The sequence below is a fragment of the Muscardinus avellanarius genome, assembly GCF_963383645.1.
Source record: "Muscardinus avellanarius genome assembly, chromosome: 11".
NCBI lineage: Eukaryota > Metazoa > Chordata > Mammalia > Rodentia > Gliridae > Muscardinus > Muscardinus avellanarius.
The window spans coordinates 32,683,510-32,827,688 of record NC_137797.1 but is presented as its reverse complement, the minus strand read 5'-3'; the positions used below and the strand labels follow the sequence as shown (position 1 = coordinate 32,827,688).

The following is a 144,179-nucleotide window of genomic DNA, read 5'->3' as shown; positions in this document are numbered from 1 at the left end:
TAATTGTACATCATAGTGAAACCATTGTATGTGTACCTAACACTTGCTGTATTTTCCTATTTACCAGCACCCCTAATTCCCCTCTTTCCCCATACACTTAGTGAGCTTTGTAATGATACCTTCATGAATGCGCTTGGCATTATTGGAGCTGATTCCTTCCTCAGTCCTCCTATTCCCCCTCCCCTCTCCTGACCCCAAGTCTCATTCCTCTATTCCCTCCCTCTCTCTCTCTCTCTCTCTCTCTCTCTCTCTCTCTCTCTGTCTCTCTGTCTCTCTGTCTCTCTGTCTCTCTTTCTGTCTCTCTCTCTCTCTCTCTCTCTCTCTCTCTCTCTCTCTCTCTGTGTCGCTCTCTCTGTCTCTCTCTCTTTCTCCCTTCATCTAAGTTCCTTCTGTTTCCTATTTTCTCACTAGCCTTCACGTACAAGAGAAAACTTAAAATCCTTAAGTATATGAGACTGGCTGATTTCATGTAGCTTAATATTGTCTAGTTTCCTCCATTATTCTGCAAATGGCATAGTTTTGTTCTTTATGGCTGAGTAAAAATCCATTCATTTATCTGTTGATGGACACCAAGGTTGGTTCCATAATCTGGCTCTGGTAAATTGTGTTGCAATAAACATGGGTATGCTTACCAGAAGAAAACACAGAACCAATTTTCCATCATATGGGGAATGACAGAGATTTTCTTAATAAGATCTCCAAAGGTCAGGAAATAAAACCGAGAATAAATGGAATGGTATTAAACTAAAAGCCTTCTGCATAGCAAAAGAAACAGTCAAGAGTCTGAAGAGAGGGCCTACAGAATGGGAGAAAATTTTTGCTAACTGGTCCCCTGATAGAGGACTGATATTTAGGTTATATAAATACCTTAATTTTTATTTTTGCTAAAAATATCTGAGGACTTATTTGCCTTCTACATACAGATTTCCAGCATTTAGCACATAGTACATGTTCAGTTGGCACTTATGAAAGTAAGTTGGATATTACAAGTGGCTTTCACTTGCTAGGATTATTTTTTAGATCCTTTATCCTGGAGTAGCAGTCACAGTAAAAATAAGAGTAAGATACCTAGTAGAAAAAAAAAAAAGAAAGAAAAAGTATTGGTGAAATCCTTTGGGGTGTCAGAATATTATGTTCCAGAGCAGAAAAGGGAGGCCTCAACTGGACTCCTGCCAGTGTAAGTCAGGAGAACTGGCCTTGACTGCAGCCTAGAAACCGGCTCTCCAGCGCTCACAGGGGAGATGGCCCCAGGACAGCACAGGCAGGTGGAGGCTGGCGCACCCCTGCCCCTTGGAGCGGAAGGAGGTATCTTTTGACAGTATCCAGAGCAACCAGGGAACTTGCTTTAGCTTGGCCTGGTTAGTTTTCCAGCTACCTCAGGAAAAGCAGGGGTGATTTTGAAGCATAACACTCATCACTGCAGAACAGGGCTTAGGAACTGAAGCAGCACCAGTTGGGACAGTCATGTCCTAGAAGGGCTAGCTGCCAGGTTCAGCTCTTTGCTTCTTCCTTCTCTCTGTACCTGAAAGCTTCTTCCACTTGCACAATTGCTCCCATTCCCAGTACTAACAGGCAGATCTCTTATAATTTTTCTCGTTCCGATGAGTTGCAGACTCTTACTGGACCATTGTCATATGTCCCAGCCTAGCCAATGGATTGGCTATCATTGGGTCACAGACACCTATTAGCTATTACTGCAAGGTTCCAACATGGCAACAAAAAATCAGGGTATGGTAGTAAGGAAGTTCCTTTCACAGGGTTTGTGATGATAGGAGCTGATCTTTCTTTCTTTCTTCTAATTTAATTTTTGGTATTGGGGATTGAATCGAGGGTGTTCTACCTCTGAGCTACCCTCCCAGCCCTATTTTATTTTAAAAAATTTTTGAAACAAGGTCTTACTAAGATATTGCTCACTGACTTCAAACCTTGCAACCATCCTATGTCAGCCACCCAAGGGCTGGGATTACATGTGTCCCCCACCACTCCCAGCTAGACTGATATTTTAATACAACAGTTTCTCTAGATTGGGAGCCTGAGCTGATAGATTTCACAGCAGGTGACATATTGGGCAGGGGCAGCAGCTCTTTAAGCTAGACGGACACATGTACAGAGAATGACTGTAGAGCTAGGTGGGGTGGTACATGCCTGCAATCCCAGTACTTGGGAGGCTAAAACAAGAAGATTGCAGGTTTGAGGCCAGCCTCAGCAATTTAAGCAAGGCCTTCAACAATGTAGGAAGACCTTGTTTTAAAATTACAAATAGGACTGGCAGCCAGGTGTGGAGGTGAGTGTCTATAATCCCAGGACTTGGGAGGCTGAGACAGGAGGACCGTAGGTTTGAGGAGAGCATCATTTTAGTGAGGTGCTCAGCAACTTAGCAAGACCTTGTTTCCAAATAAAAAATAAAATAGGGCTGGGGATGTAACTTGGAGTTAAAATGGCCCTGGGTCTAACAGCAGTAACACACACACACACACACACACACACACACACACAGGAGTGACTGTAGTTGCCTGGCACCCTTTCATCTGACACAGAGCTAGAATGTTGTTCTTCTGTCATTTGAACAGCCCTGTGCTGCCCGTGTCTTAGGGGAGCCTGATGTCTGATTCCAGCAAGGTCACTTGCTTTGTGATTTTGAATAAACGACCTCACCCTCTAAGCTTCAGGTTCCTTAGTTATAAAACGAGGATAATTATCTCTTAGGTTGTTCGAAACAGAATTCCAATCTTGTTGCTTGGGCTGCCTAACGCCCCGTGTGGCTTCCCACTGCTGGGAATAGAAGCCTCAAGTCCTTACGATGTTGACAACGTCTGCGCCCTTCTCCCCTGCCCAGCTCTGCCGCAGCCACGCTGCTCTTATGTATTCCAGGCATGTTCCCATCTACCTTTGTGCCACCATAACTCCTTCCCAACAACTCTCCACCCCGATAGCTTTAAGATACACGTCACCATGGTCTCGGTGTCCGCGCTGAAAGGCAGTAATCCTGCCAAGGTCCTCCGAGCCTGCGCGCCCTCTCCTTCCTGCGTTCTGGATTTCCCCGTGCCCTGCTGCGCTTTCCATAGCACACAGCCCTTCCTCGCACCGTGCATAATTCACTATTGATCTTGTTTGTGTTCTGTCTCCCACAGTCGAATAGAAGTCCAGAACTCCCACAGAAGGGGAGTTGTGCGTTTTCTTCTCTCCTAAATATCTCCGGTACCGAGGAGAGAGTAGGTACAGAGTGCGTGCTCAGGAGAGAGCTTGGCGTGAATGAGTCAGCTCCCCTCTGGCTTCCTTCCTTGGGCTGAAACCCAACTTTTCTTTTTCTTTTTTTTTTTTTTTTTTGCGGGTCTGGGGATGGAACCCAGGGGCATTTGACCTCCGAGCTACACCCCCTGCCCTATTTTTTTATTCTTTATTTTGAAACCGGGTCTCACTGAGTTGCAAAGGGCTTCACTAAGTAGCTGAGGCTGTCTGCAAACCGCGGTCCTCCGGTCTCAGCCTCCTGAATGCTGGGATTACAAGCGTGAGCCACCATGCCCGGCTGAAACCCAACTTTTGATGATCACTCAAATCGTCCTCTTACTCCTTATTTTGTTTGTTTCTTCCATGATCCATTAAGTGTCCAGTCTGAACCAGGCACTGGAGATGGAGCAGGGATCAGAGGTAAGTGCTGGATGCACATAGGTCCCTATCATTTCTCAAGTACATTATGTGAGACTATATAGCACCAATAGCAATAAATAAATAAATAAATAAATAAATAAATAAATAAATAAATATGCTGGGCATGGTGGCCCACCCTTGTAATCTCAATACTTGGGAGGCTGACACTGGCGGATTGCCAGCCTCAGCAATTTAGTGAGGCCGTCTGCCATTGAGTGAGACCCTGTTTCAAAATAAAGAATAAGATAGGGCTGGGAGTGTAGATCAGAGGTAGAAGGTCCCTGGGTTCAATCTCTAGTACCGCTAAATAAATAAATAAATAAATGTAATTTGACATCCTGAAAAAAATTTGTAAGCAGATTAGAAAGGCCCAGTTACTTTAGGAACCACCTAAAGTAATGAAAGTCTCAAGCAGGGCGAGGTGGGGAGAGTGTCTTTTGGGTAGGACAGCCAGGAGGAGTGGCATCTGAGGAGGAGTCTGCAGGGGGTGAGCACGTGGCTATGGGAAAAGGTATTCCTGGCAAGAGAAAAGCCGGGGCAAAAGTCCAGCAGCAGCAGGATGATCGGCACGCCGGGCCAACTTTGGAGGTACAATCTGCTCTCGTCACACCTAGACCAGGCCAGCCCCGCCCTGCTGGAGGAGCTCAGAGGACCTGGCCCACAGTGGCTCTGTTGGTCTATTGTGTCAACCACCTGAAGAGTTCTCAGCCAGCCCCAGTTGTTCTGAACTCCCTCTCCCACCCACCAGGAAAGTTACTGCAAACATTCACACCTCAAACCCCAAATAATAAGAACCAGTGCAACACTAAAACGAAAGATGTACAAGAAAACTACAGCAATGCTTTCTATGGCGCCGGCAACATGTTAAGTGAATTTTTTTTTTATTCTTTTCCATACACATATCTCATTTAATCATCACCTCCAATGTACACGTTAGAAACTGTGATTTTATAGATTAGAAGAGGAGCTTTTAGTGAAGTTAAGCAATCTGACCACAGACTCAGCCAGAAACTGGTGGAGCTGAAGGTCAGATCTCAGCAGGGGTTGGACTGACCTAATTCTAACCACATCTACTGGCCGACTACCTCACGTCAACCCTGTCGATTTTACTAACGTGGAAACTGACAGTGGGAGGGTGGTTGAGCAGAAGCCCTCACGTGACTGACCAAGTCACTGACTAAATTTCATCAAATCTCAGAGACTCTTGAAGAGAAACACCATTATTTTGTGTAATCCTAAAGGGGAAAATGCTGCAATTAAAGTTATAAAACAATGTTAAGGGCATTCCTATAAACGATATTTTGAGATAAAAATAAACTGCTCAAACACTGGTGATTTGATATTGGGTATGCCCCCACCCATCAAAATCTTTCCTTCCTATGATAAAAGATGAGATAGTCTTCCTTAAGACTAAAACCTCGTCCTAAGTTCTTTATTCATTTTCCTCTTTGACTTTTTTACATTGATTTTTTTTAAAGTTTTGATGCACATGTATAAATTATACATATGAATGGGGTTCATTGTGATATTTCAACACATGCAGATAGCATGCCTTAATCAAGCCCAGTTTCCCTTTATCTATCCTTCCCACACCCCTCCCAACTTCTAATAATCCCTCTTCTACTTTCAGTTCATGATATTCTCTCTCTCTTGTTTCCACATATTCACATGTGAGAGAGAACATGCTGTACTTGACTTTCTGTGTCTGACTTATATTATTTAACATATTGTTCTCTAGTTCTGTTTATTTTACTGCAAATGACAGGATCCCATTATTCTCCATGGCCAAATAATCTTTCACTGTAGATATACAGTAGATTTATTTTCTTTATTGATTCATCTGCTGATGGGATGAATATCAGGCTGATTTTATATCTTAGCTACTATGAATAGTGCCACAATAAACATGGGTATACAGGTACCTTTGGAATGTTGATTTCACTTTCTTTGGATATGTAACCCAGGAGTGGGATAGCTAGATCATTTGGTAGATATATCTTTAGTTTTCTGAGGAATCTCCATACTGTTTTTCATAATTGTTATGCTAATTGACATCCACCAACAATGTATAAGAGTTTATTTTTCTCTACATCCTCACCCACATTTGTTATTATTATTTATAATAGCCATTCTAATTTCTCTCCAGTATATATATATATATATATATATATATATATATATTTTTTTTTTTTTTTTTTTTTTTTTTTTTGGTGGTACTAGGGGTGGAACCCAGAGGCTTTCTACCTCTGGGCTATACTCCCAGACCTATTTTTTAAAATATTTTATTTGGAAACAGGGTCTCACTAAGTTGCTGAGTCTTACTAAGTAGCTGAGGCTGGCTTCAAACCTGTGTGATCCTCCTGTCTCAGCCTCCCAAGCGCAGGGATTACAAGCGTGCGCCACCACGCCCGCTTCTCTCCAGTGTTTTTAACTCTACCTTTGTCAGACTAGCAACATCTTCAAGGGCTCTTTCATCCTGAAAATTATGCGCTTGACATACCCTGTCATTCTCTGATTGTTATTCCATTTGTATTTTCCCTTTTTATTTTTCATTCCTCCTGTCTGAAATTTCTGGTGAGATATATAAAGGTTATCATAAAGATATCAGCTCTGTCCTAATCATAAAACCTAATATTTATGTAGAGTATCTTTGTTGTGGGCCTATGATGTGGTGGCTTCTGTCCAGCAACTCTCCTGATGGGAACTGATCTTCCCCCACATCATCTCATAAAAATACTGTTCAGTGTATGTTTTTCAGGAGGACTAACCTCCCAGTTCCTTCTTCAGGAGTGGGCATATGATCCAGCCTGGCCAGAAGTCTACATTAAGGTTAGTACTGGTCTTTAGTTGAAACAAGGAGGGATATACCACCTAACCTGGACCAATCAGTATCCCGTTCTGAACTTCTCTCTGAGAGCTCTCAGGAAAGAAAAGAAATGCATTATTTCTACCAAGATTGTTCCTGCACTGCTAATAAACATCTTTTCCACTTTGGGGGAATACCTAAGAAATGGACAAAGGTATGGATCCTTGACATCATGACCTAGATTCAAAGATGCCTAGAACTAGATTATCATCCCTCCCTCCCTCCCTCCCTCCCTCCCTCCCTCCCTACTTTCCTTCTTTCCTTCCTTCTTACCACTAGAGATTGAACTCCCAGTCAGTCTCCCATTAGCTACATCCCCAGCCCTTTTTCATTTTTATTTTGAGACAGAGTCTTTCTAAAATGCCTGGGCTGGCCTTGAACTTGCAATCCTCCTACCTCAGCCTCCCAAGTAGCTAGAATTACAGGCACAAACCACTGTACTTGATTCGGCTAGATTTTTCAGGCACATGAGCTAATCAATTTCTATTTGTTTATGCTGTTTGACCAGTGTTTCTGTCACTTGCAGTCACTAGTGTCAATGTAGCCGTATGGTTTTAATTTTATACCAACCATTATTTGGTTATGATTATTGACTGTAGACTCTCCAAAGACCACCAGAATATACCATTGGCTTCCCCTTCCCAGAGCCCTTGTGGCCATTACAACTTCACATTTGCTTGATGTCCATCTGTGCCCTTAGTTTGTTTCTCTTACCATTTTATTCTCTGTATGGATCTACTAATATTTTCTCTATGAGTGAGACCTGGACAATAGAAAGATGGGGGAAGAAATTGGAGATCACCTTGTTTTCAGTCTTGAATTAGAGCAACTCTAGGAATGAGTGTTGGGAGAACACATTTAGAAGGAAAGACAAGAAATTCCACTTTGGGGAAACTGAGTTTTACTTCCAACAGGAAACACCTATCTGGACTCAGGAGAAATAAAATTCAAAGCAACAGATGCAAAGTTTTTAAATTTTGTTTGTTCAAAATGGTTTCAAAGGATCAAAGCAATGTGGATCTGTCAGATGGCTATCATTTTGCATTAGTCTGCTTGAGTTGTCATAAAAACATGACAGACTGGGTAGTTTAAGCTACAGAGATGTCTTACCGTTCTTGAAGTTAGAAGTCAAGGTCAAAGTACTGGAAAATTCTCTTTCTGGTGAAGGCTCTGTTCTTGGTTTGAAGGTAGCTACCACCTCGCTTTGTCCTTACACAGCCTTTCCTTGCACACCCACAGAGAAAGCACTGTTTTGTATCTCTTTCTCTTCTCATAAGGACACCTGTCCTACTGAATTAGGGTCCCACCCTTATGATCTCATTTAACCTTAATTACCTCCTTGAAGCCCTGTCCTTAATATGGTCCCACTAGGGGATGGAATTTCAACATAAGAATTTGAGAAAGACCCAATGCAGTCCAGAACACATTGTTCCAAATATGACTTTACCAGAAAAAAAAAAAAAACACATTTCTCTGACTAGGTAAGTGTACTAGGTTGTAGAGACGATACTAAATACACACAGCACCTTCTGTATGCCAGTCACTCTTCTAAGTATTTCACTTTCATTAACTCATTAAACCTCATCATAGCTCTATGAGGTAAGTGCTATAATCATCTCCATTTATAGATAAGGGATGTAAAACACTCAGTAAAACTCCTTGCAACTACATAAGACTGGCTACACCATTACAACTTTACTGTTCTGGAAAGTTCTTGCCCAAGAAGATAAGGTTGCAAAATGTTCATTCCAACAACCTGAAAATTCATTTATCTGAACAATAGACTATTCAACTGGGCAACTGGCTTGCTTTTCAAAGGGCCATTTACTCGTCAAGATAAACTTCAAAACCTGTGCCTGGCTGAGGTCACCAATTCTAAATGATTATATCACAAACTTGGCTCAGCCCAAATCAGATTCCCACACTGAAACCCAAATCAGGTTCCCACCTCAAAGCAGATTCTCTAAACTTATAAATTTCTAACTTTGAAGTCCCCCCCCTTTTTTTTGGATACAACTAAGATTTTGCCAAGGGGACCTTCTTCCTTATTGGATGTTAGCAATTGACTTGGCTCTGCTTACCAGCTGGAGATTTGAATGGTCTTTTCAGAGAGTGGGCAGTAAGTAACAGAACCAAGCGGTTGATGCACCACATCCAGGGCTTTGCTACATGGTCACTAGCTTTGTGTGGAGAAGGAAGGAAAGCCAGGAATTACTGTCCAAATGGGCATGCAAATTCATTGGGAGAAGAAAGTTAAGTTTTAGGAAAATTTTAAAAATTCCCTGTTTCTCATAACACTCAACATAATGCTGAACTGAATTGAATATGAGCCTAGACTAAGGAGAGAAGCAAAATACTTTTGAGTGATTACAGACCAAACCCTCATCCAAACCAGCCAGGTAAGAATGAAGATCAGAGTGGAGGAGGTCCTGAGTTACTATCAGGAAGAGATTAAGAGCACTGGTTTTAGTTGGATACTGTAAGGATGCATACATTTCCATGTTCATAGCAGCACAGTTCACAATAGCCAAATCATGGAACCAACCTAGGTGTTGTCAGCAGGTGACTGGATAAAGAAAACGTGGTATATACACACATGGAGTTTTACTGAGCCATAAAGAAGAACAAAAATATGTTATTTTACAGGAAAATGGATGAAACTAAAAGATATTATGATGTGAGATCAGCCAACCTCAGAAAATCAAGGATCCTATGTTTTTTCTCATATGTGAAACCTAGAAAGAAAAATAAGAAACCTAAGGGACTTTAGATGAGAAAAGAGACCAGTGTAATAGTGGAAGGGGGAGAAGACAACTGAGGAAGGAAACAGCTCAAGTAATGCTACGTCATATATGAAAGTATCACTATAAATTTCACTAACATGTAGCAGGAGGAAGGGGGAGGAAGAGGGGTGGGATCTGGAGGGAATCACACCTATTGCTGTGTGAATATATATTTGTGTCCCTTTTAACTTCACTATAAATGTGTAATTATAATGCAGGATTAAAAGTATAAAAATATGAACATAAATAAATGAATAAACCTAAAGAGTAAAGCATTGATTTTGGGTTCAGAAATGGGTTTAGTTATTGGCTCCATCATTTATTTGTGATTTGGATTTGGGCAACTAACTTTCCCAAGCCCCTGCAGCTTACCTGAAAAATAAAAGAAATATTAATACCAACATTTTAGAGTTAAGATGAGGACCAAACAGGACAGTGCAGGCCAAGGATTTGTCATGCTGTCATCGTAGTAGTAACTGTCATTGCGATAATTAGCTGTAGGAGTCTAGAGGTAGGGAGGAGAAAAAATAAGATCAGTGGTATATTCAGAAAGATTAGAGGATTTAAAAAAAAACCACTATAGTGATTTCAAGTGAGGGATTTGGGTTTGTATTTCTGTATAGCAGTTTGATATTTTTCTATAAAGACTGGTCACCAAGTCCAGTGGGAGTAGTTTTGACAGTAAAACTCTCTCCATTTGGGTATCAATTTATCATTTTATTTAAGAGGGCTGTTTAGACAGGGTTTAGAACCATAGGAGGACATCGACCTTAGATGGTCAAGAATCTGGAAAGCCTGAGAGAGATGGAATCTGTCAATGAAGTGCTCAGCATTGATGTGGAACGTGTGTAGGTGTGCTACTGATGCTATCACTCCCCCTGCAGAAGAGCATGAGCTCACTGAGCCAAGGTGTTCTTTCCCAGATGTGCTCATTCACCCGCCAGGCAAGTCCTGCCCAGAAGTGGCTGAGCTCGGTATGCCCAGTGCTGTGGCATGCCACGCCAGTTTTATGGCTGGCTTCCAAGGATGGAGAACCTTGAGGAGGAAAGATACTCTTCTCATTATTTCTACAACTACAGAGTTGACATCTATTATGTATTCACCGCGTCCCTCTAGGTATTTGTGCTTTAAGTGTATTACTTTATTAATCCTTCTTACAAACCTTTCTAGGTGGCCGGGCGTGGTGGCGCACGCTTGTAATCCTTGCGCTTGGGAGGCGGAGACAGGAGGATCGCGCTGGTTCGAAGCCAGCCCCGCTGGCTTAAGAGACCCTGTTTCCAAAAATTAAAAAAAAGTATAAAATAGGTCTGGGAGTGTAGCCTGTAGGTAGAAGGGCTTCCAGGAACACCAGTACCACAAAAAAAAAAAAAAAAAAACCCAAACCTCTCTAGGTCTTAGTATGACCTCCATTGAACTCTTACTTGATGTCTTTGTGTCTCTTTAATAAGTACAACTTTGTGAAAGAGACCTTTGGAGGTCAGGGAGAATTCAGTGATTTGTAATCAGACAGAAGGGGTGTGATGTGGTGTTTGGTTACACACAGGAACAGAGAAGAATATAAAGAAATTACAAGTTCAAAGCAATAAGTGATAGGATTGGAAGAAGGCAGGTTGAGTGAGAGGAGCCAACACCCTCCTATAAAAATGTTGACTTAAATAGTAACTATGCATCCAGGCGAGGGCCTCTTACTATAAAAACAGAAGTCTTGAAGGTACTCTAGAGTCCATCAGAAAAGTTGGATTATTCTCTGTTTGTAATGTCCCAATTGGAAAATTGAGCAGTTCTCTAAACCCCCTAAAATGATTTCAAGAATAATGTTAAAGCTGTAAAACAGAATATCATATATATATTCTTACATTCATGAATCTCTAGCTTTAAGTTATATGACTTGCTTTTATAAGCTACCACCATCTCAAGATGCAACCCATTGGATTTAATAATTTTCATTTCATCTCTTATCTCTGTAAGATACAAGAGTGATTCCTTTGTGTACTAGCTAACACAAATCATTTCTAAAAAAGAGTAAGATACAAATAAAAGTTCTCAAGTAACCCAAGGGCAATTACTGAGTGATGCCAGTGTGCAGGGTAACTATCAATCCTTTCACAAATGCTCTAACTTGTTGAACAGAGTGTATTTCCAACTTTAAAACTTAAAGGTCCATTAAATAATTTTAAAAATGAAAAGCACCACCCTAGAAAGAGTGAGATTTGCCAAATTCTTCATACTTCCTGCAGTATTACAACTTGGCAAATGTTCCAGAGCATGCTTGGTGGAAAATGGTCTGTGCAAGTTGCCACGGGGACACAGAGGTGAATGGACATGAACCCAAACAAAAATTATAATTCTAAGTAGGAAATGAGTCAGTGCTGCAAGGGGCACAAAGTGTAAAGATGCAGAGCAGGGAGAGATGCTAGACACAAGGCCTGAGCTGGCAGGTGGGTTTTAATTTGGTCTCGGATGAGTAAGTGGGGTAGGGTGGGGGAAGGAGTGAGGGTTTAGAGTAAGTAGAAGAGCTGATTACTTGCCTGCTTTTACTGAAGTGGGATCAAGGCTGTTGAGGCCTAATGATTTGTATGTTGCTACAAACTCACTGGGATGCTTTCTATGGAGAGCCATTATAATTTGGATGGAGGAATGATTTCCTTTGTATGATGTAAAGAGATCTGTACAGATACACCCCCACTGCCCCCCTTTCCACTTGTTCTCCTCCCTGGAGGCATGTCTTTTGAGGGTACTGGACCAAGGGTCTTCCTCACATGCTGGTTCAGCCAATGGAATAAATTGCAAGAGGTGGAATCGATTTCCCAGGTTCCTTTTCGTGTGGTCCTCAGGGGACATAACAACTCCACCTGTCAACTTTTGGGTTTGGATAACCACTTTGTCTCCTTTTACTGGTTGGGCCTAGAGGTAGCAATAACCTGGCCTGGGTTCTGCCCTCTCCCATTTTCCTTCATCCTGGCACACCTTTGCAAATAGTCCTTTCATTAAACTGTTCTCAAGCTATCCTAAGGTGGATGTGTTCTCTGCCCCCTGATGAGACCTCTATGAGACCCAAGGTGGGGATGTGTTGAATCTACTCACCTCAGTCACGGGATGAATGCACACCAGGTAGCCCTGTTTATGCTATGGGATCCCACACTTCAGGCCAAAGTTCACTGGAAGAATGCTTAAATACTGGAACCAAATTAGACTAATCAGATATTCTTTTTGAAAATCTTCAGTAAATAAGTCTCCATGTGCCAGACATATTGACACACACCTATAATCCCAGAACTTGGGAGGCTAAAACAGGAGGATTGCAGGTTTGAGACCAACCTTAGAAACTTAGTGAGACTCTCAACAACCTAGGGAGACCCTTTTTCAGAATAAAAAGGGCTGGTGGTGGAGCTCAGAGGTGGAATGCCCCTGGGTTCAGTCCTTAGTACCACACAAAAAAATAAAAACAAAACATTTTTAATATGGTCATGAGAAGAAGTGAACTCAGGAACTGAACTCATTTTTGCCCAATAAGTTGGCTGAGGAGGAAAAGAAATTGGTCTGTAGAGATACACAGTTATTAAAATTGTCCAGATTTGGGATGGTTTCTTAGTTTTTGTTCCCAGCCTCTCCTGAGCACCAGATAAATTTTTGTGTTCAGGTTCCATGAGATAATTCTGTTTTCTCAGAGTAAACATTATACACAATACAAACACATTTTTTTTTTTGCTTAAACACATATTTTGTTATTTGAAGCCAGAGTCATAATGAATGCAAGGCCCAATACATATAATCCCACTTACCACTTAGGAAGTACTTACCATGTAGAAGACTTCACCAGACTTATCTGTTTAATCCTCTCAACCATACTAAACAGTAGTTTTCTTGTCACTCAGATCTTTCTTGTTTTAAACATTTCTTCTAATAAATCTCTATAATTGCCTCTGATTTTTTTCTGAGTGTCCCAAAAGGGATGTCTCATAGTTTTTCATAAGCCAGTGTCAGCCTCAGTCACCACACAGGCTGTTCTGTTATTTTTCTTCATTAATGACTTCACTCCCAGATGCTACGGCACATCATGAAAATGACAATATCGGCCTCTCGAAGCCCCTGCGCTCTCTCTCCTCCACACACCAGATTTAGAAAAATCTTGCCATATTTCAAGACCAGCTGTGGTTTTTTTTTTTTTTTTAACTCTCTGGGATATGTCCTAGTATGCATTTTGAAACAAATAGGGTACCAGAGTGGAGTATAAAGATTGTCTTGTACCTGGATGAGACATAAGTCATTATTCCAGTTAATATCCAATCTGAATGTGGACTAGGATTGAGAAAGTAAGCAGTCTAGTTTTACAACATGGATTGTTGGTGTGTGAGTCATTATGAATATAATAGTCCAACCAATGTACTTTGGTCCAACCCTGTCCCTTCATTTTACTAGAAGAATATCTTCCATTCATCTTTTATCCTTCCTTCAAAGATAATCTTATAGATCATTTTCTGCCTCCAAGTGTGTACCTTTTTTCAAGATCCCTTTGCCCTTGTACCTCCTTTTATAAGAGTATACTCTTCAATTTCTTGTTTTATGTATCTTTTTCTTTTCTTTTCTTTTCTTTGTGGTGGTGGTACTGGGGTTCCTGGAAGCCCTTCTACCTCCAGGATACACTCCTAGGCCTATTATTATACTATTTTTTTTTTTTAATTTTGGAAACAGGGTCTCTTAAGCCAGTGCAGCTGGCTTCGAACCTGCGCGATTCTCCTGTCTCCGTCTCCCAAGCGCGGATTACAAGCTTGCGCCACCACGCCCGGCCTATGTATCTTTTTCATGGGTTAGCCTGAAAATTCTTTGGAAGTGACATTCATTTCTTTTTATCTCCTTTTTGCAATGCCTATCCCATAACCTAGGAAATGATAGGAAGTGAAATTATTGTATGAACAGATAGCTGGCTGGCTGGCTGGCTGGACAGATGGAGAGAAAGAAGGAAGTATGGGACAATGGAAGTTAGGATAAACTAAAGGTAACCAGACACCTCTCTGGGACTGCTTCATTTTACATTACTTCTCACATTTGTACCTAATATTACATTAACTTAAATCTAAATGATTACATTAGTGCCAGACGTGGTGGTGCACGCTTGTAATCCCCGCGCTTGGGAGGCGGAGACAGGAGGATCGCACAGGTTCGAAGCCAGCCTCGCTGGTTTAAGAGACCCTGTTTCCAAATAAGAATATAAAAATAGGTCTGGGAGTGTAGCCTGGAGGTAGAAGGGCTTCCAGGAACCTCAGTACCACAAAAAATAAATAAATAAATAAATAAATGATTACATTACAGAAATATTTGTCTATATTTGTTCTCATTGTCGTCTCAACTAATTTAAATCTACTTTGCATTAAAAATGTTTATGATGAGATTCTAAAAAACTGAATTAAGAACATTTTCCACTCAAATGAAAAAAAATGTTGATTATAGGAAATAATGTGATGTAGTGGGCGTGAGAATCAGCTAGTCTGGCAGGGTGTGGTGGTACATGCTAGTAATCTCAGTACTTGGGAGGCTGAGACAGGAGAATCTCAGATTTGCACCCAGCCTGAGCTATTTAGTGAGGCCTTCCACAACTTAATGAGACCCTGTTTCAAAATAAAGGATAAAAAAATGGGGCTGGGGATATAGCTCGGGGGTAGAATGCTCCTGGTTTTAATTCCCAGTATCAGGGAAAAAAATCAGCTGATCTGAAATAAAACCCTACTTTATTACTTACTGGTTGTGCAGATTCAATTCACTTATTTATAATATGTAATCAATAATATTTATACCATAACATTTATATAAACCCAAGGCAAGGGTCAGGTGTGAAGCAAGAACTCAACAAATATTAACTACCTTCTTCCATTCTGGCCCAGACTTAATAGAATCCTGTACTTGGAGGCTAAACCCATAACATCATTTAAAAAATTTTTTCTAAATACATAGATATATACTAGATGCTTGGAAAGTACATGTTGGATGAATGAGAAAGTTGTTTTATTGCTTCTGGCTTATTTCAAATTCTAATTTTACTTTCCTTCAGCATTAGGAAGCAAATTCATAAGCAGAGCAACATAACTCAAGAGATTAAGATTTTCTATCCAGAAATCTTGATTTAAATCTTCAATGTTTGACTTTTGAGAAAAGTGCAAATGTTGGCATTATCTTCTTTATTAGCAATTTGTAAAGAACTGGGCTCTTACACAGCTGTGTGCAGCTCAAAGATGTACCAAGCAAAGAATAAATTTCCTGCCCACGCAAACTCAAGGCAAAAAAAAAAAAAAAAAAAAAAACTCAAGCTGTTTCATATTATTCTGACAGCCTCGGCAAGTTTTCTTATTTTTCTCATAAAGAAACTTGAGAAAAATCACAAGAATTCTTTGCATTGGTGAATTTTTACCTTAATTGTTAGCTCATGATGTATTTGCTTTCTGGGGGACCAAAAAGCTTGAAAGTTATAGGAATTCACAGATCTCATCCTAGCAATCCAGTAGATAAAGATTCCTCTTCTAAGCATGGAGGTAAGACCAGGCATGGTGGCGTATACTTGTAATCTCAGTACTAGGGAGGTTGAGACCGGAAGATCACAGGTATGCAGATAGCCTTAGCTACTTAGTGAAGCCCTCTGTAACTTAGTGAGACCCTGTTTTAAAGCAAAGAATAAAAACAGGATTGGGACTGTAGTTCAGAGGTAAAATACCCCTGGTTTCCATCCCCAGTACTGAAAAAAAAAAAAAAAAAAAAGCCTGGAGGTGACTAGTGATGTGATCTGGTTGGGATCCACTCACACCCCTCTCAAGGTATATTCTGAATATGAGTATTTTACACAAGTGCAACTTATTCACAACCAGACTCAGGTCAACATGGGCCAGGTTCCCTCAAAGCTCTCCTGAAGCCCACCTTATTTAAGTTGGACAGCGATAGGAAAAAGGAAATTCAACAGAAGCAAATCTGCTTAGAGCACCATTTACTGGAATCCATCCTCATCCATAGAGAACGCAGCAAGAGAGCTGTAGAAATCTAGTATTCTCAGTTAAACGTAAATACATAATAATGACCCAACATCTACTCAAATACATAATAATGTTAAAGGCTTTACACATAATTAACACCCATAATGAATGAATTTCGTTGGTTTTGCCTAGTTCTTGCCTTACTGAGAACACTAGATTTCTGCAGCCCTCTCTTAGGGCACTATATTGATGAACTTCAGTAGAGTTATAGGCAGAATCACTTCTATTGAATCCCTTTCCCCCCCAATGCTGTCCATTATTTTATTCATACCTTAACTCTTAAAATTGTCTATTGAAAATCATGTAGGGCCGAGCGTGGTGGCGCATGCTTGTAATCCCCATGCTTGGGAGGCAGAGACAGGAGGATCACACAGGTTTGAAGCCAGCCTTGCTGGCTTAAGAGACCCTGTTTCCAAATTTAAAAAAAGTATAAAAATAGGTCTGTGAGTGTAGCTGGAGGTAGAAGGGTTTCTAGCAACCCCAGTACCACACACAAAAAAAAAAAAAAAGAAAGAAAGAAAGAAAGAAAGAAAGAAAGAAAGAAAGAAAGAAAGAAAGAAAGAAAGAAATCATGTAGGATAAACGGGGACATAATACAATAGAAAATAAAGATAAAGCCAGAAGGTGGTATGTACAGGGCACTATTCATACTGGGCCCCTTGTTCAGCACTGGGCTACAGACCTACTTGGGGAATTCCTGCCAGCTAAACAATGATCCCTTCACATGGCTCATAGTATTTAAGAGGTGAAATCAAACTTGTCATTCTGAGGCACAATAGTTAACTTGTAGTACTGAGACCCAAGGGAGATATTTTCTTATCTATCAGTTTGTGAAGAATTTTAAGGTATTTTTGGAGTAGCATGCAACAACCCAGATTTGTTTGAATATGCCAATATTCTGAAGTCATTATTCAGGACCCTGTGTACCTGAAAATGGAAAAAAAAATGGGAATCAAATGACTACTTAATAGACAGATGCTCAACCACACAATATTTCTCCAAGTCAAGGCTTTCTAGTAAAATCCAACTTTGGCATGAAGCTACTAAGGTTTGAAGCAGAAATTAGTTCTCCTTTCTCCTGCTAGAAATGCACATAGAGTTGTACCTATTAAAGGAGGTCAAGCCCCCCACATCATATGAGTTTGGTTGCATATACTACCTGGAGTAGAAGAAAGAACAGGGCATAACTAACCCGAGTAGAAGGATGCTAGCTGTGTAAAAAGTCACTGCAACCTTGAAGGCAGAAAACAATTACAGTCTCTCATATCACTATTATCCTTTAAGTTCTGGGTGTTGACTGGGCTCAGCTTAGAGGTTCACACTCACAGGCTATACAGTTAGTTAGATGATGCTGGCCATCATTGGAGACCGCAACTGGATTTGTGGCTAAAATGGCCTCTCCGTGTGCACTGGATTTTCTTACAGCATTATGTCTGAGTTCTGAGAGCAAGGGTCTCAGGATGAAAGAGAGAGAGAGAGAGAGAGAGAGAGAGAGAGAGAGAGAGAGAGAGAGAGAGAGAGAGAGAGAGAGAGAGAGAAAGAGAAAGAAAGAAGAAGGAAGGGGGTGGGCACCATGTAGAGGCTGTATTGTCTTTTTGATTTTAAATACACTATTTTGGAATAATTTAAGATGTAAAAATGTTGCAAAGCACAGGGAGTTCCCATACACTCCTCACCCAGTTTCCCCAAATGTTACTCTCTTTTCTTACAGTGGAGCATTTGTCAAAGCTAAGGAATCAACATTAGTTCATAAATATTAAACTCCAGACTTCGGGATTGTACTAGTTTTCCATTAATATCCTTTCTTCTGTTCCATGATTCAACTGAGGGTCCCACCTTGCGTTGTTTTCATGTCTTCTTTGTCTCCTCTGGTCTATGAAAAACTCCTTGGTCTCATTTCTCATGGCCTTAGCAGTTTTGAGGGATACCAGTCAGCGATCCTGTAGAATTTCTCTTGAGTTGGATCTGTCTCATATTTTGCTCATGATTATACTGAGGGAATTGATGTTTGGAAAGAAGGCCAAAGGGGTGAAGTGCCTTTCTCAGAGTCACACCTGGGGACACATGACATCCCTGTGACCTCACTGGGCATCTTATTTTTTTATCACTGGTCGAGGTAATGTTTGCCATGTTTCTCGCCCCTTTCTATATTCTAGTTTTTAGAAGCAAATCACTAAATTTAACCTCTAATTGAAAGGGAGGGACTAGTATCTACATATGTCATTCTTCCGTATGGAAAAGTCTAATTTTTCTAGCTTTGGGCCTTGGAGGTTTCCCTTGTTTGCCTCCGGTGTCCCTTTGACATAATTCCATCCTTTAATTTTTTTTAATTTTTTTATTTTTTGCAGTACTGGGGATGGAACCCAGAGGCATTCTACCTTCGAGCTCCACCCCCAGTCCTTTTATTTATTCTTTATTTTGAAACAGGGTTTCACTAAGTTGCAGAGGGCCTCACTAAGTAGCTGAGGCTGGCCATGAATCCGGATTCTCCTGTCTCAGCCTCCCAAATGCTGGGATTACAAGCATGTGCCACCATGCCCGGCTTCCATCCTTTAATATTTAAATCACCTGCTTACATTATAACACTTCAAAGTGTTCCAGGCTCGCTTGTATTTTCCCTACCATATCCTGAAAATCTTTTTTTTTTTTTTTAACAAAGAGTTTTGGTTTCTTTTATGAAAGACTGATATCACAACACCTAGCCTTAAGTGACACACCGTCTATGCTGGTTGAGAGAGTCACAAAGGTCCACCCACGTCCAAGGAGGAAGAGACATAATGGACATAAATGGACATAGTGAAGAAGTAGAAAGGTGACATTTTAAGGAGTTTCAGGATGAGAGATATTATGACTATTTAGAAAATATAAGTCATGAGGCACTGAGACAGGGTATCTCAATGAGAAGGTAAAATTTGAGTGAAGACTTATAGGAGGTAAAGAAGTCAGCTGTGTGGCTCTCTGCACCCAGACAGAGGTCAGTGCAAAGGCCTTATCTGAGGCCATACCTTATGGAACTATGGAGGGCCACTGAAGCTAACGAAGACAGAGTGATGTGGAGAGTTCTAGAAGAAGAGGATGAGAAGGATGTTTAAGGGAAGAGGGAAGATTCTATGGGGCCTGGAGGACATCATGAGGATTTGGGTGAGCAATTACCACAAGGTATGGACTGGGTATTTTAGGATGGTTACTAGGGCTGCTCTATTGAGAACTGACTTCAGGAGACAGGGGAAGAAGTGGAACTAATTAAGATGTAATTGCAGTAACAAAATGTAGGTGATGGTGGGGTGGGCCAGGGTGATAGCACTGGAGGTGGTGCAAAAGTGGTTGGATTCTGGACATCTTCCAAAGCTACAGGAAACAGCAATTCCTGCTGGACTGGAGCTGGAGTATTAAAAAAAAAAAGAGGGGAATCAAGGATGACTTCAAAATGTGGCCAGAGACACTAAAAGTGAAGTTGCCACCAGTTGAGATGAAGAAGAATAAGGATGGAGAAGACCAGGAGCTTATCTGGGGAAGTGTTGATTTCCCGATGTCTGTCAGACATATAAGTAGAGATGTCAAGTAAGACTCTGGCACACATATTGGGAATTGAGAAGAAGAGTATGGGCTGGAAATGCATGTGATCGCATGTAGACTGAATGTCTGTTCATAATGAGACTGATCACCGAGGAAGTGAGTAAAATCAAAGAAGAGAACCAAGAATTGATCCTTGGAATGCTCCAACATTAAGAGAAAGGAAACATGTACTTTTAATGTTTCCAGTACTCAGGAGGCCAAGACAGGAGGATTGCAGCTTTGAGGCCAGGTTCAGTAATTTAGTGAGAACCTAAGCAACTTAGTGACATCCTGTTTCAAAATAAAATAGGGCTGGGGTTATAGCTCAAAGGTAGAATGCCTCTGGGTTCAGGTCTCAGTATCCCAAATAAAAATAAAGAAGAAAGAAAAAGGAATCATCGAAAGAGACTGAGAGGGAGTAAGCATTGGTACAGGAGTGCATGGTATCCGTCAGGAAGCAAGGGAAGAGAGTGTGCCATGGAGGGGAAAGTCATCACTATTGAACGATGTTGCACAATTCAGTGTGAAGGGGACTGAGACCTTGAGCACTAGACACTAAGGGAGCCCACAGATTTTTCTTAACAAGAGCAGTTTAAGGGGAATCAAAGGGGCAAAAGGGAGAGTGAAGTAGTTTTAAGAGAATGTGGAGAAGTTGGAGGTGGTATGGATACCCCTTTGAGAAATTTTGCTGCAAAAATAAATAAATCCATGCATGCATAAATACAAAAGAAAAAAAAATGATGTGTGTGGTACTGTGTAGGGGGATGAGTTCAAGACAAGGTTTATATGCCTGTGGGGATGAGCCAGCAAAAGGTAAAATGTTGACAGTTTAGGAGGGAAGTGGCAGATTGCTAGAGCAATGTCCTTGCACAGGTGAGGGGATCAAGTCTGCACACAGAGACCTTAATAGCAGCACACACTTTCTTTGATTATAGTGGAAAAGCAGAGCATGTGGGTACAGATGCCACTGGCAAGTCCTTGGTATTAGAGTTTAGTTGAAATTCTCTTCTGATTGATTCAGTTTCTTCAATAAAGTAGGAAGTAAAGTCATCTGCTAAGAGGATGAAGAGGGTGTAGATATTAAAGAAATGAGAAGGTGAAGAAAGGGCAACTTATGGAATGGAAGAGAGAATGGATTAGGGGAGTGTGGTGTACATTCCTGGCAGCATCATGGGGCCACCTGAGGGTCCTTGTATTAAATTTAAAGTGAGGTCAGTCAGTGTGGCTGTTTTTTCCCAACCACCTTAAAGAACCGTGCTCAATAGAAAGAGAGAAATTCAACCAAGATGGTAATGAATAACCATTTAAACTTAGTAGGCAAGGCAGTGAGGACACATCAAGGTGAAGAAAGACAATGAAAAGTTTGTATGATCACTGAATTGAATGTTTTGATGGAGAAAAACCTAAAGAGTATCATATAAGAGGGCTAATTTTATACTGATGACCCTGCCTTCTTTTAAAGTTCACCTCTGTGAAATACAACACTCAGATAACCAGATCCTGATTCCTTGAGCTGGGAAACATCCAGGGAAAGCAGAGATGAATGTGAAGCAGGAAGGAAGACAAAATTCTCCCCTCACAAAATGTAGACAAGATAGGAAATGAAGGTCTTCATAAATACAACAATGAAATTCCTAAGGTCTTCTTTTTCTTACAACGTTCCTCAGTGGTGGCTTCTGGCTGCACATTAGGGCCCAATGCTGACATTTAGTTTAATCCTGTCTTGTGGTTATCCCATAGAAGGTATAATCAATGCAATTTGCTCCCCAGTATGTTCAGATGTTGAGACAGATCGCGCTACTCGCACAACTAAGAGACTAGGAAGAGATTTAGTATTTACACCTTGAGGCTTTCTGTGAAGAGCAGCCCAGTCATCCAAGTTACACCGAAAGTATCTGGAGAGAAGGAAAGCGGCAGTGGGGTGGTTGTGTGTGGTTAGGAGGTACAGAAGAGTGAGATGCACTTTCTCACTAGCACCAGGAGGGAGCACATGAACTTCCTCATAGGCCTGGCCATGTGTGGGACAAAAAGGAGGAGAGGAGCGAGTTGGGACCTGAAACCTGTCAGTAGTCGAATATAAAAAATGGAACCGCAGTCTTTATTACAAATACTGGGACTTCCGGGAAGATGGCGACCGAGAAAAGCGGGGCTTAAGAGCCCCGCTAACAACCAGTCTCCATTACCACAAAACCAGTGCCTTTCATAGCCAGAAAACACCATCACCAGAAAAACAAAAAAACCACCAGGCTCCAGAGAGAAAGCGGACTGAGAACAGAGCTCAGGGCCACAGAGGAGACACACGCGCCCGAGGACGCGGCAGCAGCGCCATACTGCCGGCGCCAGTGGCGAACTCAACGGACGGCTACAGCAAGCTGAGGTGAGCCTCTGCGGAACAGCCAGGCGGGATCTTTCGGCGCAGAGAGCATTTAAAGCTCCCAGTGACCGAGCTCAGCACACGCTGCAGGGATTCAGAGTGGAAATCAAAACCAGAGAAGAAAAAATACGCCAGCCTCACAGCCGAGGGCGTGTCAGCGGCGCCATATTGTTACTGGCGGCGGCAGTAGCAGTGAATTCAACGAGTCCAGTACAGCTACATCTGCGTACTCAAGAACAGTGAGTCAAATTGCGGGCCACAGAGGAGAAATCCCAGTACTGTACCTCCTGGGACTTGACCCAGTGAGGGAGTGGTGGTGGCAGAGATATCACACCATAGGAGAACGTGCAACCTGGCACCCCCCATAGTTTAAAGCAGCCTCTATCGACTCCCTGGGTCGGAGACTCTGTGATACAACCCAGTAAAGGAGTAGTGGGGTCTGAGATAATACAGACTCGAGATCCAGAGCACCTTAAGTGAAGCCATAGTGACCCAAGGGAAGAACCCAGAGAAGGCACAAACTTCCGAAATCATGGGAAAGAGGAATAACACTGGAGTAATGAATATGCACAACCCCACAACATCAGAACCCGATAAAACAGAAAATCAGAGATTTCTAGAAGATCAAATCAGGAAAATAACTGTAGAAATAATAGAGGTGCTTCGAAAAGAACTCAGAGAGAGCCAAAAAGAGATAAAGGATGCAATCAATGAAGTAAAGGCCTCAATTCAAAGCACAAACAACCGATTAGACCACATGGAGAACAGAATCTCGCTCTTAGAAGATGAGCAATCCAAAAATGAACGCATAGTTTCTAATCTAGAAAAAAATATCCGACAGCAGGAATCTGACATTGAAGAAATATGGGCCCTTCTTAAGAGAGCTAACCTAAGAATAATTGGAATAGAGGAGGGAAAAGAAAGTGAAACCAAAGGGATCAACAATCTCTTCAAGGAAGTAATAGCAGAAAATTTTCCAAATATAAAGCAAGAGGTTGATACACAGATCCAGGAAACTTATAGAACTCCCTTTAGACAGGATCGGAGAAGAGGATCCCCACGCCACATAATTGTCAAAATGACCAATGTGGAAGCCAAGCAGAGAATCTTAAAGGCAACAAAAACAAAGGGCCAAGTGACATTCAGAGGCAAACCAATTAGAATCACTCCAGACTTCCCAAACCAAGTCATGAGAGCCAGAAGGGCTTGGAGTAACATATTCCAAACTCTGAAAGAAAACAACTTCCAGCCAAAAATTTCCTATCCAGCAAAACTTTCTATCAAATTAGATGGAGAAATAAGAAGCTTCCATGACAAACAGAAACTGAAGGAATTTATGTCTTCAAAACCAGCACTAGAGAAAATACTCAAAGAGATTAACTACAAAGAAGAAATAGGTAACACTCACCAGAACCAGAGAAACAAGAGTTTCCATCCAACAGACAACTAAGATTGGTTATCTGTGGAGATTCATTATTTATGTTAGTCTTTTACCTATCTCTAAATTGTATTGTTTGCCTTTATTGTTGTTAATTTTTAGGATTTCTAGTTGGAATATTAATATACCTTCAGATATAGCATTTGGAAATATTTTATCCAATTCTGTTAGTAACTTTTAACTCTGTTTACATTGTCTTTGGATATACAATATTTTTTTTATTTTTTAGGGAGTTTGTATATTCTTCTGTTGCCTGTGCCATTGAAATCATATCCAAGAAATCACTGCCAATTTCAATGTTGTGAGGTTTTATGACCCAGATTTTCTTCTAAAAGTTTATAGTCTTAAGATTTATATTTAGGTCTTTTATCTATTTTGAGTTAATACTTGTATGTGGGATTAGGTAAGGGTCCAATTTTATTCTTTTCCATGTAATTATTATTTTTCAACAATATTTAGTTAAAAGATTATTATTTCCACCACCAAATGTTCGTGGAAACCTTGTCAAAAATAACTTGACAATATAGGGAAGAATTTAGCTCTAGGCTTGTATTTAACTCCAATGGTTTATATATCTGCCTTTAGAACAGTACTACACTGTTTCAATTATTGTAGCTTTATATGGTTTGAAATCAGAAAATATATATCTTCTAGCTTTGTTTTTTTTCAAGATCGTTTTGGGTATCTAGAATTCATATTCCATATTAGGATAGATTTTTTTCTGAAAAATAAATATATAAATATATGATAGTTTCACCTAAAAAAAAAAACAGAAAAAAATATGCTCTGGTAAGAAAGAAAGCAAAAAGAAATATTGAAATGTTATCTTTAAATCATCAAAAGCTTGGTATCAGACAAATGAAACTGTTATGTGAGATTATCGTTTTTAATTTTGGATAAATTGCCATAATACTAGATGTCAACCACTAAGCCAAGCATGGGAAGGAGGGATGGGGAGAGAATGGGGTGGGGATCGGGTGGGGGCTGACTGGGCGATATGTGCATGTATGTCTACAAAAGTTTGTATCCCACTATGATGTATGAATACAGTGCACCAATAAAATAAAATTAAAAAAAAAAAAACAAATACTGTATGTGTTACAAATCTTTTGGGCAACAAGTACATGGTGATTAAAACCCAAAGCTTGTAGTTAGGCTGGAGTTTAAATCCCAGCTCTTTATCTGTGCGAATCTTATTATCTATTTGGCCATAGGCAAGTCTCTGAGCATCTCTGCTGTGTCTCAGTTTTCTCATCTGGAAAAGGGCAACAAATGTGCTTGATAGCTGGGCTGTTGTGAAGCCCAATACTGTTGGTAAATTGCCTTGTACAATTTTGCAACTTAGCAGGCCACCTGCCAACCTCTGAAAATCCTGGGATTGAGTTTTATTTTAAATATGTGTGATCCTCATGGCCAAACCCCATCTTGTTGCCAATAGCTGTGAGTATGCTAAATGTTCTAATAATTCATTTCTTTTACTTTTGAAAGCATGCCATATTCATTGCATGCAATCTAACTTTTAACCTTAGGCTCTGTTTAAGTTTCTCTTAAGTGTTTACAATTAGAAAACAAAACTTGGCCCAGAAAAATCAGGGAAGGAATCTTGGGAGTGAAGCAAAGTTTTCTCTTAAGTATGATTAATTTATCCTTGAAGATTCATTTGCCATAGGTAGTTTCTCTTAAACCATAGAATATGCTTAGCTTGTTTTGAGAAAGTAAAAATTTGACTTTCCAATATCCCTTTAAGTGTTCACTGGTATCTTCTATGGGCTTCCCACTCCATCCATTCATCGAATAGTTCTTGAATACTATGTTTGGAACAATGGGACAGTCACTGGGGGGTTATATGACTGGAACAATCAGATACAGAATCTACTATCATGTAACTTGGTAGTGTAGTGGTGTGGACAGACAAAAGAATACCACTCTAATAGTTAGGGTTTTTAATTGTAAAAGCCAATTCTGGTTCCATCAAGAGAAAAATCAGCCTAAGAATAGTGCTATTTTTACCCATGGGTACCACGGAAAGTTGTAGAGCAGTAACACTTAGAATAGAATGGATCCTTACCAAGGGAGTGTGGACTCTCAAACTGGGTCACAGCCTGGTCAGGTCCTCTCTGCTATCTTGCTGAATCCTGGCACTGAAATTACCGCCACCATTCAATGTTCATCTATCTCTGTGTTGTCACCACCATGGCCTTGCTCTTGCTGGTGGCTCTGCCTCTGAGGGAGGTGGCCCCACTTATACATGCCCATCTCACGATGCAAAACGCATTTGGTCTATCTCCAAGAATCTCTATAGTCTTAACAGTGCCAGCACTGCTGATAATTCCAGGCCCAAAGACTTGCCTGAGACTCAAGGTAAACCCTTAGCTATGAGCTCCTATAAAAATAAAAAGAAAGTTACACCTCAGTCATTCCTGTGCCTGCATTCCCATGTGGCCATTTCTGTGTACCATCTCCATGCACCTTAATAACTACCCTTTCCTATATACCAACTTTCTTTATCACCCCTCTAAATGGAAAGCCAGTTAGGTATTGAAAACACAATGGCACCACTCAGAGATGTTATCCTTGACCTTACTGGAAGAAATAAGAGGATGGAAAAGGGACAAATTTTTAAACTTTGTATTCTGGTGCTTTTAAAAATGTTCGTAGGGCCAGCCTTGGTGGACCATGCTTGTAACCCAGCATTTGGGAGGCTAAGAAAGGAGGATTGCGGTTCTCAGACAGCCTCAGCTACTTAGTGAGGCCCTCTGCAACTTAGTGAGACTTTGTTTAAAAAAATAGGGCTAGGGGTGTAGCTGGGAGGTAGAATGCCCCTGGATTCCATCCCCAGTACCACACACAAAAAATATTTTGTAGGTACCATTTAAAGTGAACTTTCATACTGCTAGTAGTACTATGTTCCATGCTTTGGGTGACAATTATTAGAAAGAATATAAATATTAGAAGGAGCCTTTAAAATGGGCAGGTCTTCTGTTAAAGTGCTGAAACTTAACCCCACTTAATAACTCTAAATAACCGCTACTTAATTACTCTGTGCTTATAAGCATAGTATGTGACTTTAGTGTCACGGTCTATCCAACTATAAAATGGATGCAATGCTACCAGTTTTCCTGATGTGTCAAATATACCAATGCTGCCCGTATTGTAATGTGTGTTTGATCATCTTAGGATCTTGTTTAGATATGAATTTTGGTTCTATGGGTCTGGAGATAGGCCAAAATTCTGCCTTTCTAAAGACATTTCGGGTGATGCTGATGCTGTTCTTTGGGGGCCACATTTTACATGGCAATATTATAATATTGTGCTGTCGGTATGATAGCCCTCAGACACTAGTGGCCTTGAGCCCTGGAGATGTAGCTAGAACATTTTAAAAAATTAAAAAATTTACTTTTACTTAATTGCAGTTAATGTAAGAAATGTTGAAACTTAGTTCAGTCATTAGAAAACAATTTTTGGTATACTCAGAACAACTTGTGATTCTGTCTTTTCATCTGAGACTTGTGTAAGATTTAAATAACCAAAAATTTATTTTCAGTGAAAATCTCGTGTCTGAATTTGAATTGAGATACACGATGATTATAAAATAAATACCATATTTTCCTTTTTTTTGTGGTACTGGGGTTCCTGGAAACCCTTCTATCTCCGGGCTACACTCCCAGACCTATTTTATACTTTTCATTTGGAGACAGGGTCTCTTAAACCAGTGAGGCTGGCTTTGAACCTGCAGGATCCTCCTGTCTCCGAATCCCAAGCGCGGGGATTGCAAACGTGCGCCACCATGCCAGGCAAACACCAGATTTTGATGTGTGTGTGTGTGTGTGTGTGTGTGTGTGTGTGTGTGTGTGTTTGTGTATGTGTGTCCGTTTTCCTGTTGTTTTTTTTTTTTTTTAACACAGCGGCATTCTACCTCTGAACTACACCCCCAGCCCTATTTCATTTTTTTTATTTTTGAGACAAGTTCTTACTAAGTTGCTGAAGGCCTCACTGAATTGCTGAGGCTGGCCACGAACCTGCAATTCTCCTGTCTCAGCCTCACATATACTGGGATTTCAGGCATGTGCCATCACACTCAGCTGATAACTTAAGCTTCTTTTTTTTTTTTTTTTAAATATCTATATACTTAGAAAATCATGCTGAGTTCCAGGAAGATGGTGACTGAGAAAAGCAGCGTTTACAAGTCCCACTAACAATTGATCTCTATTGCCACAAAATCAGCACTTTTCATAGCCAGAAAACACCATCAGCAGAGAAATAAAAACTTTAAATACAAGGGACAGAGAAAAAGAAGGCTAGAAGAACAACCAGAGACCAGAAAAGAAACCAGCCCACACTGCAGAGGCGGAGCCGTGCTGGCGCTATCTTGCTTCACAGCACCAAGCTCAAGAGAAGAAAGGGACTCAGAATGGAGCTCAACACCAGAAAAGAAATATGCCAGCCTCATGCCTGCAGAGGGCATGGCAGCAGCGCCATATTGCTAGAGGCAGCGGCAAGTTCACCGTGCCCACGATAGCTCCAGATCAGCGCACTAATTATCCATAAGTGAAATTGTGGCCCCTAGAGAAGAAATACCAGTACTGCACACAAGGGACTTGTGCAGCTTTGATAATCTCCTGGGTCTGAGATTTTGCAGTCCAACACAGTGAAGGAGTAGCAGTAGCAGAGATACCACACCCTAGTCGCAGCTTCCCATGGGAAAACACCCAGCCTGGCACCCCCTTGGTCTTGTGCAGCCTCGATTAACTCTCTGGGTCTGAGACTTTGTGATACAACCCAGTAAAGGAGTAGTAGTGACTGAGATTACCACAGACTCGAGATCCAGAGCACCCTAAGTGAAGTCGTAGTGACCCAGGGGAGAACCCAGAGAAGGCACAAACTTCTGATTATGGGAAAGAGGAATAACAATGGAGCAATGAACGACTACAACCCCACAACATCAGAACCTGATAACACCCAAATTCAGAGATCTCCAGAAGATCAAATCAGGAATATAACTGTAGAAATAATACAGGACCTCTGAAAAGAATTTAGAAAGAGTCTAAAAGAAATAAAGGATACAATCATTGAAGTAAAGGCCTCAATTCAAAGTATAAACACTCAATTAGACCACATGGAGAATAGAATCTCGCTCCTAGAAGATGATGACTTCAAAAATGAACACAGTTTATAATTTAGAAAAAAAAAATCCGATAGCAGGAATTTGACATTGAAGAAATATGGGCCCATTTTAGGAGAGCTCTCTAAGAATAATTGGAATAGAGGAAGGAGAAGAAGGTGAAACCAAAGGGATCAATAATCTCTTCAAGGAAGTAATAGCAGAAAATTTTCCAAACATAGAGCAAGAGGTTGATACACAGGTCCAGGAAACTTATAGAACTCCCTTTAGCCAGGCGTGGTGGTGCACGCTTGTAATCCCCACGCTTGGGAGGCGGACAGGAAGATTGCACAGGTTTGAAGCCAGCCGCGCTGGTGTAAGAGACCCTGTTTCAAAAATATAAAATAGGTCTGGGAGTGTAGCCCGGAGGTAGAAGGGCTTCTAGGAACCCCAGTACCACCAAAAAAAACAAAAAACAAAAAACAAAAAACAAAAAAATAGAACTCTCTTTAGAGAGGATCGGAGAAGAGGATCCCCACGCCACATAATTGTCAAAATGACTCCAAAGGCACAACAAATTAAAAGGCGAATCAATACATGGGATTGCATAAAACTGAAGAGCTTCTGTTCAGCAAAGGAAACTGTCAAGAACCTCAACCGAGAGCCAACAGAATGGGAGAAGATTTTTGCCACCTACACCACCGATAGAGGACTAATATCTAGAATATACAGAGAACTCAAGAAACTCAACACTAAAAAAACAAATCATCTAATACCAAAAGGGGCAAGCGAAGTAAATAGAGACTTCATGAAAGAAGAAATTCAAATGGCCAATGAATGCTTGAAGAAATGCTCAACATCATTGGCAGTCAGAGAGATGCAAATCAAAACTACCCTGAGATTTCACCTAACTTCAAGAATGGCAATCATTCAAAATACAAACAACAACAAATGCTGGCGAAGATGTGGAGAAGTGGGAATTCTAAAACATTGTTGGTGGGATTGTAAATTAGTGCAACCACTTTGGAAAACAGTATGGAGAATCCTCAGAAGAATGGGAACAAATCTACCATTTGATCCAGCAATACAACTTTTGGGTATATACCCAAAAGAAAGGAAACCAAACTACCAAACTAATGCATGTGCATCTATGTTCATAGCTGCACAATTCACCATAGCCAAACTATGGAACCAGCTAAGATGTCCATCAACAGATGAATGGATTATAAAACTGTGGGATATGTACAAAATGGAATTTTACTCAGCCATCAAAAAAACCTCAATTACATCATTTTCAGGAAATGGATGTAACTGGAGGACATTATGCTAAGTGAGATTAGTCAGTCACAAAAAATAAGAAATCAGAAGCTTTTCCTAATATGTGAGAGTTAGGGAGAAATGGGTCATAGGAGGAACTCTAGATGAAAAAGGAAATCCTATAGAGGAGCAAACAAGACAACCTAAATGAGGGTATGGGAGGGGGGAAGAAGGAAATTCTCTAAAACACCCAAGGTACTTAAACATATCGAAGTCAACCACTAAGCCAAGCAAGGGAAGGAGGGATGGGGAGGGAATGGGGTGGGAATTGGGTAGGGATTAAATTGGTGATGTTTACATGTATGTACATACAAGTTTTTTACCCCAATAGGATGTATGAATATAATGTACCAATAAAAAATTTTTTTAAAAAGTAAAATGAGAATGTTAAAAAAAACATGTTGATAAATTTTCTATTTGTTGTATCTTGACAGTATACTATTTTGGATATGCTGAATTAAATATATTATTAAACTAATTTCTTTCGTTTCTTCTTCCTATTTTAAATGTAGCCACTTAAAAATGTAAAATTACACACATGGCTTTCACAGACTGGTCTACACAGGGCCTGGCCTCTCTGTTGGCTGCCTTCCTCCCTTATTAATTCGGTGGGTGACTTCTGGCTGAAAAGAGGACGTGACAGGGTTTCTTCCTTCTCTGCAAGAGGCTACTGCAAAATGACATTCGCAGGAAGTTCTTCAGCTCAGACTTTTCAGTGGTGGATTATTTCAGCTACACTGAAGGCAGTCTCTGCTCTTTGGTGAGGTGAAAAAGAGTTAGCAACCCAGAGCCAACTGCTCGAAGCTACTCCCATGAGGAGATGCTCACTTTCTGAGAGTTAAGGGTCATGGCAAACGGCCCACTCCACCCACCCTCCTCATTCACATGAAGGGAAGTTAATTAAAACAGTGTGGCTTTTGCAAATGGGCTCCATTCTCTCCTGGTTGACTCAGCAATTCCTAAGGAGGCCAAGACATTTTATGAAGAACAGTAATGAAGACATCTGCAAATTTGACAATAACCAAGAAATTAGTGAAGAGAAGCATGCAGAAATGAAAGTTAGTTTTCTCATATCATAAATTACATTATGGTAACCTTACTCCCCCACTCTTTAAAAAAATTTGTTTAGCCAACCCAGTCAAATATTTACATGTAAAATCAGACCTGGCAGCAATTTCAAAGAGAACTATTAAGGCCTGCAAAAGTTGCTTCTGTATCAGAGGCTTTGAGACTCCGAGTCTCAATTAACCTTTCTAAATAGGAACTGACAGCCTTGGATGGAAAATGTGGGGAGACTAAAATGTTTCTGAAGAATGTTTGACTACAAAGTAAACAGCCTGAATAGAAATATTAAATCAGATGCTGCCTCCACATTCCTTAAAACCAAACACACAGTAAAATGTACTGTATGCTAAAAAAAATTCTGAAGCAATTTGAGTGATAATACAAGCTTCATGGGACTAGTTGTGTTGAAAGAAGACAGATAATTTACTTTTTTGTCATTATGTGAGATCTCAGCATGGAGTTGTTTAGCTGGCGTTAAAGGCATAAATTTAGAGATATTTACCTCTAACTCTTCTTGTCCTTTTTGTTACCAAATCAGCTCATGGGAAAGTGTTTCCTAGATGGATCATCTGCTTCAGAGTTGATACCTTTCGGTAATCAAAATAGTGTTTTTAGCTGGGCATGGTGGTACACATTTGTAATCCCAGTACTTGGGAGGCTGAGACAGGTTGTCAGTCAGCCTCAGCTACTTCATGAGGCCCTTCACATCTTAGTGAGACCCTGTTTCAAAAATAAAGAGTAAAAAAATAGGGCTAGGGGTGTAGCTCAGAGGTAAAATGCTCCTGGGTTCAATCCCCAGTAACACACACACAAAGAAAGTGTTTTTATGTTGATCACAGTAAACTCTTTATTCTACAGGTTCAGGGATTGAATTAGATGGAAGCAAAAGGAAAGTAAATTTGCTTAACAAATTCACAGCACAATGAAGACTGTAAGGGGATTCAAATGCTACACATGTTAGTCAATTTGTGTGTCATGTGACCAACATACCTGATTCAAACAACTTGGAGGAGGACAGGTTTATTTTGGCCCAGGGTTTCAGAAGTTCCAGCCATGGTCCGCTGGCTCATTTCCTTGGGCATGAGGTACAGCAGAACATCATGGTGAAGGGTATGGTCAAGGAAAGAAAGCTGCTCACTTGGTTCAGCTCATGAAACCAAGGAAGTATGGTGTGTGTGTGGGGGGGGGGGGATATAATCTCCAAGGGCCTGCCTCCAGTGACCTAGTTTCTTCTACCAGGTCCCACTTCCTATGTTCCCAATAATGCTTCCAAATAATTTGTCTACTAATGAGGTTGCAACCCTCATGATCCAATCACTTACAAAGCCCTACCTCTTAACACTGCTGCACTAGAGACCAAGCCTTCACAGAACATTCACCAGACAACATGTTGAATAAAAGCACACATAAATAAGCCAGTGGTTCTTTGTCCATTTCTAAAAATATTATTATTCAATGAAGTCCTGTCACTTGAATGCTTTTACATATATAATCTCACATCTCAAAGACCCTAGTCAACCAGATATGGCTTTCCCATTACCCCATTTTATTTTATTTTTGTGTGTGGTACTGGGGGTGGAACCCATGGGCTTTTCTACCTCCAGTCTATACTCCCAGACCTATTTTATACTTTATTTGAAAACAGGGTCTCACTAAGTTGCTGAGAGCCTCACTCAGTAGCCGAGGCTGGCTTTGAACCTGTGCAATCCTCCTGTCTCAGCCTACTAAGTGCTGGGATTACAAGCGTGCGCCACAACGCCCGGCTCTATTACCCTATTTTAGAGAGGTCTTTTACTATATTTTAAACATCTGTAATTCACTAAGTCTTAAAGGGCAGTGAAATTAGCACCACTGAGGTCCTCACCTGAGGACCTTGTCCATTGTGAAGTATTTCATTATTTCTTCTGCTCCTTTGCCTCAGCTGCTTTCTCTGTCTGATCTGTTTTCCATTTCTACCAGCTGGCAAAACTTTGTCCATTTTTCAAGTTCTTGCCCATGGGATTTCTCTAAGTGTTCTTTAACTCTGCATTCTCATGCTTGTTAGACTTAATCCTCCCAATACCTATTTGGCATTGTCACGGTGCTTACTGTGCTATTGTAATTGTTCCTGTCTTAGTCTCAGTTATTGAGGATTGGGTCTCCCGGCATAGGGCTGACATACAAAGGAGGTTTCAAGAACAGGATTAAGAGCATCCCTTTGGGGTTTCAGCAGAACACAACAGCTTTGACTACCACGCTGCCTTTTTTCTGGTCAGCTTTCTCACTGCTGCTCGAGTTGGGCTTCCACACCTGCCTGCTACTCCCTGAGCTATCACCACCTGAAGCTCTGCTCTAAGCTCCCTTTCTCTGACTGATGGAGAACTGGCTTCTCTGTTTATGTCTGTCTTTGAGGTTCTCACTAAAGAGTAGCTTGGGCTACTAGTGCTCCTTTATTTTACAGTCCTCTTGGGAAGGAGATAGGCTTTACCAAATAGTTGCTGGGGACTAATCACAGCCTCTGCTTTCTTCCCCTCCGTTGGCCTGGTTACTAAGAACAATGGACCTTGCCCTGTACCTTCATATATGTATATATGTGGACCTTTTTTATTTTTCTCTTTTAGGTGTCCCTTGTCCCTTCTTACAATTTGAATTCCTAAATTCCCATTCCCAAATCCATAAAACTTCTTCTTATTTAAGGGATCTGAAGCACTGACTGTTCAGTTTCAAAGGTTTGGCTAAATATGAGATACTATAAACACAAATAACAAAAGCTTCTAAATATATACATTAAAATTTAAGGCCTAGATGATGGGGTTAAGAGTAATTTTTCTTGTCATTATATACTTTGCTAATTTAATAATGAACATGGATTATCGTGTGTGTGTATGTGTGTGTGTGTGTGTGTGTGTGTGTGTGTGTTACTGAGGATGGAACCACCCAGGGGCATTCTACTTCTGAGCTATACCCCCCAGTCCTATTTTATTTTTTAAATTTTGAACCAAAGTTTCACTAAGTTTATGAGCACCTCAGTGAATCGCTAAGGCTGGCCATGAACCTGTGATCTTAGCTTCCTAAGTACTGTGATTACAGGCATGCGCCACCACACCCGGCTGAACATAGATTATTCTTATAATCTGGAATAAAAAGCAAAGCTAATTTATACTTAGGAATGTTTCATAACAAATATAATGCAAATTCTCCTATAAAAACTGTTTCCCATCAAATGATAACAGTGGAAAAGCTGAGATCCCTCTTAATAGTGCTATCAGTACAATTATTTTTATCTTCAAATTAACTCAACTAGTCACACAATAAATCTCAAAAGAGCTGTATATTTTTGTACATACTAATAATGACTTACTTATTTAGCATTGATCTAATTGTGAATTACCCATATCACCTCCTTCCCAACTTCTTTGGGCTGTTTCCCTTTCTAGAAACAGAAGAGAAAGAACACAAAACTAAAATGACTTAATGCGATCATTTGTTGTCATTAAGCAATGTTTTGGAGAAGGAGCCTGAAATTATATATAAATGTGGATTTATTATTAATGAGTCTTCCATAGGCAATCAAGAGCCACTGTAGTCTTTTTGTGATATACTAAATCTAATTTACAATTTACAACCACCTCCAGACGTGTTCCAGACTGTATGCTTTTGATGGACAACTTCCCCCCAGGTTATCCATTCCTGAAAAGAGGAAAGGCAATACTTTCAAGTGGTCTCTTTCAATTTGTTACAAACATTGCAGCAAAACTAAAGCTCATTAAGCCAAAACTTTTTTTTAAGCTGTCAGAAAAATCTACTTTTAAAAACCTAGGAGTTAGCAGTGTTGTGTAGAGTGAAAATGCATTGGAGGGTTAGTTTACTCTAAATAAAATTGATTTATACTAATTTCCATTATTTCAAAATTAACAAAAATATTAAAAACTTTTTTTTTTTGTAGTCCTGGGGATGGAACTGAGAGAACTTCTACCTCCGGACTGTACTCCCAGACCTATTTTATATTTTATTTGGAAACAGGGTCTCGCTAAGTTGCTGAGAGCCTCACTAAGTAGCTGAGGCTGGCTTCGAACCTGTGCGATCCTCCTGTCTCAGTCTCCCAAGTGCTGGGATTACAAGCGTGCGCCACCACGCCTGGCTTAAAGATTAAAAACTTTTAAAGACCAAAAATATAAAAAGAGAAACACCATTCTATGTCAAGATTCAGCCACACCCTAGTTTCTAACTACTCTTTGGCAAATCACTATCTCCCTATGGTCCTAGCTCACTCTTCTGTAACAGGAAAGGTATGATTATCTGGCCCAAATTTCTGGCTCCCTGTACTCTCAAGACTTCTGGAAAGTTCCCGAATCATGGGACCAGGGAGGTAGCATATAGGAGTGAAGAGGAGCAGGGTGAGGATATTTCTTAAGTTCCTAACAGTTTTTTGATAACAACAAAAATATTTCACTTTCTTCTTAGTTCTGTTGTAAGAGGAAGACTAAGCAATGAATGGTCACCAATATTGATAAATTGAGGTATGTATGGAGCTCATAGGGAGAAGACAGAGGCAAACTGATAGGGAAGGACATGCACCAAGCTATTGTTACCATATACCATATGTGTAACCTAATGTTGCTAGATGCAAAAAAAAAAAAAGGCTGTTTTTAATGAATTCATGAAAAAATATTTTAAAAGTCTTTGTGGGCCATTACAATTATGGTCAAGTGTAACACATCTATGGATTAAACAGGCCTCAGAGGCTACCAGTTTACAAGTCTCCCTCATTGTACTAGGCTCAGCACATTATTAAACAATTTGCTACTAATACCACTTCAATATGATTCTTCCTATCACAGCCCACACAGCATATTAGTACTGAGTTCCTTGTACAGACGGCTCTGCAGTAGGGCTTCAGACTCTTCACCTCATTTGGTTGTCACAGTGATCCTGAGAAGTAGGTATATTGTTATCCTTACTTTAGATATGTAAGATGAAGTAAAGCTCATTGAATCAAGATTAGAATGTTAAAGTGGAAATATTTACAATACTACAGTGAATGAAAAAAAAACAACCCAGGGTATAAAAAGTATGTAAAACTTTAGCTGGGCGTGGTGACACACACTTGTAATCCCAGCATTTGGGAGGCTGAGACAAGAGGATAACAGGTTTGCGGCCAGCCTCAGCTATTTAGGCCCTTAGCAACACAGTGAGACCCTGTTTCAAAATAAAGAATAAAAAAGGGCTAGGGATATAGCTCGGAGGTAGAATGCCCCGGGTTTCCATCCCCAGTACTGCAAAAAAAAAAAAAAAAAAAAAAAAGAAGTATGTAAAACTTTTCTTCATAATTTTAATGCTTGCATATTATTCAATCACAAAGATACACTAAAAATACTTACACTCTATTATTATACACACTACTAACAATCATGCAGGGAAGCAGTTTTTAAAAATCTAGAATTTATTTATTTAAAATAATTAATTGGACTTCCGGGAAGATGGCGACCGAGAAAAGCGGGGCTTAAGAGTCCCGCTAACAACCAATCTCCATTACCACAAAAAGAGCGCCTTTCATAGCCAGAAAACACCATCACCAGAAAAACAAAAAAAACCACCAGGCTCCAGAGAGAAAGCGGACTGAGAACAGAGCTCAGAGCCACAGAGGAGACACACGAGCCCGAGGACGTGGCAGCAGCGCCATACTGCCGGCGGCAGCGGCGAACTCAACGGACGGTTACAGCAAGCCATGTGAGCCGCTGCGGAACAGCCAGGTGGGATCTTTCGGCGCAGACAGCATTTAAAGCTCCCAGTGGCTGAGCTCAGCACACGCTGCAGGGATCCAGAGTGGAAATCAAAACAAGAGAAGAAAAAATACGCCAGCCTCATGGCCGAGGGCGTGGCAGAGGCGCCATATTGCCACCGGCGGCGGCAGCAGCAGTGAATTCACCGAGTCCAGTACAGCTACATCTGCGTACTCAAGAACAGTGAGTCAAATTGCGGACCACAGAGGAGAAATCGCAGTATTGGGCCTCCTGGGACTTGACCCAGTGAGGGAGTGGTGGTGGCAGAGATATCACACCATAGGAGAACGTGCAACCTGGCACCCCCCATAGTTTAAAGCAGCCTCTATCGACTCCCTGGGTCGGAGACTCTGTGATACAACCCAGTAAAGGAGTAGTGGGGTCTGAGATAATACAGACTCGAGATCCAGAGCACCTTAAGTGAAGCCATAGTGACCCAAGGGAAGAACCCAGAGAAGGCACAAACCTCTGAAATCATGGGAAAGAGGAATAACACTGGAGTAATGAATGTGCACAACCCCACAACATCAGAACCTGATAAAACAGAAAATCAGAGATTTCTAGAAGATCAAATCAGGAAAATAACTGTAGAAATAATAGAGGTGCTTCGAAAAGAACTCAGAAAGAGCCAAAAAGAGATAAAGGATGCAATTAATGAAGTAAAGGCCTCAATTCAAAGCACAAACAACCGATTAGAACACATGGAGAACAGAATCTCGCTCTTAGAAGATGAGCAATCCAAAAATGAATGCATAGTTTCTAATCTAGAAAAAAATATCCAACAGCAGGAATCTGACATTGAAGAAATATGGGCCCTTCTTAAGAGAGCTAACCTAAGAATAATTGGAATAGAGGAGGGAAAAGAAAGTGAAACCAAAGGGATCAACAATCTCTTCAAGGAAGTAATAGCAGAAAATTTTCCAAATATAGAGCAAGAGGTTGATACACAGATCCAGGAAACTTATAGAACTCCCTTTAGACAGGATCGGAGAAGAGGATCCCCACGCCATATAATTGTCAAAATGACCAATGTGGAAGCCAAGCAGAGAATCTTAAAGGCAACAAAAACAAAGGGCCAAGTGACATTCAGAGGCAAACCAATTAGAATCACTCCAGACTTCCCAAACCAAGTCATGAGAGCCAGAAGGGCTTGGAGTAACATATTCCAAACTCTGAAAGAAAACAACTTCCAGCCAAAAATTTCCTATCCAGCAAAACTTTCTATCAAATTAGATGGAGAAATAAGAAGCTTCCATGACAAACAGAAACTGAAGGAATTTATGTCTTCAAAACCAGCACTAGAGAAAATACTCAAAGAGATTAACTACAAAGAAGAAATAGGTAACACTCACCAGAACCAGAGAAACAAGAGTTTCCATCCAACAGACAACTAAGATTGGTTATCTGTGGAGATTCATTATTTATGTTAGTCTTTTACCTATCTCTAAGTTGTATTGTTTGCCTTTATTGTTGTTAATTTTTAGGATTTCTAGTTGGAATATTAATATACCTTCAGATATAGCATTTGGAAATATTTTATCCAATTCTATTAGTAACTTTTAACTCTGTTTACATTGTCTTTGGATATACAATATTTTCTTTTATTTTTTAGGGAGTTTGTATATTCTTCTGTTGCCTGTGCCATTGAAATCATATCCAAGAAATCACTGCCAATTTCAATGTTGTGAGGTTTTATGACCCAGATTTTCTCCTAAAAGTTTATAGTCTTAAGATTTATATTTAGGTCTTTTATCTATTTTGAGTTAATACTTGTATATGGGATTAGGTAAAGGTCCAATTTTATTCTTTTCCATGTAATTATTATTTTTCAACAATATTTAGTTAAAAGATTATTATTTCCACCACCAAATGTTCGTGGAAACCATGTCAAAAATAACTTGACAATATAGGGAAGAATTTAGCTCTAGGCTTGTATTTAACTCCAATGGTCTATATATCTGCCTTTAGAACAGTACTACACTGTTTCAATTATTGTAGCTTTATATGGTTTGAAATCAGAAAATATATATCTGCTAGCTTTGTTCTTTTTCAAGATCGTTTTGGGTATCTAGAATTCATATTCCATATTAGGATAGATTTTTTTCTGAAAAATAAATATATAAATATATGATAGTTTCACCTAAAAAAACAGAAAAAAATATGCTCTAGTAAGAAAGAAAGCAAAAAGAAATATTGAAATGCTATCTTTAAATCATCAAACGCTTGGTATCAGACAAATAAAACTGTTATGTGAGATTATCATTTTTAATTTTGGATAAATTGCTATAATACTAGATGTCAACCACTAAGCCAAGCATGGGAAGGAGGGATGGGGAGAGAATGGGGTGGGGATCGGGTGGGGGCTGACTGGGCGATGTGTGCATGTATGTCTACAAAAGTTTGTATGCCACTATGATGTATGAATACAGTGCACCAATAAAATAAAATTAAAAATAAATAAATAAATAAATAAAGTTTGGAAAAAAATAAATAAAATAAATTAAGAACAACAAAAAAAATAAAAAATAAAATAATTAATTGATGGGCTTGTACATCATTTTATTAATCTATCCTCAAAGGGAAACCTGATGCACAATGTATCTCTGGGAAATAAAACATCATATGTAAGTAAGTAAGTAAGTAAATAAATAAATAAATAGGAAGGAAAGCTACAAACTTCTTTGAACTTGAAGATGGCACTCAACTTTATACATTTGTTTATTTATTTTGGTGGTACTGAGGTTCCTGGAAACCCTTCTATCTCTGGACTACAATCACAGACCTACTTTATATTTTTATTTTGAAACAGGGTCTTTAAAGCCAGCGAGGCTGGCTTTGAACCTGCCCGATCCTCCTGTCTCCGCCTCCCAAGTGCGGGGCATGCGCCACCACGCCCGTCTATACATTTAAATAAAGATGTTTAAGCAATCATCTCTGAATCAAAAGCCAGGTCCCTAGTTACATCCTTAGTCTCTTGGGCTTTGGATTAAAAGAAGGTAGGCTTCCCCCAACAGCTAATTTTAGAAAAGTGCACCAGGGATCTTAGCAGTTTTCATTGCTAGACACTTCCGGAGGCTTTGTTGAGACTGACCAACTGAAAGCTACTCTTAAACATCAGCAGGACCCACCTGGGAGCCCCCTTGTCACCTATAAAATGGATACAAAGCATGGCTATGCATCTTTTCTCAACCTTTCAGTCTCTCTCTCTCTCTCTCTCTCTCTCTCTCTCTCTCTCTCACACACACACACACACACACACACACACACACACACACCCCAGAATCCTAAAGTACAGAATTTCAAAATTAACTGCCAGCCTAGAGAGGGACACAAACACACCGGAGGTAAGGGACCAGGATGCTACTGCAGCTTGAGAACTTATTTTTTATCTCAAACAAGAACACTGCTCAGAGTGAAAGGGAGTCATTCTTAATAATCACACTGGGAGCCAGGTGTGGTGGCACATGCTTGTTAATCCCAGTACTTGGGAGGCTGAGACAGGAGGATTGTAGGTTCGAAGCCAGGCTCAGCAGCTTAGAGAGGCTCTTAGCAACTTAGTGAAAGTGTTTCCAAATAAAATATAAAAATAGGTCTGGGGGTATAGCCTGGAGGTAGAGGGCCGCCTGGGCTCAACTCCCTAGTAACACACACACACACACACACACACACACACACACACACACACACACATCACATTGGCGTTGCAGGTTTGTATAACAAACCATCCTTGCTAAATTGGGACAGACACCCTACTGGCTGAATATGGGAAGATAAGCATGGAGTTTGTAATTGAGGGACATGAAAATCTGCCTTTTTAGAAAATTCCATGAAAGAACTGGTTTGAAATGATTCAAATTGCAACACTTACAAGTAACCAATCAGGCTGATGAGGTTTTATAATCTATGTAGTAAAATGGTCACAAATTTGGCTGTTGAGAATTCTGGATTCAAATCCCCAGACGATAGTAACTAGCTGTGTAGTGATAGACAAGTTTCTTAACTTTATTGTAAGGGGGATCAACTTGTAATGACTTACTGAGGTAAAATATATAAGCAAGTGACCTACGACTGGGGACTGAAACACAGGAGCCTGGGAACAGAGACCCAGTACAGGATGTTATGGGATCTTTTAGAGGCTAACTGAATGGAGGGGTACAGCCAATATTTTTTTTTGGCTAATTTGTCTTAGAAATTGCCCTTAGAAACAGAAAAGAAATTTGTAGTTTCTTTCTGGGTTGATCTTATGTAAGAATCGTATTTTAAGCTGGGAGTGGTGGTGCACACCTGTAACCCCAGTACTTGGGAGGCTGACAGAAGGATTGCAGGTTCAAGGCCAGTCTCAGCAGACCAGTGGGATCTTCTGTAACTGAGCAAGACCCTTTCTCTCCCTCTTTCTTGTCCTGGGATTGAACCTAGGGGCATTCTACCTCTAAGCTATAACCCCAGCCCTATTTTATGTATTTCAAAGCAGGGTCTTGCTAAGCTGCTGACAGTGTAAATGCTCAGGTTGGCTTCAAACCTGCAGTCTTCCTGTCTCAGCTTTCCAAGGAGAGGTGTAGCTCAGGTAGAATGCCCCCAGGTTCAATCCCTAGTAACACACACACACGGTATTTTTTTTTTTTTTTTTTTTTTTGGTGGTACTGGGGTTCCTGGAAGCCCCTCTACCTCCGGGCTACACTCCCACACCTATTTTATACTTTTTATTTGGTAACAAGGTCTCTTAAGCCAGGGAGGCTGGCTCCGAACTAGTGTGATCCTCCTGTCTCCGCCTCCCAAGCACGGAGATTACAAGCGTGTGCCACCACACCCGGCCAATGCTAATATTTCTAATGAGATGGCTCTCCTGGGATGTCTTCATAATGCTTGGGTGTTTATGAGCTGGTTGGGACTTAGGAACTTAAACCAAATTTCTTGGGGGAATCGGAAACAGTTCTTCACAGGATTGTTTCAGTTGCCGAGTCAACAGTATTAAGCGTGAAAAGGGCTTTCACAGTTCAAAGTTCACCTGGACACCTAAACAGGGTAGGAATTGTGATAGTCATATTTCTGTTGAGGAAACTGAGGGTTAGGGTATTAATAGTTGGTGCCCGGCAGAGGTGGGGCCAGAACCAGATCTGCTGACTGCTAGGTAATTGATCTTCTGATAGGATATTGCCTCTGCCTAAATCAGATACACTGAGACTTGGCACCCTCTCCCAGAAAGGTGACGTTCACTTGAAAAATACACACTTACCATAATTTTTTTTTTGTGTGTGTGTGGTACTGAGGATGGAACCCAGGGGCATTCTACCTCTAAGCTACACCGCCAGACCTATTTATTTGGAAACAGGGTCATGCTAAGTTGCTTAGAGCCTGACTAAGCTGCTGAGGCTGGCTTTGAACCTGTGCAATCCTCCTGTCTCAGCCTCCCAAGTACTGGAATTCCAAGTGTGCACCACCATACCTGGCTATGCTTGCTCATTTCTGACAGTTTTGTTAAGGAACGAGAGGGTAGTGTGTGCCCTGAGAAGAGATGTAAAGTATAAAAGGAGTCAAGACCATGCACAGCTCGGAGGGGAAGAACACACGAGCAACAATGTTCTTATGGCAGTGGTAGGTGAGCAGCAGGCAACAACCATTAAGAGGTCAGCTGTGAAAGAACAAATACAGCTGTATTCAAAACTTTTTGTGGCTACTTACTTGAGGAGGAGATATGGTAAAAGCAGTGCTTTAGGAAGATTTTGAGTGTTGGATGAATTGGTGATGGGGAGATAAGAGTGTAGGGTTGAAAAGAATAGTTAAGAAACCAAGTATCTGGGCCTGAGGTAAACAACCAGGGTAGGAGCTGAGAATAGACACTGAGAAAAGAGAGTACTTGAAAGCAAGGAAGGAATACTTGTAGCAAAACAGGAAATGCAGCTGACAGCATTACAATAAGGCTTCCTCCACTTTTGGATTTGAGGCTATTTATATATAGGTTGATGGAACATTTAATTAGGTGATCCTTAATTGACTGAATGATTTGGATTAAATATGAGTCTGGTAGTGATTCTGAAACATGAGACAAAGGGTTATTTACAGATCTGTCTTGCTCATATCTTTCAGTTTTACTGTGAAAAGTTGTGGGCAGAAGGATGCGGGGACAAATGAGAATAAGACAGATGACAAAAATCAGGTGTCCAAGTGGTATGTATGGACTGAATAGTTTAATACAGAGAGATATAAAATCCTGTTCTTTGACCCTAAACCCAGTAAGATGATGATCAGGAGAAGTAGATGTCTGTCCAAATATGTTTGGTTCACATAAAATGGAAAAGGTACATTTGAGTCAGTGAAGCCAGGCCTTATATTCTGGCTCTGAGGGAGATAATAAAGGTTTGGAGCAAACGTTGATAAGAAATGGTCCTGAAAAAGAATGAAATACAAATAAAAATTTAGCTTGAGCATCACTGAGGAAAATCAGGAAATGAGTTTTGATCACCAGGAAGACTGTGAACATAGTCTACAGATGAAAACAGGGATGAAGTTGAAGGTGGCTCAAGCTTATCTAACACAGCGTGATACCAACGGGGCAAAACCATTGAGGCCAATGACAGAGCAGGACGGGGGAGCCAGCACCAAGTGTCTTGGTGAGGATGGACCTGCCGAAAGGTTAGTGGGCTGAAACAGTCAAGAGACTGGCAGTCATGCCTAGGATAAAGAACAAGACTGGCAGGTGTAAAAAGCTTCAACAAAGCAAGTAAATGGTAGTTTGGAGGAGACAACTTGAAGACTGAACAGCTGAGACTTGGCCATCTTCTCTTTGCAACCATATTATTGAATAACAGAGGGAAATGTGAAATAACTAAAAATGACGTCAGCCACAGGCTAATGGGATGAACAAGACAGGCCTAAAGTTAATACAAATAAGAGGTTCACATGATTCTTTAGAAAGGGGCTACAAAGTTGCAGAAGTTGAAGAAGGACAGGTGTCCAGTGAAGAAACTGCATCCTAACTTTCTATCCATCCACAAAGCAGCCAATAGTCTTTTCTATCCTTGGCTCAAAAACCTCCACTGGCTTCTGGTCTCGGCACTTAGGACCAAAATCCTTCTAAAGCTTTTAACTGTAAGAGCAGCAGTCTCCCAAGAACTGTCTAAGCCTACCAAGTACTAATCTCCACTCCGGCCACAGTGGCTGCTAGTCCTCTGTGGTCCTCATACCTGGCAAGTGCCATCTAATGAAGCTGTCTGGAAGGCTCTTCCAGCAGCCAACCAACTGGCTCTTCACTTCCTTCAGGTCTCTGCTCAAATGCTGCTTTCTCTGTGAGGGATTCCCTGACCACACTATGACCATCACCATCACCATCACTTTAGACCCGTCTCTGCCATCCAACAGAATAAACTTCCACAGAAGGGGACTTTACTTTCATCTCCTGGGAGTTTGGAATAGTGTGAATGTCTTGTAACAGAGGGAGATATGGACAAAAATATGAAGGCAGTTAGCAGATCATTCTGGGGGTGGGAAAACGAGGACACAGACAGTACTATTTACAATTTCTGAGAGGGTCCCAGCCTCTAGACCTGGTGTGGGTTACAGTTATCCACCTTGTTATCCTACCACACTTCAGAGACTCAGACATACTAGCTATAGCAGGAAGTGAAAGATTAAAGAGACACTATTGATTTACTACTCTTCCTGGGGAACAGGCTTATGATTAAAAATTTAGAACTCTAGATAAATTAAAAGGATCCTAATTTAAATTTACTTTAGATATCATGGGTAATTTCAGATACTATGGGTCTCCCTGAGCACGTGTTATTAATTTTTTTCCCTTCATTCCCAGGCTGTCATTATAAGATATACCATAGACTAGATACTTATGATTTCAAAAGCAGCCCTATAAGAAAAAAGTTAGAAAACTTTATCTTCACTAAGGTACTTACTGATAATAAAAATCAGCAAGCATCTCATTTTTATAAACTAGAAGGGACTGTTCACAAATTATAAACCACATTAATATAAAATATTTAGACAGTTATGAAAAATGGCTGTAATTTTATTTTAAAAACAGGTCACTTAAAATCCAATGTGCAAGAGTCACTCCCTTGGGGTAATTATTAAAGCACTGAGAATGCTTATCAAGAAAATACTTCTATAAAAAATAAGTCCTTTCTTCATTTAAAAAAGTAAACTGAAAGTAGAATGCTATATTCTTTAGGTGTTTCTTGCCAAGGAAACATCTAAATTTCAGAAACGAAAAAAAATGCAGATTGCCTCATTAATGTGATAAATTTATTTTAATTCCAAATTAAGAAAATAAAGCCAGGTGTGGTGGCGCATGCTTGTAATCCCGCGCTTGGGAGGCGGAGACAGGAGGATTGCGTTGGTTCAAAGCCAGCCTTGCTGGCTTAAGAGACCTTGTTTCCAAATTTAAAAATACATAAACTAGGTCTGGGAGTGTAGCCCAGAGGTAGAAAGGTTTCCAGGAACCCCAGTACCACCAAAAAGAAAAAAAAAAAAAAAGAAAAAAAGAAAAAAGAAAATAATGATCTATCTTAAAAGTACAAACCATGAAATTCTCTAATCAAAGTCTACTTTTTTTTATTTTATTTTTTGTGGACCTGGGAATTGAACCCAGGGGCATTCTACCTCCAAGGTACACACTCCCAGCCCAAATGGTCTCACCAAGTTGCGGAGGGCTTCACTAAGTAGCCAAGGTTGGCCACAAACCCAATTCCTCCTGCCTTACCCTCCCAAGTGCTAGGATTACAAGCATATTGAAACACTATTCTACTGAGTTTATCTTGGACTCTTCAGCTAGGGAAAGTCTGCCAGGAAAGCTTGGAAATGCACATCTTAGTGATTCTTTGTGCCTCAGTCTTTTGAGTCATCCTCCAGGAAAGGTATGAAAATTCTCAAGATCATCTCGGAAGCATCTGCTATCAGAAAAGACCTCCACAGGGAACACTAAAGATAGATGCTGGGGAACTGGGCCCTGACTGCTTAACAAGATGGTTTGCATTCTAGAAAAGACCAGGAGAGCGTCAGGTGTGAAAAGACCAGGAGAGCGTCAGGTATGAATCCCAGTTCCACTACCTAGCCATGTGACCCAGAGTAAGTAACTTGATTAACTCAACAGACTGTTTCTCCATAGGCAAATGACAGTAGTTCTTGGGGTTATAATTTTCATAATCCATGTAAAGTGCTTAGAGTGCGTGCTTATTACACACACACACACACACACACACACACACACACACACACACACACACACATACATATAAAGCAAGTACTCCATAAATACTGATGTATATTGTGACACCCTTTTAATAGCAAATGATCTACAAGGCGATTTTGGAAAAAAGTAGTTCTTGAAACCTTGATTTAAATTAAGAGAATCTTAATACTTCGTTGAACCTGAACCTAAGTGTGTTGCTGATTTGGAAACTAGTTTTCAAAGGAGAATTCTGCTTAAGAAAACTGTACCAGAGACCAGTGCTTTATAATATATATATACATGTTTAAATCCTTATTTTGAAACCATTAAAATTATACTGCTCAATAATGAACACTCAGAGAATACAGATTAATCATGCCTACATTTAGTATATTCATATATAAGCAGAAATGTATTTAAATAAACAGGGAAAATGTCAAAGAAAAATTCTTATGACAAAAAGCATAAAAGTAAAATGTCCAACTGAGAGTTTAAAAGGGGAAAATTAACAATCTGTTGAAAAGAAAATTGCTTGGATAAAGACAATTTCCTTTTTGACATATAATAATGAGCACAGTATAAGAATACAATCACTGACTTCCCTTACCTCATGAAACAAGAATTCTTTATGGTATAAAAAGAGTTTTCTAAAAGGTCATTTTAGTAAGGTGGTATAATTATGTTAATGAAAGTATTATTTTTAGTCTACAAATGATTTAAAAATAATTTAAAGAGATAAAGGTTAATTTGGGGTTTGGATGCAGAAGACTTAGAGTGGCAAAGGTTACAGAAGGAAAACAGCTACAGTAAGACATGAATGAGTTCTCCAAGCGAAGGGGAAGGAAAAATGTCAACGAGCAAAGGCTTAGAGAAACGCCCCTTTCTTATTCAGTTAATTTTACAAAGAGAATGTAATTTAAAACTCAGTTCTAATACATAACACATATATAAAACCCAACTTGACAAAATGGAAAATGCCTTTCATGTCATAAATATGGTATTTAAATATACTCAATAATTTATATTATTGAAAATATGGTATGCATAAACATTCCAAGTTTACTCAGCATTTCAACAAAGTTGTTAGTTAATAATTTATTATAAAAAGCAATTAAGGGCAATTTTATTACTTTTTCACCATAGAGTTTAGATCATTGCTATTAACAAGTTTGTTTTATTTAATGAAAAATAAATTCTTATAGTTAACGTGAAATCTTTCCTACAACCAAAATATTACATTCCCATGGACTGCAGGAAGGATCTATTGTGCTGGAAGGGTGGAAGCTGTGGGTAGGAATAGTGAGGAGAATGTATCCACTTTCATCTAGAGGCAAGATCATGCATAATAGAACACTGATTCACTGTAACACAACCATAACATTTCAAGTACATTATAGAATTTTCATCAATTCGATTTAAAAAATCTCAAGTAGAAAAAGTAATTCCAAAATATGATGTTCAAATCAATTTCAATATTCAAAAAGTCCAGTCCCCATTCAGAAACAGATAAACAGTATATTTATTAAATGAGTTAAGACAAATAAACTTTACAAATAGACAAATAATAAAAGGCTCAGTGGCTAAAATAGATGGTAAGCATCATTGAAAGAAATCAACACCATCACGGTAGTATCTCAGTTGGCTTACACGTGTAAAAAGAAATTTTCAAAGAGCAATTTCACAGAAATGAAGCCAGTTTTTTTCTTATAAACAAATCACCATTTCTTGGTTCAAAACTGACATCTGTTATGAAAATTACCATATCACATATTTGTAAGATGACAAGGAGAAACTCATCTTCAAAGTGCAAGTAAGTCTATTTACAACCACAAAAAAGGCAATGATGAGGAGAAAAGGATTTTTAAAAAATATACAAAGATTAAAAACATTTGGGATGCAAAATTAAACAATTTTTTTGGTTAAGAGGATAAAAGAGAAAAATGATTGAATTACAGATGCTGATTTCAGCTATACATACTATATAATGGGATCCAAGATCTTTAACAGCTTGCTTGCATTTTTTTCTACTTACATAATGCTCTGGAAATTTCTGGTAGAAATTACAGTGTCTCAAAGAGAGAAATACACACTAAGCATGTCTTGCTACTACTTCATGGATATCATAAGACCCATTTATGGATTAGAGTTGGTGTAAAAAGCCATTGCCTTGAGTTGAAAAATGAATACTGTAAAAGCTCAATACAAATCCTCCAAAGCACATGCACTTCTAAATCTTTTGGTAATTACATTCATATTTAAGCATAACCAAAATAAAGAAGAAGACTGAAAACAATTCCCTTTTCTCTATTCCCTATGCCTTGCACGTAGGCTTCTCCAGTTGATAGGGTCAATTTTTAGAGTTGAAAGGGTTCTTCAAGGTAGAGTCTAGTCCACCAACCTCATTTAGGGTAAACAATTTCCCCAAGATCATGCAGCACATTAATGGCAAAACCAAGACTAGAAGTCAGATCTTGACTCCTTGTCTAAAGATGCTTCCCAGCATATCATGCTACCTCTTTTTACAGTATGAGTCACTATAAATACCTGATGAATAAATGTACAATGACAAATGCTGACAGAGCCAATGTGTTTCTAAGACTTGCAGAGGATTACTGCAAAGAACTGATGGAGAGAAAACCATTTCCCCCACCCACCAAAAATATCAAGCACCATCAGCTAAGGTTTCTTTGCTGGGTCAGCACTCTCAGATGTAGTAGTCCTCGTAAACTTTATGTCAGCCTGAGGATTGTATTTCTGGTGAAATTTGGGCCCTAAAATAATGCCAGTTTCTAAAAGGTAAAGACAAGAGGCAAACAAGAGAAGAAGGCAGACAGGGAAGAAACAGAGAGCAAAAGAATCCAATTGGCTTGCAGATGGGCATTCCGGCATATGGTCAATTATTAGATCTAAATATATCTTTTTAGAAGCTTTTCCACTTTTTCATATAATCTTATTTCATCTGATTGGTTATTTGGCCACTTAAGAATCAAAATAAATATATCAAAAACAATGGTGGTCATTAATTTTAAAACTGCGAGACTATTTCAAGCCCATGTAAATTCTATGAAGAATATGTTAAATGGCAAAATTTTGATAATTCTCTTAATCTGATTCTATGAGATTACCACCAGAGAATTAAAGCAGTATTTCATGGGGCTGTTACCATCTTGAAATTTATTCCAATTGTGGTTAAAGAGAACAGATTGATGCACCAAATATGCAGAACTGAGAAAAGAAGCTGCTGAAATGTCTTTTAAAAAAACATTGCCGTGTATTTATTTAATAAAAGGGCATATTTATTTATGTTTACAAACAAGTTTCAAAACCAAAAGGAAAACATGTATGCTTCTACTTATTAACCTTTTCCAAAATGCCAACAGCCCTCATGCTGTATGAAGGTCTCGAAGGATTAGAAAAATCAATACAGTTCACTCACAGTTCACCAAGACATCACTGGACTAACATATTTAGACAAAAACAAAAAGGACTAAGGTTCTCTTGTAGTTTGATACTTTGATTTAATTTGATTTGCCTGAAATAACAAAAGCATTTCAAGCATCTTTCAATATGTAGTTGATGTCCTGCGTTAAACAATCTACTAAATTCTGAACAAAAGGTTATTAGCAAGTTTTCAAAATTTTTAAAAATTAAACAGTTGTTTCAAAACCATTAAGTAGTAAATGTATTTAAGAAACTAATTAGGACAGATGCCATAACTTCATTAGAACACCACTGCTCATGTTTTTTTTTTTTTTTTGGTTTGGTTTTTTTTTTTGTTTTTGTTTTTTTAAACAAAGCATTAGTGTTATCTATTTGGCTATCAGTATTAGCAATTTATCTACAATATTTAACAAGGTAAATTGTAGGCAAAAATTTAGTACAGTTTCAATAGAAACACCCCTTTTTTTCCTGAAAATACAGCAGTATTTGAAGGACTAATTTTTCTCTGCATCAGTTATAAGGAAGCTTCCCATCTATGAACAGGAACAAAAAAAGTATCTACAAACCTTGTAAACAGATCTGTATCATTTATAAACATAAATAATCCAAATTATTAACAGCCAACAGCAGAAATTAAAGTATCAATTCAATGATCCAGGGCTCTTTGTCTCGCCCAGTTTTACTCCTCCCTCTCTCCCATCAAGGACTGAGATAAACTAAAGCTCTGCTAATACACTGTTCAGGACCACTCTTGGGTACTACTGATGATCCACGGGTCACTTATGCTGAGTTACTGTTTATCTGTCAGTTCATTTCTCCCACCCCCCAAAAAGCACCCTCAGTCTGGCAGAAAGCTTTGCTTTTTTGTTTAAAAAAATAAATCTACATTCGTACAAGTGTGTCTTCTGTTGAAGTCCAAGGACAAGAATACTATCTTGTCCGTCACAATATGTGAAAAGACCCAGTTTCAATTTGTTTCTTTACAATGCAGCTAGTGTGTTAACATTCAGCTTACAATCAGAGTGATGTTTCCAAACTATGTAGTGGGCTTCCTGGGGATGAAGAGGTAGCAGACTTGTTCATTTCTAGTGTAAGGTAAATTCCGCTGTCAACAGCATTGTTATTTTTGTTGGGAGAGGGTGGAGGACTGGAGTTACGTTTTGTAGGAGCATCATCTTCAGCATCAGTGTCATCAATAAGGGGGATGTGAGGCTCTGAATCTTCTATCCTAAACTCAGGATGTGTCATAAAGTTGTGAATCGAACTTCTTGATTCTGGTTTTTCTAACCCTTCATACAAAGAACTACGAAATGCATTCACCACTCGAATCTGTAAGTATCAGAAAACACAGAAAGATGTCAGTACACTTGATTTAACTGAAAAATGGTTCATTTATGAGTTTGAATCCACAAACAGCTAGGTATGAGTGAATCATATTTGCATGTAATGCAGTGGAACTTGCAATACACTGTAAAAAAATGAATATTTTAGTAGGACACTACAGAACAACAAAACCACATACTCTAAGAATTAAGAGATACAGATTCAAAGTAATATTAAGACAATCTCATTGTCACTGGCTAAAAATTTAATAGCCATTTTATAGGTTTGTATTCCTAAGAAAACAAAAAAACAAAAAAAACAAAAACTTAACCATACACAAGCTTAGCTGATTTTTAAAATTAAAAATAACATATTTTTGAAAACAATTCAAATAAGTTAAACAAACCAAGCACAAAGGGTTACTATTTATCATGCTAGGAATTAGGGTGTCACCGACTATGAAAAAGCCAAGCAAATATAAGCTGAATGCCACAATGAATTCACATTTACCCCACTACTTCCTTAACCAAAAAAAAAAAAAGACAAAACCCAAATAAATATCTATAAGATGCCGTTAAACAGCTATAAATATTTGAGTATATGCCATTTTTCTACAAAGTATTAGTGTTTTTCTCTCTATAATAGATTACAACTTAATCATTGTAGTTCTCTGAAAAAAAGATTCAAAAAATTAAAAATTCCTGAGAACAATTTCCCAAGAAGAATATACAAAGTCTTAAAAGTTTCCAAGTATTTTCACCTCAAATATAAAGCCCCCAAATTAACCTGCTTAAGACGTCTGCTATATAAGTAGAAAGAAAATGGGCATTCAAACTCAAAAGTATACTGCAACACTGATAAGAGGTCTCATTAACATTGACAGTAAAGAGAGATGGTTGAGAGCTTACTGTACACATCAATTTACATACAGTGTTTTCTTTTGTTTTAATTCTAATGAGTCTTGTTTAGTAATAAGACAATTTTTATTCATAATGTTAAGGGAAGTAACTGACACTATGACACTTCTGAAAAGAGATACAGTCACCAAAGTGATCCCAAAAGACGATGATAGTGAATTAATAAATTTCTTAAAATGGACATTTGGGTATGTATTTTAAAAATGTAATGTGGGGTAGGGCCATGATATCATTTCCATTACCTCATCTCTCCTGTACTTTTCTTTCCTGATTTATTAAGCTCTGCCTGTAAGCAGCTTTAGTCTGTATTATATAGAGATCACTGCATTGAGTGAGAAAGATGGAGGTAAAATGGTTACAGCTGTGCCACTTAGCAGCTGAGGAGCTATGCTCAAACAGGTTTTCTCTACTACAAAGTGGGAAATGATCACGGCACCTAAACCTAGTGGGATTATTACAGAAGATTAAATTAGTGTAAGGACAGCGTTAGCACACAAGTACTAATACCAGAGCTTCTCAAACTTTGATGTGCATCTGAACTGGCTGGAGGTTTTAAGATGCAGACTCTAATTCAGCAAGGGTCTAAGATCATGCAGTTCTAACACAACCTCCCAGGTGGTGCTGAGCTGCTGGGCCACATATACATGTGGAGCAGCAAGTGTCTGTTCTGTACTCCCTTCCTCCCTCCTGCGGATCAAACTCTGGGGCATTCTACCTCTAGCTACACCTCCAGCTCTATTTATTTATTTAATACAGAAATAGGGTCATTGATAAGTTGCTGCAAGCCTAAGTTGCTGAGGGAGTTTCAAAGCTTCAAACCTCCTGTCTTAGCCTCCCAAGTACTGAGATTTTAGTCATGCACACCACACTCAGCTTGATCAATACTATTTGCTATTTTATTTGATGCTCTAATTCTATCCTACTCACGGGTTTACAGTTTTTTTGTTTTGTTTTGTTGGTACTGGGGTTCCTGGAAACCCTTCTACCTCCAGGCTACACTCCCAGACCTATTTATTTGGAAACAGGATCTCCTAAGCCAGCAAGGCTGGCTACGAAACTCTGTGATCCTCCTGTCTCCACCTCCCAAGCGCGGGGATTACAAGCGTGCGCCACCACGCTCAGCAGTAAGTGCATTTTTAATTTAGTGCTCTCATACCCTTTCTCCATTAGTAGATCTAATGTGCTTAACATATGCAATGCAAACAATGCTTGCTAATGTATGTCACGTTCACTGAGCTACATTGTGAGACTATAATGCACCAATAAAAATATAAAATAAAAAATGTTTTACTGTGAATTCTTAAAAATTCATATTTTATACATACAAACATTAACAAATATTCAGACTACACTAATAATAAACTGTAAAGTTTGAAAAGCAAAGAGTTAACTTCTAAAAAGAAAAAAAAAAAAACTGTTGGTGTCAGGAGCCAGCAGGCACAAAGGAAAACAGAAATCTGAGGACCTGACAGGTGATGAGAGCTATTCAAAATTATTGTGAAGTTGCTGCAAATTTGACTAGGTTGCTGGTACTGGTCTGAATGGTGACAGAACAGTAATGTTTTCTGCTTTTTAAATTTTTAATCCTTTGCCAGACTGGGTATAAAAGGAATGGTGAAGTTACAATTAAGGGAGAAATAAACTCATTTTTGAATGTTTAATCTGGAAAATATCTAGGGCTCAGAAGAACAGTATGGGCTTAAGAAAGACACCTGTGAAATAGCAAAGCTCTAAGAGGGGCAGACTGTAAAGTCTGAACAGTTGAAGGCAGCGGCTGTATGTTATACACAGCTACACTATCTGTGGCAGGTGAAATCACTGATGTTCTTTTAACCAAAACAGTATAATTTTTTTCTCTATCTGAGGGATTTCACTAGGAGGATATTAGAGATATTTTATTCTAAATAATTTATAAATGGTAACATTGAGCAACCAGGAGTGGGTGTGGGTGTGCATGTCGAGTCACTCGTTATTAGTCTTAGAACCCAGATCTTTGGATTTCCAACTCCACCTTCCTTGGAAATCCATATAAGAACACACAGACATTTATTTTACTGCTAACTTCACCAGAATAAAACATTTAGTAACATGAAAGTTCATGTTTCTTTCTTTGACTCCTCTACTTAAGCCGCATGGCTATGGTTAGTTGCCAGTGCAGTCAAAGAAAGCTGAGCTATGTGCCAAAACAAGACACATGTCAAAGAGCTGCTCTTGGATGAGATGCACATAACATGATCCATATTAACCAAGAATCACTGTGCCATGTCTGTTTTACTTTCTATTTATGAAGAATATAAATAAGAATGCAATTCTGATGTAAGACACAAGGACTGAGTACTGAGTTCAGATCTTGAGTGTCTTAAAGCCCAAAGGCCCATGTGTTAAAGATTTGGTGCCCCAGCTAGACCTGAGAGGTATTGAATTTCTAAGGGGTAGGCCTTGTAGAAGGTCAATGGGAAACTGGGGTGAGTCCTCAAATAGGATTGTGGGATTCAGCCCCCTCCATTTTTGTTTCCTGATTCATGATGTCCCTAGTTTCACAGGGCCACACATTCTTGCCATGATATGTGCCTTACTGCAACTCAAAAATAAAGGTGACAGTCACTCAGTCATGGGTTGGGACCTTCAAATCTGTGTGCCAAAAAATCTTTTCTTTTTACATCAGGCATTTTGTCATAGTGACAGAAAGCTGACTAACACTGAGCTACTACCTTACAAGTGTTTTTAACCTTCATTAATTTCTACATGTAATTCTGAGGAAAAGAATAATGCATGATATTTTAGCGAGACAGAAACTATTAACACCACAAAGAATCCAGTTTATGCAAAAACCTAACAAGTAACACTAATTCCCTGCTCTTAACCACTTAAAGCCTATTTATTCTTTTAAATTTTTTTTGTGGTAATAGGATTGAACCCAGGGGAGTTCTACTTCTGAGTTACACCCCCAGCCCTATTTTATGTTTTATTTTGAAACAGGATCTCACTAGATTGCGAAGGGCCTAAGTTGTGGGGGCTGAACTTGAACCTGTGATCCTCCTCTCTCAGCCTCCCAAGTACTGGGAGTACAGGCATGAGCCACCATGACTGGCTTATTCAGTTTTTTAAATCATTCGATTTTTATCATGTATAGAGACCTACCATAGATAATTATACCTCTTAAAGTAGAAGAATTCAAAATTCCTATGCTCAGAAAAATTCTAATGAAGTAAGTGATTCAGCAGGTATGAAGCACATATGCTAAACAAAAAAGTCAAAGTGATGATGATGATGATGATGATGATGATGATGATTATATTTTTTTGCAGGTCTGGGGATGGAACCCAGGGGCATTCGACCTCTGAGCTACACCCCCTGCCCTATTTTTTTATTCTTTATTTTGAAACCATGTCTCACTGAGTTGCAGAGAGCCTCACTAAGTAGCTAAGGCTGTCCACAAACCGCGATCCTCCAGTCTCAGCCTCCAGAATGCTGGGATTACAAGTGTGCACCACCACGCCTGGCAAAGTGATTATCATAATCATAGAATAATATTAAAAAACTGAATATGATTATCAAGGTAAACAATAAAATAACCAGTCAAAACAAAATCAGGTACCCTACAAAACCACACATTTTCTAAATACTATCTTAACTTTTGACAGCAGAAGAGATTAATATTGTTGCCCAAAGCCTGATATTCAATGAGATAGCTCTAAAAATGTAGCAGCATATATATTAATACTTTTGTCTCTGAAAGTGGTACACATGACATATCATCCCTAAATATTTCCTAAGAATAAGTCATATATATAATCACACTATATTATCACATTAACGGAATTTAACACTCATAGCACTGTATTATCAAATATGTAGTAAATATTCAAATTTCTCCAGTTGTCCCCAAAATGCACTAAAATGGAAGAACTGGACAGTAATGGAGAGAGACTATATAGCTCAAAAACAACAATAATACCCCCCAAACCATTTATGTTCCTTAATAAAAAATGAGACCATCCTATTTCGTATCATTTAAAACACTACACATAACACAGGTGGGTTTCTCTCTGAGAAAATTCAATATGCAATTACTCAACTTTGAAAAATAACCTGGGATTGATTGATTGATTATTTATTTATTTATTTGTTTATTTATTAGTACTGGGGATGGGACCCTTATACCTCCGGACTATACTCCCAGACCATTTTATATTTTATTTGGAAACAGGGTCTCTGAAGCCAGCGAGGCTGGCTTCGAACCTGTGCTATCCTCCTGTCTCCACCTCCCAAGCACAGGGATTAGAAGCGTGCGCCACCATGCCCGGCTATTTATGTATGTATTTTTTTTGGTGTGTGTGTGGTACTGGGGGTGGAACCCAGGGGCTTTTCTACTTCCAGGCTATACTCCCAGACATATATTTTATCTGAAACAGGGTCTCGCTAAGTTGCTGAGAGCCTCACTCAGTAGCTGAGGCTGGCTTCGAACCTGTGCGGTCCTCCTGTCTCAGCCTCCCAAGCTGGGATTACAAGTGTGAGCCACCACACCCGGCTTCCTAGGATTATTATTATTTTTTAAATCTTTTATTCTACCACTTAAAATTCTTTAAGTTAGCATACATAGTTAATGGAATGATTATTAAAAATTTCAGAAATAGAAGTAATTTCCTTCAGGTAATTTCTTCCTGACTTCCAAGGTAGGTTGAGGACCTTGCCATAATATGTAGAAATGTCTAACTGCTGTTTCCCTCACTAAACTATCTAGGTTCTGGAGAGTTTACTGAAACAGGCTCAACATACAGGATGCCTTCCGTAAGTGTCCGTGGGGTATTTATCATCAAGGGCTGGGTAGTAAGAAGCTCTAGAGAGCCAAAGATAAGTGTGAAATCCACAGATAAAGGAGGCCGTTGGGGTGGCGTGGCGTGTTCCCCAATTGAATTTATTGTACCAAGCATAAAGCCAGGTAATTTACATTTACCATTTCATTCGGATAGGTATTTTTTTTAAGATTCCTCTCTGTCCAAGTAAATACTAAATCCCAATGAGGATCAGTTTGTCTTTAGACCACTTGTCTGCACTTTGCTTTACACAATACAGCCTCTGCTTATTAGCCATGAGCAGGTTATTTAAATTCCAAGTCAGTGTTCACACCTGTAAAATGGGGACAGTTCTTGTTCTACCTGTTTTACAATATTGTTAAAAATATCAAATAAAAATGACTCGAGCCAGCAGTGAATAAATAGGCACTGAGTAAACAGTCTGTGCTCTTTCTCCCTTAAGCCTCCCTCTCCTCAGCCTGCCAAGTCTCCTCCAATTCTTAACTGGCTGAATACAAATGCAAAGATCAGTCTCTGCCCAATACAAGTCTAACCTTAAGAATCTCAGCAATTCTGGAGGTGGGTTGGGTTTATATTCTTAGTGCTTCAAGATACTGAAAACCCATGAAATAGATTGAAGACCCTGATTTACAAAAGATCATACAGGTTATAAGGCTTTGAGGAGTTTGCCATTTAGTGAAAACCTGAAATTTGTTATTTTAGTCAACTGGTAGATGTTACAAAATGGAATGGTTCAACAGTTAATAATAAACTTTCCTTACTCTTTATAAAACAGAAAATTTATCTTTAATGCAATTTAAAATTAAAATGACTTTACAAATGGGGAACCCCCCAAAATTGTAAATACCATAAAAGTTTATATAGGGTCTTCCTCCAAAAAATAAAAAATTCAAAGTAAGAAAAACAAAGGTCAGGTTTAGAAGTCAAGCAATCGACTATATATACTGAGGACTTTTCTTCAGGCTCTAACTTACTTCCCAAACTGGACAAGATGAATCTTGAAATGTGAATAAACTAATTTTTAGCTTTGTAAAGTGTAATTTCCTGACTCTGTTAGCTTTAAATCACATGCTTTTGGAAACCATGCAGTGCAGGCATATTTAAAGGCATATACTCAAAAATTTATAGTAGTTTCACAAATTCTAAACTAGTTTTATTCCCCATATTAACTCTAAGAGTTAGCAAAGGCAAGCTCACAGATTTCTTATCTAATCTTTGGTTACAATTGTCCCACCTGTTATCTAGCCCTCTAAGAAATAAAACAACAACAATGACAACACTTTGAGGTCTCAATCCACTTTACGAAAAGAAAGCTTTATGAAAAGCCTGAACAATGAATTTAAACAGTAAGGAGAAAATGAGAAACGTTAGGTGTGTGAAGTAGGAAATGTTAATTTCATGCACTTAGGAACACACACTCACACCCCACAGTAGTAGAAGCAGTAGAAGAGGAAAACACTACATGTGTAGGGGTAGAAATATTTGTTACATCATGATGCTGGCTGGCGATGGAGGGTTGCCGCCTTAGAGCCCCCTGAATGGAACTTCCACTCTGGAAAGCATTCACTACATCCATCTGCAAGGAATCAGAGATTGTGACAGCTTGCTCAGCAAGAGAGAGAGAGAACAAGAGAAAGGACCATTCCATCTATCAACATATAAAAAGTAAAGAAAAAGGCACTTTATACAGAGCAGATAAATAGGCAAGAATAGCATTTTGAGATGAAAAGAATAAATAAATAAAGGTAGGAGAAAAGGAGCTTATGGGCATATATAAAATACATTCTTTCATAATCAGTGAAAAGTTTCACTCATTCCAACCACCAGTAGTATTTTTCAAAAGAATAAATTTTGAGGGTTGGGAGGGCTAGAAAGGAACTTAAGAAGCACATGTGATCCTCCCCAGGTCAAAAGCCCTGGCTCCCATCATCTTTCCTACCTCTTTACCAGGCCCATACCTGTGTCTGGATTCTGTTCAGACCTCTAAACCATAAGATCTGGCCACGCCGCAACTCCCTTTCAGCGTGATCAATTTCTTCAACGTCCTCTGCTAATTCCTCCTCAGGTATTTCTTCCTTTTGTGTTCCATGACCAGCTTCTTTTAGGAATTTTAATCGACTAGTTGGAATTGTTGAAATAAGCTACAATATAGGGGAAAACACTTAGAAATAATCACATCAAATATAATTAAACTGATCAACTTTATGCAAAAAGTATTAAAAACTGCAAAAATATCCGACCATCTTTACCAACGAAGCAATGAGAATCTGCTGATCAGACATTCTCTCTCAGAACAAAAGATTTAAGTCTGAAGAACAAAAAGTATTCCTGAACAGGAATTAACCTGATTACATTTGTTTTCATATTTTAATTCAGACATTTACAACAGAACATTGTATAAACCATGCTCCCATATATATTTACTTAAAACTCCTATAATTGTATTTACTACAAATAAAATGAAAATGGCAGGTGGTCTTATCAGATGTAAGACAAGCTTAAATTAGTGTTACAATGAGTAAAAGCTTACCAAAATAGAGGAAATCAGTTATACTAGAAATAGTTTTATTAAATCTACTTGTTTTTATAAAATGCAATTACTTAAAACTGAATCAACACTGATAATGATGCCATATTAGGAACAGATACCTCAGAGACCAGAGAGGATACCCCAAACACCACGTGTATATACTAGCTTGTAAGTGTTAAGAGACACTCCCTATAGAAGTTTATCGGGGAAACAGCATGTAGTTAGATATGGGAGTAGCCTGGACAACCTCTAGTCCAACCAACGCATTTCACTGAGGTCAAACAGGCTCAGATATACATGAAGTGACTTGTTCAGGCAGTGACTAGGGCTCCAGCTCTCCTGGCCACCAAAACCAGTGTTCTTTCTATCACTGCACACTTCAAATCAATAGACCATGCCATTTTAAGCCTGTTGACTGTGTATGCTATACTGTGTTTGCTCTTCCTGAAAGTAGCCAGAAGATTTGGATGTTGTAGGGTTGTGCTCTGCCTATCAAAGAATATTATAAAATAATCAGAATGGCAACCAAGAAAGAAACATGGACCAAACAGGGATCCTACTTAAAAGATAGAGCTCTAATTATGAAGTCTTCAAAATGACTAAGAGAAACTCAGAACCTAAAAACACAATTAAGAAAAAGGTAAGAAAAAAAGTAAGATAAAAAGGCATAAAGATTAAATTTAAGTAAAATCTGAAAATCTGTTTTGACTTGCAGAATAAAGATACAAGATATATACCATAACTTGCTAATTTAAATGAAAATGTTTGTAGATACTATCAGCTTAGTTTTACAGTAATAATAATAGGCTTAAAATGAACAATGCACACATTATTACTTATATTTAAAAACAATGACATGCACTTGCAAGTAGGCTGACTATAGTAAAGATGAGGTATATCTCATTTTTCAGTCATTTTAATACATACACTGTTAACATTATTCTATCCAAGTAGTCTTGAAGTGCCATTTTGTGTTTGTTTTCCAGATAACATTATTTTAATACAAAAAGTCTCCAACTAAAATTCAAAATTTTTTCCTATTTTACATTTTGAATTAAATTACATTCATTTTCCACATTTTTAAAAAATATTTTATTCTGAAAATGTAAAATTAGGTAGAGTGAAAGATACAGATATTAGCATACTAACTATAACAAAGACATCATTGTTAATAAGTGCTACAACATTTGTTACAAAAAAGTTAAAAAATAAACATAAACCACAGGCAAAATAAACAAGTGACATACTAGAACAAATACTACAATTTCAAAAAAAATCCCTGAATGCCCTTTCTTGACCAAATAGCAACTAAACAGAATCCAGTAATAGACCTAAATACACAATAAAAATGTTTTCAAAAATCACTTTAGGTTCTAACAAAAATGAGATTTTTACCTGGCCCCAGAGTAATGTCCCCATTCCTAGGAATATTGACCATAGCCACTGTTCTACTGAGAGTTCTGAACAACTGAAAGGTTTTCCACCAAACTGCACAATTATTATCTGAGGAATAATCAAGAGTAGGTATATTTAAATCTTTTAAATATTAAAATTCATATATTTTAAAAAACATCAAATATATGTCTTCTAAAACTCAAGGTGAACAATTGGTATAATAGTCACAGATGAAAATAAGACAGCTGGAATAAGGTAAAATCTCTGCTTCAAATGTTAAATGCATACACTTTTTATGTTTAAATTATGCTTAAAAGTTTAAAAAAATTATGATTAAGTGACTTTACATTGTTTCCAATATAATATCAAATAATTATATTCTCTTGTAGTTTCTATATTAAGTCTTTAACAAAAGATAGTATATTTTTGTGGAAAAAACCCAAATGCTATGGAATAGTGAACAAAATATGCAAACTTTTTTTTTGCCTTCTATGTATTTCTCCAATCCTAATTAACATTTAGATGTAAGGGTAACTATGAATGGAATGTAAGAGAAGAAAAACAATCTGCAAAGTTCTAACAAGTATGAGCCAACTCGGGTTGTTAGTACTCAGAAGAAACCTATTCTCCTTTAATATAGTGAAGTCTAATGATGTCATAACTTTAATACAGTGCTATGCTTCCTCCTTTATTCTAGATGTACTAAAACAGTATATACAGGAATACTAAGGATTAAGTAACAAAACTATTCACCCTCCTGTGAGTCTAACAAGTTTCTCTTTGTCAGTTAAGAGCTGTCAAATATTGAAACTAGAAGAATAATTTTGGTAAATAACTGTAGTTAATATTTAAACATGTCTAAAAAGTCAAAATTTTCATTTGTGTTATTTGTTAAATTTCATTTTTTTATAGTTAAGATTATTTGTCCACTTCTCCAGATAAAAGTTGAAAGATTAGTTTGTAGCTCATTCAGTCAGATTATAAATGATTTGAAAATCAGGTCTGGACTTGTATATAGAGATAAAACTGAAATGATTTTTGTTTGTAAACCAAGAAAATAATGTGTGAAAAAGTTCAATATTTACTTAACAAGTTCCTAAAATTTTTAAACATGTAGATTTTTAAATTCATACAGCAAGGGATATAAAAAGGCAGACATTAATATGCTGGGGGGGTTAATTAATAATAATTAACAATCAATAATGTAATCATCCATTACTCTGGCCCCAGAGTAATGTCCCCATTCCTAGGAATATTGACCATAGCCACTGTTCTCCTGAGAGTTCTGAAACTAAACTACTGATTTAGTTTCATATGAAATAATTTTTCATTTGAGTGTTAGAAGAAATAAAATTGTTCAGTTAGTTGTGGCTTTGACTTCTATGAACAAGAGATCAAGTTTTCCTATTCTTTAACATGCATTTTAAACCAACATAAAAACTCTAGAGACCATCAAGAGGTACCCTCCCCACACAGCTGTCAAGCTCTGGAATAAGGTACCTGTTCAGTGAATATATCTCATATAGTAATCACATTTGAAGCTATCTTTTCCAGTTTACCCACCTGTACCACAAAAGTGCCTAGAACAATTGTGCAGAAGATGGCATTATTAAAAATTCCTTCAAACACATTTCTTTCACCATGAATTTTCCGGGCATTTATTTCATTGAAAAGTTGCATCAGCACAAAGGTATTAAAAACAATAGTATAATGTTCCGAAGGAGGAGCATGCAAAGGAGCATTTCGTCCACTATCAATATCAAAAAACTTTTCTCCTGAAAGAATAAAGAATTACTATTTTGTAATTATCATACAAAATAATTTAACATTTCAAGGAATTATGCAATAATAAACCTAGCCACACTACTTATCTGGATTAACAGCACAGAGAGAGTTGGAAAAGACCTAGGATTATCTAGTACTTTGTTTAGGTGATGAACCTAAAAGCACCCTCAAAGTATGGTGACATACTCAAGATCAGGCAACTAGGCTAGTGGCAGAACCAAGACAATCAAAACTATTTACCCCCACCATCTACCATACTGCCTCCCCAAACTGACTAAACAGTCCTTGATGAGGACAAATTAAAGATAAAGAGGGAACCAGGAACAGAATGTAGGCTCTTGAAAATCTGTAACTCTAAAGCATGTTGGGTAGTATTAACTTAGAATGGAACAATTAACCAAAATTTTACTAGACACTGAATTCTTACCAGCAAATAAGAGTGTAAAAACTACTACGAGTTGATAGAACGCATGACCCAAAATATTCTTCATCATTGTGCGTGAGATGAGAGGCTTATTTCTACCATAAGGTTTCCGAAGCAAGAGAGACTCAGTGGGTGGTTCCGTTGCCAGAGCCAGGGAGGCGAGTGTATCCATTATGAGGTTTACCCACAGCATCTGTACAGCCTTAAGTGGTGAATCCTAAAAAAGATATTTTTCCTAATAGACATTCACAACTATCCAGAGGCTCAGCAATTCTCAGGAAGACTTTAGGATCTAAAAACTTTAGCAGCAGAAAAGGATTACATTTTTTACAAATATTAACCTAAAATATTAAGCACTGACTTATTTAAATACTTAAGTACTTTAAAAAGGCAGACTATATACATATTTGCTTTCATGAAAAAAAAACCAAGTTTTAATAAACACATCATCACCTACTTGCGTAATACAAGCGCCCGTGAAAGCAACAATGACTGCTACTACATTAACAGTAAGTTGGAATTGAAGGAATTTTGAGATGCTGTCATAGACATTTCGTCCCCACATAACTGCTTTGACAATGCTTGTAAAGTTGTCATCTGTGAGAATAATATCAGATGCTTCTTTAGCTACGTCAGTTCCAGCAATGCCCTGTTAAAAAGAAAATTCTGTGAGACTATTTAAAATATAATTTTAACATTCAAAGTAATAATGTACAATACAAATTTTACCATTATACTTAATAGTGATTTAAATTTATGCTTAAAGAAGATAATAACATAACTGTAACTGAAAAAGACATTCTGGCTTAGCAGAAATCAAACATTATGAGTGAACCACAGAAGATAAAGTTCAAGTAGGGTTAAAGATGGAAGAATGAACAAAAGCATTACCCAAATGTCACACAAAAAGGTATACTGAAGAAAAAAATTTACAAAGATAAAAATAAAGGGAAAGAACACCTTAAGAGACTGGAAAGCAGATAAACAAATGGTAAACAATGCAGCAGCCCCAAGAAAGCTGACTCCTAAAGCGGATGGTAGGGAAATCAGACAAGTATCCTTTTTTTGGTAATATAGAATCCTACTATGAATGTCAGGATTTGACAGTGTCCGGTTGCATTAGAAGTAGGGGTAGAGATGAAAAGAGAGGATCTTCTGAAGGTCTACTGAAGAAACTGAAGAAGCACTTAGAAGCTTCAAACTAGTAACATCATCAACAGTAGAATGGGATGTATTAATATACCATGGATTAATAAAAATGAGTGAATTTCACCTAAATAGACAAATCTCATAAATATAATGCTGAATATAATATGGACTCAATGTTATAAATATATGATTCTTCTGCAAAGCTCAAAAACAGGCAAAAGGCAGACTGGGGCTCCTGTATATAGGCAGGGTCCTGCATAGAACATATGTGTTTAGTTGTATGCTTATGACTCGGGTACTTTTCTGCATGTTTGTTATAGGGCTAATAAAATTAAAAGAAAAAGCAGCTTAGATTCTCAGAGCCTTTACTCAAATCCTTGCAAAAGGCCATTCTCCACTGCCAGATTAAAGCATGTCAAAAGGGATGGAAGTATCTCTTTAAGTAGATAAAAGTGGCTCTGGATCCAAGCCAATAAATGCTTATTCTTTCTCTTTATTTTTGAAATGGATAATCAATTTTTGATTATTGGTAAGAGTGTTAGATGCCTCTTATGTCCTAAAAGGATAATTTGGGGATGGTTTGTGTTAAGGATATAAAAGAAGTAAGCCTAAAACTTAAGAAAGCACAGAATAAAAATTAAAACTAAATAAATGAAAAACATAGTTTGTAGGAAATATAAAACATTATATGGGAAGGGAAAGTAATTATCAGTAGACCACGTGGCTCAGTTTGCAAAGGTATTTATAGTCACTATAAGGGCCACATATTGATCTAACCAAAATGTAAAATAACCCTACCAGAAGAATGATGAGCTAGATAGTGAGGATGAATGTATATGAAGGAAAGATGGTGAATGCCTGTGTGTGTGCCTACAAAAGTGTGAATTCCTCATCTTCCTTAATGGGAAGTCTGTAGTTAAATTTAAAAACACTAAAAATCTCCCAAACCCAATGAAAAAGGGAGAGAAACTGAACTGAACAGACATTTCTCAAAAGAAGAAATACAAATGGCCAATAAATATATGAATAAATGTTCAAGATCTTCAGCAATCAGAAATGCAAATTAAACTACAATGAGATTCCATCTAACTCTAATTAGAATGGCAACCATCAAGATGATAAACAATAAAACTTGCAGACAAGGATGTGGGGAAATAGGAATCCTAATACACTGTTGGTGGGATTGCAGATTGGTTACAGCTGCTATGGAGATCAGTGTGGAGATTTCTCAGAAGACTAAGGGAACCACCATATGACAAAGCTATAGCACTCCTGTGTATCTTTCCAAAGGAAGTGAGGTCAGAACACTATAGTGATCCATGCACATGTTTTATAGCAGCACAATTCACAACAGCTAAATTATAGAACCAGCCTAGGTGCCCATGAACAGAAGAATAAATTACCAACCAGCAGTATATAAGCACAATGGAATTTGAGTCAGTCCCAAAGAACAAAATTATGTAATTTTTAGGAAAATAGATGGAACTACAGAATATTAGGCTAAATGAGATTAACCAGTCTCAAAAAGTGAAAGGTTGGCCAGGTGTGGTGGCGCACACTTGTAATCCCTGCACTTGGGAGGCTGAGACTGGAGGACTGCACATGTTCAAAGTCAGCCTCAGCTACTTAGTGAGACCCTGTTTCAAATAAAATATAAAAACAGGTCTGGGAGTATAGTCTGGAGGTAGACAGGCCCTGGGTTCCACCCCCAGTACCACCAAAAAAAAAAAAAAAAAAAAAAAAAAAAAAAAAGTGAAAGGTTGTATGCTTTCTCTGAGAAACTGGGAAACAAAAGGGACTTCAAAACATGCAGAGAGAGACCAGTATACTAGTAAAAAAGGTTTGGGGGAGGGGAGAAGATGACTTGATGAAAGAAACAGTTCAAATAATAATATGAACTGGGGGCGTTGATGCACTTAACAAAACAGTACATGCATGGCACTGTAAATGTCAAGTACCGAAGCCCCCTACCACATACTATTTCTTAAGTAATCCTTCCTAAGTAATCATAATACTTAGGAGGCTGAGATAGGAGGACTTCAGGTTCGACGCCAGCCTTGGCAACTAAGTGAGGCTCTCAGCAAGTCAGCTAGGCCTTGTTTCTAATTAGAAATAAAATTGGGCTGGGGGTGTAGCTTGGAGGTAGAATGCCTCTGGGTTCAATCCCCAGTACCACCACTACCACCACCACCACTAATGATGATAAGTGCATATATGAAGTAATCTATACCAATTTTAATAATATGTATGGGGAGGAGAAGTGAGCAGAGTGGGATCTGGGGGGAAACACACCAAGTGCTAATTGCATGTTTGTTCCTATCACTCTGAACCTCATTATGATGTACAGTTATAATGTACCAATAAAAGTATATTAAATCCAGGCACAGTGACATATGCTTGTAATCACAGTATTTGGGAGGCTGAAACAGGATCCAAGATTCAATACCAGCCTCACCAACTTTTTGAGACTCTCAGCAACCTATCGAGCCCAGTAACCTTAGTCAGACCCTGTTTCAAGATCAATAAATGAATGAATGAATGACTAAATAAATAAATAAATGGACTAGGCATACATACAGCTCGAAGGTAGACTGCTCTGGGTTCAATCCCCAGTGCCACAACAAATAAATAAATGTTTAAAAAAATTATAAATTCAGCAAAAATAACCAAAGAGCACTAGCACATGTAATTTAGAGATATAAAGAAAAAGACACAGCTAAAATAATTGTTTTCCTTTGTGGAGCCAAAAAATGAGGTGGAAGAAATAGTATGTGGTAGGGACCTTTGGAACTTGACATTTACAATGCTATACATATACTGTTTTTTTAAGCAAAAAACAAAGTTGAAATTTAGGCAATTATTACTTTTAATATTCTATTATGATATTCAAGAATGTAAAGTATGATCACTATCATGTACAACTACCATGTGCCAAATTTAAAAAAAATAAAATTAAAAAATTAAAAATGTAAAAAAAAGTTTGGTGGACAATATCTATCCTAACACTGGTACCATTTTTAGAAGATATAAAGGAGATGAGAAATATACTTGGTTAAAATTTAAAACAAAAAAAAGTTTTCTACAAAGAAAGACACTAATGGTAAAATTAAAATATAACTGGTAGAAGATGAAATATAACTGGGTAAAGATAGAATAAACAACCTTTTATCTCCCAGTGAACTCACTTATAAAACCTGGACAGAATGGACAGACAGCTACTTGGGAACATTGAGAAATAAATACAGGAAGACAGAGCACTAATGAGCTAGCTCAAAGTTTGCCTCCCACCTCTTTTTCTTCTTTGGTATATTCTGGCAAAGAATCTGTACAACCCAAAACTGAGGGGCCAGTCAATGAATACATACAGGGGCTGGTCAATGAATACATGCATGTGATTTTACTTTCATATATAATTAGTAAAAGTATCAATGTCCCTTTCAAGTTTATATTATGACGGAGTTTGTATAGCCTTCCTTTTAATATACTTTATCGGTGTATTCCCACTACCCTACTATTTTAGCTTTTGTTCATTGCCTGTTCTTTCTCTCTAAATTTGCTTACAGATTAAAAATAAGTATTGTTAATTTTCTCAGAGTGTTTTTACATTAATATACTTTTCTTCTTTACTATCATGTTATAAGTTCTAGTGTTGAACTATCCTTGTATTCTTTAGGATAGACTCTGCCAATGATTAATTACTCATTCAATATTATACTGCTTAGTAATGTCCACCTGCTTAATCATTATATGTTAATTTTTATGAGTGAAGATGTTTTATGGTTTATTTTTATTTATGATGCCCTTACCCTATTTTAGTTTCAGGATTAAGACTGATAGGGTGGTTTGGAAAACAGTCTTTATGATTGTTATTATCTTAAGCATTTTCAACATTTTAATACATTTGAATGTGTTCATACTGATCTTTTATTTCTGTAACATATAGTACAGTGTTTAATATATAACAACTATTCAAGAAATATTTATCTTTGAATGAAGATATTAGTCAGTGGAATAAATGAATCCCTCCTTTTGAAGGTTAAAAAAAGCTAAAATTATATATTTCTTCAAGATATTCAGTGAAGAAACAACTCTAAAATTTTAGTGTCAAGCTCCTAATCTCAATTTTTTTGGGGGGGGTACTAGGAATAGAACCCAGGGACAGTCTACCTCTGAGCTACACTTCTAGTCCTGTATCTTTTTTGTAATCTTTATTTGAAATAGGGTCTCACTGAGTTGTAAAGGGCGTAAGTAGCTGAGGCTGTACACAAACTGTGATCTTCCTGTCTCAGCTTCCCAAATGCTGAGATTAAAAGTGTGTGCCACCACGCCTGGCTTCTAATCTCAATATTTTACTTTTAACATATTTAATACATCTAAGTGCAACAGGTTTTCCTGACACTAGTCATGTCTTATAATTTACAATTGCAAATCTCATCATTTCCTTATTTAAAATCCTTGAAAAGTTAACTTTAAGATAATAACTGGCACCCCAAAAAACTAGTTCCATACACAAATAAGTCTGAGAATTTTTCAATCAAAAAGCTTTTTTTTTTTTTTTTTTTTTTTGGTGGTACCAGGGTTCCTGGAAACCCTCTACCTCCGGGCTACACTCCCAGACCTATTTTTATACTTTTTATTTGGAAACAGAGTCTCTTAAGCCAGCGCAGATGGCTTTGAACCTGCGCGATCCTCCAGTCTCCGTCTCCCAAGCATGGGGATTACAAGCATGCCCCACCACGCCTGGCTCAATTACAAAGTTTAAGGTTTTTAAAATGAGTTTCTCTGAACTGTATACCATACAAATTTGTATTTCAAAACTACTTTACTTCATCAGAAGAGTAAAGCACTCTTCTGAAGAAGAAGAGTTTGGTTTCCAAGCTACTAAGCACTTATGCTTTTTATTTTTTTATATTTTTATTGGTACAGTGTAATTAGACAAAGTCATAAAAATAAACATGCACATACGTCTATGTCTACATATTTGATGAGCTGCCATTAAAAAACAGTGGAAAATTTGGGCCTAAAACCTCAGAGCTTAACAACCAACCAATCAACCAACCAACCAACCAACCAACCACCCACCCACCCACTCACCCACCCATCATTGTACAATACTATCCATAGACCAATAGGATCTCCCACACACCCAAGTTTGGGAAAGTTTTTTTTTTTTTTTTTTTTTAAATAGTAAAATGCATCCTACACAACTGCTTTTCTGGTCAGCTATTGAATTAAAGTTGCAGCAATTTAAGTCCTGGCTCAATGCTCAAGTGCAGCAGTTAGTCATTCTGTTTGCTGAGACACAAGGGAGAGCACTTCAGATAATCTTTACAAGTCTTCCAAAGCTCATTCCAATACACCTGCCTATGAATTTGGTATAGAACAGGGTGGGAATCTCTGGATTCACTGCTTTCTGATTGAGGATATTTTACCCACACAATTTTCTCTTATCATCTCCCTCATTCCTGTTTAAAGTTTGCCACCACAGTAGGTTTTCTTCTAAATTCCTTAATTCTAGCAGCAAAAGATCAGGGGGATATATCATGAAAATACATACTTGCAAAACTTCAAATGCAAAACTTTGCAATGAGATGTAAGAAATGACTAGGCTGCCATTTTGGCAAAAAAAAAAATCAGTTCTGAGAGTTTTGGATTTGAGAATTGTGGTTATGTACTAGTATTTTTTTCAAAAGCAAAATGAAGAGAAAAATTATTTAACTTGAGGACTTGGGGTAAAATGGGATTTTTTTAGTAAAAAATTACATGTATATATAAAATATTGACATTTGATCATTCTTTAGATGGTATTTTAGTTCAGTAGAAGATTCTTAGGCATATTTTTAAAATTTTTATTATTTTTTGTGTCATTCTGGGGATGGAACCCAGGGGCCTCCTACCTCTGGGCTGTACCTCCAGAACTATTTTTTCATTTGGAAACATGGTCTTGCTAAGTTGTAGAGAGCCTACATTATAGAGGGGGGCTTCAAACCTGTGATGATCCTTCTGTCTCAGTCTCCCAAGTACTGAGATTACAAACATGCACTACCATGCTCGACTCAAATTTTAAATTTAAATATGCCACCATGCTAAGCCTGGGTCCTGCTTAATAAAGTCATTATAAGGCTCATATGTACAAGTTAAATGCATGATGTTATTTTAATTGTCCAAAGAAAATATCTTCTAGACAGATTTCATGGTTTCTTTATGTGTGTGTGTGTGTGTGTGTGTGTGTGTGTGTGTGTGTGTGTGTTACTGGGGGTGGAACCCAGGGGCTTTTCTACCTCCGGGCTGTACCTCCAGACCTATTTTATACTTTATTTGGAAACAAAGTCTCACTAAGTTGCTGAGAGCCTAAGTAGCTGAGGCTGCCTTTGAACCTGTGTGATCCTCCTGTCTCAGCCTCCCAAGTGCTATTACAAGCCTGTGCTACCACGCCCAGCAAATTCATGGTTTCTAATAAAGCTAGTGCATAAATAATTTTCAGACTTTAATTCAACTTAGGCGTATCGATTATCACTCAATAGTTTAAGTGATAATTAAGATTAGTTCTTGAAGGACACTGTTTAAAGTCAATATTAATTTAGTCAAAAAACAAACAATGCAGCTAGCAAATTACATCTGAATACTTGAATAAGTAAGTTCCTACCATTGCAAATCCAACATCTGCTTTCTTTAGTGCTGGGCCATCATTTGTACCATCACCAGTTACAGCTACAACTTGGCGTTGTTCCGAGACAGTGCTATCAATTATACCTTAAATAAAAGTAAATATTTGTGTTTTAAAAACATTTTAATTAATAAGGTAAATCTGCAGAATATCCTGACTAGTCTCTTTTATAGGCTCAAGGTTAAAAATATGTAATTACACTAACATAGAATAAAAACAAATTAGGTGCCGGGTAAGAACCAACTTTTAAAAACTAAGGTTACATTAAAAGCAATATCCTGTTTTAATCACTGAAGATAAATTCAATTTACCTAAAATAACAAAGGCAACATATTTAGATTTTATTGGAAAAAATGATTCCCATGACCCAATCTAACTTGCAGTATCTATTACTATTTTAGGAAGCAGATACATTTCTATACTAAGAAATGTGAAATAACTGTAAAATCTACTCACCTTTAACCAGTGTATGTTTGTCAGTTGGAGATGATCTTGCAAGTACTCGAAGCTTTGGCCAAATTTTATCTATTCGCTCTTGCTCAATCTACAAATTTTTATCACAGTTAAAATGTACCCAAACCTAGTTCCATATAACTCAAAATTAGCTATCTGCCATATTCATCAGTGGTTTTCAAAGTGGAGAAAATAGCAACTGAATCAGAAACTCCTGGGAACTTGTTAGAAATGCAAATTCTTGGGCGAGGCCCACATCTTCCTTATCAAACACTGGGGTGGAGCCAAGCAATCTGTGGTTTAACTAGCTCTCAAGCCTTCTCTGATGCATGGTCAAGCTGAAGAACCAGTGCTATGTGCATTATTATTTTAAGATCAAATATGAAAAATCCTCTCATTGCCTATAAAATGGAGTTTCTCTAGCATAAAAAGTTCTGAGACTTTGGAGTCCCCAAAAATATGTTCCACATCAGCCTTTCCAAATCCACCTTCCATTATGCTCTGACTTATATTTCTCAAAGTAGCCTAGACTCACCCTTCAGGACCAACTTATCACTTGTCCCTAGAATGCTAGTTTTGCTTCTTAAACTGTGGACTTGTATTTATTTGCATAGAGTACCTAACATATACTGAATACTTAGTATGTTATCTGTTGAATGAAATTCCTAATATACTGTAAGTTTATCAACTAAAAAAATGTAAAAAAAAAAAAAAAGTAATAATCCTTACCTCTCCTTTTTCATTTCGTATTCTTCTGTTAAAATCTTTACCTTCTAGGCACAGGAAATCTTCCCCAGGATGTAAAATACCACATTTGGTAGCAATAGCCCGAGCAGTATTAATATTGTCACCAGTGACCATGCGCACAGTAATTCCAGCCCTCTGACATTTCTTTATTGCATCTGGTACCTGGATTACATAGGAAAAAAATCATATTATGATAGAAAATTAGTATTTCAAAACAATCCCACTGAACAACTATGCATTAAAAAATGCATAGTTCTACAACTAATGACAACTTTAATTGCATCTCGAAATATTCAGTATTTCTCAAATTAGTCCCAATAATCTCTTCTTTCCTATTCCACTGCTAGTCTTAAGGCTTCAATTTTAGTTGCGACCCTACTTACTCTGTTTGTACTACTTGTCTATGAAGGCTTTTTTGACACACCTTTTTCCTCTGGCAACACTAACCAGGCAATTCTTTTTTGGTTGGCTTTCTACTTTTCTGGCTTTATTGCCTAGTAATAGGCTTTACACCTGAGTAAAACGTTGCTCTTTACAGAGTTATGGGTGTCTAGGGGTTCCCCCCCCCCAATCCATATCTCTTAAGAGATACCTCAACTATGAACTAATGACTTCCATATCTACATCCTTCTTTCATCTCAGTGTGAGAGCTGGATTCATAGGCCTGAAAAGTGGGTATCAGAATTTAAGAGGAGACCATGTTTTCTAAACTTACCTAACAGAAACTTGAGTCATTTGTACCTCCTCTTCAAGACAGTTTCCCTGCCTTACCCATCCTTAGTGACCAATGACTGCTCTACCTCAAACCTCCCTTGCATCATATCCCCAATGCTTCTGCCTAAGCTATTACAATGGCTTTTAAATGAGTATTCCTACTGTGACACTGCTCTTCCTACAAAACATATATACTTTATGGTAGAGTTCTTTTTCTCAGTCGCCAATATATTTTCTTAAAAATAATGATTCCTCAGCTGCTACAGATAAACCACAAAATTCTCAGTATAACAAAGTGTCAGCCAGGCATGGTGGTACACTCTTGTAATCCCAGTACTTGGGAGACTGGGACAGGAGGAATTCATGGGCAGCTTAGTGAGGCTCTCAGCAACTTAGTGAGACATTGTTTCCAAATAAAACATAAAAAAATAGGTCTGGAGGTATGGCCTGGAGGAAGAGTGTTCATCTCCAGCACCCCCCCCCCCACCAACACACACACAGTCAAAAATCAGCCTCAGAATAGTTGTCTAGATGTCTAAAATTTTTGTTATATACAAGTTGATAGATGAAATCTATTTAATTATTTCTATGCCTGTACTATGATAGTTCACTTGCCTAGAAAATCCTTTCCTCCTCTTCTCCAACAATCCATACTGATCCTACTAGAGCAGAGGTCGCAAATTCAGATAGCTACAGGGCCATGCTGGTAACATAAATGAGGAAAACATGCTGAAAAATGACAAACCCAAGATAAATGTCTAACTGAAAGAGCTTCTCAGCTCTAGCCTAATTTTTGCCATGTTGAAATAAGAGCCAAATGTCAATAGAACTTAACAGTGTAAGACAAAGGAGAAACTCTAATTTGTTTGTAATCTCTCAATACTTAAATTTTATAAATGCATGTACACACACACACACACACACACACACACACACACACACACACATGCCGTTCATGGACATCTAAACTAGGCCTGTGGGCTGCTTATTTTTGTCTTCTAAATTGTTTAAATGTAATTACTCTAGAGCTAGCTCTTAGAAAAAAAATTTTCATCTTACTACATACTTTTCTATTATAGGTCATTACATCATATTACAGATATGTTTACCAAGTTCTTTGCAAGTCAAGGAGCTTCTTGAAGGTAGAACCCTTCCCTTATCTGTGTATTACTGATGGCCAGTACAAGCTTTCCTTTATTTAACAAATAAGTGTCTGGCACATAGCCAGAGCCTAGTATTCATTAAGCTACTGAATTCGGTATCATTGGAGAAATAGGCACCACAGGGGTATTTTTCAAAAAGGGCACAATTCTAGACAGGCTTCCATGGATACAGTATCTTAAAACATGAATGCAATTTAATTGCTCAAAACTTAAATCTCTCTCTATACTTTTAAAAATATACATTGTTAAAATGTTTCCTCCACCCTGCCATTTCTATTTTTTATTTTTTGGTTGTCCTGGGGATGGAACCCAGGTGCTTTTCTACCTCTGGGCTATACTCCCAGACCTATTTTATACTTTATTTGGAAATGGTCTCATTTAAGTAGCTGAGGCTGGTTTTGAACTTGTGTGATGATCCTCTTGTCTTAGCCTCCCAAGTGCTGGGATTATAAGTGTGCGCCACCACGCCCGGCCACCCTGTCATTTCTTAGTCATTCAGATCACTGGTGGGGGATACTGCATGAATTTATTCCAACTAAATACCAGGCACTGTGCAGGTCCTCGTGGTGAAGCTAAATGGTCAAGGACAGAGCCTGCTCAGATTATTATTATTTTTATTTGTGAGGGGAGGAGTCTGGGGATGGAGCCTAGGGGCATTCTACCTCCGAGCTATACTCCCTTCCCTATTTTTTATTATCTATTTTGAAACAGGGTCTCACTAAGTTGCAGAGGGCCTCAAAGTAGCTGAGGCTGTCTGTGAACCTCAATCCTCTGGTCTCAGCCTCCCAAATGCTGGAATCACAAGTGTGCACCACCACGCCTGGCTCAGATGATTATTTTTTTAAATCACTATTTGATTTTGTAAACTTAAGTCAGTTGTGTAAATGTACTATCTCCTGATATCTCACTTTAGACAAAATACACCTGAAATTGGTGCATCTATGTTGTCATTAATTAATTTCTATCCAGATGAACAATTAGTAAGAGACAAAGGTGGGTCTTAGGCTAAAATTATGTGGCTAATGGTACCTAAGAAGATAAGAGAGTACAACAGCAGTTACTAGGGATTTAGAAAGTTAGGAATGGGAGTGAGGCAGGGAGCTGCTGGAAGGGGGGTGAGGTGGTGAGATGCTGGTCTAGACATAATTATAATATGATAAATATATTTTTTAAAGTCCATATTGATAAACACATAGAGATAGAAGGTAGGAAAGTGATTGCTTTGGGCCAGGAGGTACAGGGTTGAAGAGAAATGGAAAATGTCCAGTAATGTTTGTGGAGCTTCTTTTTTGAGTGATGAAACTGTTCTACAACTGACTCTAACGAAGGCTGCAGAACTCTGTGAGCATACTAAGAATCTTAACTATAAAAAGTCAAATGAGTAAAGTGTATATGTAAAATTATACCTCAATAAAGCTGCTTAAAAAGTAACAGCAAGCTAGTATTTACTAACTAACCCACCAGATATAGTCAACTTAAAATTCACAAACTACCTCCACTTTAACACATGAGGAACTGAAGCAAGGCTAAGAAGCATCTTGTCCAACTACATATACATATACAATAAAACTGGATTTTTTCTAGATACCTAATTAATCAAGATTCACTCTGCCAGAACTGCACATTCCAGAATACCCAAAGAAAGCTGCTTTAAATTATACTATCCCATATCAGTGTAAAAGTACCCACCTTATTTTCTGATCCTGAAAGAAATGAAGTGCCACTTATATGTTTAAAAAATGATAAAACTCTGCAGCCAGAGTGTCTTGGACATGGATAGATTAATATTTTTTTCCTTATTAGTTGCAGACATCCTAATTTAATATAATACTAGGTAAAAAAAAAAAACTTTCAATGGTTTTTCTCAGAACAAAAAGTTGGCAAACATCATACAGTTGGATGTTTCACAAGTTACGAAACTCCAACACTGTAAACTGAATTTATCTGGATCTCTGAAAAGGCTGTTATCTTCTGATTCTCTTATGATACTCATAATATCATTTGTACCACTCACCAAGTTGTGCAACCTAGAGACTTTCCTCCTTCTTTATAAGACTTCTAATTGTGGTGTTATCTTAGCATCAAGTCCTCTTTCCTGGCTACACATTTTCCCCAGGCGGTATCTTGACTCATAGTTATTTTTGCCAGCCTAGACCTCTCTGTGGTTCCTATATCCAAATGTCCACTTGACACATTTGTCTCAGACACCTCTTCAATACTACTTCAAACAGTATATCCAAATGTAGTATGTGCACTCTAATCTCCATTTACTTTAAAATCATCTCTTTCTTCTTCCCTGTCACAACTGTAGTCTAAGTTATGAACATCTATGGCTGGGATCATTCCAATAATCTTACTGCCTTTTCTGACACTACTTTTATTTCTTTGTAATCTCTTTCATATTCCCAACCTGATTTTTTTTTTTTTTTTTTTGGTGGTACTGGGAGTGGAACCCAGGGGCTTCCTACCTCTGGGCTATACTCCCAGACCTATTTTATATTTTATTTGGAAACAGGGTCTCACTAAATTGCTGAGAGCCTCACACAGTAGCTGAGGCTGGCTTCAAACCTGTGCAATCCTCCTGTCTCAGCCTCCTAAGCGCGGGGATTACATGCATGTGCCACCACGCCCGGCCCCAACCTGAATTTAAAAATGAAATTTTTAAGCCGGGCGTGGTGGCACATGCTTGTAATCCCAGTACTTGGGAGGCTGACACAGGAAGACTGAGGTTTGTAGACAGCCTCAGCTACTTAGTGAGGCTACTCTGCAACTTAGTGAGACCCTGTTTCAAACTAAAGAATAAAAAAAAAAAAAATAGGGCTGGGGTGCTCAGAGGTAGAATGCCCCTGGTTCAATACCCAGTTCTATAATAATAATAATAATAATAATAATAATAATAAGAAGAAGAAGAAGAAGAAGAAGAACAACAACAACAACAACAACAACAACAACAACAAATTGGGGGCACTTATGGCCTGATAAGGCCAATGGTCATCTCATCTCCCACTTCTTTACACTTTTAGCCACATTAGCCTTTTTCTATTTTTAAAATAGCTCAATACTTTTTTTTTAACCTCAAGCCTTTCGATTTTTTGCTGTTTGCCTGAAATGGTCTTTTTGCTGTTATTTATATGTCTGGTTCATAGTAAGCCATCAAATCTCAACTCAAAAGATATATATATATATATATATATATATATATATATATATATTTATATTTATTTATTTATTTTTTGGTGATACTGGGGGTGGAACCCAGGGGCTTTTCTACCTCCGGGCTATCTTCCCAGGCCTATTTTATACTTTATTTGGAAACAGAGTCTCACTAAGTTGCTGAGAGTCTCACACAGTAGCTGAGGCTGGCTTAGAATCTGTGTGATCCTCCTGTCTCAGCCTCTCAAGCGTGGGGATTACAAACATGCGCCACCATGCCCGGTGAATTTTTTTTTTTTTTGTATTCCACCTCCAGCTACACCCCCTTCCCCTCTCACATATTTGATACAGGATCTCTCTGAGCTATTGAGACTGGCCTCATATTTATGTTTGTATCTTAGCCTCCCAAGTGATGATATTATAGGCATGTGAATTTGAGCCTGGCCCTTGGCTCACATTCCTAAGGTCTCCCTCAGTTACCTTAATTTTATCACCCTGTGCACAACATTTATATCTCTTAATACATTTATAACATCTAATTTTAATATCACATTCCCATCCTTACAGTCTCTTCCTACTATATGCAACTCAGAATGTAAAGGCTAAGAGAGCAGAGATCAGTTGTATTCTTTGCAGGTTTCCCCCCTACACACACACACACACACACACACACACTTGGCATACTGTCCTTGTACCTATCATTCTATTTGGGTGTCATCTTCTAGAATATAATTATTTTAAAAGTAAATCTGTTCCTGGTACCATATATTCTGTACATTAAGGTTTGAGTCACTTAGTTGTGTTTGTACTTCTACTTATGTTGCTCCTTTGTCAGCGTACTGACTGCTGGCTCTTGCAATCTCTTCCTCTGTTTAGCTAAAATCATCTGATCCTTTAAGACTCCAATCAGGTAACTAACTTCTAGGATGTCTTACCTACTTCCTCTATTACCATATAGGCAATACAGCACAGTGGTCTTTTAGGCACATGTTTAGACAGAGATACAATTTGAACACACTAGGTCTATGGGTCTAGAGCCTTATCTATACATCTCAACTAGTGTATCTGTCAAAAGAGAGAACCACCAACACTAGATGTAAACACATACTGAAATAATACACAAAAAGCATTTGGCATAGTATCTGGCACATAAAGGTGTTATTTCTTTAGGCTGAAAGCTCATGTTGCTGCTCATGTAACATGCTCTGTATATACTGATAAATGCATTAAATCTTGAATCATAACATATTAGTACAGTCCTATCCAAAGCAGTGACTTCTGAGAGCAGGAAGCGGATCTATAAACTGTTTATGTCTCTAGTACCTGGGACAGTGCCTGGAAAACAGTCGGGTGTTCTATAAACTTAAAAAAAATCACAAAAATGATTGAAATAAAAACAGCAAAGCCTAAAGAGGTTTGCCATCCATTACTTGTGGTAGCCATTAGCCAGATTTTAAATTTTTAATTAAAAAGCTCCGTTTTTGGTTTGCACTAGCCATACTTCAAGAACTCCGTCAACCCAAGTGACCAGTGGCTACTACACTGAAGAACAAATAATACAATGTTTCTATCTTCCTGGAAAACTCTGAATAGTGTTGGTCTTAGCACTATGATAGTAAATCATTTAATAGCCTCTATTATTAATTTAAGATAAATAGCAATTGAAACACCTATCTAGTTTTAGGCACTGTGCTAGATGTTATGGTGCTATAAACACACAGGATCCCAGAAGCAGCTATCTAAACACCATTAAAAAAAAAAGTAGCATATATATCACAAGCACTATTATTACTATTATTTCACTCATCTAGAGTTCACACAGAAAAAGGTAAAATCAAAAACACCAAAAATTTTACTAGCAAACTTGTTAAAGTTAATGCCTAGATCCTCTATAGTTAAGAGATTCTGCACATGCAGAACACAGAATGTTTCACCACCTCAGGTCTCACAGGATCTTCAATCCCCACAACAGCAATGCATGTAAGGCCGGTGACAATATCATTTTCATTATCCCACTCTGGTTCTGGTTCTCCTGCTGGAAAATCTCTGAATGCAAGACATATGGTTCTCAAGCCTTCTGATGCCATTGGTTCAATCACAGTTTTTACAATATCATCACGGTCCCTTGGTCTGAATACTTTTGCCTCACCATTAGCACTCAAGATTTTGAAACACCTAAAAGGAAATGTTGAATCCAAACATCATTATAATTAACAAAAAATAATGGTTAATGCCATTTAAGCGAACTGGAAGGGTGAGAAATCATAGGCTCTCATATCTGGAATTTAGAGAATTATATGTTGTTGCATTTTTTTATAGGCTTAGGTCATATTTGCTTTCCCTCCTCCCATTTATGAAACAGTTTTAATCTGTATGGTTCTCATTTGATAGTTCTCAACTTTATCAGCAACTAAAGATATTCTTCCAACCTCTTTTGGAAATTTTATGCTGTTGGGTTTTCACAAACTTGCTCACAAGGGAAAATTAACTATATACTTGGCCATTTTCTAACACAATTAGACATTAATTTTATTTACAACAAATATTTTTTTTATCTTTTAAAGTAAAAGGCCAAGTTCATCCAACCCCATGCCTGAGAGGTTGTCTCATCACCTATATTGTCTTACAAGAAAAAAAATCTTATTGTTAAAATTAGCATTCTATCAGTGAGGGAGATAATGTCAAATTCATTTTATTTTCAGCAAAACTAACTATAACTTTCTTCTTTAATTAGGAAGTAAAATCACAACACCTTTCTGTACTCCCTTTCCTCAGTGATAACACTTCCTCCTGCTTCTATGGAGTATTTCCCAAACCCTCATATTCTGTTTTGATTGTATTCCTAAGCTTTCCATCATTGCTAGAGAGTTCTGTTCAGAGGCTATGCCTGTACCTTAATGCCCCAAAGACTTAAGTCACCTCTACTCTGCCCACGTAACAGGATCAACATTACCCCAATCCCTTAAATATAAGCCTAAGCTTTCACTTACATAGTTTCTCATCCTCCAGGTAATATTAGCTCCTAATCTTATATATCTTTCCTCTAAAGAGCCTCTCTTGAGTAAGTCTGCCCCTTTCTATTCCCCTTGCTATCACCTTCCTGTGGCTGTTCAGGCTAGAAGTATTGTAATAGTAAAAGCAATAGTCTTTCATTGCTGTCTCGAAATTAATCCTTTTTCCCCTCAATCCGGCTTATTCCCTGGGAAAAATTAATATTAATCATAGTTTTGATGATTCTGCTACCTGATTTAAACAAAAGAAAAAAACCAAACAACTTCAGATGCATTACCTGGTCTATTTAAGTTTTAACTACTTAGCCTTACCATTTAAGTTTCTACAATAAAATGTAAATATAACCGTGAGAACTCTTACTACATAACTCCTATACCTACTACTTATCAATTCTATGGTAGGCATTTTATATGCATCACTTTATTTCACTATCAGAGAACTGGTGGTCATCATCCTTTTTTCCAATGCAGGAAAATGAAAGATAAGAAAAAAATCTTCCATAGATCCCAAAGCTAATTAGTTGCAGAGGAAGAATCAAAGTCTGGTTGATTTTGATTTAAAAAAAAAAATTCGCTTCTTCACCATTTATCTGCTATCAAGCAAGCCAGGGATGAGATATATTTCCAACCTTTCACACAGAAATCAGATAACCAAATATGCTGTGGAGAGAATAAAGTTCTATGTGGCCTTTCTGCCACAAAAGCCCTTCACTACTGAGCTGAACTATACAACTAATACTCCCCAAAATAACTTATATATTCTCATCTCTTTTCCTGTTGTGGCTTCCTTCATGTTCCCACTTCATTCTAAAAGCCATCTCCAATGCCACATCCCTTATCATAAAACTCTGTATCACTTATTATAAGCTGCTTTTTCACCTATTTATATACTTTCTTAAACCTGTTAAGACTATAATCTGTCAAGTGTTCATTAAGATAACATTAGATTATAACCCACATATAAGCAAATTAAAAGCAGAAATATTTTGTTATAATTTTAAGTCAATTCCAATTTTCCAAAATTGCTCATTTTTTAAAGTCTACTTCTCTATTGAAATTAAAGAAACCAAAATTAATTTAAAAACCTATAATAAGATATTAAAAATTTTATGAAAATATAAAATGTCAAAATGGAAGCTACTGGTCACAGCATAATAAAATAAACTTTTTTTAAAGAGGGAATTTTCATATTTTATAAAACAATGGAATCAATATGTCTAAAACTGAACATCAAAGTTTATTTCATTAATGAGCTTATTTTCCCTATAGTAAAATACTAAGAAGATAAACTACAGTAAGAAAATGGTAAAATGCCACAGGCAAGCATCTGGATACCATAAAATATACGAAAAAGCTGAGGTCCTATTCAAATGCCCTATGCTCACAAAAAGAAAATGACAACAAAATTAACATAAAAGAATTTCCATAAAGCAATGTTAGGCAGCAGTTTATTCATCTAAGCATTATACTCTTACTTTTTCAGAATTATCTCAGATGCACCCTTGCTGAATATTCGATAACTTCCATCTGAATTTTTCAGGACAGTACTCATAGACTTCCTAACAGAATTGAAGGTATAGACTTTGTACAGCGCTTCTTCTGGTATTTCATTTCTAACATCCTGATAATCCCGTTTTAAATCCAAAAGAAGTCCCAACAAGGCACATTCAGTTTTATTACCAACATGACGAGGTAATCCACCCTCTTTCTCTGGTGGCTGTAAGAGAAAAAGGTTTAGAAGCTAGAATCATCTTGTTTCCCTAAAAATGTTTATCATGTAAAACAGAATGTGATGTTCTAAAACAAAAGTATATGGGAAATTCTTACTAATATCAGCATCTCAAAGAACACAAAAAAGTAAGGTAGAAAGACCTTGGGGTAAGAATGACATGAGTTCCAATCGGCTAGCTTTAGTTATTTGAATTCTGGCAAGTTACCCGATTACTGGTCCTTGGCTTCAGCAACTGTAAAACAGGAGCACTATGACTCAAGACTTAAATGGTGTATGATGTGTAAAGTCGACAGATGTTTCTCGATACACAGCGAGACTTAAAATCTTTTCTTTTTCCTTTTCCTGTTTTTCATTGAACATTCATATTAAGTAATTCAAAATGAAATCTACCAATTATTATGGCTTAATATAAAGTACTGTTGCCCTAAGTGTATTAAAAAGCTTTCTTTTCTTCTCACAATGCCTTCATAAACACCTCTTTATATAGTTATCACAAAAGTATTAATGGCAAAAATGGTCATCTTCCCTTATAATTAAATAAAAGCTTAGCTTCAGCTAGTAAAAGGCAAAATGATATCTAGAACCAAGATCTTGTAACTTTCCAGTTCATTCATCCATGTTTTTTTCACTAATAAACAACTTGCAGTATTACTTTTGTTCATGATTTTCATATGCAAATCACTAGAAGATATAAAACCAAACACAGAATTTATATTGTTATAAATGTCTATAATTCACACAACTGAAATATTTTATTTCTAGGTGGCCCAAATCTGTAATTAATTTATTTGTTTTCAAGAGGTCTAAGGACAACTTTACAGGTTAACAACTACTGAGAAATCAGAGCACACAGCAAGCACATGTTACTTTTAGTTAAAATCTGGCTTCAAAATTTTCTCTAGAAAATTCAGGGCTGACTTTCTGCAGCATGGTCTTTCACAATGAGCTTAATAACTTAAAATTAAAGATCATATTCTGGTATTCTGGTTATAAGGTTTCAGAGTTTCTAAACACAAAAGAATTCAAAATATGAAAGAAATACAACACAATGCATGTTGATCAACAGACCTTATAATCCAAATTATATTCACAGAAACGTATATATTGTATGGCTATGACTTTTTAAAACCTAACACAATTCAGTTCAATTTATAAATGAAAATGATAGGTCTGCCTGATAACATGTAGTTTAATCATTATAAATTTAAGAATTAATGTTCATGTATGTAAACTAATTACTAAAGAAACCTTACCAATATTTTTGATGTATAAGCACAATTCACAGAAATTCCTGTTACAAGATAGGACAAAATATTTGGTGGAATAGCTTCTGGTTCAGGAACCTTTTTATAATGCTTTTCATTTATGTAAGCTTGAACAACTGTCATTCTGTTCATCGTCAATGTTCCTGTTTTATCTGAACAAATAGCTGTAGCATTTCCCATGGTCTCACAAGCATCCAGATGCCTTACTAAGTTATTATCTTTCATCATTTTCTACAGTGACAAAAAATAATGGCATTAAGTTACATATAAAACATCATCTCATTACAGTAGTGATAAAATCAGAATTAAAACTTCCTGAATTCTATAAATACACTATAAAAGTACCAATATAATACTGCAAGATCTTTAGCATATTTGACCTATTAAAAAAGCTAAAGAGTATTATCGTTTTGTGGTTTCACTCTACTGGTACATAATATAATCTAATAAATGAATACAGAGCTGGGCGTGGTGGTGCATGCTTGTAATCCCCGCGCTTGAGAGGCAGAGACAGGAGGATCGCGCAGGTTCGACGCTAGCCACGCACGCTGGCTTAGGAGACCCTGTTTCCAAATAAAAATGTAAAAATAGGTCTGGGAGTGTAGCCCGGAGGTAGAAGGGCTTCCAGGAACCCCAGCACCACCAAATAAATAAATAAATAAATAAACAAACAAACAAACAAACCTGTACCTCTATGAAAATCACATTGACTATATGCCTGCAACAAACTCAAGTAAAAGTCTCACATTACAGGAGCAATCACTTATCTGTCCCATGATACAGTGGTACTGATAGTAAGTAGTATAACATAAAGAACTCTCTTTATTAAGTAGACAATAAAAGATTTCTATACCAATCTCCAAGAGAAAAGAACCTTTAATTAGAGAAAATAAAGGGCTTGTGAGTATATAGTTGCCTTTTTTTAAACTTTGCTAGAGTGAGTCAATACATCAAAACCATGATTGTATAATTTTTATCTATTCCATATGGCAAAAGACTTGATAGTTTCATTCTTGGGATCAAAATGTGTCTTTCTACTTACTCTCATTTACAACTTAAAAAAAAAAAAGCAAGAGTATCCAAATGCTATTTAAGTTAAAATACTTAATAATAACAATTAACTTTCAATACATATATAGAACATGTTTTTAAAAAACCATGTTTACAGAGTTCCTTTACAACTTTCTTCCCCCTGTGATTACTAATATGCAAGATACTGCAAAAAAGTTTCTTGAAGAAACAAATATGGGGAAGAGATACAATTATTTCCCTTATTTCCCAAATTACTAGTGACTTAAATAATAATTGGTAACATTAGGGCTAAATAAAAATGTAGCAAAAACTTAAAGAACATTACTTATAATACTCTTACTCATTTTCTACTCAAGAACACAAATTACTCTGCCTATATCTGATCAACTGAAAATTAATGACTATCCAAAATGAACTAATGACAGCAGTGGTAAAGTGATCATGTGCCTAAAACTTGTATTTTCCACAATTATCTCTATTTACTTTAAAACAACAAAAAGGACAAGTAGATGATTACAAGGTATTTTATTATCACTTTGATACATTTGCCATTTTACTTTTCAAACAAAAGCTGTAAAATAAGTAAAAAGAAAACAAACTCAAATAGTAAGCAAAAACAGCTCTTATCATGACAGGCCTACCGTGAGACATTTTGGAATGTTGGGCTTAAGAATGCTAGGGCAGAAACTATAACTAGTTACTGCATATTTTTCACTGTCAGCAATATTTAAGGAGAACTGCTAATTAACATTTCAAAATTTATGAGAATATTATTCTTCCATTAAGTGTCATTTTTTCTTTTTACCTGTAGAACAATTTTTGAAAGATCACAATTGGGATGTTTGAAAACCAGAAGGTCTGGGGAGGCTGGGCCAGAGGGAGAGTGAGACAGATGAGTACTAAGTAAGTCAGCAAGGGCCAGACTGGGGAGGACCCTGCAGACCACAGTAAGGAGTGTGTGTGTGTGTGTGTGTGTGTGTGTGTTTGGGTGGGGTTATGCAAGAAAATAATACAACCAGTGTGTGTGTGTGTGTGTGTGTGTGTGTGTGTGTGTGTGTGTGTGTGTGTTGGGTGGGGTTATGCAAGAAAATAATACAACCAGAATTATTTTTTAAGAAACGTGGATCTGTCTACAAGTATGAAGACCAGATTGCAGGCCAACTGTGGGAATGGAAGAGTAAAAATAAAAAGGCATCTGAAGTGTTTAGACCCCCAAGAATCCTGTTTGTTCATTCACCAAAGGTAAACGGCAACATTTACCTTACTCTTAGAGATGGGAAAAAGAAGGGGATATGACTTGATAAAATAATTATAAGATAAGAGAAGTTAGGCTAGAGAACTTTGCCTAGCAGGGCTGTGCTGATTATTTTGTCAAAGCTACATTCCACAGAATGCAGAAGTCTTTATGAAGAAAGATAATAGGCATCTGAGAGGAGGTACAAAGAATCAACAACTGCAATTCTAAAGAAAATAATGTACATTTATGGAAATTCTCCACTTTAGGAAACAGAAAAAGAGTAACTCGATTGCATCTTCTAAACCAGCTGAGGTTTTAAACATATTTCTCTACTTAACTATTTTCTACTAACCTTTACTGAATAAGCGAGTGATATAGTGACAGCCAGTGGAAGACCTTCAGGCACTGCAACCACTAAAACTGTAACTCCAATAATGAAGAACTTCACAAAATATTGTATGTAAATCGGTGTACACTCAGCAAGCCACGGTCTCTTCTGAACCCAGAAGGTATCAATTACAAAATATAATACTAGAATGATAACTGTGATGGCAGACATCAACAGACCTTTCAGAATAGAAAAAAAAAAAACACATTTGTTTAAATATTCCAAATACTACCCACTGCCAGTTACATATTAGCCACTATAAAGATATAACTGACCCAATAGTATTTATTTCAATTTCTCTAAGAAATCGTTATCTTCTTTTATATGTAAGTCATAAATTAACACTGTCATATTTAATTTTTGCTTCCAAGGTATAGCCCTGGTCTCAGGAGGACTGAAAGTATTTACAATTCATTGACTTAATTATATCTTCTGACTTCTACTATGGCAGAGACAAAACAGATAATGGCAAGAAAACACTAAAAGTTTAGCCCACACTGGTGCTTTACAGGTTCAACAAATAAGCAAATTAGAATGTAATCAACTGGGAGACTTAGAATTAAATTCCCAATCCTATCTTTGAAACAAACAACAAAAACATATATACGTATATATAGAACACATATGTTACAAATGCATATAAATGATACACATATGAACAAATATCTATAAAATGTATATATGACCTGAATTATTATTCCTTAATTTATTTTTGGTCTATCCTTGCTGCTTCATTAACTTAGAAATACTATTACAAAATACTTAACTGTACGTTGTGGAATATGTAGCCTTCTACAAATATTCATTTAAAAAGAAATTAAGCCCACATATCTGGATCTAATATATTAAGCCAGTATCTATTAAATGCCATTACCACCTCAAGTCCATCCTTTCCCCTAAAACTAAAGGAGTCAGTATTATGATTTGGCTACATATAACAAAAGAAAATATCTGTTATTAGATAATAAGCTTGTTGAGACTAGAAAGATATTATCCAATATACTCTTTGAAAAAGTAGAATAATAAAATTTAAGTAAGTTTAGTAATGGATACAGATTTATCTACAGTGTTCTTTAAAAAAGGTGATAACGCAGCCAGGCATGGTGGTGCACACTTGTAATCCCCGCGCTTGGGAGGCTGAGACAGGAGGATTGCGCCGGTTCGAAGCCAGCCTCAGCTACTTAGGGAGGCTCTCAGTACCTTAGTGAGACTCTGTTTCCAAATAAAATATTTTAAAAAATAGGTCTGGGAGTATAGCCTGGAGGCAGAAGCCTCTGGGTTCCACCCCCAGTACCACACACACACACACACACACACACACACACACACGTGATAATGTTCTTTTTTAATCTAATAACTGCCTTTTTTTAAAACCCCCTAAAGAGGGGTTCTGTTAACAGGTAGTTTTCTAGTTAAGGTAATTATCTGGTAACTGTAGCCTCACTACAATGATTTTATTCAGTTGAACTAAAGTATGTTTAGAAAAATGCATTTTTCCCCATAGATATCCATAGCTAGTACAAGAATGAACAAAACATAATGAAATTTCTTTTTATTATTCCATAATTTGTACTGAATAACTCACTACAAATTCTTTCTCTCTACTGCCCAAGATATTCAGAGAAATTTAGAGATGAGCTCACGGGCTTATAAATTGGGCAGATTTAGACAGAAATTCTAACTTGACCACTTATTAGCCAGATGACAGAGGGCATTTCCCTTTATGTAAAATAAGGCTGATGGCCTAAACTGAAATGATATTGTGATTATCTATAGTAACTAAAAAGGCTTGGTACACTGTGGATAAAAATAGAAAAGTATTTAAACTCACAAATGAACAATTTCCAGGCTTAACTGCATCATAAAATATTTTTTAAGTAAGAAGTATATTTCAAAACAAACACCCATTTTCTTTTATCTATCATACCTGCTTTGCCAATCTGAACAGCCAGTTTTGTAAGTTTCCCTTGTAAAACAGATTTTTCCTTTTTTGGCAAATTTGCTTTCTTTTTGTCTTTTTCATCACCATCTCCACCTTCTTCACTCTTTAAAGGTTGCATTTCCATGGCTGCACCATCCTGGGCTTTTGCTGTATATAAGAACATATATAATTTCACTGCACTTTAAAGGCACATATCGCCATTAACATTGTGAAGCCAAAAATCAGTTTCGTATAGGTAAAAGAAAAGGTATTAGCATTCAGGTCTTCATATGTGTTTAAATAAAGAATTAAGAAAATAGTGACGTTAGGTTATGAAACCACCAGATTTGTGAATGTCATGCTAGGTGATAAGGAAAAGGGATAAGAAGAACTTCAGGGTCTTTAAACTACAAACTGAGGAATATAAGTCATTTCTTCTCCTGTGTGTTAGGTAACATCCAAAGATTATAAACCCCTCTCAAATAATTTATGGCCACATGTAGAGCAGTACATATGACCATATACCTAGAGAAATATGTATATATTTATACTCTTAAAATAAGTGCAAAAATACTTACTCCATGCATTTTGTTCCTTATGCAGTTTTGCTTTCAACTATATAATAATTATTTCAAGTGTTAGAATATTTGAAGTAGAAATTTATCTACATAGGCTAACTATTACGGACCATTATTAAAATCTTCTTAATGTTGTAGACAGCATGACTAAGGCAGGCACTGGCAGGAAGAGAGGTTAATCCAAGTTAATAAACACTATTGATGTTCCATGCCACATGTATCCTAATTTTGGATGGATATAGTACACAGGAGATCTATTTTTGAATATAAAGAAAACAAGCGAACTGTACTTTTATCTTCCTGAATTTACCTTTGTTGCGATTTTCAATAGCTCCATCTTGTTTCTTATCTGTAGGAACAAAATGGGAATTAAAGCTTTCCAAAAGAAATGAATACAGCCGTCAGCCATGCTAAATTATGCAGAGGTAGTTCACATTTCTGTAACAGAATTGTTACAAAACAGTGTGTGTATGTCCAGACATAGGTACATGACTACGGATTAGAAAACACGTGGCTTGCCAGGCGTGGTGGCACATGCCTGTAATCCCAGTATTCGGGAGGCTGAGACAGGAGGATCAACAGGCTGGCATCCAGCCTCAGCAACTCAGAGTGAGATCCTGTTTCAAAATAAAAAGTACAATAGGGCTGTGGGTGTAGCCTAGAAGTACAAAGCCCATGGGTTCAATTCCTAATACCCACCCCCCACACACATACAGAAAACATTTGGCTTGTAATGTCATGCTGTGTCAATCATTTCCTAGATCTTACCATGGGGGAATACTCCAAAATAATTCAGGGCATCTATAATTGTTTGGCTTCTCCTTAAGACTGTAGTCTTTTATAAACTAAAATAGGCCCTAATATGTACAAGAGATTTTCAAACTAAATACAGACATAACTCTAAGAAAGCATAAGAGAATAGGAATAAAGAAGGAGGGAGGAATGTTATAAAATGACAACAGGCACACACAAGTGCTTTGGTGAGAGTGAGAACAAAAAGAACATGTATAAAAGACAGAGTAGGCAAGTTAGCAAAATTAGAATAAGCCAGTAAGACCACCAGTCAAGGTAATTCTCCATATTAACTTAGCTTCAAAGAACAAAGATGAAATGTCTGAAGCAACAAAGTAAACAAGGAGGGGATAGATCTGTTATGAGCAGGCAACAAATTAAAAAGAAAAAAGAAGGCAGAACTATCCAGCCTATTTTCTTCCAACTTCTGTATCAAGAACTATCTCTGAAGTGGAAAACATGGAATAAATATGGTCAGGAAGGAACAGAAGCTCAGGATAGATGAGGAGATAGTAAGAGAATACCTAGCTACTTTCAATGAGCTCCTGTTTGGACAGACCAGTAGGCCACGTTCCAGGCTACTGAGGGAACTGAGACCAATTACCCTGGACTGCTTCTGAGTAGTTCCCAAAGTACTCAAGAGAATGGGACAAGGACTGTAAGTCCTGTTTTACACACACACACACACACACACACACACACACACACACACAGAGAGAGAGAGAGAGAGAGAGAGAGAGAGAGAGAAACAAACACAAGTACACAAGTTAGATGTTAATTCCTAACAATATTCTAGAATGGATTAAGAAAAACAGTTGCATAAAATCATAGGGAAGCCGGGCATGGTGGCACACGCTTGTAATCCCTGCGCTTGGGAGGAGGAGGCAGGAGGATCGCGCAGTTTTGAAGCCAGCCATGCTGGCTTAGGAGACCCTGTTTCCAAATAAAAATATAAATAACAGGTCTGGTCTGGGAGTGTAGCCCGGAGGTAGAAGGGTTTTCAGGAACCCCAGTATACCCACCCCCCCCACATACACACATCATAGGGGAAAAAGGTGCTTATTGGAAAAGACAATGCAGGTACCTAAAAATAAAGTCATGCAAACTTTCTTTTCTTTTTAAGTAGGATCTGATGACTTTTGAATTCTGTATGTTAGGACAGAGCCCAATGAAGAGGGTTTGATCTGCCACTTAATAACACTCCAACAGGGAACTTGTGGAACAAGGTACACAGCCATAAGCCTCACTTTACTTATCAGTAAAAAGAATTAAGTCTTTACCTCAAGTAGCTGTGATCTCTGAGGTGAAACACATAAATCACTTAAAAGTCATTATTAATGGTTTAAAACTAACCTCCATTCAGCATTCAAACACCTATGGTGGTTTATTAAGAGCTTGAGGAATAGAGCAGGAAAAACTTAGAATGTCACACTCACTTGCAACCAACATTTCCCCAATACATTATTGTTTGAAATAAGGATTTTACAGCTAATGACAAAGCTCAAAGGACAAAGCAATACACCCATATATTAAACATTGCTACAGGGACTAGAGACGCAGCTCAGTGGCAGAGCACTTACCTAGCATGCATGAGGCATTGGATTTGATTCTCAACATCACAAAACAATAAAACAAAACACTACCATAGTTAGAGCACCAAGATTTTAGCAAGGTATTTATTTGGAAGATCTCATAATACTCATGTGAAAAAACATACTGATTTACTATATCAATTAAATAAATCTAAGCGTTAAGTCATAGTAAACTGCAATAAGCTAAAGTGCAAAGACTCCTAAGAATCCTGAGCCTGAGTGACTGAGCAGGGTGGTACAGCAGACTTTTAGAAGCAAGTGCAGAGGGCTTTCTGAAAATGGCACGCCCCCAACTAAAGAGATTCTGAGATGTCTCCCTATGCATGAGCTTTTACTTATTTTTTAAAAACTTTTTTGTGGTACTAGGGATTGAACACAGGGGCATTCTACCTACAAGCTACAACCCTAGTTCCCTCCTTTCTTTTTTAATTTTATTTTTTGTTTGGAAACAGGATCCCCCTAGTTGCTGGATGCCTCACTATGTTAATAATCCTTGAACCTGTGATCCTCCTATCTCAGCCTTCCAAGTATTCAGATTACAGGCATGTGCCACCACACCCAGCTGTATGACAGCTTCTTGTAAGGTCTTTGTCAAGAAATTGCTGATGATACAGCTCTTAGAAAGATACTGCATACAAAGAAAAAAATCGAATCTATATTTATTTATATCTAATGATTGGCTGAATATAGTAAGACAAAGTTTAATAAAGCATAAAAATGAAGTCCTAATCTTACGTCCAAAAAGCCAACTACATGAGTATAAATGTGAATAGTAGGAAACTTGAAAATCAAGATTAAAACTCAGTGAGACCCATATATGATACAGCTTACAAAACTACTACTGAAGTAGTAGAAAACATAAGCAAAGAGCATCATAAGAGTTCAACTCATTTTGCTAATCAAATAACAGGAGAAACTTTAAAACTAGAAAACAGAACAGAATAAAGCCAATGAAGTAATTCTAAAAGAAGCTGAATCTGTCTGGCTTTGGTAAAGGTTACTGATGTATTGACTAAGGGCCTGTATTGGACTAATAAGAAATTTTTTTCTCTTTTAATACTACTTCTTGAAAATACTGTATTGGGCAATTAACTTTCTGTAGAAGTTTTCATAATAGAATCTCACAAAAGAAGTCTATTTTCTGTATCAGTTCTTAAGATGTAGTTGCTGTATTTCCAAATATTAATTTTTGTTTCACAGAATTGTAAAATCAATATTTTATGTTAATAATACAATCATGACAAGTTACATTAAGTAGGAAAAGAAAAACGTGTTTTTCCTCTTAATGCTATAGAGATTCAGTAAAAATAATATATGGGAAAAAAAATCAAGAAATGGTTGCAGAATGGAAAAAATACTAATTCTTAAAGCAATTTGTTATTCTTACTTTTCTTTTCCTTTTTCTTTTCATCTTTCTTCTCTTCCTCTTCACCACCAGCTCCAAGTAATGTAAAGATAATTCCAGTTTGAGAATTTACACCTACAGCAGTAACTACCATTCTTCCAGAGCCTTCCATTACATGAGTACCTACAACAATAGAAAGCTTTATAAAAATTATGTTTTCCTCTTACCACCAAATTTCAAACTTTAATTAATTTTCTCAATATCCAATAAAACGGAATAAGGCATTAAGTCAGTTAATTAAACACAGTTCCTGAGTTTAAGGTTTTAACTCTCAGTCATAGGTGAGTTCAAAACTCACCATGACTTACTAGGTGATATGGAGCAAGTTCTACTATCTCAATACCTTGTCTGTAAAATGGGGATAAAAATACCTCTATTTCACAGAAATGGAGTAAGATGTACATTTCTCAAACAAGCCCACAAATACTAGGAATTCAATGAATGCTTATTATTATTATCTATAACATAAGGTATGAGGAACATTCCTCTGGGACATACTTTATCAAGAAATATGTTTATAACTCAAAGAATTCCCTATTAGTGAATGTCAAATTTCCCACACACAGCATCCCAATTTCTCTCTAACGTAAGCTTCCCATTCCAGCCTAGGTTACTGCAATAACCCCCTTTAACTAGGCTCTCTGCCTTTCCAGTTCATCCTGAAACCTGTTCTAATATTCTTAAAATGTGATTTCACCATATGCCTCTCATGTCATTTCTCGCAGGACTAAGTCCAATGTGTGTTCACTTGAGACAAGCAGGCCTCTAAAACATAAAATTCCATTACAGAGAGTGAGGGAGCAGATAGGATAGGAACTCTGCCTAAATTCAGATTATATTCCTCGCAACAATTCTGCAAAAATGAGCAAGGATTATTATTCTTACTTTCTAGAAATTTGCCTGAGGTTCCACAATTATCATGTAGCAAGGCAGATTCAATCCAGCTCTACCAGGGAACAAAAGGGTATCTTCTTATAATACGTTTGCTTAGTTTTCCAGCTAGTACATGCATACCTCTGGACTTTTCCCCCTGATCATTCAAAGGCTTCCCACTGCTTATTCCAATCTTCTGTGAATGTTAAGCAGGCTTCAAGACTTAATTTCATTCTTTCTAAAATTCACTAAATTGCAAGGAAGACTTATTTGCGTTTTATCTCTCAGTCTAAAAACTTCTGAAGGGGAGGTTCTATAGAACCTTCTGCCATCTTACATCCCAAATCAAGGCTCAAAGATTACTTGCTCATAAAGCATATGTACTTAATGATTTATATTTGGCTATTAACTATTGAGTAACTTTTCCAACATGAGTTTTTTAAGTCTTTAGTTTACTTGCCTTTAAAAATCTATATTCTGAGCCAGGCATGGTGGCACACACTTGTAATCCCGGTATGTGGGAGGCTGAAACAGGATGATCACAGGTTCACAGCCAGCCTCAGCAGCTTGTGAGGCCCTCTGCAACTTAGTGAGACCTTGTTTCAAAATAAAAAATAAAAAATAGGGCTAGGGATGTAGCTTGGAGGCAGAATGCCCAGGGTTCCATCTCCATTAAAACAAAACAACAAAAAAAATCTATATTCCTAATACTTTATTAGTAGCTTTTTTGCCAATAAAAATGCAAGGGTATTAAGAAATTTGCTGCAATGGAAGCGCACACCTGTAATCCTGGTACTTGGGAGGCTGAGACAAGAGTACTACAGGTTAGAGGCCAGCCTTAGCAGTTTAGCAAGACTGTCGTAAAAAGAAAAAATTTTAAAAAGGCTGTGGGTGTAGTTCACAGTTAGAATGCCTCTGGGTTCAATCCCTGGTATCCCCCAAATAAAGAAATTAAATTCACGATAATAATATTTACTAAGTATATGTATAAAAGATAATTTGCTTTTTTTTCTTTTTAACAATTCTGTCTTTCTGCAGAAGTTTGTATGTTTTGTTTTTCCCTACCACAAGTCTGATCAGATGTTGACAGTTAATGTGCTCAGGCAAAGTAAACAGTTTCTGTTCAGGTCACATCCCCACTACTAAAGGAACTGCTTTTAAAAATCTAAATTTAAGAAGCCAAGAACAGCAGTGAGAGATGGCATCATGAGAGTAAATTTAAAAATAAATACATGTCAGGTTTTTAGTACATTTTTGGAGTAGGGAAATAAATGCAGAAAACTTTCCCACCCATACTGAGATAAGGGACTCTACAAAGTTATTTCAGTCTTTTCTTAAACATGGAAAATTTAGAGTTCTCTTGATATAGTTGGTGTGTTAGGAACCTGAGTCTACATAAAGCTTACTAGTCATCTCTGTAAAAATAGAAAGGACCAAAGTTCAGTTAAAGGAAATCAACCTGAACAGCTAAGCACTATGTAAATAAGCTGGATGTACAAAAAAGTCCATGTAGTATATATAGCAGAAGCAGTAAGAGACCAACTCAGTTTGCCAAATACCATGGCCCAATTAATCTGTGGTGGTAAGGTATGATTAGATACATTCCCTTCCCTTTGCAAAGGTTATATAGATTTTATCTGGTTAACATTAACTGTAGTTCTTAGAAGCGTGCCAAAAAATAAGCACAGTGGGTATAATTACTTAAATATATTATATCAAAGATATTTCTAGTTGGTATGAATTTTAAGTACATTAGTACAAATAAAAAGTTAAACAGAATAAGTACTCTAAATGACATAAGATATTGAAGGTGTATAAATCTTATCAAGACTTTTTTTGTGGCAAAATATAAACCTATAGTACAAATGGAACTTTACCCTGTTTATAAGTTTGTAAATGTAGATACATGTGATTGCTGATCTGTACAAAAAAGATTTTTTGGCATACATACATATAACTGTAACTTTTCTTTACAGTAAGCTTTTTCATCACATGTTTACAAATCCTTAAAAGCTAATGGATAAACTTAGGTTCTACCCTGAAGTTGTGATTCTAACTTAACTGACCCTTATTGATATCACATGTTTAACTTTGTTTTCAGTAAAATCATGTTCAGCAACTGAAGTATAAAATTCACCAAAAAAGACTGAAAAATTATATCTGCCAAATTATTATACAGTTAAAATCTGCAGAAATCTTCTGACAATGCCTATAAAATGTTAGCATTACATGAACATCTGACAGTGATAACAGAAGACAAACATTTGGCTTTTCTCAAAATCTAGTAAAAATTTACCCTAACAAATATAGTTCTGATGAACAATTTCACAAATTCTATAAAGATTGTAGGAAAATTAAGAATTTTAGAAATTCAATTTTATAGAATCAGTATTTTCTTGAAATCAAATTTTTTTTTTATTTTGGCTTTTTATGCAGTATATTAGAAGGCAGTCTAATTTTTTGCATTGTCCTTCTCATTCACTTCTAAGTGAACTAAGTATAGTTCACTTAGGCAATGACAAGAGCCTCCCAAATAAAATTGTACCCTCACCTATACAAATCCTTCTCATGCCTATTCCTAGAACATGTCTTGAACATGTACTGTCTTGTACATGGGAACACTTCTCCTGTACTTACTGCTGGTTAGCCATAGAACCTTATAGAGAGTTTAAATCTCAAACTCATTTAGCAGTTAAATGAGGGAGAGGGATTAGGGAAACTTTAAGGACTTCATTAGTTCTTTAAAAAAAAAACCTGTCTTTTCAGGAGGATCATAGGTTTGTGGACAGCCTCAGCTACTTAGTGAGGCCCTGTGCAACTTAGTGAGACCCTGTTTCAAAATAAAGAATAAAAAATTGGGCTGGGAGTGTAGTTCAGAGGTAGAATGTCCCCTGAGTTTCATCCCTAGTACCACAAAAAAAATTAAAAAATAAAAAATAAACTGTCTTTTCTACACCATCACAGAAAATTCATTAATTTACTTTAAACCTATAATCATTCTCTAATTTTATACTTCAACAGGCCTTTAGAATAATTGTGATATACAAATGCAGAGCAATTTAATAGACATCATTAGGTTTATATTTTAGTTTTACTGCACTAATATTAACACTGACTTTTCAAACCTCTTGATTTTGGGGACTCAAGGTTCCTCACTTGTAAAATATATCTCTGGATTAAAAGATCTATAATGCCCCTGTCATCTTACAAAAAAAAAAAGTCTCTAAGGAGCGTTAAGGTGAGGTATCATAAATACTGAATCCTCAATGGTATATACTTGTAGGGGAGGAAAATGTTCAAAGTTTATAAAAGAAAGTCATACCTGATAAAAGTAAGGGATCCTTATCTAAAGACTTCTTAACATGATCAGATTCACCAGTCAATGAGCTTTCGTCAATTTTAAGATCATTGCCTTGAATAAGTATGCCATCAGCTGGAAGAAGATCACCTAAAACAAAAAGCAATGATATGCTAACCTGAAAACAAGATTATATATTTTTATTTAGAACAAGATGTATTGCTCTTTTTTACTTACCATATTTCACTTGAGCAATATCTCCAACAGTAATGTCAGCTACAGGTATCTGAATGACCTGACCACCCCTGATGACGGTAAATTTCTGTTCTTGTTCAATTCGACTCTGCAAACCTCTAAACTGTTTTTCCTTGCTCCAGTCATTGAAAGCTGTTACTAGTACCACACACACCACTGACAAGAGAATTGCAGCTCCTTCAATCCAACCAGTTTCACCTTCACCTTCTTCCTCCCCAACAGAAACTTCTCCACAAACTATTTGGAAAAAAAGAAAATGTTTATAAAAAAATTTTTTTATTGGTGCATTATATTCATACATCATATTGGGGTAAAAAACATGTGTACATACATGTTAAAAATTTCTTAAAATAATGACAACATACATATATATAAATGCATTCAAACAATATTTTCCTTTATCAATTTTGCTTATAGCTCTAAACACGTTACTGATCTCCAAGCATTCCACAGGTGAAGAATGTTTACTATGTCAATTTCAAGTTGGTTGCTGCCTCTGAGATTCTCAACCTTGGGGCAGGGAGAGAGTCTAGATACTAGTTAAGAGAAAGCACAATGGAGATCAAGTCTTTACTGGAAGGCAAATTAGAAACATACTTGAGTGATATCACAGGTTCAGTTCCAGACTACACAGATAAAACAAATATCGAATCATTTGAGTCACACAAATATTTTGGTTTTCCAGTACATATAAATTGTTAACCCTATAGTATATTAAGTGTGCAACAGTATTGTCTAAAAAGTACACATCTTAATAAAAAACTTTATTATTAAAAAATGCTAGCAATCATATGAGTGGGTCATAATTTTTTGTTCATGGCTACTGGCTTCCCAAGCTAGGAGTTTCTGGATGCTGAGGTAGAATTTCCTAAAATAATAATGAGGTTTGATTTACCGACTTTCTTTTCATAAAAGATTTTTTTTTGCAGCATTTGATATTGTTTGATAATATTTTACCTACAGGACAATTTCATTCAAAGTTGCTATTGTAATTGCAATAGCAATCTCAAATCTTACTGCTACTTTCTCAATTTACATAATATTCTAAATCTCTTGTCATTTCAAACAATGTTCAGAGTATTCACACTAGAAGTAGATTTCATCTCAAGAAACTACTGTTTCTGATAATCCATAAGATGAAACTCCTCATTAATTCAAGTTTTGTCACAAGACTGAAGCAATCCAGTCACATTTTGAGGCCTCACTTCTAATTAGATTCTCCTTGCTATTCCCACCATGTCTATACTTACTTCCTTTACTGGAGTCATGAACCCCTCAAAGTCATCCATGAGAACTAGAATCAACTTGCCTTTCTTTCATGAGTCAGGAATGGTTTTGAATAGCATCTACACAGAGTGGTGAATTCTTCCTAAAGGTTTTCAATTTACTTGGCTAAGACCTATCAAAGGAATCACTATGACATCTATGGCCTTACAAAATGTATTTCTTAAATAATGAGACTTGATGGTTAAAATTATTCATTGATCCATGGGTTGCAGAATGGATGTTGTGTTAACAGAGGTGAAAACAACATTAATTTCACTGTACATCTTCATCAGAGCTCTTACATAACAGGTACACTGTTAATGAAAGAAAAAAAATTTTTTTCCTGAACTCTGAGTCTCAATAGTGAGCTTAAAATATTCAGGAAATCATGTAGTAAACAGATGTGCTGCCATCAGGTTTTGTTATTCCATTTACAGAGCAGAGATTTTGTATATTGTTACAGGTTTTTGCAATGGTTAGCACTGGCTTCAAATGAGTCATAAACTGCATTTGTCCTGATAACTTGCTATAGCTTCAACATCAGCAATTTCTGCTTCAACCTGCACTTAAGCTACTGGGGGTTCCTTACATAAACTTCATGAAGCAGCTCCTGCTGGCTTCCAAGTCTTCTGCAGCTTCCTCACTTCTACTGGACTTCACAGAACTGAACAATGGCTAGTACCTTACTCTGGATTCAGGCTTTGGTTTATAGCAATGTTGTGGCTGGTTTGCTCTTCCACCTAGACCACTAAAACTTTCTTAATATCATCAATAAGACTGTTTCATTTTCTTGTCAGTGTGTTCACTGGAGTGACACTTTTTAAGAACTTTTCATTTGCACCCACAACATGGCTACATGGCACAAAAGAACCAGTTTTCCACCTATCTTGGCTCTGACTGGCCTTCCTCATTACAGTTAGTCATTTCTAAGCTTTTGACTTAGACATGCTACTCTTCCTTTTACTTGAACTTTTAGAGGACACTGTAGGAAGATTAACTGGCCTAATTTCAATATTACTGTCTTAAGAATCAAGAAGCTTAAAGAAAAGTGAGGATGAGAAAAATGGCTGTTGGGTGTAGTCAGAACCAACACAACATTTTTCAGTTAGTGTGTGGTTCATGGTATCCCCAAACAATTACAACAGAGCAACATCAAAACACATGATCACAGATCACCACACAGATACAATAATAATGAAAAAAACATAAAACACTGCAAAAATTACCAAAAAATGACACAGAGACATGAAGTAAAAACAGGATGTTGGAAAAAGGATGCCAACAGCCTACTGACTTCTTTGGCACAGGTTGCCAAAAGCCTTAAATTTGTTAAAAACAAAACAAAATCCCTGTGAAACATAAGATGTTAAAAAAAAGTATGCCACAGTTATTTGAGATACAGTTTCTTCATCTGTCAAATCAGGCTACCACCCCACCTAAGCCAGAGCTATTGTGAGGATTTGTATGAACACTTGTCAAGCAGCAGCTGGGATATCCTGCACACTCATCCTAGAGCTAACGGTATTAATTATTACATAAGGTGGGCAAGACACACATAAAAAGCTAAGTATTATGTGCATCCCGTGAGTCGTACTTATTAGGTCAATTTTACTGCACCAAGATCAAAGCTTGGTTTGATCAAGCAAAGTGATCACCTGACAAGCAAAGTGCTACTTGTCAATTCAACTGCGCACTAGGTGCCAGACACCATTTTAGGAGTTTGGGATACAGTATGAAGTAAGATATATAAATTTCCTCTTTGTGGAGCCCACACTCAGATTGGTAGGTGAAGATAGGCATATAAAAATTTAAGTAATAAGACACAAGTAATTAACTTCAGATATCTGTCAGTGCAACAAAGAAAAGAAAACATGGTGATGTGTTGATATCAAATAAAGGAGTGGTGAGGTTGAATGAGCCAAGGAAGCTCCTCTGAGGTGTCTACAACATCTGGGCTATGAGCCATGTTAAAAGAGAACCAGCCATACAGATCTAAGGAAAGAGAATTCCAAGGAGAGATTAGAGTCAGTAAAAAATGATCTATGTTAAAAAGCATTTGGGAAAAGAAATAGGGTACTCCCTTAAGAGCCCCAAAATTGTAGGGTCAATACAGTGAAGAAAGAACAGAAAGGTGTTTTTGAAACTTCAGGTTGTAATCTATTTGAGGTCTAAAATCAATTCAGTGGCCGGTGACTAGCATTTTGAAAAATTAAACATTAAAGTAACAAGGATATACATGTAAAAAAAGAAAGTATTGTTTCTTGAAGCTTTATTCTGGCTATTTATAAATTCACTAGAAGAGATATACTTTTGGGGTTACTATGTAAAGTTATTTCCTGTTGAATTCAACTGAATTGTGTGAAAGCTACTGGTTGAACAAAGCTAAAAAAAGATGATAAAGAAGAAAAAACAAATAAATGAATGACACTAGAATCAAAGCATATTCCAGAATTGTGTGCAGAGACTAAAAGAATTTGGGTATAAGGATATCAACTGAAGATTCATCTTGGGGGGCATATGGGACAGGTGAGAGAAAAAAAGATCAACTGGAGATATTAAAAAATTTTGAATAATCACAAAAAGTATACTGAGAATCAGCAGCAGCATTAAACCTTTAATGAGTATAAAGTGTTTCCTAAAGTTATGCAAAAGCAAGATGATGTACTGATAATGTTCATTGCCCCAACTCAAGTGTTACAATTTCCATTTTGATAACTTTCAAGCTGAAGAAATGATCACATATTATGGTGGATGATGATCAGTTGAGAAAATGTATGGTTTACATCCTTTTAAAAAGTGAAAGCTGCCGGATATGGGGACGCATGCTTGTAATCCCCATGTTTGGGAGGCTGAGACAGGAGGATCACACAGGTTCAAAGCCAGCCTCAACTACTAAGTTGCTGTCAGCAACTTAGTGAGACCCTGTTTCCAAATAAAATAAAAACTAGGTCTGAGAGTATGGCCCGAAGGTAGAAAGCCTCTGGATTCCACCCCCAGTACCACTAAAAAAAGTGGTACCTAGAAAATAGGAGATTAATTCTCTGAATTAGAACAAGTCTATATTCAAGAACAGGTGAACGTTGAAATACTATGTTCACCTCACTGGAAAATAAAATATGATTCAAGTGGAACATTTATGTGAGATTTTATATTATTTATTAAAAACATAAAATGCACTTATAATAGTACATAAGAACAACAAACTACTATCATAACGTAGAATTTATCAATTATATTTCCATAAAAGTTTGTGTATAATTCATGAATGGGACTGAGAATGAGTTTCATGATTTACTGAGTACATTTTTCCATTTGGTTTTATTTAATGTATGCTTCTTTTCAGCTATGCAAGACAATATAACCAAGTTAAGACAAATTAAATGTAGGTCCAAATTAGGTTAAAATGGTTTATAGCTATTAAAAATAAAAAAATTTGCTGGGCATGGTGGCGCAAGCTTGTAATCCCTGTGCTTGGGAGGTGGAGACAGGAAGATCGCGCAGGTTCGAAGCTAGCCGCGCTGGCTTAAGAGACCCTGTTTAAAAAAAAAAAAAAATATATATATATATATGTATATACACACATAGGTCTGGGAGTATACCCCCAGAGGTGGAAGGCTTTCCAGGAACCCCAGTACCACCAAAATAAATAAATAAATAAAAAATAAAAAAATTCAAACTTTGTATCATCTTTATATCATCATCTCTACTTTTGGAAATGCTTAAATATAACTGTAATAAAACAATAATAAATATATTAAATTAATAAATATAACACTGAGAGGTATGCATTTAAATTTTTGCTAACGGAATAAATAATCAAAAAAGTTTAAAGGCAAATGCAAGAGTGATCAAGGGATATGAACTATGGGACAATTGTGTAATTTTCAGTTTTAAATATCACATGCATATTTACCACTAAAGGCCGGAATATTTCAAAATTTCAAGAGAATTAGGAACAAATTAATGACATATATTTCATATATACCACTATTCTATAAATACAGATAAGAACAAAATAATCTTGAGAAAGATAGTATTGAAGTATTTCTAGAAAGATTTGTTGCAGACCTTTCTGCAATAAACTAGCGCTAGTGCACTAAAAATCACTTTCTATAGTTTTCTTACAGTTTTGAGAATTAATGTTAAAAGTAAAGTATTTAACATCTTGTCTACTCATGTAACCCTGAGTACCGATTCCCAACATTCTATAGTGACAGATGGGTAAATATAAGCCTGAAGAATTCAACTCTATATTGTTATATCAAGAATGGCCTCACTTTTCTGATCAATACCTCTCTGATCAATACATCTAGACATCTCCCACATTTACCCACACAGGCAAACATTCACATATATGAACATACAGATAAAGAACATATTTTTTAAATTTGAAAGGATGTGTGTGTGTGTGTGTGTGTGTGTGTAACACAGAAGTCTCTAGGAAGTCAAATTTTTCAGTGACTATTACTTTGTTTAGATGAATATTTTTACATGATATGCATAATTTATTTAATAAGTGAAAATTATAAAAATAATTTTGCTCAATACTGAAAAGAATATTCCTTAAAATCTTTTTTTATTTACCTCAGTACTCTACGCCACCACTGTTTTTATTTTGAAACAGGGTCTTAACTAAGGTGCTAAGGCTGTCCTTAAACCTGTGATCCTCCTGTCTCAGCCTCCCAAGCACTGGGATGACAAGTGTGACTCACCACACCTGGCTTTATTCTGTTACTTTCTTAGAAAAATGTTTCACATGCACACTAGGTACGCCTTTAAAGGAATTAATCTGTATGATTACCTAAATCAACTTTTAGAGTTAGAAAATACTTATTAAACTAATCATAGCTTCAAAGTCTTGAGAATGAAACTTTTACAATTAAACATATTTTGGTGAACCAATCTTTTGATATATAAAATCCTACTGGATGACTTTACACCCACTTGAATAAAGAAACCCAAGCTAGGTTTCCTAGCAGTTAAAGAATGTACACAGGCAGTGCTATTCATTTTAAATAAAAAATTTAAATGGCAACTTTTTTATTTTTTATTTTTGGCAGATCTGGGGATGGACCCAGGAGCATTTGACCTCCAAGATACACCCCCAGCCCTAATTTTTTTATTCTTTATTTTGAAACAGGTCTAAGTTGTGGAGGGCCTCACTAAGTTAGCTGAGGCTGTCCGCAAACTGTGATCCTCAGGTCTCAGCCTCCCAAATACTGGGACTACAAGCATGTGCCACCACGCCCAGCTGGCAACATAATTTTTTAAAGTGAAATGCCTAGAAAGATGGGAGCAAACAAAACCAAGCCACTTTTAACTACTAGTTAGAGTGGATCTACCCATTCTGTAATGTCCCTCTATGGCAGGGATCCCTAATTAAAAAATACAAAATGCTCCAAGATATGAAACTTTTTGAGCACCAAGATGATGCCACAAGTCAAATATCCCGTACAATGAAATTTTGTTTTGTACAGAGAATTATTAAAAACATTGCATAAAATCATATTTAGACTATGTGGTAAAAGATGTTTATGAAACATAAATAAATTTGGCATTTAGACTTGAATAAATACCATCCCCAAGATATCACATTATATATAAACAAATACTTCAAAATAAAAATTGAAATGCAAAACACTTCTGGTACCAAGCATTTCAGATAAGGAATACTCAACCTATAATATAAACTTTCCTATAACGGCAAGAAAACTAGCCAAATAATACTACAAATAGCAAAACATTTTGAAAACTTGAAAAGTAACAGATTTGAGAGTAGAATTTTGCTTTCATAACAATATTTCCCCAAAAGATACCAAAAATTAAAAACTGAACTACTTCATAATAGTATTTCTAAAGTATCTTAAAAACCATGAGAGTACAGACGATGTCAGACATGTGGAATTTCCTTATGTAACAGCCTCCGTGCCTCACTTGAAAATGCAGGTGACACCATCTAACTCAGAGGGGTATTGTGAAAATTATCTGAGGTTAATATACGTATAACAGAAGAATGCTTAGCACATCACAAAGAGTCAATAAATGTTGGCTGCCTGTTATGTATTAAGTAAGTGAATGAGCTGAACTAGCATTACATAAAAAATATTTCTTTCTTAAATGTACTTACGTGCATTATCTCCTTCTGGAGGTTGATAAAAAGAAAGGCCCAGTGATACTATGGCTGCAATTTCTAATATAATTAAAGTGACATCTTGTAATGCTTCCCATACTAATTGAAGAAAGGTTTTTGGCTTTTTAGGAGGTATAAAGTTCTTTCCAAACACTGCTTCTCTTCTTTCTAAATCTGCAGGGTTTCCACTTAAACCTAATAAAAAGAAACAAATTTAAATTAACAATTTTACTACTTATAAGTATCTATTTTACTCAAACATACTTTGGGTTGCATTTCATAATATGCTATCAAACTGTTTATTTCTATGCTTTAAGTGTACAGAACTAAAGTCACTGAAAAACAAATGTAGTCCTTTATAGAAACATTTTGAGGAATGATCCAAGAATGGACCCAAGAGTTTTCACTTTCTCAAATGCTTATTTTTTTTTCCTTCTTTTTCTATTTTTGGTACTGGAGATTGACCCCAGGGGTATTCTATGTCAGAGCTATACCCTCATCCCTTTTTATTTTGTATTTTGAAATAATCTAAGTTTGCTGAGGCTTGAACCTGCAATCTGCCCAATTCAGCCTTGCTGGGATTATGGGTGTATGCCACCACACCAGACTCTAACAGTTTTTTATTATAATATCTCGCAGACTGCTAGAGACCAGAAATAATATGACAGTTTGATAGTTTGTATGTTGGAACTAAACATTTCTTTGATGTTTTACTTAGGATATTTCCCTGCCAAAAACAAAAAATATAGATAAAAATATACATGCAGATTTGATATAGTTATTCAACCTTGGATAAGTACTCAGTAAAAAATCTTTAATATTGCCAGGCGTGGTGGTACATTTGTAATCCCAGCATTTAGGAGGCTGAGACATGAGGCTTGTGGTTTGTGGACAGCCTCAGCTACTTAGTGAAACCTTTTGCAACTCAGTGAGACCCTGCTTCAAAAGAAAGAATAAAAAATAGGGCTGGGGGTGTAGCTCGGAGATAGAATACTCCTGTGTTCCATCCCCAAACTACAAAACAAAATTATTTTTATTCTTATTTACTGAGGAACAATAAAAAGTTAATTTATTACAACTTCTAAAAGCTTCTCTAATAAAATGTCTGTTATAGTTTGATAAATAATTTTCAAGCCATAAAACATAAGCAACTCAGAATATTTCTCTCAAGAAACAGGCAGTGCTATTAACTGAATACACCTACTGTCACTGTAAGAGAAAAGGTACACTGTAGAACATAATACTTATTGTTTTACAGAGTCAAGAATTAGGGAGAAGGTTAAGAGAGATTTGGCTGAACAATTCCCTTTTCCTTTCCTACACAAGCTCAAGCATTTCCCCCTCTAATGTAACTCTGCCAAACTCAAATATATCCAACTAGCTAATGCAAAGTGTACCCACATGTATATGTTGTGGGGCATAAGAGCAGTGACAAATCACATTTTCCTTTGTCCTATTTAAGAATTATGAAGAAGGGGAGATTGAGAAAGGAGGATCACAGGTTCAAGGCCAGCCTCAGCAACTTAGTAAGACTGCTTAAAAATCAAAAATTAAAAAGTCTGAGTGGTATAGCTCAGAGGTAGAATGCCTCTGAATATGGGAGGGAGGGAAGGAAGGAAGGAATGAAGGAAGGAAGGAAGGAAGGAAGGAAGGAAGGAAGATTGATTAGGTCTGGGGTATGAATCAGAGGTAGACTGTCTCTGGGTTCAATCCCCAGTAAAACACACACACACACACACATACACACACACACACACGCGCGCGCGCGCGCGCGCCAAATAGGGCTCAGATATACCAGAATATTACTACTTTCAATTTGCCATATTAGGCTCAATTTCAACATGTGTTCATATGTTTTTGGCAAGAGCCCATTCCAGGAACACTATCAAAGAAGGAAGACAGTAGATTACTGAAAGGCTTCTGTTTTTAAGTGTTTTGGCTATTAATCTCAATGCTGAGGCAGGCAGAGTTGAATTAGAGAGACAACAAAGTACACTGTGGTACTTTGAATAATAAGATGAGAAATTAACACATTGATAAAATTATTTGCTTTTCTATTGAAGGTACCATAAAGATTCCAAAGAATGTTCTCAGTAGCAACCATAATATAATCCATGTCAGGCAGTTCAAAAGGCATTTTAGATTTCTGATAACAGAAATCAACCAAAAGCCTTCCACAGAACTCCAAGGCTTGAGACAGAGCAAAGACAGTAAAGGACTACCGTAATAAGGATGATATTAGATAACGGAGATAATGAGTAGCTTTGTCTGGTCTCATGTTTTAATATTCTTACTAGGAAACAAAACAAAACAAAAGGGATTGCTAAACAGGGCGAGGTGATGCATGCCTATACTCCCAGTACGTGTGAAGCTGAGACAAGAGAAGCACAGGTTCGAGCCAGCATGCAGTAACTCAGTGAGATCCTGTAATCAGTTGTAGAATGTCCTCGGGTTCAATCCCCAGGTATACAAACACCAAAGTTTACTAACTCTACCTGTGATGGTCTCCAATTCTAAGAAATAATGTGTTTGAAGATAGTGGTTATACTACCCATTAATTCACATTTGAATAAACGACTGGTGACTGAAACAGGGGGCATTCTATCTTCTAGCTACACCCCCAGCCCTATTTTATTTTTATTTCAAAATGGCCTTGCTAGGTCAATAAGAGTCTCAGTACTTGCTGAGGCTGTCCTGAAATCTATGATCCTCCTGTCTCAGCCTCCTAAGTACTGGGATTGAAGCCATGAACCACCACGCCCAACTGAATAAACTAGTATAACAACAAAATAATTTGTCAAATCTTAACTTTTTACTGGTTAGAACAGGAGCCAATAGCTTATGTTAATTTCGAAAAGAGTGGTCACAAAGCTAAATAAAAATAGCTTAAAAACATATCTTGGAGGTAACTGGGGTCTGGCTCTACATGTTGAGGAGTCACTGCAAACAAGAAAAGTCCTATATTCAGTAATTACATATTACACTGGAGGGAGAAGAAGGGACAGTGTGAATAGAAATATTTACGGACACAAAGAAATACAACGAAGACAGTAAAAGCGGCCACTAGAACTTACTAAGTGGACTGCACTGACCTTTCTGAAGAGCTAACATTTCACTTGGGTCTGCATGATGAAGAATCAACCATGGGAAGACTATAGAGCAAAGCATTCCCAGCAGAATGAGAGCAAACACAAAGACCCAGAGACCAAAACAATGTTAAAAGATTCAGGAGCCAGAGACCAAGCCACTAAGGAGCCCTGTGACCAAAGAGGATGGGGCTGAAAAAGCGGCCAGATGGAAGAATGTGGAGAGAGGACTGGCATTCACAGTAAGTTTGATGGGAAACCACTAGAAGATATTGCAAAGGAAAGTGATTAATCTGTATGTTAAAAAGATAATCGAAGCTGCTAAGGGACAGGGAAGAGTTCAACAGTGTAGAGAAAAGCATAGCTGGGAGGCTGTTGCAGAGATGTTCGGGCTTGAACCAGGGTTTCAGAAATGGAGGCAGAGAGGGCTTAACTGGATCTGCCAGGTACCTTGGAAGGACTTCAGACAACATGCGGAATGACTGGGTGTGGAATTAAAGAGAGGAAGAATGATAAAGAATGATATTTAGACTTGAAATTTTTTCAGTCCAAGTGCTTGAATGTGGGTGGTTTACTGGAATGTTGGAAGCAGGTAGGTTTAATTGTAAATCATGGCTAATGTGTACTTGAGTGGGTGGAAGGTAGAGTCATTTACTAAGCCAGGCTAGGCTTTTGGAGTTACAGAATTAGTAGAAAGAGGAAGGAGGAGTTAACGTTTCTGGTTTTACAGATTTAAGAAAAACAAGTGAAGTCTCATTAACAGCTGTCTAGTCTAGTCATACTCAGAACTCAGAAAAGTCTGGTCAGGAGAATCAGCAACATAGAGATAATTCTGGAGCAATAATGGGTTAGGTGAGAGCTCCCAGAAATTTACATAAGCAGGTAACAAGAGTAGGGGGTTAATTAAGATTATGTACAGCCTTGGAACCTCCAACATCTGATGGTCAGATGGGGAAAAAAAAAAACCAAAGGCAAATGAGAAGAAACAGCTATTGCGGAAGGGCAAAAATAAAACAAGGTATGTTCATGCGGTACTACAGAAACCTATGGAAGTTTTTAAAAAGATGATGTGGCCTGCCTGGAGTGGTGGTGAATGCCTATAATCTCAGTACTTGGGAGGCTGAGATAAGAGATCTGAAAACAGCCTCAACAAACTAGCAAGACCTTGTTTCAAAAACAGGGCAAGAGTAGCTCAGAGGTAGAATGCTCCTCAGTTCAATCCACAGTAAACACATACACAGGCACACAATGTGGCTGACCATGGCAAATGGCGTTGAAAGGTTGAATAAAATGGGCACAGAGAAGAATCACTTTCTTTCAGAAGAAGCTAATGAACTTGATGAAGAAAATTCCAGGGTTCTTCTACAATGCAGAAGAAAAGTCAGAAAGAGCTGAACAGAGAATGAGCATGAGAGAGTGGAAATGGTAAGTATATAGTACATTCCCAGGAGTGTGATGCAGTGGGAGAAATAAAACAGCAAAGGTGAGCTAAAGTGGGTTTTATTTACATTTTTTAAAGGATAGGTGACTGACAGTAAACTATTTACCAAGGGAAATGATTGAGAACATGACAGTAAGACAAAGAATAACAATGGAGTACGGCCTCTGAAGAGGCAAGAAGAAACAGAGACCAGGGCAGAAGGCTAGCCTAACAGAGGCACAGGAAGAAGCTTCCACTGCAAAAAAGGACAAAGCAAAGATTGTGGGGAAGAAATAGAGATAAGCTGGTGGAGCTTGGCATGAAACTACGTGGTCCTAGTTTTAAAAATAGGAGATAAAACTAATTATTAGAAATAACTTATGAGCAAATAAAATGAAAAATCTTTTGTGGGCTCAGTTGATTGAGTGTAGTGGCAATGAGGCCAAAGTCATTCATAAGATTGATCTCCTAATGGTTGAGTTAGCTTTACAAAGAGAAAATATAACCACATCCCATCAAAAGCAGCTTCAGAATTACATGTTTCTCAGACCTGTAATGTGGAGAGTAAAAATAGTCTATATTCATTCTATGCATAGATAATAACTCAATAGTATTATCTTTATAGTTGAACAGAAAAGCATGCTTGATGGAATAAAATGCAAATTATATTGATACCTTGATATGTTTTGTAAGAAAATGTGACTCATCAATTGCTAGGACTAATTTAGGAAATTGTGGTGTATGGGGAGGAAGTTACTGGAATGTTGTCATCAGGTTTAACTGAAAAGTATGGCTAATACACAGCACATACTATGGTCCTATAGATTCTGTAGTTGAAAGTGCGTGTGTGTGTGTGTGTGTGTGTGTGTGTGTGTGTGTGTGTGAGAGAGAGAGAGAGAGAGAGAGAGAGAGAGAGAGAGAATGAGAAGAATTAAGAGGAGGAGGAGAATGAGGAGGAATAGGAGGAGGAAGAGGAGAAGGAGGAGGCAGCGGCGAGGGCAGAAGTGGTCATGGCAGTGAATCTGAGTAAGGGCCAGAGAAAAATGTGCAAACCAAGGAAGGATGTGAAAATGTGTTTATGTGCCTTTGTCTAGGGAAACAGTCTAATATATTCATCATATTCTCAATTTCCAAAAAGGTGATCCCTCCCCTGCTCCCCAAATTTTAGAGCCACTGGTCTAAAGTCATCCATTCCAAAATGCCTACCATGTGGCAGGTGCTGTGCCCAGCAATAAGCATACAAAAGAAATATGCTGGACAGGACGCCTTTCACTAGTACTTGCCCTAGTAGGGAAGACTGATAAGTAAACATTTACACATAACTCAATATATTGAGTATTATATAATAGTGATGGTGAAGATGTTACAGGAATATATGTATGAATCTGAAATCCAAATTTAGGAGATGAGAGTAGATAAGAAAATTTTAAGATATCAAACTTGAGATCTTAAGAATAGTTATGAAAGCCAGGCATGACAGCACAAGCCTATAATCCTAGTAACTTGGGATCCTAAGAAAGGAGGATTGCAAGTTTGAGAGCAGCCTCAGCAATTCAGCAAGACCATTTCAAAATAAAAAGGGATAGGGGCACAGCTCAGAAGTAGAATGCCCCTGGGTTCAATCCCTTGCAACACACACACACACACACACACACACACACACACACACACACACACTCTTATGAGATTAAACAGTCATAATAAAAATACTATCTTTATTAAATAATAAAATATTTTATGCTTTATAGAGGATTGTAGTTTTGGTGGAGATGTTTCAGGTGTAGAGATTAGTAGAAACAAAAGTATGCATGACTTAACAGTATTTAAGAAAACTTAATTTTGCTATGTCTCAAATATTGAGAAGAATTGGAAAAGAGATGAGATTAGAAAACAAGCGAAGATCAGATCTAAAGAAGACTTAGAAGTCTAAATAACGTTCATTCCAAAGGCGATGCAAAATAACTACTGGCTTAAAGCAAGAAAGTGGAAAGCAGCATGAAGGGAGCTGGGAATAAAGCAATCATTATGTTAACTGAACTGCCCCAGGAAAAGACAGTGACCTCAAACAGGATGCTAAGGGGTGGAGAGAAGTAGACACCCTTGAGTTAAGAAAAAGTTAGGAGTTAGAATTTTCAAGACTGAGTGAGAGGAGGTAAAAAAAAAAAATTCATGTCAAAGTCAAGGCCACCAAAATTTCTAACTTAGTATCAAGTAGCTACTTTCACTGGAAAGGTGAAAAAGAGGAGTATGCTTTCAGAACAGAATGTTAGGAAAGGAAATGGCTATGTCTAAAAGGAATCAGACCTTCAGGCCTAGGCTTGGGGGGAATTCTTGGACTAAAGCTACTAATGAGGGAATCAACAGCATCCAGATGGCTTGTGAAGTCACAGGGATGGACGGCATCACCCAGGAGCACGCACAGATGAACAGAAGGCTGAGGACAACCAGCACCTAAGGGACACGACTGGAGGCTGATGAGACTGGACATGAAAGAAGAAAGAAAATTCTAAGAGTGTGACATTAGGGAAGACAGAAGAGAATGTTTTGAAAAGAAAAGATGTGTATGTTAATCTGAAAACTAAGTTTTTAATATAAAACAAAACTAATGCCATGCCACGTCAAGTTCTTTCAAATATGATTTTAGAAAACAATACATATTGAAGTTAGAGTAGTAGTGTTACAACTGCCCTAAAAAAAAATCTATAAGCATTGAAAACTAGTCCTGAGCACATATTAAAGTAAATGCATAATTCTCTATTGGAGCAATAATAAATTTCAAGAACAAGGTCATGTATGATCATCAATATAAAATTTTCAATATTAACTCTATATAAGTATAAAAATATAAGCCTAGCACACAAAGGCCATGAAAATACTTGCTCAATGTCTGTGCTAATCTAATTACCAAGTATACACATTGGTGCATAAGCACATTCTTGTAGTAACCTATAAATCAACAATGATTTATCCTGAGTAAAGGGCTGATTTTCTTAGAGTTAAAATATATTTTTTTTGTGTAAATGTTACTATTAGTCTATCATGACCATGAAGATATGGTCAAAGAACATCATTACACGAGCCTTAATTTTAGTGAGTGCAAATATAAACTGTCATCTGAAACATGAAAACTTTAGGTAGCCAGAGACAACTGTTATTGACCTTATCCCTGCTTCCTACTTTATACCTCTCTTGATTCTCTCCACCACTATCTCCTTTTATTTTCTTTGCTGTTTTCCTTTCTACCTAATTTTAGCAACCATCACATTAACAGTGATCAAATGTTTCTGCCAGAGATATATTACCAAGCCATAGGATTAAAAACAACAGGCCAATCACCCAAGACTGAAACTTATAAAACTAAATCAAAATATACCTTTTCTCTTTTTAAAGTTGATTATCTCAGGCATTTTGTCATAATGATGAAAAGCTAGCACACAAAACTTTAACCCAATTTTTTTTTTGCCATTTAATTCCAAAACGTGTTTTCCCAATAAAAAAATATTACTGGGAAGAGAACACAGGTACCTCTCTCACAGTATCTCAACTCTTTCACAAGCTGTGTAAGCTGTGTGAGCTGAACTTTTAAAACAGATAGTACTCTACAGTGGTTAAATCATGATCTCTGTATTCAAAATGAGACTGTGGCTAGGGTAAATCTGTGGGTAAATTATCAAACCTTTTTTGTACTGTGGGCTCTTTGCCTGTAAAAGAGGATAAATGTTGGAAGGATAAAATAAGTGCTTTATAATACTTGTAAGTGCTTATAACCAACAAGCACAAAAAGTGCTATTTATTGTAAGTGCTACCTACAATTAAAGTTGTTACTGTTCCTAAGAAATATCTTGAATTGTTCCTCCAGACTTTAAACAGTATACTATTAGCACTCCTAATATTTCTGACTTTCCTTCTGCATTAACTTTTCTCTTAAGCATATAATGCTAACACTATACATTTAATTTAGTTGTCTTATAAATTGTCTGTTTCCCTTATGCAAGGATAAGACAGAAATTTTTGTTTTATTCATGGATGTATATGCAGGGCCCAGAAAAGTGCCTATGACCTAGCAGATACCCAATAATAGTATATCCCTGCAATTACAAGATGCAATATTCTTAAATTAACATCTTTGAAATTGGGACATGATTTAAATACAATCACTTTATAATAATTGCCAACACTTTTTTAGGAGGATATATTAAACACAGGAAATCAATATCTCAGGACTGAGGAAAGGACTGTATGTATGTACTGATAAATGAATTAATAAATAAAATAACTAAAGTGACTTCAGTTTTACCAATCAAAATTCATGTACTTTGAAGAATCATTTTAATCCTCATTTTCTCTGACTATTAAAAATAATTTTAACAAAAGAATACTTGTTTAGATAATGTCTTCATGTATACAAATTCCTAGGCACTTATTCCTGAATATGTTTCATTTATTATCATGTGTCCAGCTGATCAGTGACAAAATGTTTAATAGCTTTCTGAATGAAATATCTCTATTAAAATAAACTATGACGAGTAATTTGTTTTCTATTATTTATTTTGTGGTACTGGGGATGGAACCCAGGGGCGTTCTACCTCAAAGCTACACCCCCAGTTCTATTTTTCATTCTTTATTTTGAAACAGGGTCTCACTAAGTAGCTGAGGCTGTCCATGAACCGTGATCCTCTGATCTCAGCCTCCCAAATGCTGGGATTACAAGTGTGTGCCACCACGCCCGGCTAAGAAGAGTACTTTGGAAATAATATACCTATCAAGGCTGTTGCTGCTTTTATTTATACTTTCAGTAACTATAAATACAAATATAATGCTTGCAATAGGTTGTTTCATATTCCTTTAAAAAACTTAAAAATGACAAAGCATTTCTAAATAAAGATGATAGGATGTACATACAAATTTTAGTAAATATTAAATTCACAATACTAGAAAAAACAAGAGCAAAAATTTCCTAAAGACAAAAGAAGGAAAAATAACGTATATTTTACTTAGTGACACAAAGTATCAACAATTCACATAAAATTCAAATGTTAAGTCAATTTTTTCTAGAGCTTATCTACTGCATCTACAATGTTATCCAAATTACATATATCTAACCCTTTCAAATTTAAAAAATTACTGTATTAGAAGCAAAATTTTCAATTAACTTCACTAATTAAACCAAAATACCAGCACAGAAGAAACACACTGCAAACCAATGAGAAACCGTGTTTATAAAAATGAGACAGCATTAACAGATGGACAGTTATTAGGAAACAAGAACTTCGATTAACAGCAGATGAATACATAGAGTTGGGAGAAGGATAATTAGGTATAGATGTAAAATAAGTTCAACAGAACTTTTATGAACAAACTATGTTGTGACACTGAGGACTTTTTAACATTAATATCTTCTAATCTGGTAATTATAAAACACTCATCAATTAGGTTTTAGCGTAAATGTCTAAGTCCACGTGGTTAAACTGAATTGATACATATCCATTCACATAGAATTACATAAATGTTTTAAAGAACTGTTTTGATGTGATTTAAAATTCTTTAATAATTTTGGGCTGGGTGTGGTGGTGCATGCTTTTAATTCCAGTACTTGGGAGGCTGAGACAGGAGGATCACAGGTTCAAAGCCAGCCTTGGCAACTTAGCAAGGCTCTCAACAACCTAGTGAGACCCTACTCCCAACTATGAAATAAAATTGGGTTTTGGGCTTGGAAGTAGAAATGGAAGCTTGGAAGTAGAATGCCTCTGGGATCAATCTCTAGAACCAAAAATAACAGCAACAACAACAATTTTAGCAATTACATTTTGCTATTACATTCAATATTACCAATATGGCATGTTTTGAAAAATGTTAAAAAAACACTTTTAGATAATTTCTCTAGAACTATTTATATTAATATTTATATTAATATATTAATTTCTCTAGAATTATTTATATTAATAATTTCTTATCCTTACTAAAACAATTATCAAATATTCATCTTCATGTGTTCCTTCCCACACTCACCTCTGCAATTCAAAAATGCATTCCTGAAACCTCCTAATATTAATTTTATGTTCAACATGATCAGTGTATAAAAGGCCATCTTTTTTGGGGGGGGCGGTTGTACTGGGGTTCCTGGAAACCCTTCTACCTCCGGGCTAAACTCCCAGACACCTATTTTTTCTATTTTTATTTGGAAAGAGTCTTTTAAGCCAGCGAGGTTGACTTCAAACCTGCGTGATCCTCCTATCTCTGCCTCCCAAATGCGGGGATTACAAGCGGGTGCCACCACGCCCAGCTAAAAGGCCATCTTTTTAAAATCATTTCAAAGACTATAATGCAGTGAAGTTACAAGTAATTTTCCTTTTTAGATTTTCAAAAGTAAATGTGTAATAAATAAAATTATAAGACAAAAGACTTCCTTGAACTTAAGAAAATTCAAAAAAGATTAAAAACTATTTTTACTCAAAGAGATGTCTGTTAATTGAAAAATTAAAAGCCATGTAATCTACAAATTTTGCTTTGTGACCTGAACTAATTATTAAAAGTTAGGCTTAGGCCCCACAAACTAAAAACAATTTGGTTAGCTACTGGCAATGACAATGATTTTAAGCCACTTTGTAAAATGAAGGACAGTGAGAGGATTTATTTCTACTGAATCCCCTGGGGGCTACCAAGCATCTTCTATAGACAGTGAAAGACAATCATATCATAAACAGGCAGCAATAATATGTACAAAAGAAAATATTTCTTCCCACCAGTTTAAAACACACAAATGAATTCATGACATTATTTCTTGATGTAAACATACTTTAACTGTGCCAATCTGATAATTATTTTTCAATGGATTACAATTATAGCATAATTACATAAAAGCGAAGACAAAGATAAGCATGTTTACACTGACTCAAATATATAGCACTATCTGCACAAAACACTAAAAGCAAACACAATAAAACTCACCTTCATTAGGAGATGTTTTCAACTTGGTGCAGATTCCATACACATCTCCATAGCTTTCCTGTATTTTTCGTAATGCATCTGTGGACCTGAGCTCCATGAGAGCCCGTAGCTCTGCAAGCGTAATTCCAAAGTCTCCATCATGATTAGCTTCTTTCAGAGAGTTTTTCACACCACTGTATGCAACTGAGTTGTTTGCCATGTCGCCCATTACAAGAATAATTTATTAGGAGGAAAATGTTTCCCAAAAGAATCTAATTTTCACTTGATATATTTCCAAGATGAAAATCTCTTAAATATGAAAATCTTTCTTAAACCAAACACTCATTGTATGACTTTGTAAAGCAGCATCAGCAGCAGTATTTCCCAGAGAAGAATCTTGATCTTTGGCCCATGACTTCGTTCTTCATATCAATCATGAGATGCACATATCTGTAAGAAAAGAACATTTGAAAGTTAGTACGATCTATCTCATATTATTAAAATACTTACATGTATAATCACCTCAAAATTAACATGCCAAAGACTGCATTCATCATAGTCTCTAGTTAAAAGAGTTCCCTTTCACAATCACCTGGGCTGGAAATTTCATCTTTAATTTCATTTTCTCCAGTTTCAGCTATTAAGTTATTTCTTCCTTTGAAAAGTTTCTTCTGTGTACACTTTTTTTTTTGGATCTTCAAAGTCCCTCTACACAGACTATGATCACTCCTTCCCAGGTTCTTCCTCACTCTTTATATCTCATATATCCCATCCCTTGTGAATTTTGCTACCACATTTAGTTTTTAAACTAGGCATCATGACACTACATCTGAAACTACAGGAGAAAAACATAGTCCTATTGTTCATGCCTGTTTGCAATTCAAAGCCACCCTCCAGTTTACTGACTCAACTTCTCTCCCTCCTCAAGTATTCTGCTTTCCCTCATCCTAATAGTTAATAAACGTCTGACGATTAGGAGCTAGAAAATGCTGTTAAGTGATACTAGGTTTTAGCTATGAAATTGTTATGTGGATGTATGCCAAATAGTTTATATATCATGACTTGGCATGTACCAGTCACCTTGAAGACTGGTTAAAATACAAACTACAAGCCAGGCGTGGTGGTGCACATTTGTAATCTCAGTATTTGGGAGGCTAAGATAGGAAAGTTGCAGGTTCACAGCCAGCCTGAGCTGTTTAAATAAGTCCCTCGGCAACTTAGACTCTTTTCAAAATAAAGAATAAAAAGTAGGTCTGGGGGTCTAGCTTGGAGGTAGAATGTCCTTGGATTCAATCTCTAGTACTGAAGGAGGGAAAAAATTGCTAGGCTGTTCCTCTAGAGTTTTAAATTCCGAAGGATTAAGTAGGGGCTCCATAATTTCCATTTCTATCAAATTCCAAAGTGATCCTGATGCTATCCACCCATGGAGCCCACTGTGATAAACACTGGACTGAAGAATTTATTAAAAACTTAGAATTCATACCAGTAATTGAGGATGACTGGTTGAGGAAAGTTTTCTTGCTTTGGGTTAAGCTTTCAAGGATGTAATAGTAATGGATTCTGCAAGACATTTTCTTTCTTTGCCTTCTCCCTCCCCACTTCACAAACCCTTATGCTTTCCCAATTACTACCAATTCCACCATCTCCTAGACAAAAAGTGGGTTCTCTTTTATGCACATATTAACTATTATAATAATCCAACTTCAAAAAACTAGGGAGGATGACAATATTACCACCTCCTTGAATTTTCATATCCAAAATTTGTTGACCTGGACATTAAGCCAAGCCTAAAGTAGATTACTATTTGTCTAACTGATAATTAAGATTCATACATTTGTTCTCTAGTTTTTATAAAGAGGAATATTCTTCAGTAACCCCTTGCTAGGTACCCACCAATTTCCACTGAGAAAATAACCTTCCCAACAGATTTTTTCTAGAAAAGATTTTTTCTACAAGAGCCAGACATACATAGCTTCTTCACCTCTGCCTTCTTTTGGGAGCTAGACACCTAGCTATTCTAGTCTGAGGTTTAAGGCCTACAGTTGTTAAGGCTGCCTGTGATAGAGGAAAGTTATTTACCTAGTCTGGCTTCAATATTAGAACCTTGAAACCCATTGTAATAACAAAAAACCAAGTCCTTTATTTCAACTTTTATCAGTAATAAAACTGACTTTTTTTATTCCTTTGTGTCGATTTTTATATTTTCTCTTGAAAGAATTCAAGTAAGAGAAAAGAGTACTGTTTATTGGATGCCTCAACAAGTAGGATGTGTAATTGAGTTAGGAACTGAACCTATCTGACTCAAAAAGTCTTGTTTCTTACACTATACTGCCTCCAATTATGTCTTCTTACTTATGGGTCATAATAGAAGATTTTACATAAAAAGTTGTTAAGTAATTCCAAATGAACTTATTTATACCATCTATTCAGCAACAAAGAGACACTGTAGGTATTTGTAATCTTCCACCTCAACCATCCTTTTCCTCATCTTTCAGCAACAGCCCCACTTTTTGGTTAAGGATCTGTCCTTCCCTGACACCTAATAAACCTGAGCAGAATTCCATCACAGAAATCCCGTGGCCAAACTAATCAATGGTTCAGGAATGTGAATGTGATTCCAAAGGACCAAAGACTGGGACTATGAGACTTCTGCTATGACTCTGAGGTTGAGATTTGTTTCCTCTTGCTGAACTTAAATTTGAGCAGGATATGAAGAGCTACGGTGGCTATCTTGAATCCACAGCCTCTGAGAAGGATCCAGCAGAGAAGATGTGGGATTGAGTCCATGTAGGAGAAGACACATCACTGGAGTCCCTGGGCCAATCAGTGACCAAAGTTTGTACTGTCCTTGATCTTTTCAGCAATTGGTCAATAAATTCATTATAGGGATTGAGTTTTCTATTACTCTGCAACCCAAAGAACCTTAATACACATGTAGGGAAAAGTGTCAAATGCAAATAAGCCATTTCATTCACCAAAAGTGGACTACTTGAATTACTAGTTACCCACAAATTATATATCAGGCTGTTATCTATTTCTAGATGGTTTAAAACTTTCCTCTACTTGTTTCTTCTTCATCAACTATTTTATTTATCTAACTAGTTCACAAAAATGCTAAGGACAACAAAAGGTTTGTATTTTACTTGTTAGCAGCAAAGTGACAATCAAGAGAGAGATGCAGTTACTAAGGATTAGAATACAACAGAAAGCAGGACATCTATTTAATTTTTCTTATCTTTATAGGTCTTTTTTAAATCTTTCATTTGGAAACTTAAAAAAATTGTAAGTAAGCCGGGCATGGTGGCACATGCTTGTAATCCCCACGCTTGGGAGGCGGAGACAAGAGGATCGCCCAGGTTCGTAGCCAGCCGCGCTGGTCTAAGAGACCCTGTTTCAAAAAAATATAAAATATGTCTGGGAGTGTGGCCCGGAGGTAGGGCTTCCAGGAACCCCAGTACCACCAAAAAAAAAAAGGTAAGTGGAAGCTGAGAAGAGGAAGATTTTCAAGAAAACACATAGCCAATATATATAGGACATTTAGCCTACAAAATTATTTATCACAGAAGAAATGACATCTGTAATCAAACCACTCTTGATAGACTTTGAGGTATTATGTGAAAAGACAGAAGAAGCTGAAAACTAGAGATGACAAAAATAGCTATAATTATTTTTTTTGGGGGGGGTGGTACTGGGGTTCCTGGAAGTCCTTCTACCTCCGGGCTACATTCCCAGAACTATTTTTATATTTTTGTATTTGGAAACAGGGTCTCCTAAGCCAGCACGCGCGGCTGGCTTCGAACCTGCGCGATCCTCCTGTCTCTGCCTCCCAAGTGCGGGGATTACAAGCGTGTGCCACCATGCCCGGCAAAATAGCTATAATTTTATGAAATGGAATAAGGTGAATTCCTACGGATACATAGCTTTCTTGTGAATGGGCAGGGCCCCAAAAGCAGACAAAAGGATGATTGAGATCCCAGTAATGAGTGGAGCTCTTAAAGAGAAAGCTTTGTTAACAGTACAAATTCAATTCCTTCTTTCACAAAGTCACTTGACTGATTGTGGAAAAGTTGTATTAAAGAAAAATATAGAATAACCAAGTGAGTTATGGGGTGAAATATAGAGATGTAAAAACGATTTTAAATATTATGCAGCAATATGAGATTCTGGCAGGAAATACAGAAATATGTGTTAATACAACTAAAAATATTAATGACAGAAAAAACCTGGAAAGAAGCATTTTTAGATGCATTATTACTTACTCAATTCCTTAATGATTCTATATTTTAATGACTTGAAGACATATAAATTGTGTTTACCAATCTATAAATGACTTGAAGCTGGGTAAATTAGCAAGTATGTTAGATGTCAGGATAAGGACCTAATAGACAGATGAAAATGAGTTTAAATTTAATTGGTACAAAATATAGTCTCTCATAATTATGTGAAAGATGTAACTATAAATATATATGAGAAATGCAAGAGCATATATGCAGACAAATGTTCAATCCACTCAAAGCTAAATATGCATTAACTTGGTATTAACATTATCATGCCAAAATTAATGTATCAACCTTAATCAAAATAATTACTAACTTCTGGAGTGATTAGGCAAGGTATTAAATTTCATAGAAGCTGGGCATGGTGGCGCACGCTTGTAATCCCAGCATTCGGGAGAATAAGACAAGAGGATAGCAGTTCGAGGACAGCCTCAGTTACTTAGTGAGGCCCTCTGCAACTCAGTGAGACCTGGTTTCAAACTAAAGAATAAAAAATAGGACAGGGCTTGTAACTCGGAGGTCGAATGCCCCTGGGTTCCATCCCAGACCCCCCCCTCCTAAAATGTATAGAAGTCTCCAAATAAAAACCAAAATAAAAAACTAACTATAAGCTGGGTGTGGTGGCATATGCTTGTAATCCCAGTGCTAAGGAGGCTGGGACAGGAGGATCACACAGATTCGAAGCCAGCCTCTGCCACTGAGTGAGGCTCTCAGCAACTTAGTGAGAGCCTGTTTCCAAATAAAATATAAAAAATAAAAAATAGGTCTGGGAGTATACCCCGGAGGTAGAAATGTCCCTGGGTTCCACCCTCAGTACTACAAAAAAAAAAAAAAAAAACTAACTATAAGCAATTTTTATGAAGCCTTCATTCTGCTAAGTAATAGTAAGGAAAGACTAAGAATTTTACAACTGAAAGACTAGAGATCATACTCAATTGCTTATTTTATAACCAATTTATTTTATTTATTTATTTATTTATTTATTTTTTATTGGTGCACTGTATTCATACATCATAGTGGGATACAAACTTTTGTAGACATACATGCACACATCGCCCAGTCAGCCCCCACCCGATCCCCACCCCATTCTCTCCCCATCTCTCCCTCCCATGCTTGGCTTAGTGGTTGACATCTAGTATTATAGCAATTTATCCAAAATTAAAAATGATAATCTCACATAACAGTTTCATTTGTCTGATACCAAGCTTTTGATGACTTAAAGATAACATTTCAATATTTCTTTTTACTTTCTTTCTTACCAGAGAATATTTTTTTCTATTTTTTTAGGTGAAGCTATCATATATTTATATATTTATTTTTCAGAAAAAAACTCTATCCTAATATGGAATATGGATTCTAAATACCCAAAATGATCTTGAAAAAGAACAAAGCTAGAAGATATATATTTTCTGATTTCAAACCATATAAAGCTACAATAATTGAAACAGTGTAGTACTATTCTAAAGGCAGATATATAAACCACTGGAGTTAAATAAAAGCCTAGAGCTAAATTCTTCCCTATATTGTCAAGTTATTTTTGACAAGGTTTCCACGAACATTTGGTGGTAGAAATAATAATATTTTAACTAAATATTGTTGAAACATAATAATTACATGGAAAAGAATAAAATTGGACCCTTACCTAATCCCATATACAAATATTAACTCAAAATAGATAAAAGACCTAAATATAAATCTTAAGACTATAAACTTTTAGGAGAAAATCTGGGTCATAAAACCTCACAACACTGAAATTGGCAGTGATTTCTTGGATATGATTTCAATGGCACAGGCAACAGAAGAGTATACAAACTCCCTAAAAAATAAAAAAAAATATTGTATATCCAAAGACAATATAAACAGAGTTAACAGTTACTAATAGAATGGGATAAAATATTTCCAAATGCTATATCTGAAGGTATATTAATATTCCAACTAGAAATCCTAAAAATTAACAACAATAAAGGCAAACAATACCATTTAGAGATAGGTAAAAGACTAACATAAGTAATGAATCTCCACAGATAACCAATCTTAGTTGACTGTTGGATTGAAACTCTTGTTTCTCTGGTTCTGGTGTGTGTTACCTATTTCTTCTTTGTAGTTAATCTCTTTGAGTATTTTCTCTAGTGCTGGTTTTGAAGACATAAATTCCTTCAGTTTCTGTTTGTCATGGAAGCTTCTTATTTCTCCATCTAATTTGATAGATAGTTTTGCTGGGTAGGAAATTTTTGGCTGGAAGTTGTTTTCTTTCAGAGTTTGGAATATGTTACTCCAAGCCCTTCTGGCTCTCATGACTTGGTTTGGGAAGTCTGGAGTGATTCTAATTGGCTTGCCTCTGAATGTCACTTGGCCCTTTGTTTTTGTTGCCTTTAAGATTCTCTGCTTGGCTTCCACATTGGTCATTTTGACAATTATGTGGCGTGGGGATCCTCTTCTCCGATCCTGTCTAAAGGGAGTTCTATACGTTTCCTGGACCTGTGTATCAACCTCTTGCTCTATGTTTGGAAAATTTTCTGCTATTACTTCCTTGAAGAGATTGTTGATCCCTTTGGTATCACTTTCTTTTCCCTCCTCTATTCCAATTATTCTTAGGTTAGTTCTCTTAAAATGGGCCCATATTTCTTCAATATCAGATTCCTGCTGTCGGATATTTTTTTCTAGATTAGAAACTATGCGTTCATTTTTGGAATGATCATCGTCTAAGAGCGAGATTCTGTTCTCCATGTGGTTTAATCGGTTGTTTGTGCTTTGAATTGAGGCCTTTACTTCATTAATTGCATCCTTTATCTCTTTTTGGCTCTCTCTGAGTTCTTTTCGAAGCATCTCTATTATTTCTACAGTTATTTTCCTGATTTGATCTTCTAGAAATCTCTGATTTTCTGTTTTATCGGGTTCTGATGTTGTGGGGTTGTGGGCATTCATTGCTCCAGTATTATTCCTCTTTCCCATGATTTCGGATGTTTGTGCCTTCTTTGGGTTCTTCCTTTGGGTCACTATGACTTCACTTAAGGTGTTCTGGATCTCGAGTCAGTAGTATCTCAGACCCCACTACTCCTTTACTGGGTTGTATCACAGAGTCTCCAACCCAGAGAGTCAATAGAGGCTGCTTTAGACTGTGGGGGGTGCCAGTTTGCACATTCTCCTACGGTGTGATATCTCTGCCACCGCCCCTCCCCCACTGGGTCAAGTCCTAGGGAGTACAGTACTGGGATTTCTCCTCTGTGGCCCGCAATTTGACTCACTGTTCTTGAGTACGCAGATGTAGCTGTACTGGATTCGGTGAATTCTCTGCTGCTGCCGCCGGTGGCAATATGGCGCCGCTGCCACGCCCTCGGCCTTGAGGCTGGCTTATTTCTTTTTGGTTTTGATTTCCACTCTGAATCCCTGCGGCATGTGCTGAGCTCAGCCACTGGGAGCTTTAGATTTTACCTGCGGCGAGAAATCCCGCATGGCTGTTCCGCAGCGGCTCACCTCAGCTTGCTGTAGCCGTCCGGTGAATTTGCCGCTGCCTCCGGCAGAATGGCGCTGCTGCTGCGTCCTCGGGCGTGAGGCCAGTTATCTCCTCTGTGGCTCTGAGCTCTGTCCTCAGACCTCTTTCTCTCTGGAGCCTGGTGATTTTTTTGTTTCTCTGGTGATGGTGTTTTCTGGCTATGAAAGGCGCTGATTTTGTGGTAATGGAGATTGGTTGTTAGTGGGGCTCTTAAGCCCCGCTTTTCTCGGTCGCCATCTTCCCGGAAGTCCTCTTATAACCAATTTATAACTGAAATAGAACACTCATAATCTACTTCCAAAAAAGGATAAAGACTCGGGCCGGGCATGGCGCACGCTTTTAAGGCTGAGACAGGAGGATCAAACAGGTTTGAAGCCAGCCTCAGCTACTGAGTGAGGCTTTCAGCAACTTAGTAAGACCTTGTTTCCAAATAAAATATAAAATAGGGCTGGGAGTATAGCCTGGAGGTAGAAGGCCTCTGGGTTCCACCCCCAGTACCACAAACACACACACACACACACACACACACACACACACACACACTCACTCACTCTCTCTCTCTCTCTCTCTCTCTCAAGTTATCTCCACTTTCTGTGTGCACCCTTACATTAAATAAATTCCCCTTCCTCTACACTAGACAGGCAGTTATGAGAAGAAGACTAACCTTTATAGCTATTTCTCTTTGTGGCTTCTATTAGCCAAAAAGAGCTATTCTATTATTAGCTACTTTGTAAATTAGGAAATACAACCCTACACAACCCAACCCTCCTAGAGACCAGAAGCAACCTTCAAGTCCAGTGGACAATCTGAAACTCATTATTTTAAATGTTCCCTACAGGAGGGGTGTGGTGGCGCACACTTGTAATCCCAGGACTTCGGAGGCTGAGACAGGAGGATCTCACAGGTTTGAAGCCAGCCTCAGCTACTTAGTGAGACCCTGTTTCCAAATAAAGTATAAAATAGGTCTGGGAGTATAGCCCAGAGGTAGAAAAGCCCCTGGGTTCCACCCCCAGTAACATTAAATAAATGTTTCCTACAGGGAATAGCTAGTGTTATGGTTTAGTGTAAGACTCAATGTATTCAAGGTGTGGTCCCCCAAAGAAGCACTGTTCAGAAGTGGGGTTGTGGGGGAGTGAATCATGAGGGCTCTGTTCTTATCAGTAGGTTGATCCACCGATAGCTGAAGGGACTACGGAGGAAGGTGAACTGTACGCAGGTAGGACATGATTGAAGAAAATAAGTCACTGGGGGTATTCTTTTGGGGAGCATATCTTGTCCATGGCCACTCTCTTTTTCTGCTTTCAGCTGCCTTGAGCTACACAGCTTTTCTCTGCCACACCCTTCCACCAGTGTTCTGTTTCACTTCAGAACCGAAGTAATGGAGCCAGCAAACTATGGACTAAACCCCTCTGAAGCTGTGAGCCAAAATAAATCCTTCCCCCTCTAAGTTGTTTTTCTCAAGTATCTGTCAAGTAACAACAAGCTAACATAGGTAGTATAATTACTACATAGCTGAGCCTAGATTTAATACCTATTACTGAGAAATTACTGAAAGTCAATACTGTGCCTGACATATCTCCTTACCTGGCAAGAGGAACTCTGTATGATTTTTCAACCTTCTTTTTTAAGTCACTTTCTGCAATAAAACTAAAATATAACCTTTTACCTGATTAACACCCAACAACTGTAACGACATTTGATTTAAAAAATAATCTATTGTAGAGTATTAAATGAAAATGTCATAGTAGAAAGAGCAGATGGTTGATACTATACACATCAAAGAGCAGACAATTGAAGATCATGAATGATGGATAGTTTCTTTTATAAAAGTTTTGGTATATTTGAATTACTTCATTAGAACATGCTGAAGAAACCAAGGAATGGCTCAATATTATTCTCATATTTTATATTTCAAGGGGCTTAAAGAAAACATATACAATCATATAAAAGAGCATAGAGGTTACACAAATTAGTTAGGAAAGTAATTCATATCTGATGAATTAAAAATAATATATATATATATATATATATAAACATGAGGAAATTCACAAACAAGATTTTAGTTCTACAGAATGATAGAGAAGAAAATAAGCACTGTTTACAATGCCTTATTTACTAGCCTCAATGGATTCATAAATGCCATCCCTGTGTCTGTGTTGACAAAAAATTGGTCCCACTCCCCTCAGTAATTTCCTATCATCTAGTAGACTTTCAAAGGCAGAAACTATGTACAATACTTTAAAGGGCAAGTTATCACTACTGTCAGTTATAAATCCAGCATGACCACTTCAGCAAATCTCTAGGGGTGAGAAGCAAATGGATTAGATATGGGAGGGACTTAATTTGCTTTTCTATGATAGCCTTTATCACACAACAGCAACAATGTTTACCTTTCTGTCTTCCCTCAATGAACTGTGAACTCAAAGCAGAATTTGGGCCATTCATTTTTAGTCCACAGCACTGTCTAGAACATAGTGGGGCTCAACGTTTTTTGGATAGAAATACTCTTGTTTGAATCTTAAGCCATCATCAATTTGAAAAAGAGGTTTTGGACAGCAGCAATGACAATTAAATAGAACTCTAGCATTTTTAAAATAATAGGCTAATGCTAAGTGTTAAATGAGACCAGAGAAAGCACTTAAGTTTTCAAGCCATTTTGGTATACAAGATATATCAACTTAACCAACTTAACTTTCTTCTGCATTCTTTTGGACAAAGGAAACTAAAAGGTATTTATATTTTCAAATTAATTACATAGTGCTCCATGGGGATGATCATGAACCAGGGTCCTAGAGACTCGAGGATATATAATTAACAATACGGTTTCAATATTTCACAGACCTGAATACACACTTGAGAAATAACTTGCTACAACTACCCATGCTAAATAAAAATATGCCAAATCAATATAGTAATAAAGTTAGCAAGTAGGGCTAAATGATAAACAAAAATCTTATCCAGTAAAGGCAATTCAGTAAGAAAACCTTCAATCCCTCCCCTAGCTATCATCTTTATCTCCAACTCAGAGATCATGCCATTACAATTCTTGCTTTACTACTCTTTTAGGTGACCAATGACCCTTGTTCTTAAGTTTAATGAACAAAGGCAGCCTGTATCTGTGTATCTGACCTGCTAGCAACCTTTGCTACTCCTACCCCTCTGCTCACCACACCTGGAATGCTCTGATGCCTTAATCCCTCCATTGCTCTCACAACTCCTCTTTCCACCACAGTGTCATCTCTGGCTGCCTGTTCTCACTTCCTACGGTTTTCCACTTCTTCAGTTATCGTCAAGGGAATCAGCTGGGAGAGAATGGGTAGTGTGGTAATCTTTATCATAATTGTTTTCATCTGGTGTTAGTCAAGAGAAAATGAGATTGGTTTATAGATTATAACAAAAAATTATTTGCATGTGTATTTACAAGGCTTATTTATATTTCTTTTTTCATATTTCTGAATTTGACAATTCAATTAAAATGATGAAACCACACTATAGCAGTCTGACTCAGTGAAAGTTTCCTTATCCTAAATCCAAACACAGCTCCTATTCACATAACCTTTAGTCCATAAAGGAATATGCCATCTATCCCAAAGCAGAACACGTTCTATAAACCAGTTATTCACCCCCCCTTCGAGGGGAGGATTAATAAATGTCATTTCCAGCATGTATTATTTGTTCATACCAAAGTATTTAATTAGGCAGAGCATGTAAAAAAAAAATTGATATGAATGATTCCAAACACAGATGTCTTAAAGTTAACTACTGACATTTTTTCCTTATGATCAAGTAAGTTGGTACTCTTATCTCAATGACAATACTTGTAATCTTAGGGAAGTTGGTCTAATTTTACAAGGCTGTACTTAACAGATTCAAAAAACATAATCCCTCTGAATTTACCAAAACCACAATAAGTTTAATAGTTAATTCTATATAATTGTAGATTGGTAATTCTCAAACTTCAGTATGCATCTGTATCACCTGAAGAGCTCCTTAAAATACAGATTGCTGAGCTGGGCGTGGTGGCACACACTTGTAATCCCAGAACTTGGAAGGCTGAGGCAGGAGGATCACAGGTTCAGGGCCAGTCTCAGCTATTTAGTGAGTCCCTCTGCAACTTAGTGAGACCTTGTTTCAAAATAAAGAATAAAAAGTAGGGTTGTGAGTATAGCTCAGTGGTAGAATGTCCATTGGTTCAATTTCCAGTACCGCAATAAAAGCAAAGAAAAAAACAAAAATAGATTGCTGCACTCCACCTCTTCAGTTGATCTGGGGAGCAGTATGGGAATCTACATTTCCAACAACTCAGATGATGAATGCTAATGCCACTGTTTGGAGAATCACTACTGTACGTAACGTGCACTGAACTTTGACTGGGGAAACAAACTGTTGGATTATCATTTTGATCCAAAATTTCCTGACAAAAACATGAACAAATTACTCATGGTTCTTTATTATGCTATTCTCAATTTGCATAGATAATTGAAAGCAGAGCATTTTCTAAGAATATTCTGTGTGCTGGTTCTTTTAACTGTGTTGGTTTTTTAATACCAAGCATACTGATTTTTTTCTACCTAAGCCTTATCTTACACAAATACTGTTTGTAAATAATTTTCATTCAAAGTAAATATGTGGAGTCACATTGTTACACTTAGAACACATATCAAATTATTTTAAGCACCCAAAGGTATGAATTTAACAAATTTATAAGGGAACTATCTTTTAGATACCTGTCTTCTACTCTCCCCCATCAAAAATAAATAAATAAATTACACTTCATTTTCTCCTATTGTTCTATTAGGCATTTAAAAACCTTTCATTTTACAGTAAACTCCCTACTAAAAAGTAAGCTTTTGAAAAGCACAAAAATAAGAAAAGTTAATTTTATATAACCCTGTGCAATTTACCAAATATAAGAACATACTATATCTCCAGTTAAATATGAGAACCAAATGTTCTATCATTTTCTAGTCTCACTGGTGTTGAAATTTCCAGCTATAGTCAAAAAAGAGATTTCTAAATTAAAACTGTTTTTTTTCTCCATCCCTTCTGTTCAGGAGCTAGAAGGCAATATGAACACTTGAATGTCACACCAGCTGCTCCATCGGCCTACTCAGCTCTTAAGAGCTTCTATCTTGTCAATGCATAAGAACCTACACTTACATACTTAAGGAAACAGGATGCTCATTATGTCACTGAACAAGCTCACAAAAATAAAGTTGGCAATAGGCAGGGAGGCATAACTCTTATCTGTAAATTAACAAGAGCACTTTGTTATTAACTAAAAGCTCTAGATTTCAAAGATTTATTCGAGTATTTTGAGCAAATGAATACAGAATTAGACACTGTCTTATTTCTTTACCGCCATTTATGTATACAGTTTGATAGTGATGGTCTTTTACAATTCCAGCTGCAGTTATTAAATACAACTCAGTAAATTAGTACTTACTTACTTTTGCAATACATTCAAGTAATTTGGCAGAAAAAATGTGGTGATATATATATATATATATTTTTTTTTTTTGGTGGTACTGGGATTCCTGGAAGCCCTTCTACCTCCAGGCTACACTCCCAGACCTATTTTTTATATTTTTATTTGGAAACAGGGTCTCTTAAACCAGTGAGGCTGGCTTCGGACCTGCGCGATCCTCCTGTCTCCACCTCCCAAGCACGGGGATTACAAGCGTGCGCCACCACGCCCAGCGAGGTAAGCTATATTTTAAGAGGGTATCAGGCAAGAATTTGACTTATAGTTAGCTCAGTAAAGTGCAAAGAATATGGCCATTAGAGATGTGTTGAACTGTAATCCTATCACATCATGTTGATAAACTTTCAAATTCTGGTTTCACATAAACTAATTTTCATTCCACAACTTTATACACACTCTTTTAACTACTATTCAGGATCAGTGCCATGCATTAAAGTTACAAACACCGGGAGTTGTTCTATTTTCAACACTTCTTTTCAGAGGCAACATCTATCTCTTTACTTCACTTCTACTGATTCTTGAGTATGCATTCTGACCGCTAGGCTCAAAGGTAGCCCAAATCCCTTCAGATCAATACTTCCCTCCCTCAAAAAACTAACTTCCTCATGGTCTTTATGTCTGACTTGCTCTTTATCCTACTACTATAGCCATCTGGTTAATATGCTACCCTTGAGTAGACAAACCATCTGGCTGAGCAACACTGTTGATATTTTAAAAATTGAGTCCTCAGTTCCACTAGAAAAGTATTTTTCTCAGTCATGTATGACCCACAGAAAGACTTATCTCTTAACTCTCTCTCCAGAATGTTCCTCTTTCCATTCCAAATCTATATTAAATTATTCCAGCTCTTATCTATCTCTATCCAGGATACTCAAGTCCACACCAAGACTTTAATTCCCTAATTGTCACTGCAAGTAACTCCCTCCTGCCCTAAAAAGCATGCCGCCTCCTGGATTGTCTCAACCCGTCAAACTATCCTTTCTTTTCTCCTTTTACTCTATCTACCTCTTACAATGGTTTTTCCTCAATGCTTTTTTTTCCCTTGTCACTCAGTCTCACCTTGATCCTGGCAAATTGGAATTTGTCCTTCTGTCCACATGCAGCTGAGATGATGACTCTTCACGGTAACTGATGATCTCAGACTGTTTTTCAGCCCTCATCCCCCTCTGGACTTGTATTCTTCTCTCCTACTCACTATTATCTCTTACTTAGTTCTCACAGGTCTCTAGCCAATCCTCCCCTGCGTATCTACAGCCTTTTTATCATTACCACACCCTAAAATGAGGGTATCACCTAAGGATCTACCTACAGGCCTCCCTCTCTTCTCTACAACATTATCTCTTGGCAACTCAAATCATATCATGACCTACATCTACCACCTTGACCCAGCTCCAGGACATGTTACAGCTGTCAACACATATCTCCACTTGAATATTCTACAGTACTTCAAATCCATTCATCAATATTAAACTACTCACTGTCTCTCTGAAATCTGTTGTTGTTTTTCAAAGTTCCTATCACTCCCAAAGAAATCTGAGTAAATGATAAGCTCAAGGCTGTCTTCACTGGGATTAGAGTCTAAATGAAGGAGGAAGACAAGTACACAAACAGGCACAACTAAATGCTGTAGAGAGAATCAGGAATGTGAACATGCAAATGACAAAGTGTTAAATGAGTATATTCTGATTAGGAAAGTATATCCTGTTTAGAATATATCTAAACTGAGGTCTGTGGTGAAGGGATAGGAAGGACTGAGAACAAGAGATATGAATGCTAGCTCGATAAGGCCAAACAGAACAAAGAGGAAGCACAGGAAGAAAAAAAAAACCTGATATAGTAACAGAAACACTATTCTTATCTCTAAAGGACTTCTTAAAAGTTAATCTCTCCTTTTTGTAGCTTGTACAGAGGCTATCAAATTATTTAAGTTGATTATTAGAATAAATATGGATAAGAATAAATAAGATGCAAAAAGATTAATGATATTAAAGTCCTCAAGCTCCCCTAACAGAAAGGTATAATAACAGGCATACACATGAAAATAAAAAATAATCAAAACTCCCAGTTAAGACAGAACTGAGAGGGAGGAAAAAAAATAGTTTTCAAAGGCTTTTGACTTAGTCATTCTTTTTAGTAACTTTTTAATGAAGACAACTGAAATCAGCTTAAAGATTAAAGGGAAATTTTCATCAATTTTTGAGATGATCAGAACATATTCAATTTCCTTTCTTAGCAACTGCTGTAAGTAAAATGAATAAACTAGAGAAGATGATGGTTACTTTCAAGATGATGGAAACTGAGCAGTACCTAGATTGTGAGCACTGCTCCCTCCAGAAGGGGTGATGTCTTAAACAGATTCCACACATAATAGATTTACAGAGGAGTTACAGATATTGACAGACATGTACCAAATCAGCACCCCTCCTCACATCCATTTGTTCTAGTATAGCTTTCAGACTCTCCATCCCCCCAACCCCCTTCTTTATTGACAAGTTTCAAGTAAGTTTCCTATTATTATACTAGTAGAATTTCTCTCACAAAAGTTAGCTTATTCCCTTTTTCTTGTTATTAATTTCTTCTTCAAGGAACAATTAAAATGTTCTCATTATATAGAGAAATCGAATTAATCTATTTCTTCTCTGCATGTGGCCTTTCAGAGCCTCTATAACACATTGAATTATGTACTGAAAATTTCTTGTATATATAGCTTTCCATAGCTTTTTCCCCCTCATTAAAATGTAAAGTCTGAGAGCAGGATAGTCTTGTTCATTTCTGAATCTCCTAATGATCACTCCAGCAACAGTACTTTGTCTATAAAAACTGTTCAACATAGGATAACTAAACTGAGCTTAAAGCATGTGATGATGCCACTGAATACAGTGGTCCTTTAGTAAGTACCATCCATCTCAGGTGCCAGCAAGAGAGACTAGCATTCCCAAAGAAGCAAAAATTCTTTCAGCACTCAAGAGGATACTTGGCCCATCACTGATTCATAACTAGAGTGATGGTAAGTGTGTAACTTCTCAGATCTCATTCCAGCACTTTCCCATACTAGATAAATGAGTTTGGGCAATTTACCCAATATTTCATCTTTCTAATTTGTAAAATAGTGATACCATCTACCTCATAATTTTCTGAAGGATTAAACAAATTATTACGTGCAATATCTTGGACTAATCCTAATGACTTTAAGGCAGCACCTGGACTTAATAGTAAGCAGCACTCAATAAAATATAACTATTGTAATAGTTATAATTAGCAATATCATTTTTAGTTCCCAATAAACCATCAAATTTAGCACATGTTATATAATGCTTAAGTTAACCTGGCAATATTGAAGGCACATATATAAGGAACCCATGCCATATATTCATTTGTTTAAATAGATAAAAATGTTAAATCCCATATTTGCATGCGATGTCCTCATATATAACGACTCTAAATAGTATTTAAGAATTAAAGAGCCAAGAGGACTATCACATATCTAGAATTTTATAATAGCAAATTTCCAAATTAGATTGGACTACTTTTAAATGAATAGTAGAGTGGCACCCCAGAGAGAGGGAAAATGTTTTCTTCCTACAATTAAAATGAGATGTTTGAATGATTCAATGTTTAAGATTCTTAGGCTTAAATAATGATTAGGAAAACTAAATGCCAACCTGGAAAACAATACAGCACAATATTCTGGGGAAAAACACAGAAACATATCCATCCAATAATTATAACCATATAGAATTCACACACAAGAATAAGAATCAGAAAAGATGTGAGGGGCTGAGTTCTGTCAGAACGTCATTCTTAAATATTATTTTCTAACCAAAAATAAAATACATTTAAAAATAATAAACATTATTTCCTAAATGTTTTGAACATTATTTGTGCAAACTGAAATATTTTTGCCAAATGTTAGGCATTCTGACTTTAACCTATCAGCATTTTGTTGAAATTCCAGTGCAATGGGAGAAATGTGACATTGCTAGTACTGACCCCTCAATATCCTTAACCCAAACTCTGAGCACTGTAAAATTAACACTTAAGATGTAGAATACCACACACAGAATATATATACTGGACAGCAAACAGTGGTTTAATAGTCTTAATTCAAAAATAAAGGCACAGTATAAACTATTAATTGAGAAAACGAGGGTAATCCTTCATGTGTTTGGTGCTGGCCTGAGCAAAAAAGATACTAAATGTAAAGAGGAAAAATGATATATGACACAAAATATACACACACGGATACATACATACAACTCAGAAGAATCTTCTCAGAATCTGAACAGAGGGCCTCTGCGTACTTTTTTTTAAAGAAGGCTTCATACCTCATCAGCTGACTTAGCCTCTCTTAATAGAAAATGTTAGGATCATCTAGAAAAAAATTAATATTTAAATTCACTGTATTAAGCCAAAAGAAATTGCCATTTTTTAAATGAAAACCAGTAGTATAAAGAATTGAGCAAAGCATTCATAATAAGCATCCTAAAAATAGCAAAATGGATTCCATGACTCAAGTTCTAACATTAGGTAGATTGAATAAGTAAATTTAACCCAGTGGGGAGAGAGAGAGCATTCACCAGTTAGAAATGAGCTGGTCAACCATAAAACCATTTTGATAGGAAAAAAAAAGTCATGTGATTAGGAAAAGAAAATCTGGCCTTTCTCAATCACAAAGTATTCAGAAGAGTGTTCCAAGAACACAGTGAGGTTTCAGTAGTATTTGTATCCTAACTGAAAAATAAAAATGTTGATAGTAGCTAGCACGAGTTAAGAGTAGGGTTACCTGTGCAGGTATTATGCTAAGCAATTTACAGGATACTCTACACGAGTACCCTATGGATAAGAAACTGTGATTATCCACAATTAACATACAATTAACCTTTGAGAGGTTAAGAAAAATCTGACTCCATCATACATTCCAAACATACCTCTTGTTCTGCCTAAAAACTCACTAAGCAACCTTATTAAAATGTGTTGTTCCAGGCAGCAAATCTACGGGGAAGACAAGGTGCTACCTAGGTTTTGAAACCCTATTTCCTAAGACAGTATTTTCTAAGATAAATTAATAAACTGACATCCTGATTTTTAAATCAATCTCATGAACTTTATAAAATTACAGGCTACAGTATAGTTAAATTGGGTTTAAGAGTCTGCAAATCTGACTCTTTGCCCAGATAAAGATACTAAGGAATATAATCCCTATCCTGTGAAATCCCTTCAGGGCCCAGCCCTTTCTTGCCAATAGAGGAGACACAACAATGTCATCATTAGTACTCTCTTCCCTTTTGAAATTTCTACAGTACAAAGAAGCAATGATAAAGGTACAAGATTCTAATTCTCATTCTGCTAAGCTGTCTCTTAATCCCAAACAAATCACTATCTTCCTTTGCTTCACCTTCACATTTTCTTCTTTTACACCTATGGCTGCCCATCTGTCCCATGAAACACTCTTCTCTCACCTTCCATATACAATTTCTAGTTCTCTATCTCTCTGAGCATTTCTTCTGTGTCTCTAGCTCTCCTAACCCACTCTGTCTCTTCCTCATCCAACAATTACCTCTATCCCTATTCCAGTAGAATCTAAGGTCTTATACTTTCAATCTCATCAGCACATAGTTATAACTCTAGATTTTATTTATATATTGCCTATACCCTTCATTACATGAAACTGTGGATCAAAGATTCTAGTATGATATTGTATACATTTAAGGTACTGAAAAACTGCACATTTATCTAAAAAAAAAGAACCCCCTTAAAAAAATAAGCTAAAAGACCCATATCTAATTTAATAGTTGGTTTCAGAATTACAACTATTAGTATATTCCTTTTCACATTCTACCTCTTGCTTCCATTTAGTTGACTACAAAACTCTCTCTCCAAAATCTTGTCATCTTCAATCCTAACCTCAAACTCAAAGCCCAAAATTCCATTTCTAATGCCAATCCTCAAAGTCCTTTAGACCAGACTTAACTGATTCCTAGAGAAGGCTCATTCATAGTACATCAATAGCTATGTTGTGGAAAAGGTGTTTTCTGTTCAACATAGTTAAATGCATTTCTTTAGCCAGAGACTTTTCATAGCCTTGCACATTTGTTAATTTATAAGGGAAGAATAGTACATGTAGCATTTCCTGAATTTATTTTTAACTAATCTCTTTTTTCCATTGAGAACTATAAATATCCACTGCGACCATTGTTTCACAGAATACTTTAGGCCATATTAGTCTTTCTTATTTCAAAGTATCTACCATTAATGTGCAAAAAGCACCAGATTTCTTGCACTATTCTCAAAAGCCAATCAGTAGCAAAGTTCCTTTTTCTTCTCAACTTTATCACATTCATCCCTCCTATTCCCCCTTCTACCACTGAATTTCAAATCTTGCCAGATGTAAGAGTTACAGATGTCTATAAAATAAACATTAAGTACTAAGTATGTTGTGATCAATATCTCAAAGCTGCAATGAGGACTGAAAGAATGTGTCATCTTGCTTACTGGATATTATTCTTCATTCTGCCAAATTTTAATTAAAAGCTTAAGGACTTCCATCTCTTTGATAAGGGACCACTGAACTTATACATATTAGCTACGACTGGTGACTTTTAAATTAGGTAAATTTGAAATGTAGATAACATATGGCATGAGAAACAAAGTAGTACAGGGGGTACCAAAACTAGCTTAGGGTAACCAGTCCCTCCAAAATACAATTGGGAGATACAGAAGAGGTAATAATTTACAGTTAAGTTTCTCACTTAAGCATTTAAATTTGAATTTTCCTAGCTCTTTATAACTGTACATAACATACCTCAAGCAACCTATAAATTTCCGAAGGGGTAAAGACTATCATTTCTGTGCATTTATTTTTAATCCTTTATTGCCATGATCATGAAAAAAGCAGTTATTCAAATATTTCCTCATTCATATATTCTAGTTCTAACACAGCAAGGAACAAGATAGAACCACTGCTTTAAAAAAAAAAAAAAAGTGTTTTTTGCCCCACACATCTATAGTCAACTGATGTTTGACAAAGGGGCCAAACTCATACATTGGAGAAAAGACAGCCTTTTCAACAAATGGTGCTGGGAGAACTGGCTATCCATTTGCAGAAAGTTGGATCTGAATCCTTTCTTCTCACCATGCACAGGAATCAACTCGAGATGGATCAAAGACTTAGAAATTAGACCAGAGACTGTGAAGTTATTAGAGAAAAGGCATAGGATCTACACTCCAACATATAGGTACAGGGAGTAACTTTCTCAGTAAGACTTCCAAAGCGCAGGAAATTAAAGCAAGAATTAATATGTGGGATCTCTTCAAACTAAAAAGTTTCTTCTCATCAAAGGAAACCATCAAGAACCTAAAGAGGAAGCCTACAGAATGGGAGAAGATCTTTACCACCCACCACTCTGACAGGGGGCTAATATCCAGAATATACAAAGAGCTCAAAAGACTCTACACTAGCAAAACAAACAACCCAGTCAAGAAATGGGCAACTGAAATGAATAGATATTTCACAAAAGAAGAGATACAAATGGCCAATAGATACATGAAAAGATGTTCAACATCACTAGCCATCACGGAGATACAAATCAAAACTATGCTGAGATTCCATCTAACCCCAATCAGAGTGGCAAACATAAAGAAATCAAACAACAACAATTGCTGGCGAGGATGTGGGGAAAGAGGAACTCTTTTACACTCTTGGTAGGAGTGCAAAGTAGTTCAGCCACTATGGAGATCAGTGTGAAGATTCCTTAGAAAACTGGGAATAGATCCACCATTTGATCCGGCTATACCACTCCTGGGTATCTTTCCAAAGGGGTTAAAATCAGAGAACTACGTTAACATATGCATACCCATGTTCATAGCAGCACAGTTTGTAATAGCCAAAATATGGAACCAACCTAGATCTCCATCAACAGATGAGTGGATTGCAAAATTATGGGAAATACACACAATGGAATTCTATTCAGCTATAAAGAAAAATAAGAGCATTTGCAAGAAGATGGAAGGAACTAGAGAACATTATGTTTAGTGAGATTAGTCAAGCACAGAAAGAGAAGGGACATATGTTTTCCCTAATATGTTCAAGCTAGGGAGTAGTGGTAAAATACCAGAGGGATTCCAGATGATGGAGGGGAAATCTCAGCAAAACTTGAACGGAAGGATAGGAGAGGAAGAAAGCTGAGGTTGTTCAATGGAGGAGCTACATACGAATATGTGTAATTGCATTAATACAACATGATTAACCTAGATACTCTCTATGGGGGGGGAGGGTAAGGGAAGGGCATGAAGCACAATGTAAATGTATACCACTCTCAATATGTTCCACTTATAAAAAAATAAAAATTAAATTTAAAAAAATGTGTTTTTTGAGAAGATATATAAAAGAAAGGCATCTATATCCTTGGAACAATTATTTTACTATAATTGGGGTAAGCGGCAATACTGGTTGATTCTTTTTTAATCTTGGTTACTCATGACTCAGTAAAATGGAGAAAAAATAGGCATGTAGCTAATGCAGGGTACAAAATACCGTCTGATTGGAACATTTTGGACTTAGCAAGAAAATGCAAGGAATTTGAAGGAAGACAGGGATGGGTAGCCTCTGGCAAAAAAAAAAAAAAAAGCAGTAATAGAAGCAAATTCCTTGAAATTGTGCCTATGAAAGCAAACACACCTCAGAGTAATACCTCCTTGGTTTGCTGCCAAATGTAAGCCCCCCCCCCAAAAAAAATCACTCAATTTTAAATGCTTAATACAGAGAAAGCACTATGTTGTTTTACATAAAGTGAGTAATTATGACAATGGTAACAATAATAATAGCTAATATTCACACAGTGTTGTGGTTTATTATGCCCCTATGAGGTTGGGATTACAGGTTGAATATCTTTAATCCAAAAATCAAAAATACTCTGAAATTTGAAGCTTTCTCAATGCCATATTGGATGCTGGAGCATTTAGGGTTTCAGATTAGGTATGTTCAACAGGTAAAATGTATGCAAATATTGTAAAATCCAAAACACCCCAAAATCTGAGACACTTCTGGTTCCAAACACTTTAGATAAGGGATAATTAACTGCTTACTACTTCCCATTTCCTGGTAGAGAAAACTGAAATGAGGCAGATTAAATACTTTGCAGGAGGTCACACAGCTACTAGGGGGAAAGCTGAGATTCATACTCTGGCCCTGTGGCTTATTCCTTACCATTCAGCCTAGACTTTGCAGGTACATACAAAGGGGTACAGGACTTGACTTCTCTGAAATGATCACCTATTAGAGAAGGGAGCATATGCAAATAAAAAAATAACAGTTTGTAGGGCATGGTGGCACATGCTTGTAATCCCAGGACTTGGGAAGCTAATATCAGGTTAGAGGCCAGCATCTGCAATTTGGCAAGTCCCTGTTTCAAAATAAAAAATAAAATAGGGCTGAAGGTGCAGCTTGGAGGTAAATTGTCTCTGGGTTCAATCCTCCAATACCAAACAAAACCAAAACACAATTTATTAAAACAAAACAAAGCAAAAAAAATCTATCAGATAAATGTGAAATACTGTCCTACCTTAATGGAAACGCTAAGCATTACAAAAAGTGCACTTATTTTTATCAGATATTGTGAGAATATAATTAGATCCTTTCTATCAAAGAAATAGCTTGATTTGGGCTCCATTTTGTAAAACTCTTATTGTGTAACCTTATTTGTATTTTTGTAGAGATTTCCTGGAAATGCTGAGTGCCAACCCCTCCCCCGAGTTCCCTTCAGCCAATGGCATAAAGACTGTGAGGCTCTGTTCTCACCAATAGGAGCAGAGCACAGAAGCCTCCTGCTGCAATTAAAATGCCCAGCAGTTTCCCTCTGTGCTGTTTGTGCACACCTGACTCATGGGTGGCAGGACCCCTTTTTTATAAAAAGTAAAGTGTGCCTTGCTGAGCTGCTTTCAAATATGTGTGTTTTTCTTATGATGCCATAGAAATGTATTTTTTACAATAACTGAGCAATTTAAATGGTAACAGCTACGATACACCAAAATCTGAAAGGCTCTTTCCAGTATCCTAGGAACTCTAGATGAAGAGAGGATTTTCATTTATTTAAAAAGCTGTCACTAAAATTCTTACTTGAAGCATCCTGTTTTAGAAATTGGGGGTTTTCATTATCACCAATATTTACTAAAGCTCATTATGTAAAAAGCATTATAATACATTATAAAAATGAAAAAAAGGTCTGTGCATTTTACAATCCACGAAGAGAATTCTTTATTAAAAATGGACTAGGTAACTGGGTGTAGAGGTGCATACCTGTAATCTTAGTACTTGGGAGGCTGAGACAGAAAGGAGGATCACTGCTTAGGGTCCTCATAAAGTAGCCAGACTCTCAGCAATCTAGCAAGACCCTGTTTCAAAACAAAAATTAAATAAAGCTGGGGATATATTTTGAAGGTAGAATGTACTATCACTAAAAAAAAAAAAAAAAAAGCACTAAGATGCCTCAATGTATTTTTGGTCTTATACTCATGATTTTCAAAGGTAAAATACATACATTTAACAGTATACAGGGAATCATTATATAAATGTTAGTTTATCTCTTTCAGGGTCAAAATAAACATGCAAATCAAATTTTGCACCCTCTTTGATACAGAATTTACAACTGAAGCAATGAAATGCTTTTACTACATTCCAAAAAAGTGGTCATCACAACTCAAGTTCAAGACTATCAAAATATTTCACATGATTAATCACTGGCTATTACTATAACAGGTCAGAAAAGAGTTCTTTTTAGACAGCCCAGGCCACCATTACAATTTCAGAGATAGGTGTCCTGTACCTTTCTGAAGAAAGATACTACTTTTACCTTAAAGCTCTGACAAGCCAAGGTTTATTTTTAAGGTTTATTTTTAAGGTGTCATTTCAAAATCAAATGATGAAAAGGTTATCAGAAAATAATGTTAAAGAAATTTTTCCCACAACCTCAGAGATAAATGTCATCAAGCATTTTCTTATTGAGGAGGAGTTAATTATGTTGAATTGTACAACATAAAATCCAAGTTGGAGGTGGTGGGCAAGAGTGGGGTGGGAAGGGAAAGAAGTGCAATGATGGAGAGCCTCCCATACCCTCTCCCAAGATAAGAGCTTAGGAAGTACAGTTTAAAAAACCAAAGGTTTTCAATTTACCCTTAACTGTATTTCCTGAATTCAATATATATATATGTACACACACACACACACACACACACACACACACACACAGAGAACCATATTTGGCATTGCAAAAGAAGTTACAAACAAGTTTTACACAACTGATAGCTGGTACATAGAATTACTGATGCTACAGTTTGTTAAGACTTTGTGATGCAGCATCAGATACAACTGCCTATCACCTGGAACACTCACTTAAAAATTACAATGTTCTAGAGCCAGGTGCAGTGGAACACACTTGTAATCCCAACATTTTGGGAGGCTGAGACTAGAGGATCGTAGTTTGTGGACAGCCTCAGCTACTTAGTGAAGCCCTTTGCAACTCAGTAAGACTGTTTTAAAAATAAAAAGTCTTAAAAATAGGGCTGGGAGTGTAGCTCAAGGTATAATGCCCCTGGCTTCCATCCTCAGTATTATATATATATATATATATATTCTAGAAAATATATGAAAAATAAATATTAGCATTTTTAAATGAGAAAGGTTTCTGCTTTTCATGTTTATGTAGATATTTTTAGCATTAACAGGATAGTGACATGTAGTTTGGGGATATATATAGTCTTCCATAAGTAAAAGCCTTTTTTACTGAACTAAGGGTATAAAAATTGCAGATAGATACAGCTCATTCAGTTTAGCTGCTGCTAACATTCAGGTAAAACATAAATTTCTGGCTCCCACATTCTTACAAGTTAATTATCTTAAATTCCCATTTTTTAAACAATTGTAATTCCTAATTCCCAAATTTCAAGCAGATTCCTAAAAATTATTATTAAGCACAAAAGAAAAATAAGCCTTTTTGTTTGTTTGTTTTACAGTGCAATCACATTTTCTTCCTAGAATAAAACTCTATAGGAACTAGTATCCACTATATATTCTCAAGTCTCCAAAAAAGCAGAAGTTACTCACTAAAACAACTACTAAAAAGAAAGAAATCATGGTGGCACTCTCTGCAAAGTACTTTAGCTTTAAGAATTAACACTACTTTAAATATCCAATAGTACCAGAAGAGTATACAAAGATCACAGAAGCTTCTTTTATTATTGCCAAATGATAGTGAATACAGGCCCAGTAGGATATTAAACACCTTGTATTTTACAGGGATCTAGGACCCAGCTTTTGAGGTACTCCTATGCAGAGCCCAGCTGTTTTAAGTGATTTATCCACAGGAGTTTAATTTCAATTGTGTGTTGTGAAGTAGGAGGCAGTGATTATACCTTCCCCCCAAATCTTTCTAGCACATTAATGAACATTTTAAGGAATAATCTCCAACTGAGATTAATTTGTCCTTCAAATATTCTTCTCTTAACTCACTAATGGCAATATCTGACTCACTACACTTTAAATGAAAGAGCACAACACCAAGCTTACAATGAACTAACATTCTACTCATTTCATGACTCAAACTGCCACAGAACAAATGTATAATATTCTCTGCATCCTCCTCTACTAGCTTCAAAGGAAAACGATACCGGAAGTAATACTACTTATCTCCTTGAAAATATATGGACTGGTTTCTTCAGCTCATTTTTTTACCCTCATTTGCTCTCTTGGTATCAAACCTCAAAGCAATGTTCATTTCTTCTTCACTACAGTATAAGAAAGTCAGCTGGAGCCGGGCGTGGTGGCGCACACTTGTGTTGTAATTCCCGCACTTGGGAGGTGGAGACAGGAGGATCCTGCAGGTTCGAAGCCAGTCTCGCTGGCTTAAGAGACCCTGTTTCCAAATAAAAATATAAAAATGGGTCTGGGAGTGTAGCCCGGAGGTAGAAGGGTTTCCAGGAACCCCAGTACCACCAAAAATAAATAAATAAATAAATGAATGAATAAAAAGTCAGTTGGGGCTACAGAATTTCATCAGTGGCAGAATATCAATTAAATTAAATATTATGTCCTTTTCATTGTTTTTAATAAAAAACCATTTTAAATGAAGAAATAAAAGACAATTTTAAAAAACTACAACAAAGATTTCATACCAGAAAGGCAGACTACATGTTCAAAAACTGGGACAAAAAAAAAGGAAAACAAGATAAAATTTTAAAAATACTACCTCCCTACTTTTAGATTTCTTAAAAACAGGGTACATACAAGTACAGAATAAAGAAGCCTTCAAAAAGATCCCAAGCTTTTAGTTCACTACCAACTCAAATCTAAGTCCGTATGCATAATACTATATTAAGTAGCAAAAGCAGTGGTAGACCTTAATGATTTCTGAAGAAACTAAGGAAAAGTATTATTTACTTGAACAGGTCTTTGATATTGAGAAAACATGGCCAGTTTTGAGGGAGGGTCAAGTGCAAGACTTGAAAGCACAAAAAGATCTCACTTTTAGTGTGGGTCAATGCTTAAGTAAACTTCAGTGGGAAGCCACTTCTAGAGAAATCAAAACTAAAATGCTCCTATGAAAAAGCACTGTTCTTCTATACACACACACACACACACACACACACACACACACACACACACACGAAAAACTTTCTGTTCCTGGCACTCAAACCAAAATTACAGGTATATGCAATTCTTTAACTCATTTAACTAAACTCTGAAATTTTTCTTAAATATAACTGACTATAAACTGGGCATGGGGCGCATGCTTGTAATCCCAGCATTTGGGAGGCTGAGACCGGAGGATCATGGTTCATGGGCAGCCTCAGCTACTTAGTGAGGCCCTCCGCAACTTAGTGAGACCCTGTTTCAAAAAAAAAGAATAAAAAATAGGGCAGGGGGTATAGCTCGAACATTGAATGCCCCTGGGTTCCCAGATATATATATATATATATATCAACTTTTCCAGATGTAGTAATATATGTTTACCCTTAGTTCTGAAATCTTCCTTATAAATTTCATTTTTCCAACAATCAAGAACAATCAAACTGTAAGAGGTATCACAAGGTACATTTCTAAGTGTAATCAAACTAACCTTTAACTTCCATTGGGAGAAGTTGGATGGCAGTAGGGGAACTACTGTTTATATTTTATAAATAATAAAAAGATAAAAGATAAATAAAATTAAAAACATACAGACTGTCAGAATGTTCCACTCATTATTCAAAATGTTCCACTCATTATTCAAAATCAATGTCCTATATGCCAGGCAATACATTAGAAAAACAGAACTCAGTGGAACAGTCCATGCTTCCGTCCTAATAAACTTTGAACACTACTAATTTATCTGTCTCTCCCATCTTTTTTTTTAAGAATTTAATACCTGGAAGAAGGGTAGTTTGTGAGGGGACCAAAGTGAAGACAAAGAGGGGTAGCTGAGTTAAACGATGACAAAGCAGCAGCCTCAAGAAGAAAGAGAAAAGGGCATTCCTAGCAGAGAGAGAAGCCAGGCCCCAAAGATGAAACAAGACTGAAATGTCCAAAAGGGATAGTAAGAAAACAAAACAAGAAATCTCATTTCAAATCACAGTGTTTCCACAAGGGAAATCATTCCTTTCACAGAATACAAAAGATAAAATACTATTTTAAAAGTGGCCATTTGACCTCTACTTCATGCTTTCTTAGAATGAAGAACCTGTCAGTGAATGATAATTAGAAAATGCTCAATGATTAATAAGCCTGTTAACTCAGTCTTACTTATCTCTATATTGTTATTCATGTTATTTATCCTTCCAAAATAATCTTTTTCCTCCTTAAGTAAGTCTTAAGCACACGAAGCCTCCTGTTTTACTACTGGTAGCTTTGGGGGAAAATACAAAAGTGTGAATCATGGTCATCTACACAGTAAGATTTCAGGCATCCTCTCCAATACATTCAGACAATATGACTCAACTGGAAGACTAAGGACTTGTCCTTTGGCCATGAGAAATAGGAGGCTATTTTGCGTCTGTCTTACTAAAACAAATCAAAAATAGCCTTAAGAAACAACTGAACTGCCAGAAAAAACTCAAATTCAACCATGTAAAAGTCAAAATCATTTTGGTATAAATTCTTAAAATTTAAAAAAACTTTGAGGAGATATTTGTCACTTACTTTCCAAGGATTTCTCATCACTACGCTAGCATTCATTAAAGTAAGGTGTTTTACAAAAAGCTTCCTTGGCTGGCGGTCTAGCTAGCGACCAACATCTACATCTACTATTTGCCACTTCAGATTTATTTGTTACGTCTGTACTTTCTGGCTTATATGTATACATTTATACCTCAGACTAGCATTAAGCATTAAAAACCTCCCTTAGTTCAGGTTCTCAAGAAAAGGTACATATTACAATAATTTTTAAGCTAACCAACAACAACAACAACAAAAAAAAACCCACTTATAAAGGTGGACTAAAGTAGGGATTAGCCAAAATCACCCACAGCCTGTTTCTGCATGGTCAAAGGTCTTTCTTTTAATTTTACGTTAAAGGGCTTAAAAATAGAACATACAACCAACACTGTACCTGGACCATACAGCTTAATATTCTTACTATCTGGCCATTTATTTTTTAAAAAAAGAGCATACTTATCCCTGGTCTAGAGGCAAGCAATTCCCCAAATTAGCTGTGTATCCAAGTTCTCAACTCCATACTACCAGAAGTGCCCCTGACTAAATCTAAGAATCTTGAGTTTTAAAAAGCTCCTCTAGAACTTCTGAAAGAGGATGATAATGAAAGCAACCTGAATCCCAGTCTTTTTTCTGAAAAAGCACAAGGATACAAATGTAGTCATGCATGACCTCCAGTGTTACTAGGATAGGATACCACAAGTTCAAATTACCTGTAAGTACAGTAAAAACCAAAAATCCAATAGAACTCCCCCTG

At 37.0% G+C, this 144,179-nt stretch overlaps 1 protein-coding gene across 15 annotated transcripts; it reads right to left on the bottom strand.

Annotated features, from left to right (window-relative positions):
- Positions 1–50,561: 50,561 nt before the first annotated feature.
- ATP2B1 (ATPase plasma membrane Ca2+ transporting 1) lies at positions 50,562–115,218 on the bottom strand (the record flags this gene model as incomplete). Of its 15 annotated transcripts, none has more annotated exons than XM_080706145.1 (21): positions 50,562–50,873; positions 58,064–58,177; positions 58,560–58,742; positions 60,527–60,634; positions 62,090–62,301; positions 62,739–62,952; positions 63,193–63,384; positions 70,531–70,637; positions 71,008–71,095; positions 71,734–71,913; positions 78,719–78,956; positions 81,268–81,509; positions 82,778–83,020; positions 85,411–85,625; positions 87,374–87,535; positions 88,256–88,294; positions 91,717–91,857; positions 95,930–96,055; positions 96,143–96,397; positions 103,554–103,751; positions 115,011–115,218. In XM_080706145.1, the coding sequence occupies 21 exons, from the start codon at positions 115,216–115,218 to the stop codon at positions 50,562–50,564; spliced, it is 3,777 nt and encodes a 1,258-aa protein (XP_080562271.1). The 15 variants fall into 15 exon arrangements, with proteins under 15 accessions (XP_080562271.1, XP_080562278.1, XP_080562279.1 ...); XM_080706152.1 differs by having other exon boundaries at positions 58,091–58,177; XM_080706157.1 differs by having other exon boundaries at positions 50,848–50,873; positions 58,024–58,177.
- Positions 115,219–144,179: the final 28,961 nt, after the last annotated feature.